Source organism: Neopsephotus bourkii, unplaced genomic scaffold (genome assembly GCF_033783945.1).
Source record: "Neopsephotus bourkii isolate Nb327-2 ecotype Australia unplaced genomic scaffold, CSIRO-AGI_Nbou_v1 NB_1493, whole genome shotgun sequence".
NCBI classification, from domain to species: Eukaryota; Metazoa; Chordata; class Aves; order Psittaciformes; family Psittacidae; genus Neopsephotus; species Neopsephotus bourkii.
The window spans coordinates 6,783,701-6,927,879 of record NW_026901969.1 but is presented as its reverse complement, the minus strand read 5'-3'; the positions used below and the strand labels follow the sequence as shown (position 1 = coordinate 6,927,879).

The 144,179-nt window shown below is 39.6% G+C and overlaps 1 protein-coding gene across 9 annotated transcripts; it reads right to left on the bottom strand.

Annotated features, from left to right (window-relative positions):
• Positions 1–29,102: 29,102 nt before the first annotated feature.
• KCNC2 (potassium voltage-gated channel subfamily C member 2) lies at positions 29,103–135,277 on the bottom strand. Of its 9 annotated transcripts, XM_061369423.1 has the most exons (7): positions 134,878–135,277; positions 133,456–134,185; positions 38,612–39,542; positions 38,153–38,284; positions 36,057–36,224; positions 31,279–32,196; positions 30,169–30,222 (listed from the first exon to the last, which is right to left on the bottom strand). In XM_061369423.1, exons 2-6 carry the CDS (start codon positions 134,095–134,097, stop codon positions 32,060–32,062), a joined length of 2,010 nt encoding a protein of 669 aa, XP_061225407.1. In that variant the 5' UTR covers positions 134,098–134,185; positions 134,878–135,277; the 3' UTR covers positions 30,169–30,222; positions 31,279–32,059. The 9 variants fall into 9 exon arrangements, with proteins under 9 accessions (XP_061225402.1, XP_061225406.1, XP_061225401.1 ...); XM_061369418.1 differs by lacking the exon at positions 38,153–38,284 and having other exon boundaries at positions 29,103–30,222; positions 31,279–31,373; positions 134,878–135,273; XM_061369416.1 differs by lacking the exon at positions 38,153–38,284 and having other exon boundaries at positions 36,057–36,215; positions 134,878–135,276.
• Between the last annotated feature and the right edge of the window lie 8,902 nt (positions 135,278–144,179).

Sequence of the window (144,179 nt, the reverse complement as noted above, 5' to 3'; positions counted from 1 at the left end):
TAATCACATGATCAATGTTCCAAGCTCGTATGCACCAATGCTCACTGTACTCACTGTGTCACTGCTCCTTTGTGGCTTTTCTAGAGGAGCTCCTGGTTGGGCTACAGCTTTGCCTTCTTTAGAGCCTATACAGAACTACTACTAGTTTGGTTATTGAGTTGAGTGCATTCATCACAGCTGATGCCTTCATTCCTAAATGCTCCATTAAAATCCTGTCCATCTTTAAGGAAAACTGACACTACAGACTGGATTTAATTCAGTCAGTGAAGACAGAAAAAAGTCATAAATCCTTCATAGCAGGTTTCTCTCCATACTTTTAACTTTATTCTTGCACTGCAAATAATTACTGCATGCCTCAACTGAGGGATTTTTTTTTTTTATTTAATCTTAGTGAGAAAGAATTCAAATAGATTCATGAGCATTTAGAAATGTACACAAATCACATACACAAATTTAACTACCTCTCCCCTGGTATTCCAGCTTGGGCTTGTAAACTGGTACTAACAACGTGCAACCTGTTTCAAACACTTCGGGAGTACTTGATTGCCTCCTTTCTTTCAGTAAAAGTACTAAACCTGAAGTTTTTAATAACATGAGCTTCATCTAGGCATCACTTTTTTTTTTTATTGCATTACATTTTATCTACTTAAAACACTTAAAATCAATGAACCAAAGACTTACTTTGGCAGCAGAATTTGAAAGATCAATACCAGTGCCTTCCATGTCAAGTATTATTAAACTTATTGGTTATTTTATTTGGTTTTAAAACCTTGGGTAGGTAGTAAGTTCATTTAACAACATTTTAAATCAAAGCATTTCAGTTATAATTAATTACATTCAAGGCAACATATTTAACACTCGGGGGGGGACCCAGATACAGCAATTATATTACATTTCTTCATTAAAGTAATTTAATTCAATTCTCCATTAAAAGTAAATATTTTCCCCATTTAGGATGTTTTCATATGATACAGTTAAAAGAAACAAAATTAGCTCATATCTTTCTGTTACAACCTGAAGCAAAGTAATGTTTGATGTAGTCTGCCTGTAAACAGGTTATAAAATTCTGTGCAAGGTTCTCTTTCTTTAGAAAGGAAAGGTATTTCTGATGATACAAAACATAAAAGATACATGCCCAGTCTAATTTAATGATCTATTCCATATTTAATGTATTATTCCATACTGCTGCTGGCCAGGTTGTTGAACAGGAATGCAAACCATGTCAATGTTCTGGTTGAATTGCCTATTTTGCCATGAGAAATGTTTTCATTTTTTAAGCATTTATCCTCAGCATAGTTAGAGCCTGGCAACACTGGTGGTTACAGCAACTATAACCTCCCACTGACTAAAGCACCTACAGTGTCTTAATCAACAGTATGGAATTTGGGAGGCTTTTCTTTGGTTAACACCTTTTGGCCAAGACAGCTGTGCAGACCATTCTGGAGGTACTCCAGCCAGTATCAGGGCCTCTCTCTCAGCACCAAATCAGACATGTATTTGTGGGCTGGATGAACATAGGTATCCCCCATTACATAGGCAGAGTGTTCTTGTTTTGAATGGGGCAAAACAGACACAAATAAGGAGAAAAAAAATAAATCTGGAAATCACCCATTCATTTTTACTGCTTATTCAAATGACCATGCACCCTGTGGGTCTAAAAATTAATTACCCATTCATTTTTAGTGCTTACTCAAGTGATCATGCTTTGTGTATGGTTTGGAGAGTTCCAAGAATTTCTGTAGCCACCTTAAAAATTCAAACCAGGGGTAAAAGGCTGTTGAATGATGCAGGTCCTCAAGCGGTAGCATGACATTTGAAGCAAGATTCCTGTCTTCTCCTACCACATCAGCTGTACTTAATAATCAGTCAATTCTCTGCTAATGGACTTTTTTTTCTGGAAAAATAAAACAGGACACAATTCTAAACATATTTGCAGGTAGCAGAAATCAGTAGCCTCCTGGAAGGAAGCCAGCTGCCCCTGGGAATTGGTGCGAAGGTTTTATAACAACCTGCTTTTACTATCCAATTAAGTGAATGAAGAATAATCACTGTAGATTATTGGACTCCATTGATTTGGGCACAGAGAATAGTCACGGAATAAATAAAATATATTTTTATATTTCATTTAAAATTCCTTCTGACTTGGGTATTGCCATTTTACCTGACATTAAATTCCAGGCTGCATAAGCTCTTCCAGTGAAGTCACATTTTAATTGCAGCAACACATTTGATACCCATAGAAGAAACCATATAATGGTGTTTTATTAGCTGATATGCAACATTTAGTTCCACAGAAGTACCAATTTTGTATAGGAACGAGGCAAAATGACAAAATATCAAAGGTCTGACACATCTCATCATGCATGCAGCAGTGAAGCCCTTATGCTGCACTACAGCAACTGATTTATTAATTAATGTACAGAAATGTTGCATCTGCTACAAATCATCTTTTTATCTTTCCATTTCTACAAATGACACTGTATAAAGACTGCAGAATCAACCACTTCCACATCTTACCACATCAATATTATTTTAAAAAAATATTATTGACATTATGCGATAATGATTTCCACACATTTTTCAGGTGCAGATTCAGCTCCTTGTACACAGGAGCAGAGCTGAGAATTGTGAAAAGCAATAAAATAATGGTATTTTCACAATGCATTCCCTTCAACTTTGCTGCTAAAATAAAAATTTGAAATTAAGAACTCTTGAGCCATGAGGTATAAGGATGCTACTTCCTTAGTACTATTCAGAAGCAGCTTTCTTTTTAGTTTTTGACAGTACAGGCTCTTACATATGGACATTAGATTTCAGTAGAAACATGGTATTTTTTTCCTGATGAAGTCTTGGGGTTTTGCCTGTGTAGCCTTTTTCTTTTTTTTTCTCTTAATTGTTTCGGTCTTTTTGACTTTATTTTGAAGCAATCGTCCTTTCATTTTCAAGACTGCTGTCTTCCATGTCTGTCTCTGGGTAAACCCATTTACTCTCTCATCAAACTCCACAGGAACTTTACCACAGTTCCATATAATTTTAAGCTTTCTGTTTTCTTCTCCCTTTTTTGTCTTACATTATTCCTCTTCTCTCTCCATAGCTGTTTACTGTGTAGGTATGTCTTCCCAACGTTGTAATTGTTTAGCAACTGCCATATTGGTACACTTTGGTTTTGACATTACTAACACCTGGAGGTTTTGTTTCACCTCTGCAGTTGTGGATAAAAGTGAATCCATAAGGAGAGCTCTTTCTGATCCGCTTTCTCAGATGAGGGCTATATCGCCCTTGTACAGCCTAGAGTTCGCTCTTCAGAAACAGACCAGGAAATACAGTTTGCTCAAGAGAAAAAGTGTGGGTGATATGAAGTTCCTTCCTTGTGTTCTTAATTAGACTCATCTTCTAGGGTACAAAATACACATTTGCATTTTGAGGGTATACAGCCTGGAGCTTCACTTTAATCAAATAATGGCTGGTTTTGCCATTTTTCCTTTTCAACACTAGAAAGTGGTTTACTCCTTCAAAAAATGCCAGAGAATTAATCTGTGCCATCCTGCAAGGGCGGCCTGCAGTCAATTTCCATTCATTGGTTAATGCAAGTTCTGTCACATACTGGCAAATGCACATTTCCAGCTTGTCATACAAATGAGCCAAGGGTGAAAAGGAAATAGTGGGGAAAATATAGTTCCATAACAGCAAATGATGATGCATGACCTGAAGAGATCAAAAAATATAGACCGAAATTGAAAAATCCTTTCAAAGAACTTGCAATTAACTGAATTTAATTGCTGCATTTGAACACCAGACATAACCCTCATGTTAATAATTTTTACTTTCAGTCACCATCAGAAAGGGCATTTTAGCTTGTCGTTTTCATCAAATGGATAAATGGCACTGATTAACCCTTTGCATTTTGTTTTATGATATTCATATCAAGATAAAAACTGCATTAGTCTACTATATGCTACCTATTCCTCTGCTTGAATACTGATAAACCCTAAACACTATACGAATTCAAGGCGCTTCAGAATGAGGGGAAAAAAAATATTTGTTCTCAGTTTCACCAGTCCATACGTCACTCAGAAAAAAAATCACATTTAAATAAACTGGGTTAGCCCTGTACTTGAAAACTGAAGTCTGGTTTTATACACCATTCCCAAGACCTACCTGTCAAGATGCCCTGCCCCAATGACAGTTTTTTCTCTAATGGTAGTACTGCGAGCACAGTGTTTTGAGTTAAAGGAGTAAGAAAGGATTTTGTATTTATAAGGAAGAGTCTTTGATTATGAGCATAGGAAAAGCTTTAAATTAAATACCATGGATCAACACTTAATGAATATGTATACTAAATTTAAAAACAGATTCAATGATGGCTTTTGGAGCCATTCCTCTAGAGACTACTGCTGTGGTTGTTACTCATCTTGTTTCTGACAGATGAGGCATATCAGAAACCTCTTGTGTTGTTAGAAATCATTTTGATGATGGCAATGAAGATAAATAACTTGGTGGAGGTCACTCTGGTTGAACGCTATGGTTCCAAATGGGAGAAAAAAAAAAGATGAAAGCTGAACTCTTGAGCAATGACACTTGCGATTTGAAAAAATACACAACATGAGACAAAGTGCTGAAATCACTGTTAGAGAAAGAAGAAATTATCTAGAAATGTTCTTCCACAATCTCAAGATTTTAGATCTCTTTGAAAAAAAGCGAAATTTTACCAAAACATTTCAGAAGCATCTTCAATAAAAGACCAGGCCTCTAGCAGTTAAATATTTGCAGATCACCTTGGAAATTAATGAACTTCAGGAAAAATACATACATCCTGCTGAGTTTTCCTGTTTGGCATATACAAGATGTGAGAAAATGATGCGTTTCAGGAATCTATACTTAAAATTCTATCTTGCAAAAAAATACATAGCTCACAATATAAAAAACTCTGACATGTCATGAATTACTATTTATTAACCAACGGATGGGATCTGATCAATGGATTATGAACATCTGGCTGAGTTAACCGGAGGGCTCAGACTTACCTTCACACAGCAATAGACAACAATGATTTAAGATGTTATCACTCCTCTCTGCCGCATGCTTTATTCCAGCAGAACAGTAGGCAGTAGAAAAGATATATGATAATTCCTTCAGCAAAGTCAAACACCTCAGAGGACAGCTTAGGCCACCAGACTTGGGACAGAAATGATTGACAAGTATTTGCATGGCCACAGACTGCACTGCAGGCACAATAAGTGCCATTAGATGGACAGGAACAAGCAGCTTCAGGGTGCAAGTGTCAGAAGGCACTTCTTTCCATTGCTGTGTTGATGCTGTCATAAGCCCAAAGAGAATCATGAAAGCACACACAGAAATAAAAGCAGGATACCTGAATTTGCATGAGGTTTGCTTATCCTCGTGTTGACCTGCTCATCGCTAGCTTTAGGGTACAGAAAACAATATTTAAAAGACAGTTCATTTCTGAGAATAGTGTGGTTATATATACTTTTCCAGCTAATGGGATTCCTATTCAGTGCTATATACTGTATCATCACATCTATACACTGGTAAACAAGTCTGTAGCTCTGAATACTGGTAAAGGAAGCAGTGGAAATTCTAGCATCTGAACCTATGCTGAGCATTTCACTGCTTCAAGCTGCACTTCAGTGTTGGACAACAAAACTGCTTCTGCCACCACAGAAGCATCTTTCTCTTTTTGTTTCAATCACTGACAGTATGATTTGGAAAAATTTATTAGAATACATTTGATACCTCCAACCTAACTATTCTATGATTCTGTGATTCTATATTTCATTTCCAGTCAGCTTGGTAAGACTGATGTCCTAGTGCAGTAGGACAAGAGATATTTTGCTCCAGTAAGATCTCTTCAGGAGCTGAAAATAAGACACCAAAAAGTGTGAAGAGCTCATCAATACAGATAGACTGACACCCATGACAGGATTAAACAGTCACATACAGTGGGCATGAGACACTCTTTGCCAATATCTGCACTTCTTTACTGCCATAAGCAGTCAGTGGCTGACTGTTTTGAACTGTTTCCCATTAATATAATTAACTGTAATGATGGTTGATAAGGTTGGACATGTAACTGTCACTACCTAAAAGTCAAGCATGTGGTCTACGGTATGCATTTCTGCTCTCTAAATTCAACAAAGCGACATCTGAAATGAGGTCATCCCATTTACCTTAGACTATCTTAGGGATGTCATAAATTGCTCACAGGAGCTGCATATCTCTCTCCACTCCTAAGGGAAGTCCTGATAAGTGTGCTAGACATTATATTTTCTCCTTTATTCTTCTAGTATTATTTAAGTGATGCTTATAGATGTTTTACTTGCTCATTTTTTAAAGTTCAAGATTGGCAATTTCCCTTGGGGTTTTCTGGTTTGGAAAGGAACATATTTATAAAGGCCTTTACTTTGGAAATTTACAGTTAAATTCTGGTGAAATTGAATATAATTATGTCCTTCAATAATGGGAAACAATTTCTCTAACAGATAACAATGAATTGTAACTTAAGAGGCTGCTGAAAATACAAGGACTGAAAATTGCTGTAATTAGTTGAACTTCATTGCTGTGTGGACACTATTATTACCTATGTACTACTATTATTTTGATTTTAGAATAAGGATAAATAATAAGATGAGGAAACAGGTGAAAGGAATGCTTGACTATAACAATCAGCTGAACAGTGAGATGAAAAGTAATACAAAAATTAGGGGGAGAAAGTTCAAAACAAGAATCTCAAACTCTCTCATATTCTGCCATACAGAACAGTTCTGCAACACTCATGTTTCAAGAACCATAACGCAGCCATGAGAAACCTGCCCAAATCGGACAGAGGTTTAAAATGAAGCAGCATCATTCACAGCATGATTTGAAATTTGGTAAACCACAGCAGCAGCCTCTCATATTCCTTCTTGTGACAGACATTTTTTGCTGGGACTTTATAAGCGTGATCAATGCTTGAAGAGTAACGAAGGGAAGATTTAGTTTGCAGCCACACCAATGTAGACTTAGTACATTCTCAAAACCGGTGTATTTTCCCTGGTTTTCAAGTATAAACTATACAAGATACACCCCCAACTCCTTTCTGTGGTCTGAGACCTCTCCAAAAGCACTTTCTATGTGTGCCCAGAAACCAGTAGTTTCTGTCAGGTACAAAATATAACTTGTTGAGTTTTTCAGAAGTTAAAAGTAATTAATTTTACAAAGTCTAGTTTTGTATTTTTTGGTTTATACTTATGATTCCATACTGAAAAATACACCTTTGAAAAGTTCAGCTAATTTGTTTTCAGCCAGATACCATAATTCTTCTTTTGAAACCTGCTGGCTTGTTGTGACTTGCCGATGAAATAAGTAATGTGTGATACTCCTTCTTTATAACATAAAATTTTACCATGGACTGTTTATCATTACAGTCTGTCTTCTGCCTAATGGCACCCAGATGAGTGAGGGCTTCCCATCTAGACACGAAAAAAATGAGCTTTTTCCGTGACTTTACTTTGTTAAGTGGTCCCAATAGTCTTGCTGTGAAATTAGGAACTATAGATCTAGTAAGAACCTCAATTTTATGCCCAAATTCTTCCACTTGTAAAAAAATTCTAATAACATCAGTTTATGGTTTCCTAAATCAAATGGCTACAGAAGTTATGCTGCTATCTAAGGTGTCCCTATGCTGACAACTGGAAGATAGTGAAGCTGAGGACTCCTTGCAGTGCTCTCACAAGGCAGCAGCTCACCAATGTTTTGCAGGTTTTTTGTAATTTTGCATTTGGCCCAGCAACAACTATATGGTATTAGCTCATTTCAACCCCTCCCACCCCTGAATTCTACATAAGTTTTTCTCATGACACCTTAAAGCAATTTACAGAGGAGACGAGAATCAATGCCTCTATTTTTATGTATATAGCAAATCAAGGCATAAGTTAGCTGGGCTGTGCAACTGAGCAGCCTAGGGCTGACCCAGCAGTGCAAAGCATTCAAATCTGATTAGCCAAACCCAAAAACCAGAGTTAGCAATGTTACAAATTACCTCCCCTTGGCTAGAAGGCTACACCTCTCACCTGAGACACTGTATTTGTTCATACTCTGCCTACAGTCAATTGTCATGCCTGATAAAACACCTTAAGTAGCTGGTACTAAGGATGGCTGGGGCTGGGAGAGTCATAACTTCCAGCTGAGGAGGCAGAAGCTTGATTAAAAGAAGTAACTCCATGACTTGAGGCTTCTCGGTCTTCCTATGCCCCAGATGTCTGTGGTTTCAGCATGCACCCAGAGTACTGTATGCCCCACATGCTCTGCCCTGGCATGAATAACACAGTGCACCTCCAGCTCCCTGTTTTTTTAGGGTTTTGTTGGGGTATTTTTTTGTATTACTACTGCAAGTCTGATGCATATTTTAGGTTATGGGCAGCCTCCTGGGTAAGGACAAATCCCTCCCCTTTCCTAGCCAGGCTTTTCTGGAAATATTCAGAAAAAATATAGGAATATACATGCAGGTGTCTACATGTAAATTGGGTGCCTTATCTCCCAATATAACCACTAAGAAAAGTCAGTGGAGCCCAGGCTGACAACTACCTTTTCACAAGGATTTATCTATTTCAACTTAGCCTCCTGGTGAAATCTGAGATGCCCTTGGCTATCTTCCTTGCCTCCAACAGACACGGCAGGTGATCTGAAGTCCTGTGACATATCTGACAGCCCCGTGGAAAATAACATCTAAATTATGCCCTCGGTTTTCTTTGGAGAGAACTGAATTGTTCTCTAGGCTCCACTAACTGCTGACTATCCCTCAATCAGCTAGGACAGGAGTCCTTGCAGCCCGGTTATATGCAAATGCCATGTGAAACCCAGCTTTTTCTGCCTTGTCTGACTCTCACTGCTGTTATCTTTACTGAGCTGCTTACTTGGATTTTGTTTCATTTATTCTACTGCTCTGCCACTTAATGGTCAACTATGGCTGCTTTATTTTGAAAGAAATTTCAAGCCCCTTAGAAATATTTCTTCCAAGTATTAGTAGGACTTTTAGAACCAATTAGAGTCTGTGCTAGTAGCTTGCTAAGACTTCACTTACAAAGTCCCTACAGTTTCTTCTCAGGTAAAGGCTCTCTCTCCTGGTCTCTTGGTTCAAGAGGTCGACATCTTCTGCTGAGCTAGAAACATCTCCTTTCCAAGCCTAATGCTTTTCACTCCCACTTTTTCTTTTTCAAATGAATAGATAAAAATCTTCATAGTGTTTGTAGGAAGTTGGCTTTTTTTCTGTTTCATATTCATTAAGTTAATGTGGCTCCCTTTCATCCCCTTGCTTCTGGGTCTGAATGCTGTTGTCTACACCATTGCGTAGGTCATTCTTAGAAACATTGAAGGAAATGCAGCACAGGACCCATATCACCACTTTTGCTCATCCTGACATGAAGGCTTGGCACCATGGCAGAGTACTGAACACAGGAGCTGGAACTGTTTCATTGCTGCTTAAGGGACTCTCTGGGTGATGGTGGAGCTATCATTCCCTTGAGTTTTGCTACTCTCTGCTCTAAATTTAGGAAAGTAGAAAGGCACTGAACTCTGGGCAAGCATCCCAGTCATTTCTGAGAGTCCAAATTCACCAACATGGCCCAGGCAGGAGGCATGAAGGAAATGTACTGCCAGCATGTAGGCAGGAGGGATATCCAAGGCTAAACACAATTCTTCAGCTGGGGGAATCCAGGTACTCTAATCAGAAAAGTCTGTATGTGGAGAGAAAAGGGACAGAGTTTGGTTTCATCACTAAAATGCCCCACAAAGGAGCTCTTGTCTCTCTGTAGAGAGAAAGAAACTCTACTACACCTTCCATAGGGAAAACATACACTTTTATCTCTGGAAGAGGCAGCACTGCTGCCCAGAGCCCCTAAGGCCACTTAACTTGCTCCTGAGCTGAAGTACAAGTTCTGGGAAGAAGCAGAGAGGTTTTGTACTCAGAAGATTTTAAAGTTAGCTAAGAAGCTAGCAGCCCTTGCCCTCCAGCATAAGCAACTCTCCCTTTCCCTCTTAAGTACCAGATGTCCCCTGCTACAAATCCTGTTATTTCCAGGGGACAGAGCATATCACATTAAAACTGCCTCTGTCATTCTGTAACAGGAAAGGAGTTGTATAGAGAGTTTTGGACAGAGGGAGATCTGAAGAGTCAGAAGGGATCAGGGCACATACTCTTGTGACTACACCCCTGGTTTACCTCTGCCTGCCTTCTCATGGAGGAGGAAGGGATTTTCATGGAATCATGGAACCATAGAATAGTTAGGGTTGAAAAGGACCTTAAGACCATTAAGTTCCAACCCCCCTAACATGGGCAGGGATGTTTCACACTAAACCACACTAAAGTCCCCGAAGGCTCTGTCCAACCTAAACTATAACACCTCCAAGGATGGAGCATTTACCACTTCTTTGGGCAACCTGTTCCAGTGCCTCACTACCCTCACAGTAAAGAACTCCCTCCTTATATCCAATCTACACTTCCCCTGTTTAAGTTTCAACCTGTCACCCTTGTCTTATCTCTATAGTCCCTGATGAAGAGTCTCTCCTCAGCATCCTTATAGGCCCCCTTCAGATACTGGAAGGCTGCTATGAGGTCTCCACGCAGCCTTTTCTTCTCCAGGCTGAATAGCCCCAACTTTCTCAGCCTATCTTCATATGGGAGGTGCTCCAGTCCCCTGTTCATCCTCATGCCCTCCTCTGGACTTGTTCCAACAGTTCCATGTCCTTTTTATGTTGAGGACACCAGAAGTGCACACAATACTCCAAGTGAGGTCTCACGAAGCAGAGTAGAGGGGCAGGATCACCTCCTTCGACCTGCTGGTCACGCTCCTTTTGATGCAGCCCAGGATACGGTTGGGTTTCTGAGCTGCGAGCGCACACTGAAGCCGGCTCATGTTCATTTTCTCATCGACCAACACCCCCAAGTCCTTCTCTGCTGGACTGCTCTGAATTTCTTCTCTGCCCAGCCTGTAGCTGTGCCTGGGATTGCCCTCAAACAGGTGCAGGACCTTGAGCTTCACATTGTTGAACTTCATGAGGCTGGCACTGGTCCACCTTTCAAGTGTGTCAGAAATCCCTCTGGCTACAACTTGCGTCCTATCATTCTTAAGCTCATAAATGAGTATTCAGAAAGCTTCCACTATTTCATGTATTTTTTATAGCATGAGTATGTTGGGTTTCTGGGAACAATGTCACTTCAGTTTAAGTCTTTCATTGCAGCATCAATAGATTTTCCTTTAAAGCTTTCAGACATAAGCCCTGTGATTTTTGGACCTGTAACCTGCAGCATATTTTTTATTCTTCCCTCACCAGACAGATGGATAAGATCTGACTCTGTGGCTGAAGGTGGGAATGCAGAGTTTAACAGGAGTTTGAGTTTCCTGTGATATACCTTGTGTTATCCCTGTCATTGTTCATATATTGCTCAACACAATTTATGAGAGAAATAACAGTAATCTACATTTCCTTTTAAACTATTATCATTCATCTGTGGCACTAAAATTCAGCTGCCCTCAAGAAATATTTCAATAGGACCCTCCATATATAATACATGTGTTCTATTTATTATTAAAGCACTTCAATCTGAATCGCAAATTCAACATGATGTCTGAATTCTTTCATATTCATTCTATTCCGTGTCAGCTCTTATAACATGTTCATCACCACAGAATCTGAGCAAAAGGACCATAGTGCATTAAGTAACAGACTTAAAAATCAGTCATACACTGTTTAGCTTCTCAGCTTTGCCCTAGGGGTGGAAGTCTGAACCATGTGGAACATTCAGTTTTGGTAGGGATTTTATTTAGTTTGGTCTGATGCAGGTTTTCTTTTAACATATTTGCATGTGATGGCCATGTTAGTGATCATCTTCAGTTCCTGCACAACTAGGTTCATGGCTCAGCTCAGTCATGAAGAAAGGCCCACAAGAGACAAGCCTTACCTCTGCGATAGAGAAAGCGTCAGTGGTCACTTGGCAGTTATCATAAGCTTTGGCCTTGATGCCAGCATGTCAAGGTGTTTTGTAGATATGCTAAGCCAGGGTTCAAAATAAAGATTAAAGCCTAGCAATAAGATATAAATCCTATGACCTAACCTCATCTGCATGCTGAGCTGCAGCCATGGTACCTTGTGCCTGGCTGTAGCGCAGAACTGGTGGAGCAGCAAGTCAACCATGTTAGCATTTAGCCCAAAGTTACCCAATGGCCATGAGATACTGGGGAAAATCCACAGGTGAGGGATCCTGAAGTGATGACACAGTGCCTCAAATCTGATCACTCTACAGACAACCCAACGAGAGATGCAGGGTGTCGTCAACATCTTGCCTGCATCCCTCATTCAGACAACAGAGCAGCATCTCATGGTGTCGTGGTTTAAGCCCAGCCAGCAACAAGAACTATGCAGCCACTCGCTCACTTCCCCCTTTTCCTCCCCCCACCTCCCAAAGGGATGGGGAGGAGAATCGAAAGAATGTAACTCCCACAGGTTGAGATAAGAACAGTCCCATAACTAAGGTATAACACAAATCACTGCTGCTGCCACAATTAATAGTAATGATAAGAGAAATAACTCGGCTCACCACCTACCGATCGAGCAGTGATCTCCCCCTTCCAGGCAACTGTCCCCCAGTTTATATAGTGGCCATAACATGCTGTGGTATGGAATACCTCTTTGGCTAGCTTGGATCAGGTGTCCTGTCTCTGCTTCCTCCCAGCATCCCCTCCTCCCTGGCAGAGCATGAGGTTCAGAAAGTCCTTGGTCAGAGTAAACATTACTGAGAAGCAACTAAAAACATCGGTGTTATCAGTGCTGTTCCCAGGCTGAGAGTCAAAAACACAGCACTGCATCAGCTACTAAGGAGAAAAATTACTGCTACTGCTGAACCCAGGACACATGAGAACACTACAACTGCTAGACTGCACCAGTTCTCAAATGTCTTTCATCTGAGGAACTAGCATCATGTGGTTTTGGCTAGGAAGTTAAGCTTTCTCACCATGAAAAACTGTTGCTAAAGCTCCTTTGGTCCCTTCCCAGTACTACCCATTTGCTTCCATGGAGAGGAGTTTTTGTAACACTATTACCACCTACTGAGGATAACAACTGCACCACTGGGCATGCAAAGCCAGCAGGACTGTTAAGCTCAGATCCACATGCTGATCAATGGGATTTCAACAAGCCTCTTTGGGAAGCTGAGAAACAGAGGGAAATGAAGCCAGAAGCAACTCAAGTGCCACACACTATCATTTCCCTTTGCAGAAATCTAAGGAGCTACAGGGAAGTGTAGATTTTAGACGTGGTTAGCTCTTTCCAGGAGCACAGGTTATTTTGCTGTCAATGTAAATATTCCATTTATGAATGTCATCCTGTTATCCAGCTCCTGTATGTTGTTCAAAAGGCACCCCTCAGTATACTTCCTCAGGCAGTCAGTGAAATACTAAAAATCCCACAAGTCATTATTTGCTACAAAAGCACAGACTGCTATACACCAGCTGGAAGAAGTCCATAAGTACATCAAAGCATTCCTTTTGAAGTTCTTTGAGAACATGAATGGCAAGCTAGTAACGCAATGATACTACTGAACAACTTCGCATCCAACCATGGCAAATGTGAGATTGCTTTACTCAAAAGGAACAATCTAGCCAAATTATCTTTCAAACCTCTGAAAAGAAAAAAATCTTTCATGTGAGTAAGCATTTCAGAAGAATGCGACTGAGCCAAATAATCATCATTCTGACATTCATAAAACTCACTTTAATAAATACCTCAGTGCATATTAGAATATTAATGCAGCTGTAAGAACTGGGGCACAGGCTGAGCCTAACATCTCCCAGAAAGTAAGAAGCAAACCTGGGAAGATAATTCAAGTACTCTGACATGCAGTCTCCCTGTGCATCAGGCCACATCTCCCCTTCTAAGGATCTTTGTTGCCATCTATTCAGTATACCCCCGGGCGTCACAGAGCATCCTGCAAGCCTCAGAAACCAAAGACAGGAGAGAACAACAGTTTGTACCCTAAGAGCCTGATCCTGCAAACAAGGTGCATGTATCACTTTCTGAATAGGTGAGCCAAAGACAGGAGAGAACAGCAGTTTGTACCCTAAGAGCCTGATCCTGCAAACAAGGTGCATGTATCACTTTCTGAATAGGTGAGCCCACCAAAGGGCAGGCAGGTTGTATCTGCCTGCAGGACAGAAACCTCCCATGGCCAAGTCCTGGTCTGTGTTATCTAAGCCAAGATCTCAGCTGAGGCAAGTCATCACAAACAGATAGGAAGTCAAACTGAGAAGAGAGAAAAGGAGAAAATAATATGAGGAAGATGATAATATATTTACCGCAGTGGACTGATGTACATTAAAGCAGGTCTTGGTCAACAGATACTTGACAAATGATGGAAAAAAAAATAAATCTTAAGAGGCTGTATTCCACGAACAGGGTTTAATTCAGAAGTGTGCTCTGTACAAGGTAGAGAAAGCACAGCAGCAGCTCTTAGCTGCCACAGAAATGAAGCTCATAAGAAAAGAGATGGATCAGTGATCACAGCAGCAAGCCTGAGAGCCTGTGAGTTCCCCTTATGCCTGTCTGCGCATTACACGCTTTCCATGCCTGTGAATCCCTTGTGCCAGCCAGCCAGTCAGTCCCCAAAATAGGCCAGCCTGCTGATCACTTCTTTTCTCCAAGCTGAATTTCTGCTCATGAAAGCCAGCTGTCACTCAGGTGTTCCTATTAAATCTGTAGTTCAGGGTGATCTGAGTGTTTTTAAAAATTTACCAATGCTCCATTTGTGTGAAATGGCTCTATGATATTCTAAGGAATTATATTGTAGTTTATAAATATTTGATTAATGTGGTTGCTAAAATATTACCTGTTCAGCTTTTCTCTATGCTACTATATCAAGGGCTTAATATTGAAGTATATGGAGGTTGCAAGGCCCTGCTTTAGTGAGTGCAATGTGGGGATGAGGAAGTTCTGGGAAAGCTGCAGGGAAAGGGGCTCAAGGACATGGGTGACCCACTTCCACCTGCACAGAGACATCTTCTTGTCCTCAAGATTTGACAACTGTGCCTCCATCCCCAAATCTGAGCACATGAAGCCATCATTGCATAACTGGGGAAGGGCTGCAACTTCCTGGCTGCTGATCCACCCAAGACAGGGAAAGCAACTGGCATGCCCAAGGCAACTGTGCAGGCAGCTGTGAGGATTTCTTGCTGGTGCTGGAGAATTAGACCCCTTTGGGGTTAGCACCACTTAGCAGTGTCTTGGAGGCTCCAGCTGTTGGATGTAAGCACTGATGGTGGAGAGAGGAAGTCAGGTGAGTACCTGAGTCCTTCCATACACTGAAGATGAGACCAGAAAGAGGTGTATAATATAACAACCCAGAGCAGTACATTATATAATCCATAGATAAAGGTATGAGATTTCTCAAGGAAAAATCTCAGACAAAACAGTACATACAATTACGTTAATGAATAACCCAAAGATGTGCAGTCTCCAGAGCCATTAAACATTTACAGTTATTTCCACGTTAATTTATGCCTGGCATTTTTTTTCCCTGCTGCCTAATTATTAGTAAGGAGAAGCGAGAGTCGCCCTTGAAAGAGAAATTCAGTTTGAAGCTGCCAGAATTTTCCTGAACTGATTAAAACTTTCCAGCAGTTTTTGTGAATGATCAGAAGGAGCTGAGTCACCTTATTGAAGTTCCACCTCCTGAACAGGCTAATCAGACCATGCTGACTGATTTTATTAGGTGGTGTGAGTGCCAGATAGACCCTTTAACTCCATGTAGTTTGCAGATGTACTCTAAGATCTCCATAGAGAACTGGTCAACTTTCACAACACTGTGGATAAAACTGGAGATCAGCATCCTCCGGGGTACTTAAACATACAGATAATAAAGGTCTTTGCTGATCAAATTAAAAATGCTGAGACACTTTCTGGAGACCAGTATTATCAGGAAATGACCAAAGCATTGCTGCTTCCATAGGGTAGGACGTACTCCTGCATCCCCAGATGGGTATGAGTGGAAAGCCTGAGAGGGGGTCAGTGGTCACAGACACCCATATTTCAAGTGCATCAAACAAGGACCAATACAAGACTGTCTGTACTGAGCCAGAGCTCAGACAAAAGGTGAGTGCAGCCAAGGATGAGTCCAGGAAGAAGGAAATAAAAGCAACTAGCATTCCCATTAAATGCTACCCTGGGGACGTTCTCAGCCCCTTGCATCAGTGAAAGGCAGAAATCACAGTAGTGGAGTTTGGTTTGGTTTTCTTTTTAAGAAAAAGAATGGTGCATCATTCCTACATGCTTACAGAAAAATGTATTTGTAAGGCCGTGTGTGGGTCATTCAGGGGTCAAAAAATTTCAGAAGGGAATCAGAGACATTTTAGGTTGACCTCAGATCAACTGTGGCATTATGGAAAGTCTAAAGGTTTGTCACATGTGCCAAAATACAAGACAAGTGAAATAGCCCATGTTGGTGGTACAGAAAAGGGAAAAACTTGCTGCCTGGAGCAAAGTAAGGATTGGTTTCTTTAATCTGGTGAGAAAAAAAAAACCAAAACTTTTTCAGAGATATTTCTGAAAGCTAGCAGAATCTCCTTTCTAGATCTGAGTGTATGCTGCCAAATAGTTTACATGAGTCACAGCTTAGTTTTTAATTAGATTCATACCCATAAGAGTTTTTTGGATTTGCTTTAAACAAGCATTTCTGCCACTGAATCTTACTGGCACCTCAGTTTAATTTAAGTGAAATCCATCCTTTGTGCAGACTGTGATATGAATTGAATGCACAATTTCAATCATCACAATGAGAGTGAGCAAGTTTTAAGATAGCGAATATTTACTGCCGTGGCCTTTGAAGCAAAATGCAAAGTTGTGGATGGACATGACTCTAGAAAAATTAACTTTTAATTCACACATAGTAATGTTTCTTCCAGAAATGCTAGTCCACTGAATGATGTGTTATGATCAATCACAGATAATCACAGACAGATGAGACATGGATCACTCACAGACCCCATGAACTCCACATTCACAATAAGCCACATTCAAGTCTGTTTTCTTGTGTTAGAGAGTATTCCCAAATGCCATCAATATGAACATTTTTATGAGCAGGAGCAACCTTATAAGAAGAAAAGAATAAGAATTTGGTCCCGGATGTATTCCTAAGATTTCATCCATAAACTTTAAATGCATTAAAAGATTTAATTATTATTTAATGAATTAATTAAATCTATCATAATTCCATTCCAGGAAATAATTTCTCACATCTGTTTATATCCTCAAAAGCAGTAAGAAAGACTACACTTTCAAGCTGAAATTTTAGTCCTGAATTATTAGCTTTTCATTTATTCCTTTCAGAGTTTTTCACTTTCAGAGGCGGAAAAGTAATCCAGATTCCTTTCATAGTTACATTTCTAGGACATTAATCTTTTCAGGGGCAGACTTCAGATGAGTGGCTTACAGTAAAACTTTGAGACTCAGCATGTTATTTTTCTCTTCCATCTTTCTTGGGGTTTTTTTCCTGCACTGCACAAAGATACGTTCATATTTCAAAGATGGCACACTGTATATTAGCCAATGGCTTGTAATGTCTGCACATGACAGCACTCACTAATGCTTTTCTTGCAATTCTATTTTTCTTTATCTTTAGCTCCAGTCTTCTATCATAAGTAATAGATATTTACTTCATCTTGCATTAGTGCTCTTCATATATTTGCAGTTTCAAAAGAAAATTTCACTGGAAATTTTCACCGATTGGAAAATGTAAAAGCAGCTGCCATTTTGATGCCATTTTGAGGAAAAGGACAAAAATGTGCTTGAGGCCAACTTGCAGACTCATAAAGTTCAACAAGGCCAAGTTCAACAAGGTCCTGCACCTCTGCTAGGGCAATCCCAAGCACAAATGCAGGCTGAATGCAGAATGGATTGAGAGCAGCTGAGAGAAGAAGGATTTGGGGTGCTGGTTGACAAGAAGCTCAACATGACTCAGTAATGTGCACTTGCAGACCAGAAAGCAAACTGCGTCCTGGGCTGCATCAAACGGAGTGTGACCAGCAGGTCGATGGAGAGGATTCTCTCCCTCTTCTCTGCTCTCACAAGACCCTACCTGCACTGCTACATTCAGCTCTGGGGTCCTCAACAGAAGAGGGACATACATCTGTTGGACCAAATTTAGATCAGATATTAGGAAAAAGTTCTTTACTGTCAGGGTGGTGAGGCACTGGCACAGGCTGCCCAGAGAAGCTGTGGCTGCCCCATCCCTGCCAGTGTTCAAGGCCAGGCTGGACAGGGCTTGGAGCAACCTGGTCTAGTGTGAAGTGTTCCTGACCATGGCAGGGGTGTTTGGAACCAGATGTCTTGAAGGTCCTTTCTAACCCAAAACATTGCATTATGATGATTCGTAATGTCCTGACTAGGGAGCAGCCCTGCATAAAGCTGATTTCGACTCTGTTCTGCTCTGCCAAGCACACCCCTCATCTTTTATCCCTCTTCCCACTGTGTGGTGGGCAAACAGCTTGTGTTTTTGTGGTGCACATTCCACTTTCATCAGTTAATTTCTTTAGTTTGAAACAGTGCTCCTAGTCCTACGTGGCAGGAAGAAATGTGCTCCCGAAAAAAAAGATTGGACATGATGTGAATAGAAGAACATATGAAACATTCAGTATTTATGTCAATTAGGAACAGTGTTTATACTAGTTAGGGTTGTTTGAATATTTTAATGACTACTGGGGCCTTTTTATGCAAAAAAATATTTGTGTGTGTCACACATTTACAGCAGATCTCATTTCTCTATAGCACCAGCCTGTGCAGAGAGTTAGATGACAAGCAGGAGCATGTTAACCTCTATATGGTTAAAATGGGACCAATGTATGGGGCACTATGCTGTTCCTCTTCAGGGCAGTGCGTATGTCCCAACACATGCGTCAAGACTACTATGTCAGAAAGAGCTTGCCCACAGGCTAAAGCAGATTCTGCAAATGTTTAGTGATACTAATGACAGCTGCATATGGTCTTAATGGAAAAGTCTAATACATATGGCATCTGAAAATAATTTGTCAAAATGGAAGTACAATTAAGACTTTTTATGCAATGTACTACTTTCAGCTTGTCATCATAGCTTGTTGAAAATAATTCATGTTAATACCAGCTTCTAATGGCTTTCACTAAGTGTTTGATGCATGAGGGAGGAAAGCAAAAAGGTTAAGAACCCTTAACTCTGGACACCACCCACACAACACGATTGCTGCCATAGCTTCCTTCATTATTGCCTGGTAATACGTTATGTTATCATTTCTTTACATGCTAGCAGTTAAAAATTAGTGTCAGGAAAAATCTGTATCTTTCCAGTGTATCAAAGTCTCTGTACTGCACAAGAGAAAGACATATATTTTGAGAGTATCAAATATTAAAAGAAAGCAAAACAGAATTCTTTTTCTATTTAGATGGGAAAAGATTGATTCAGTGTGATAATGCCAAAAATACATTATCAGTCATTTGGGATGATTATTGAAAAGAGTTACTTTTGTTATTATGGTAGCTTTATTGTTTATAAACAGTAGAGAGGAATGTTTGTAATGAAAGACTCAGGAGACAAAAGCCAAGGAAGTGCACTAATGGGCATCCATTAGATTACATTAATTTTGATTCCTTAAGGCTTTCTTTCTGGGATTTAGGACAGCCATTATATTAAACAGTGTTCCAAAGCTACACAGTACTGCTTTGCAACTGTGGTTTTCCTTCATCCTTGCTCCTATTTCTCAAAAAAAAAAAAAACAACAACAAAAAAAAGAAGCTGGTAAATTCTAAATTCATTTGCAATGCAGGTCCACAGAAGAGGTCTTCCAAAAGTGGAATGAGTTTGTCCTAATTAAATCTGCTTGCAGGTTGTGAAGTGCCCATACTCCCCAGTGTACTCTGTGGGGATGGTGCCCAAGAGCCAATGTGTTCAGAAAGCATGTCCTGAACTGCAAATGCCTTTCCCCAGAGGGAGGGAATGTCTCCTGGCATAGCTCTGTTGGCATGGGGCACCAAGCAGTCTAATTCAGCAGTACCAGCTGCCAGGCAGCGTTGTGGCTTCCCTGTGCTTTCTGGGCAGCTGTGTAGGATGTGATTGAACCCCCTGCCACAACATGCTCACCCAGAGAGCTCTAAGACTTCAGTCCTAATCTCTGAAATGTGCAGTCCATTTGCATACGTATTGCTCACTGCACTCACAATCACTAGCATTACTTGCTGCATTGTCTGATGAGAAGGATAAAAATCCCTTTTTGAGACACAGTTTCATTTTATTTCACTGCATGCTAGTGCAGTATGACAGAGGATCTCCTGAGCCCTGGCAGTGTGTCAGTGCTCACAGCCCTGTTGCAGCCTTTGCATCTGTAGCTTGGTGTCTGGCATCACCCAAGAGGTGATCAATCACCCTCCTGAGTGACCTGTGACCAAAGAGACTAGCAGCTTCTTCACAGCAGTTGTGCTTGATGTGCATACAAGGAAGGGCTTTTTCCAACTACAAGGCTGAGAGTACTCTTTACCTGAGTCCCAGCTTCCCCCTGCAGAGTACCTTATACGCAAAGTACCTTCTGAAAGTGGATAAGTAATATTATTCCCATTATTGTCTTTTAAAGAAGGAAACCAAGGCCAGTCACTCAGCACTTAAGCTAAGACAGTGCAACAATTTACTGATGAAGGCTGGACTAACAGATGGTTCCCATATCTAGAGCAGATCCATTCAATTTGCCAGATCCAGAAGCATTTAGGAACCTACACTCCATTGGTTTCAGTGAATCCCAGAGTACCAAATTTTAAGCTCTTGGTTTTTATCCATTGGTCTCTTCTGTTTCTTTTTCCCTGGCTAAGGAACAGAATAACCTGCTATTTCCATCCAAGTGAGCTTGTGCAGACCAGCAATGGGGCAGAAGTTTATGGGACCAGATCACCCATGCTCAAAACCCCAGCACATCCAGCAACCACCTTTCTCTGGAGAGCCAGGTTATCTGACAGAGAAGGAAAGTTAAATCAAAAACTGGTAGGAGGTAAAGCTCCTGAGATCTTTCCTTTCACCTTTGACAGTAAGTCTGTTGTCCATAAAACCCATTACCAGAGACCCATGGTGCTAATGAAAGGACAGAATTTCTCCCTTGTTTATTTTTTGTTTGAACTGTTGGAGGGAGGGAGGTGGTCAATTATGTTATTATAGCATTGTAACCCATTTGAAGTTATGTAAAATTAATTCAGAAACACTGGTGGCCTTGTAATCCTGATAGGGCCAAAGACCACATGCAGCTGTGAAACTGTGAGCCAGCACTTGCATTTCAGCATCGGCTACTGTGTTTTTGATGTCTCCTTGCAACTGCCTCAAGTTGGTCTTGAAAGAGAAAACAGTTGTAAAAAAAAAAAAAAACCACTAAAAAAAAAGGGAAAAAAAGGAATTTCCTATGCAGAAGCTAAATTGGATATTTAAGCCTGACTAATCAGAGGCAAAAACATCCAAGCAAACAAACAAGCCTTCTTATCACCTTAAACACAACAAACAGCAGGTTCCAGGAGAATATGTAAAAGTGGAAAAAAGCATGGTTTGAGATAAAGACAGTTTAACAAGTAAAATTAAAAAAGAAGAACAATAAGAAAGAAACCCCAAATCAAGAAAAACAAGTGGTGAAAAAAAAAAGAAAAAAGAATTCTCACCACCAGCCAACTGATGCCCAGCCAGTCCCCAAGCAACAGCAGCCCTGACGAGCTCCCCTGCCTCCTGCAAACTTTTGCTGCCAAATATGATGGCATATCTTGTCATATGGTGGTCTGGGACATCCCTTTTGCCCATTGGGGTCAGCTGTCCCAGCCGCATTCCCTGCCAGGTTCTAGTGCATCCCCAGCCTGCTCACTGGTAGGATTGTGTAAGAGGAAGAAAAGACAAGCACATTCAGCAATAGCAAAAACATGGGTGCATTATCAACACTGTTTTGTTCTCAGATCTAAAAAGTATCCCATCCAAGCTGCTATGAAGAAAACTAACTCTGTCACAGCCAAAACCAGTACAATCCCTTGTGCAAAATGTGTAATAACAACTGCATCTCTAGGGGTCTAAAATTCATGCTTAGCCCACAGAGACATTTAACAAACTTTGCCTTATGCCTCACTACCTCGTTTTGGGCTGGTTGCCATGACGAATATACTTTGATGTCACCTTCACAGTAACTGCACCACATAGAGCATCAGGGAAGGAAGAAAGAACCTCATTAGGACCAGAAATGCACAGTGATTTCTCATTTTCCAGCTACTGGGGACGCACGTGAGACAAGATAGGGCCAAAAAGAGAGGACCTTGTGGCTGCAGTTATGCCCAGGAGAGAAGGATCTGGCCACTGAGACTGATTTGGGATATCCTGTCTCTAGCCATTATAGCATGGTCCACATCCAACAGATCTCTTGGATATGGGTGCAGTGAGGCCAGTGCATGGACACAGGGGCCCACCTCACAGGAGAAAACATGTTCCTCATTAAATCCTGAGGACAAGAGGACACAGATACATGCTACAGCAGCATCAAGGCTCTCACACACCACTGCTTCATGGGCAGACAACACTCCAGTTGACTCACCAAAACCTCTGTCAGGAACTGTACGGTGTACTGTGCAATGGTGTTACACTTACCCCACATACAGCTGCTGGGTCCTAGACAAGACAGCTGGCTGCAGGGGTGAAATCAGATCCAGGACCCCAAAAGGTGTTGGCAATGTGGTTGGCAATGCAGGTGTAACACCAGAGCAGTGGTCATGGGGGCCCATCCCTGTCCACACTGTTCAGTAGGCTGGGATGGGCTTTCTTACAAAGGCAGGGAATTAAATCATAGTGCCGGCCATAGACAGATGCTGGCACCTCTCAGCTCTGCATGGTGAAACCTTCACAGGGAGTCAGACAGCTGCACACCCTTCCTTTAGCTTAGACATGGTAACAACAGCCCCCCTGAGGCAAAACCAGCTCTACAAATCACCCAAGGACCTGCTGTGAACTATAGGCCATTAATCTGGAACATCTCTCTTGCTAAGCGTATGTCTGCCTGCCCTCCCAGTTGTTACAGAACACCTCACCTGGAAGCAAATAACAGAGTCTGTCTAGTATTTTTAAAAAGACACACACACCAGTTACTGCCTGAAAATTCAAATACAGGTAAGGGAAACAGGCTTCCCAGTAATAAGGGTAGAAGTCTTGAAATTATGCCCTATTTGAAGGGTACTGAGGACTATGAACAAAATTTACTGATGAACAGCATTTACTAGGACTAGAATATATATTTTTTTTCTTGAAGTAAATTCTTATAGTTACCTTCAAGAGATGTTTATTTTCTGACATGAATTTAGCTAATGCACCTGTTTTCATTGTATTTATCTTCAGGTTTGAAGGAAATTTGGCATTACAGTAAGCCTTTGAAAAGCACAGAAAGAATAATGTCAGTATTTGTGATTCTTTTTGATAAATTATGATATATTCAGCACTCCAGTCATGCTGCTCAGTACTGTTATATTGATTGGTAAATCAATAGTTCAGTGAATATGTGGTTGGAAAATCTGATTTCTGAATTTAGTGTCTAAGCAATCATCTCTACCCACATTTTGGCACGACCCTCTGCACTGTTTGAGTGCTTCCAAAATTTAATTCTCCTGACTGTGATGGCCATACAAAAGGAACTGCACAGAACTGCAAATTCATTCCAAGCTGAGCTGGACTCAACTGCATAAGGCAACATCTCCAACAAGTTTTAGTCAGCTCCAGAAGGAGATTCAGCCCTGTGCTCTTCTACCATTGTGATTAAGGTACAATTTCACTTACCTTTTTTAACCCTTCACAGCAGCTCTCATGCAGGCTACAGCTGCACTGTCATGAGGAGGTGGATAAAGGAGGCACGTGGGCAAGTCCTGAATATAGGATGGGTAGAGTTGAGGCCAGGAAAGTTGCAGAAGGCAGAGAGCAGTGAAGACGCACACAAAGAAAACAAAGGAATAATCTACATAGTGGGTTCAGGAGATTTCAGAAGGTGAAAAAAAGCAAACAGGTAACATGAACTCTGCTTAAAGCTTCTCAGATAGCCAAACGCTCTTCCAAGAAGTGTGTCTGAGGTGCACCTGGAGCTCACATGATAGGATGGCTCAGTCAGAGGTGTACTTTTTGCAACTAAAAAAAGAGAGAAGCAAGCTTCTGACTCAGTGTGGGGACATGTCAGGCTCACACATATCTGAGTATGAGCCACCTCCTGGGCAGGATCTGATTGCACACTTCCTTCTTCTGAGAATGCAAGCTCTGAAAAAGAAACTCTTTCTGGAACAGCAGAGGGAAAATGTTCATGAAGAAGCCTTGGCCATCAAAGCACTAGGAAAGGCAGGCACTGGAGCAGGGATACGTTGCCTCTGTGCTGAGCCTCTGGCTCTGTGCCGCAATGGAGGCACATCAGGCTAGTTTTTAAGACAACAGGCACTTTCAGAGATCAGTTTGACCCACACTGAAAGAGTTATCTAAGAGATGGATAAAATCGTTCTCTGGACATGCTTGATCCATCTTCTTTAGCTCTGGAGAAACACAAGCAGCTTACTTGAGGTAGGCACCAGGAATGCAAGGGACAGAGGTGTTGGTGCACACCCTGCTGGTGAGTTGGGTGGGAAGTGACGCCTTATCCCTGCAACCAGGAGGCTGGACCTTCCAGCTGCAGCATGAAGACCTGGGGACTCACAAAGGCTGTTCTGCATCCTCCACAGCTGGTGAAGGATGGAGAAAAAGGGCACAGATAAAAGCTGCAGCTGCATAGCTTTATGGGTACTTGTACACAAACCAGAATTTGTGACCACTGCAATAAACTCCATTATTATTTTTACTACTATTATTTCAGCTGAAATACATTTGAAAACTAAGATGTTGGTGATAAATGTCCTGGAAATGTTCATGACATAAACCAAATTTCCATGACATAAACCAGTTGTTGCTTCCCAAGACTTGGGAACCTCAGAAAATCTTGTCCTTGCTTAAGTAAGCTAAGGACAGGCTTGCCATTCATTTCAGTGAGACCATTTTACACTAGGAACTTGTTCCGACAATGTCCTGTCCTGAGATATCTCTTCAATAATTACACCTGCACTTATTAAGTTTGTGCATAAATTCTTCTCTGAACTCAGTCCTAGAGATGCTAAACTCTATAATTACTCCATTATTTATATACTTAAAGCAAATTAATCAAATTAAACAGCAATAAGTAAATAAATTTTGTTGCTGTGATTTACAACCAAAACTAAGGAGTTTCACAGCTGGAAAGGTTACAGTCAAAGTCAAGATACTGATATAGGGAAATCTGTGTATTTTTATTTCTGGTCACAGTTATATACAACAGATTCCATAAGAGCTGGAGCAAACCATGTCCTTCAGTACCCTCCTTTCCAGTGTTTTAGTTCAGTAGAAACCGCATTTTTCATTCTGGCAAAATGCAGAAAGTACTTCTAGACAAGAGTATTGTTTTAAGACTTTCAGAGAGCCAAAAAGTGCATTGTACCAACACTCACGAAGAAAATAAGATTTTCATAAACCGTTGGTGCTTTATTTAGTCACAAAGCAAGGACATGCATGTAAGGAACTGCAAATCTATCCTATATTTAGCATCAGCCTAACAGGATAATGTGGCTATGGTTTCCTATTCTCAGATAGATGGAGTTTTGTATTCTTTCACTGCAAAGGCCAAGCTCCTTAAGTAAGTTGGATCTTGCTGCTTTTGCAAATAAGCTGTCTTAAGGTCAAGGGAAACACCTTCCACTTTTTTTCTTTAGGTAGTTCATTATTTTATGCAGGTCTAATACTACTCTGAGGAAGCCAACACAAATCAGGCTGCTTTCCCTGTTTCAAAGAATGGGTGCTTGTACCATTCTGCACGACAAAGATGGATTGCAGCCATCTATTACAGCCTCAGTATTTCCCAAGCAATATCCGTTTCATATTACAATTCATGTTTACAGGAGTCACAACCATTCTATAGAGAAAACATTTAACTTAAAATAGTTCTCTCTGACTTGCCCTAGCAACTAATCTCCAGATCCCACTTGAAGAGAAAACTGAGAGCTTCAAGTGATATTAAAATGCAGCAACACTCTAACCAGATGCAGAGTATAAAATGAACATATCCTGAAGATTTGGTATAGCCTAGTTGTGACCCTGATCTTAAACTGATCTCCCGGCTTCCACCTGTAAATAATATGGGAGATATTATACTGAATGCATTACATTTTGATGCCAAATTTTCAAAAACATTTCACCTCCAATTTCATCTTTTCAAATATGCTCGAATATTGCCATCTGTGAACGTGAAGCTGTGAAAGTATGAATCTGAAATCTGTCAGCTGCTCACCAACATACTCGTGAGAAAAAAATGCAAGGCTGAGATTTGGGGATGAGGTTGCAGAAGGTGGTGAAAGCCAGAAGGCAATGAGAAGCCACATGCAGACCAGGCTCAGGGTACTTCCACAGGGAGCACCACAGAGCACTGCTGCATCTGGCTGGAGCTCACCCCTGAATTCCTGCAGAGCCAGCATGTGACAGATCTCCATCTCTGGGGCTGGGAATCAGACACTTCTGCAATTTCAACATATCCCAGAGATATTTGGTTAAGCAGGAGAGAAGTGCTGATAATGGCACACCAGCTAGGTAACTTAACACCAAACACTAACATCTCATCATTTGCTCATGAGTCAATTCTACTTTAAAACCACCATTAAATAACCCATCTCTTTAAAAATTAAATAAATAACAAGTATTTCCAAGGGGAAAATAATGCATTGTAAAAATATTAATATTACTGATAACTTTATCCTCATAGAAACATTTGGGGGTTTCGTGATTTCTTCTTACTCAGTATTCAAAGGCTCTATTATGGAATGTTCAAGCCACTGCTTGTAATACAGCGTATTAATATATTAATTTTCTCTTTCTAGTAGCAGTTTCCCATTCCAATTTCCTTTATCTGACTTCTGCATGATTTATTCTGATGATAAAATGCCTTCCTCTTTCATATAGTTAATTCATTCATGACTTTTAAAATTCATACCATCACATTAAATATGCTGGCAAGTTTGCTCATGTCAGATCGGTCCCTTCACCCTCTAGTTGTCAGTAACCCATTTGAGCAGAGGCTTCCTTAAATTTCCTTCCCTTTCAACAGTGTTAATTTAATCCATACCTCTGGTAAGGGAACTTTTAGGAACAATAATCTTTTCACACATGAAAAAGCACCTTGACACACAGTATTATGCTAATTATCATTAGCTGCATGCTTCTTAGCAACTCTAATGCCAGTTTACAGTACATACCTATAACACTTGTAGTACAGTGCCTCAAAATTTTCTGGAACAGCAAAGTTTTCTCAGTGCTGAATGAGGCTCCAGAAGGACAATAACTGTTCAAAGCCCAAAGGTTCCATAATCTGCTCTCTCCACAATACATCACAGCTTTCGATCTCTGCACCAATCCAGCTGTTGCACTAGTTTATCCTTCAGAAAGATGTTCATCTTTGACACTTTGACTTTATAACTTCAGTGGGTGTACAAGCAACAGTCTTTTTGGTAAATTGTCTTAATGGATGCATTGCTCCAAACTCACTGCTTATTTATCTAGTTTTGACTTCTAACCTTCAAGTCTTATTCAAGGATTATATAAGGTTTTGGACTCTTAAAGCAGCCCAGAAATGTCTACAACCACACTTTGGTGAGTATTTGGTTCTGAAAATACCTACACTCACACAGCACCTTCTTGCTTGACCCAGAACTCTTCCTCCAGACATAGTTTTGCTTCTGGAGGGCCAAAGTCCTGTGGGGGCTCAGCTCAGACAGATCTCTGCATAAACACAGTGAATCGAGAGGATGTTCTTTACCTACTTATTTTTAAAGGATGGCCAAAAGTGGAAACGAATGTAAATGTGCTGCCCAACCTTCACATAGTGAAATCTAGGTTCAAAGCCTTCCTCAGTCTGAGAAAGTTAAATCTTGGTGGCCTACCCTCCATGAAAATGCCTTTTCACTCCAACTTGGGCTGAGAATGGGGAAGAACAGGAGAGGGCTAGTCTTTGACAGTTGGTAGTTAAACCACCTCTTAGAACAGTCAAATCTGGGTTGTAGCTCCAAGACACATGAATAGTTAACAGACTCACCATCAGCTTGTCCTCCAGATGTGTTTTAAAAGAAAGCAATTAAACATGGGCTTGGTTCTCTAGTGGAAAAATAAGTAGCTGCAATCAGGATATTCTGGACTCAAGGTTAACACTCTGAGTTAGTGGAGGCCTACCCAGGCTCTAGCTCCTTACCATTCTGAGACAGTAGAAAACATCAGATACTATCTGGTTGTCCATGTTTTCTACAGTCTTTCCCAACAAAAAGTACCACCTTGTCTGCCTCCCATCTGGGGCTCCTCAACATCCCCATGCAGCACTGAGAAAAGCCAGACAAATCTCACCTGTGTGACAGGAGTTGGCGGTGTGCCTTCTCACTATATGTCTTCTTCGTGTAGGTACTGCTCACAGGTCACAGTATAGACAACTTCTAACCTTTGCGCAAAATCAGCACATTGAGCATTTGTGGCATGTTACTATAATACATTTTCAAAACTTGAACACCTCTTGATCCAGTTTTCTGGAATCTTTCTTACATTCCAACACCTCTTCCAAAATACTGTGGTAACAGCCTCTCAGATCATGGGTACAGCTGTACTAGCTTGCCTTACCCCTCTCAGATACTCTGCTCAGTTATTAAGGGATTTCACTAATTGCCCCAAATACAGTATTGGATGAAGAGTTTTAGGCAGCCATTTATCACCTCCTCCTTAGGTTGACTTCACACTGGTATGCAATAAAACTTCAATGAGTATGATAACAGCTAGCCAAATTACAATTTCCACACACGGTGTGGGGTCATTAACAGGAAGGATGATTTTAAATTGTTTTAATAGCCAGCTCATGCCAGTTTTTTTTATTAGCTCCTTATGCACCCCAGGAAACTGGTTTGAGAATTGGGATGGCCAGTGGCACGCAGGGGACCAATACAGCTAAAGAAAGAGCATGAGCCACTTCAGAAGATATGTTCCAAGTTCCTCCCCAGGTCTTTTGCCTTTTATTCTCCAATTCAGGTTATTACATTTCCACTGGTTTCCACCAGGATTGTGCATGCACCTTGACATGTTCACAGAAGTTCCACAATACAGAGTTTCACAACTGGGACAGGTCCCTACAATCGGGACACCAGGGTGACAAAAACAGATTCTGGAGAATTTCCCACTGAATAGGGTGGAGAGAACATAATTACCACATCATAGCACTACAATGCCTCATAATAAACATAGAATAGACTAAATCCATTTATCACAAAAATCACAGAAAATAACTGATCAAAGAATATCTCTTGTATGTAAAATATACATTTGTAAGATATCATTTTAATACACCTTTTATACTTATTGATGTTGGGTTTGCAACACTGAATTTCAAAGGAAAAAAAAATAAAAAAACCCAAAATAGACTTGCTGCCAGACTTTTATTTCTCATAATACTTATAGTTTGAGGTAACAATGAAAGACTGTGTGCTGTGAACAAAGTCAGTGATGTTTGTCTGCAGTCACATTTCTGTTATCAAAGTGAAAAGTAAACTTAAGACTTGGCATGTACACTAGAAGTCATACAAATATAGGTCATGGCAAACTGAGGACTTATGCAAACCTATTCTGCTCATATTTGTGACCACTGCAAAATATACCATTATTATGACAGAAGTCAAGACAGATGTACTTTACATCACTAAGTGTGTGTCTTTGTACGATCCACAGCACAGCTTACTGCAGGAACCAGGAAGTGGGAACAGCGGTGTGGGACTTTGCATGGAGCCTTAGCAATGATGACTTGAATTCAGCTTTCCTTGATATAGATAAAAACTGATATTCCATGCACACACGTTTTATTTACAGCTGACTCATCAACAGTGACTAGTCCCCCCTTCCTCTGGCAGCAGTAATTACAAGCAGTCTTTAATCTTCTTTAACAAGCTCTACTTCTCATGTAAGTCTCAGTGATCTCCTCAAGGCGCGAGCTGTTTATCTGGGCCCATTCAGCAGCAGCAGTCTCTTTCCAGTACAGTTCTTGGTATGGCTAAATTCCATTGTCCCTTTTTCAGCAGTCAAAAATCCATGATAAATTCTGTACAACACTGTAGTTAATATAACAGCAGCACCAGATATTATATTAATTCTTTTGCTAAAAGCTGTTTGCAATTATCTCTCTATTGACAGTATTTTACCAAAACTATATCAATGTACATCTCTAAATATCAGAAATGTATACTTTGATAAATACATTATTGTACAATAATTCTGACATGCAGGTCATGCTATTGGGCTAGGCTATATACAGAACATGTTATATGTTCAGCAATAAGTTATATTTCTTTCCCTGACAAAAAATAAAACATGACAATCAGGTACTACTCAACAATCTCAAGGATCTCTCAAGATTGTGGTTGTTATGGTCTTTCCCATATAGTTCTAACACTATAGTTTAGGGTATTTTTATCTCATCAGCCCAGAACATCAAATCTGCCATTGCATTGGTCCTGTTGCATAAATAGAGGTTAATATTGAATGAAAAAGCCACTATAGGAGATACAGTTTCAAAACTGTAACGAATGCTGGTTGCTAGAAGGAAGATTGATGCAATAGGCAACCGGTCAGTACTGTAAAGCTGCTACTAAATCCCACTGGAAAAATCTTCAGAGTGCTCACATGAGTTAGTCTAGACAATACTAACTTGCACTTGAAAAATATATATATTTGTGTCTATACACATAAGTATAGTCCATGTGAAAAAAAAATTTAAAAAAAAGAAAAAAGAGAAAAGGAGAAAAATGTCCTTAGTTAACCTTAAAAGATGGGGGCATTTTAACAGTATCTCTGTGCTTTATGGAGACAGATGGAAAATACAGTAGACAGGTTGCAAAACAGACAGACAAACAACATATAGGACAAAGCACCTCAAAAAAGACTGACTGAAGAAATTTTTGAAGCTCATGAGCCAGAGGTCTAGTCTGGTCAAAAATCTGACTCGAGAACTACTCCCCTCTTACAGTAGTACAAAAGCCCCCAATAGTCTTCTCAATTTTACTTGGTACTCAGCCTCTGAAAAGGTTGAAGAACCCTGGAGCAGAGAAATTACTACAGTACCAAGCAGCACTTGCTAGCTTAAAATTGCAAGTCTGGATGGCGTTTACCTTTCTTGCATGTTTTGTGCCTTCCCCAAGCCATTAAGAAAGAGATCTGGCTTCTGCTTGCGTGTAACCAGTAATGACAACCTCTTTGCAGTTATCTGTGTGCAAACAACCGGAGACATTCAGAACTCTGATACAGCAATCCAGTACTGAAGTAAGTTAATCACAAAATAAAGCCATTTATAAACAGGTAGATTGTTAAAAAATAAAGGAAAAGGTTAAACAAAGAGAAACAATCCCACATGCAGACCAGTTTATCAGTGCTTTCATTTCAGCAGGATGGTACAATGTGAGAACACACATCCAGAGCCCTCTGTGGTCTCCACAGTCAGCAACACTGCTTGTCAGGTGATGGAGACAGGATGGTCCATGCAAATGAGCAGACCCTTCACAGCAGACATCTTCAGAATGGATTAGAGTCACAAGAAATGGAAGTTCGATGGAGTGACTGATAATTAGTTGGAAGCACATTATTTTAAGTAATTATCCCTGAAAATATGCTTATTTATCGAATATACTGGCCAACAGCATCCACTAACTGTCCTTTTATTGCCACAGTAAAGCAGGACCATATAGTAGATAAAAGAAGAATCACTACCTTGGGTAATCTTTAAAAGCCAAGATCAAAATCTTCAGCTACCCAAGTGGCATTTCTTATTACTGACAGTTATCATGCAGAAGTTATACCATATTTGTGGAGCCTATGGTTAACACTACATTTATTTTCACTATGTGGTAAACAGTATCTGAATTAATACTATGTAGTCGATTGATGCCATCTGCTTTACAAGATGGAAGGGATGGGAGACCGAGAGCGCCTTAGAGGACAAGGTGAGCTGTAGGGTGATGTTACTGGAGACAGTCGCAGAGCATTGCCTGTCAAGCCAGCTATGCTGTTTAAGCTTCGAGATTTTTCATAGCCTTGTATGAGAAAATGCACAGACATCAGTTGAATTCAGCCAAAAAAATAGACAAAGACAAACAATACAATGTAATGTAGTCCAAGGAACTATCTGTGACTCAGGGAATCTGCCTCCAAAAGAACTCAATGCTGAGATGCATTACTACCAAAAGATAGTAATAAATGAAATTGCTTACAAATTGATGCAGCTATTCTTTCCTAGAAAATTAAACAGACTGCTACACAAGAGGTCTGACCTGCTCTCCCACACCCCATCTTGCACTCAGTGCTGCTCTGTTGGCTTCAGCAGGGTTGCACAGAATGCAGGGTAAAGGATCCCAGCAGCATTATTGGATGAGCTATCTGGCTAAGCATAATCAAAGCCCCATTAAGACAGACTACAAAAATTGTTAGAATTATATAATCTCTCATAAACTCAATTCCTAATAAAGGATATTTTTTCTTTAAAAATAAAGAAAATAAACCCCAGACAAATTGTATACAGTATGTGTAAATCACTTCTGCAGAGGACTGAATGATAATATGCAAAAGAAGCTCCATCCTCTGAAATATTAACCCTAAGACTTTGCGTCTAATACTAATGTATAATAATATAGAATATTAAAGTATAATAAGATAGCAGAGTCTGACATATTTATAAATGACTCCTGATAGGCAAATTTAAACCACCATTTTTGTGCTCCTTCTCCAACTGACTCAAATGAAATAACGATTATTAGTCCACATAGGTAAGTAGTAAATAATTACGCATCAAATGAGACAACCACATAATGCTTCACAATTTGGAGAGAACATTGCACTTGCAGAGATTTATGTTCAAATACACTGTGAGTTCTAGCTAGCTACTTTTTGCTGCATATAGATTGTTTTTACCTCATAGAGGCTATTCTGTAAAATGACAGAAAAGCACTGCTATTCACTGCATCACTATCTTCATACTCAAGGGTCTTCAACAGCACCTGAATAAACCCACTTATGAAGAAAAGGCTCAGTCCATCAGTCTGGAGGATGATACCAGCAAGGAAATACAACGAAGATGGAGCTGGACAGAACCTCACTACTCAAGTACATGGATACTGCTTCACTGCAAGCATAAGTCCCATTGATTTCAATAGCACTACCTATTTGCTTGAAGACAAGTACGCATCTAAGCATTTGTCAGTTTAAGACATTCAGGAATAAAATGCTTTCAGTGAAATACTAAGTTTCCCACAGAAACTCTAAAATGCCAATAACGATACAGCTAAACATCATACTGGATGTTACCAGGCAGAGAGTTGTTAGTAGCTCCAAAACAAAAATCATATTTAATGTTCTCCCCTAATGGCAATTAACATATCTCTTATGTAGTGAGAATTACATACTGTAAAGCTATACTTTAAGCAAATGTATAACCTCATGTCTGGTAAAACGTTCTGCAGTGCTCTCTCCAAATTGCAAGGGCAGGCTAGACTGATGCTTCACAGGCTTCTGATACATTTCAAAAACAGCCTCCAGTTTCTGAGTTTCTATCAGCATTTACACACGTTAGAATCATGTTTGAAAGGAGAATTGAGGGGAAGCACAATGCTAGTGTATACAACAAAATAGTCAGGTAGACTTTCATTACACAGAAAGTAGGAAAGTATGTTTTAAAAATATTTTTCCTGCAACTTTTCTAACAGTAAAAGCAAAGAACTGGTACAGGAAGATGGTAAAGATGACCAGGAACTCCTAAAAAAAACAAAAACCAGATACACAAGATGAATAGAGGCATGATTCCAAATTGGTACTTTCCAGGTATTTTGGTGGGGTTTGAATCAGCTCCGAATCAGTGTCATCTTAGAGATGGATATAAGGTGCAAATGCAAAAAAGCTTAAAATAAATGATAATTGAACACAACCAAGCAGCAAAAAAGGAATCAAATGAAGGGTAGATTTGATGTGTGAATTAAAGTCAAGTATTCAAAATCATTTGAATGTTGCTTGAAGATGGTTTCTTCTCACGAGCTAACCTTTTTACTCTCTATAACCTTTTTACTCTCTATAAAATAAACCTGAAAGCCAGTGGCTAAAACATTTCAGCCTAGACTAAGGTTATCATCGAGCCACCAGTTAAAAAGCATATTTCTCACTGAGAAACTGTCAGTTCTGAACTCAAGCCCTATTTTTCCAGTAAAAGCTATGAAACATTTTTCTCTTGAATCTAGATTTTGAAATTAAAATGTTCAGATGATCCCAGTATAAATTATGTTTTATTGTTATATAACAAATTATTATTATATATCATTGTTACACGTTACATGGTTTTATTGTTACATATTATGCTCCATTTCTTTAGTAGCTGGTGGGTAACTTATTATTTCTAATCTGTTCTTGTAACTTATTATTTCTGATCTGTTATTTCTGATCGGAAACAGTAGATCTGTTTATGATCTACTGTCAAGTGAACAGCATTCAAAACATTTATACTAATATTCCTAAAAGAAGTCAAGAACCTTATCTTGCAAGATGCCATGGCAATATGCATACTTCAGGCATTCCTGACCTCCTCAAAGCCTGGACTCTTACATTAGAGATATTTTAAATAATCCTAGTTGTTTAGACTACAATGTAAAACCTACACACCGTGTAAAGCATCCTAAATCTGTGCAAAAACATGTTTACCATGAAGTCCCATTTAATCTAAGCATTAAATATGGGAATATGTAAACAACGGGAGCATAGAAGCAATCATACTCTTTAGAAATACCATACACATTAAACTCTGGCTGCATACCTGATTCACAGCTTTAACCTACTGAGCTCATGCTTTTGAAATGTGAAAAGAGCATTTGCAGAATAATACAAGAGAATTCCACTAGGGTCTATGGCTGGGTGGGACAGCTATGTTTGCTGAACATAAAGCATGGTTAAAAAAAGAGGGGGAACAGGATGGGGAGACAGCAGAAAAATCTCAGCCATAAATATTTGTCCAGGGCCACATGGCTACTCTAGATGAACCCTGAGGTGAATGACTGCACGTAAGCACTCAGGAATGTGAAACTTGTCAGAATGATACAATTTGCCAAGAAACCAAAGCAATTTTTACCTAAGGAAACTGCAACACTTTTACTGGCACTGCTATGCTCTGAGGTTATTAGGTTTGTAGCCACACCATCAGTCACATGGGTGGTACATATAAGGACAAAAGGTTTTGCAAACTCTGCCTGGGGAACCCAATCCTACTGAACAGTGAGTAATGAGAATTGAAGAGGCTGAATAACCAGAAAGGCATTTTTAGCACCTTGCAAGATCAAACACTGTTTACTGTAGTTGAATTCTGGCAGGGGTCGACAGTTACCTCTTAGCATCAGTGGTGTATTACAAAGAGGAAACATTCTGTGGCACTATAAACTCAAAACTTTTCTTTGAACAAATCTAAACAGCATCTTGTTATATGCTTTGTTGTGTTCAGACAAAAACATTGCCTACTTCTGACATTTCAACCTTTCAAGTGTGATTTATTCAGCTGTATTTTTAATGAGTTATTAAGTGCAGACCAAAATTAATAATTAATTTTTCTTTTATCATGACAAATGGCATTGAGTGATGAGTGGCTGAATGAGCAAGGTCTGAATTGCAGGCTTTTCCATTAAAGATAACAGACAAATGAAGACAAGTGAAATGGGGGTCCAACATCAAGCACATTTTGTGAAGACTAAAGGAGATGAGTATTTCTAAAAGGAAAGCAGGAAAAAATGACTAGGAATAAAGAAAAAAGATATGTTGTGAGCACAATCTTTCCTTTTAGAGCATTGTGCACATCATTTTACTCTGATTGCTTTTCACAAGCACATTGCTGAGTAACCTTTTATGATCTAATGAAAGAAGTTCATACCTTTCCTGATCCCTCCATCAGTAGCACACGTGTAATCACCTGTTGTCAGTAGGAAACATGTTCCCCCTCTTCTGTTTTTGTCTCTTGTACTAGAGCGTCTGATGGGAGGGAGCCTTTCACCAGGTGAGAGTGGTTGCTCACTTCCTGCACTGTCTTCACCTGATAACACTGGTTAAAGCACCATGCCCATTTACAGACAATAATGAATGAGGAAATGAGACATCACAAAGAGCTTATGCTGAATGCTGGATATTCCCATCACTCAAAAAATAGTTATAAGGTAAATCATTAGAAGAAAACAAGATTGCAATTCACCATTAATCAGTACAAAATGGCAAAAAGTATATTTTCTATTAAAGAACAATGATCTTTTGACTTCCCTGTTCTTTTAAAGCTCATATAAAGTTATATTAAACTAACATGAAATAAGAAATAACCAAATCAAGGCTCAGTTGGTTGCCTATTATGTACTGCAACTTTTCAGGGTGCAGTCAGACTTGGATATTTCAAACAAGTATTTACTATATTGGCTATCATTTTTTGCTAAACAAGAGGCATGTTAATAATTTTTGCTTAGAAGATGTTGCTTATTATAGTTTAAAAGACAACCCCTCCCCAGGAGGGTTAAATTTTCAACATTTGGCACTAAAATCTTTTTAATAACGCAGTTAGTTTTCATTTATTTACTTCTCACACTTGCACTGCTTGTCATTGTAAGCACCCAACATTAAATGCTGTCTTTGGTCTGTAGTTTATTTTGTCAAACAGTAAACTCTTACCTCTCCTGATTTGGCACTCCCAGAGGACTGTCTTTAAAAATGATCTACTATTTCAGATTCAGGCCACACTTCAATAAAAAATTCTCTGCTCAGAACAGCACATAACAGATAATGGCAAGCTATTGACTTCAGCTTTAGCTTTGCATTTAAACCTGAGCAAGTGTTTTTCTGAACTAGTAATGCAAAGGGCTATATTCAGCATTGAAGTTTTGCACAGAATTCCTAGTGATGCTAATAGCTTTACCAGAAATAAAGATATAGTGCATGATGTGAACGGTGGCACTACGGAAGAGAAAGTTGGCACTTTAAAATGGCTCCTTTTTGCATATCTGCTTCCTCTCTAATTTCAAGGATTATAACACCTTGTAAATAAAGCTGCAGACACACAAAAGTGTCTCTTTGCTCTAATCACACTGAGCCTTCTCCATGCCGGAATACCTTTAGTGGGACCTGAAGGCATGAAAAAGCTGTTATTATTAACACTTTGAAGATATCTGAAAGTGTGTATCACTCAAAGCCCTGTAAAACTAACTATATTCCACCCACAGTGTGAATCCTTTCAGGAGTTTCCGTCTTCTTAAATATATTTCGGATGCTCAAAAAGCTGTGTTAACTTTGTCTGCATACACTCACTTGGAGACTGAAACCCAGCTTCTTTGAACATAAATGCTATTCAGTAACAGCAACAGACCAAAGATGGATATTGTTCAAAGACTGATTTTCCAGTCTCCATACTTTGTAAAAACTAAATTTCAATTACTGAATGACACCAGACAGGGGTTTTGTTCTATTAACTTTTAGTAGCTTTCCAACATTAGTCTACTGACTGGTATGTGAGCTTTGTAATCAGATTGTGCTTGGTTTAAGAATAAATACATTCAAAACCAAACAAAAAAATCCTTGCTGCTAAAAAATTTGTTTCAAATACACTGACAGATAAAATTTACTCTAATTTGAAGAGATATGGAATATAGGGGAAGAAGCTATCATTTGATATGCATTTTTATAATTATGTGATTAGCACAAAATACTCCTTATCCATCATTTGGAACTCTAACAAATAAGATACTATAAATCATAAACATCAACACTAATAATGATGTTGTTGCTAGGGGATGTCATTTTCATTTTTCTTGACAAACTTTACAACAGCTGTACTATTATCATTCAATTAATAGTAAATATCATGCAATGTCTCATCTAATACAGACAAAGGAGTTTTGTCTAGCCAGGGAAGCAGAATGCCAAATGGAAAGAAAGCTAGAAATATAATTTCTTCTTATTTCCTTTGAGTGCTGGGCTTTTGATGTAAAGCACCTGCTCCTTTTAAATGACTGCTTCTTTGTAGGATCTTGCTTAACAGGCCACGATGTGGCACGGGCAAAGCTGACACAAGAGACAGACACTGAGGCAAAACACCATGGAGTCCAACAGGGTGGGACACGGTGGCTGCTCAAATAATCACAGTCATGCAGAAAAAACAAGAAACATCCATACGACGCAACAAACAACGGGCAAAAAAAAAGGTTGATATCATCAGCAGGAAAGCATTCTCAACAGAGCAAGCAAAACTGTATAGACCAGCTACATAGAGGTTTGGGAACATCACTATACCTATTTTATCCTCTATGAGACTGACACACGCAAACACTGGAGGGGAGAAGGGTGGGAGCTATGTCTTTTCCTGGCAGAAAGACTAGCTGCTTTCTGACCCCTACCAAACATACTGGTCTATAAAGTGTTTTCAGAGGACATGCATTTCCAGTGGGGTCCTACCTGATGATCTGTTGTGCTCCATCAGCTGGTTGTCCTTGCCCAGGCAGATGTCACCCTGTGTGCTATTGCAGGCCATGTTCAAGTCTGTCTTGCAGAAGGTGGGTGAGCTGGCTTGAGGAGCAGGAGGGATGTGCTTCTTCCGCTTCCTTGGCAGTTTCTGCTTTGCCATGGCCAGGGAGTAGTACATCCCAAAATTGTTAACTATCACAGGCACCGGCATGGCTATGGTGAGCACCCCTGCCAGAGCACACAGGGCTCCCACCAGCATGCCTGACCAAGTCCGTGGATACATATCCCCGTATCCCAGTGTGGTCATGGTGACCACAGCCCACCAGAAGCCGATAGGGATATTCTTGAACTGTGTGTGCTCACTCGCTGATGGGTCATTAGGCTGGGCTCCCACTCGCTCTGCGTAGTAGATCATGGTGGCAAATATCAAAACACCAAGCGCCAGGAATATTATCAGCAGCAAAAATTCATTGGTGCTGGCTCGCAGTGTGTGCCCCAGCACCCTGAGCCCCACAAAGTGCCGGGTGAGCTTGAAGATTCGAAGGATCCTCACGAACCTCACCACCCTGAGGAAACCAAGCACGTCCTTAGCAGCTTTCGAGGAGAGCCCACTCAGGCCTACTTCTAGGTAGAAGGGCAGGATGGCCACAAAGTCAATGATATTCAGGAGGTTTTTGATGAATTCAAGTTTGTTTGGGGAAAAAATAACACGTACTAAAAATTCAAATGTAAACCATACCACACAGACTCCTTCCACATACGTCAGGGCAGGATCTGTCTCGATTTCATACTGTAGCACAGTTTCTGTCCCATTGGTGACCAGCTCAGTTTTGTTTATAATAGTATTGAAAGCCTCATGTGTTTCCAGGCAAAAGGTTGTGATTGAAACTAAGATGAAGAATAAAGAGGCAAAGGCGATGAACTGAAACGAAAAGAGGGAAGAGACATGAGAACCACACAGCTCTTCTCATTAATACTAACAGCGTCAGTGATTATTATAAATCAGTGCATCTTTTACTGATTCATCCCCAAACGATTCAATTCATATGAATAAAACTTTGCATCTAGGCCAGTGCAGTGCAGCAGACAGTTCCCACATCTAATCTTGGAGAACGAAAAGTCTTGGTGATTCATAAAGTGGAAACAAATTCTTTAATCTGTACTAATTAACATTAAATTGTCAAGGTGCCTTAAAACCAGCCCACATCCCAAGTGCAGGAAGTTTACTGACAGAAAATGCCTTCTCTGCTACAGGCAGAGTTGGTTGCACAGGCTGTTATGTTCACAGTCATCCACTGCTCATACTCTTAGGCAGGACTGCCAGTAAACCTGGAAGAACCTCTCTTACTGCAGTGCCAGAGCTTTGCCAGTATGTTAGGATCCACAATCCTGCTATCAAAGTTACAAAGCCAGGACGATCTGAACAAACTGGGAAATACAAATTCAGTTCTATAGGGGCCCATGAATAGATAAAAAACAGTTAAATAACCTGGAGACAGTCCTCACACAGGATTGCTAAGGACTTAAAATCATTTACAGTCTGATCTTCAACTCAGTCATTACAGTCATGCATTGAAGAAAAGAGAATGCCCAGGACAGGATCTCATAAAAATTAACACTGAGACAAACAGCTGGGAATAATAAACATTCTTACACCCAGTAAAACTTACCAAATTAAAAGGTGCTTTGAGGGCAGTTGTTCCTTTGTTACAAAGGTCAACTTCTTTTAAGGGACAATACATTATCACTGTATTAGCGCTACCATAGCAATGGTGTGGTACATGAATAGATGATGTGTTTAAATCCCTCCCTGAGGAAGGATTTATAACATGTTATCAATGTGTTTATTATTCTGGATTTTCAGCTTAATAGACATCTTGTAGCCAGCATTGTCATAGAAAAAACTCTGAAGACTTGAAGATTTTAGAAGGTGTTAGGGGTCCAAAGAGAAAAAAAAATATGACTAAATAGGTTTTTGAAAATATCTACTGCCTATGTACTTCCTCATATTATCTAGCAGCTTGAAATTTTACCATTGCATAAAGGAAAACCCACATTTCTTTCAAAACAGCAGCAAACTACTAACTGTTTTGGCTTTGAATTTTTGCAGTTTTAAACTTTTACTTGCTAGTAAAACAAAAACATATGCTAGGCATAGCAGAGGTTGAGGCAGGCTCTTCATCCTTTTTAATATTGTTTATTACAGTCAATAAACAATGTGGTTTGTGCTTCCCTTAATAATACTTAAATATCACTCAGGCTATCACTCTCTTAAGCTATTAATTCCCAGCCTTAAACTAAGTACCTTAAAGAAGCCAAGCTAGTAGAAAAAGGTATCATATTCCCTACTACCACCCTACTGGAAAGAGAAGTTTATAGTATGGGTTCTGGTGTTACTGGCAAGAGAAAACATGGCAGCAGGATGCTGGCATTTTACCACACCAAAATCTTCAATCTCAATGAAATATTTTAGTTACAAGGCAGACAGAACAGCACCTATAAGCAAGAATGCCTCTATTAATGTTACTCTAATTCAGGCTGCAACACTGAGGCAAAACCGATTTGGTGTACATTGGGTATCAGTCACCGAATTCAGCACTCAGATTTAGTATTATCTGCCACAGCAGTTCATTTGGGCTGGTGCAATACTGAATAGTTGCATTTTTCTATCACAGACTATTAGTTCAACAACAAAATGTTGTCTCTACAACAGCAGAGAGAATTGCTTTTATTCCAAGAAACAAGTTTAAATTTGCAATGCAGGCCTGGCAAATTTATTACATTTGGACTCACAAGATAAATCTATCAAAACCCCCCATATATCTACCTATATCAGAGATTTACAGTTTGTTTATGGCTTCCTTTCCACAATCAATGAAACAAAGTATTACACCAGGCCCCTCCATTACAAATGCTCTAAATCTGTTATCTTTCAGAAAGGACTGACTCAGGAACTGAACTGAACACTTATCATCCAATCTGAACTTCTCCTCACAAGCCTAGCAAACAATCTGACATTGTCTGGCTGATTTTTACCGAACAGGTTTTTCTGCCTTTGCACTAACCACAAAACTGATGCACATTCACAGCTCATTTGCTCCTGGCACCTGACACCAACATACATGAAAAACCCTCAGTCTTGTGTGAAACAACTAGAGTCAGCAAATACAACCAGATTTATATAACCCAAGTGAATTAGCCTTAGCAGATCTCTGCAAAACCTCTCCACAACACAGAGAGAATTTACCAGACTCTAAGCAACTGGTGGGCTAGGAACGACCCTTGGGAGACTCCTTGAGCATCCTCCAGCATCTTTCTATGCAGTGAAGGAGGGAAGAAACAAATAAATCTGTGGAGGTTAAAAATCACTAAAGCTAAATAGTTTGCAGTCTGGGTGGGAACTTTTAAAAGATAAAATATTGGGAAACCTCTTTAACAGTAACACTTTGGCGATTTCAAACTGTGAATATTTTTAGCCTGAAAAGCACAGAGAATTACAGTAAACCTTGCCAAACTAAAATTTACCAACAACTCACATATAACAAGGGCTAACTGTGCATTCAAGCACGCACTGAATCTAATAGTATGTAAATAATTAGCACCTGCTTCCAGGCTGTATTTCAGAAAGAGAGTCCATTCTGGTTCAGATCCTTTCTAAAAAAAAAATGCCAAATACCAAGGGATTAACTACAGACAGAACTGCCTGACAAGCTGTTTATTACTGTTTTGCTCAACATTGATGCTGTGAAAGGCCTCAGTGCACTTGGCAAAGCAGATCAAAATTTTTACCTACATTCAACAGCACTTTATTATCCCTAAAGGAAAAAGACATTCAGTCATTTCCAAAATCTGCTGAGTATCCCACTTTTTACCCTAAAGGCAATCATCTTTCAGAGGTTAGAACAAAGGCAAGAAAAAACTGTTAATCTGGTGACAGATTTCTTGATAGTTCTGCAATTTCCATTCATAGCAATGTAAAACAATGAGATGAATACATTTGACCATGCACAGAATAGCACATACTTCACTGGTTTTCAGCAAAGACACCCACACAGAAAAAATTATCTTTTGCTGCATTTTGCTTTAAACTGTAAAATCTTTGGATCAGAACATTCTGGACAGAATTCGCACAGGACCTAACACGATAAAATCTCATACACAAGACCTGCAATGTTATCACAGTAGTCAGAGGGTTCAGAGAACATGAAGGAAGAAAATGCAGTGGTCAATGCAAGAAGGAATATTTTATCAAAGAAAATTGCTTAAAGACTTACTTTAACAAAGATACTTCCTTAGTATTATATTACATAATACCAGGAAATGTGTTGAAAGGACTTTACCATATTTTTCATTAAGACTTATAATGACAGAAATTAAATGAAGTCATGTGCTAGCCTCACTTTATGCTCTCCTTCTGCTTCATCCTAATTCCATCTTCTCTCATTTTGAGGGTAATGAGCCTTTAAAAACACATACGCTTTTGTTCATGTGGGCAAGCACCACATTTTACATTAAGTCAATTCAGATCCAAACTCACAGACTGTCAGTTGGATGTGACCAACCAACTTCTATTCCTCAGTCTTGTTAATGTCCACAATATGTGGGGTACCACACACAACTTTCTGGGGATTTTGGTTTGGTTTGGTTTTATGAAGCACCCTAATCTAAAGGGATTTAGCCTGATCATCATTTTGGAAAAGTCACAGAAAGGAGACCATTTGCTGTTTGAAGCAACATTTCACTGTGAGAAGTTCTTAAAACTTTTGACTACCTACAACACAAATTCAGCCTTGGTATACAGCCAAACAGATTCATCGACACCCTTTTTTAAACTAAAGATGTGGCCCAAGCACATGTTTTGAAACTACCTGGAAAAAAAGTTGAAGAAAAATTTCCAAATAAGATCCAAATAATCACAGTCCTTCTCTCATTTCTTAAAAGTTTGGTATTTTTTTTCAATACTTGTTTTACGTTTGCTTCAATGGATGAGAAAAATTATCTTAGAATCATAGAATCATAGAATAGTTAGGGTTGGATAGGACCTTAAGATCATCAAGTTCCAACACCCCTGCCATGAGCAGGGACACCTCACACTAAACTGTATCACCCAAGGCCTCGTCCAACCTGGCCTTGAACACTGACAGGGATGGAGCATTCACAACCTCCCTAGGCAACCTATTCCAGTGCCTTACTACCCTAACAGGAAAGAATTTCCTCCTTATATCCAGTCTAAACTTCCCCTGTTTGAGATTTAACCCATCACCCCTTGTCCTATCACTACAGTCCCTAATGAAGAGTCCATCCCCAGCATCCCTATAGGCCCCGTTCAGATAATGGAAGGCTGCTATGAGGTCTCCACACAGCCTTCCCTTTTCCAGGCTGAACAGCCCCAACTTTCTCAGCCTATCTTCATATGGGAGGTGTTCCAGTCACCTGATTACCCTTATGGCCCTGCTCTGGACTTGTTCCAATAGTTCCATGCCCCTTTTTATGTTGAGGACACCATAACCGTACACAATATTCCAACTGAGGTCTCACAAGAGCAGAGTAGAGGGGCAGGATCACCTCCTTCGACCTGCTGGTCATGCTTCTTTTGATGCAGCCCAGGATATGGTTGGCTTTCTGGGCTGCAAGCGCACACTGAAGCCGGCTCATGTTCATTTTCTCATCGACCAGCACCCCCAAGTCCTTCTCCGCAGGACTGCTCTGAATCTCTTCTCTGCCCAGCCTGTAGCTGTGCCTGGGATTGCTCCGACCCAGGTGTAGGACCTTGCACTTGGCATGGTTAAACTTCATGAGGTTGGCATCAGCCCACCTCACAAGCATGTCAAGGTCCCTCTGGATGGCATTCCTTCCCTCCAGCATATCAACCGAACCACACAGCTTGGTGTCATTGGCAGACTTGCTGAGGGCACACTCAATCCCACTGTCCATGTTAGCGACGAAGATGTTGAACAAGACCGGTCCCAACACTGATCCCTGAGGGACACCACTCATTACAGGTCTTGAGTACAGCTCTCTTCCTCATTTAGGCTCTTCTTTTTTTTCCCCTGAGGGACAACACTTTTCTAAGGGAGAGAATGGTTGTACAGACACTCCAGGGCCACCAAATCAGCCTTTTTCAAAATTGAAATTAATACAAATGACATTAATAAAAAGTTGTGTCTGGTTTTGCCAGAATTGAGCAGTTAGAAGTTTCAGAAATGTTCAGGATGTAATACACAGCACGCAGAACATTTCTCTTCAAGTAGTTAAAACTCTCAGTAGGTTACTGATTCTCTTTTTGCACATTTTGATGGCAGTGTACACCAAGTTTTGTTCATGTGTATCGGCATCACATTTCAGACAACGTTGGTACAGATTCCAGCTGACAGCTTCTCTAGTTGACGGGATCATCAGCCGAGCTCTGTTGCTGAGTCCTACTAATGTTCACAGTCAGTGGATTAATCGTCTACAACTTGATTTTTAATGAAGCACATAAAGTGAGCATCAAATGTCTCCATATAACTTGTTGGAAGTAAAAACCTTTAGGATTACTATTTGAATTCAGTGTCCCACTGGGAACAGAGCCGCTCAGAGTTGAAGGTAATTTCAAAACTGACAACCAATTATTGGACTGCAAATTGAGCAGTCTGTGGAATATCACAATTTCTGTGCATCCAGTGTCCTGCTTTAACTTACACATACCTCCTAATGTGCCTTGAAGAAATTAAGGTCACTTTAAGAATCGTGGCTGCAAATGACCTGACAACAGTCTTGTAGGCCATCTCTGTGCTTCACAGTAGGAAAAGGCACCTGGTCAGAGTATGCTGTGGCTCACATCTAATCCGCATCCAAGTTTCCTTTCCAATGCAAACCCAAATTAAACAGCAGCAGAGCTAGAAACTGATCCTCACACTCAGGGGTGTTATTCATAAAATCAGACTAATATTACTTCATATTCAAGCTGTGCTGTGTATGTCCATTCTGCACCCTTAAAAGAGGCTATAGCTACATATTATTTAGTATTCAAAGATGGACAGGTTATAGTCAGTGAAGCAGTTAATGCACAGGTAATTGTTGGTAGTCAGTCACCCTTATTTCTTGTTTCATAGTTAACTTTTGAATAAAGTCTCTCACAATATTTAAGTATTTTCCCAGAAACAGTCTGTATCCCATCTGAATACAATTGGTTCTAAGGCTGGATCTCAACACCTCCTCCTTAAACTCTCCACACTGTGTAAAGTATATTTTCTAATGTGAGTATTCAATAGCAGCTTTTATGGTTGTGTCTGGTCATTTGCGTTACATTCCAGGACTTAGAAGGCTTGCCCTTGACATGCTTGACTACAAAAAAAGAAAAGTACTGAATATTTAATAAGCCCTTAGAAATACAACATTTAATATTCTCTAATGCAGGTACAGAATTACCTTTGAAGAAAAAAGGTGACAATGCCGCTTTAAGTATCTTCACAGGCACATTACTAGATTTGATAAATGCATGTTGCTGGAATTTAAAACAATTTTAAAAAACCAATAATCCTCCCCATCATACTTAGTAGACTAAAAAGACTGTCATAGAAAAGAAACTTCATTTTATTTCTTAAAGAAACCAGCTTTGATGGGCTTCCTCACGACTGAAACCAAAATCCTGCTTTTGTTACTAAAGATAAGAGTTTACTGAACACCTTAGCTTTTCCTGACAAAAACAAGAATGGGGGAGTTTCCATAGTTGGGTTCTTTGCTTTCCCACCAGACCATTCATGCTAATGACAACACTCAAAATGGAGTAACTTTTCTGCTGGATAACAAAATACTCAAAAGGAAGGTAGCTTTTTTTAAAAACATCATACGAATTCTGTAAAATAAAAAAAAAAGATGTCTATACTGTGGAGATTTAAAAATTATTTCCAGTGACGCCAGTTCACATCTGTCAGTTTAAGCCTCTTCTTGTCATAGTTCACAGTACGATACAAACCATTTACAAAAAGTAACTGATTCAGTTTCTTCCTTGTACTTACGCTCTGACCACAAGAAGGAAGCTAATCTATGCATTAAACTCATCTAAACTCATTGACTACAAAAAAATTTAGTCAGATATATTCATTATAAAACTGTATTTTGCAAATTTTTCTCCATATGTACCCTAAGAATACACTGTTTCTTAGGATAGACAGCTATAAGTGACTATACTGAAACTAAATATTCTCATCATAAACTTTATGATCTCATATTGACATTTTAATTATTTTTCTCTCAAGGTTCAGGAAAGAAAAGGCTTTGTCCCTGTAAATTTTTCATGTATTTGCCCCTTAATATTCTCCACAAGCCTTTTTTGTTCTTCCAGGAATTCAAACCCCAGTTACTTTGTGAAATCCCCCTAGTTCTGTAAGACACAGTCAAACAGGGAACAAAGCCAACGTCACATACTGTTTCCAATCAGTCACAACTAACTTGTGATGCAGATTTTTTTAATCTAGTTTTATAGCTGCTTAGTCATATAAAAGCAAAGTCTTAAAAAGAGAAATCCCATAAAAATTCCAATAAATTTGAAGGATTTGGGTGTTCAATGAAAATACAACTCATCTATGGATGTTACTTAAGCAGAAAAAGAAACTGCATTTGTAAAGTAAATGGCATGCTTCACTCTAATGAGTAGCAACTAACATTGGAATGAAATCACAGAATTATATACCACTTCCAGCTTTAGAAAGAGTTGTCTCTGGGTTTAGATTTGACAGATTGTTCTCATTCCTGATTTTAACATGGTAGATTTTTTCCCTCTCTTTATCTTTCTTCTGGATAACAGGAAACTGCTAAAATCATAACGTGATTTTAGAATGAGCTCTTGTGATGACCTTAACTGTATAATTTAATTTTCTCTGTGGGACAAAATTTAAATATTAATGCTCATTTTACCCAAACCCAACATCTCACCGAAGAGATCATTAGTCTCTTCACAAGTCTATTTCTCTCAAAGTTGCTGTTCTTCCTTAGCTATAAGCTCTCCTTGGAAAATTAACATTTTACACAGACATACACACAAAAAAATGAAAAGCTGCGTATGTTTTTATAGTGTGAGGCATTTTCAGAGCATTGCATCTGGGTATACTGAGTAAGATACCAAATACCATGAGCATCTACTAACCAAACTACTGGCATTTAAAATATAAACTCAAGGCAAATATATTCTCAGTTTGCTTCATCAGTCACAAATCATAATCTCTCACATTATCGCTCTCCAAAGATTAAGGAATGGATACAGACACAGCATTTTAAATAAATCTTCAAGGGAAAACCAAAAACATGACATATGAAGTATCAGGCACTAAATCCAATTTAATGTCTCTCAGAATTTATAACTCATCCTCCTTCTGTGGGCTAAGGTGGAATGTCAGCATTAAACTGGCTTTTAAATGTCTGCATAAAGATTCAACAGCCCAACTTTAGCATCCCAATTGGGAAACTCCGGCTATTACGATATCTCAACCGACATCAAGCCACAGTTGGTAGAGTTCTTGCCAATATTTTCCTTTTCATCCTGTGAAGGGTAAGTCTACTTTTTTCAGATCCCCAGCACAGTTCTTCCTCATTTGTACTCTCTCCTGCTAACATCGTCTAGCTTTCAATTTAACACTTAACATTCTGCTACTATAATTCTACACAGTCATATTTGAATGAAAAAATCCATATATCAATATACTTTTATTTAAGAACAGCCTATAAGTAAAAACTATTCATAAATTTATAGTGCAGGAGTATTTACAGATCAGACTGGCTACCATCTGCATGCAGTAGTGGGAACACAAATGTACTCATGCTTGCTCATTCTTTTCTCATTTATTACAATACTACAAAGCAGTTGTCTTTCATTACAAGCTGGAGCACAAACAAAAAGGCTATGAATGCCTCTTTTCATACCCAGAAATTCAGGTCCACAATTAAGACATGTAACTCAGCTGTCAGGTAAATCAGCAGTCTGACACTAGTTTGACCCAGATACATACCTGCATCTGACTCAACAAACCTTAACATCTACATTTTAAAGCAGTTCATAAAGAAAACCAGTTACATGCTGTATTTTAATTGCATTTGTGATGTATATTTTCCCAAAGGATTCAAAACTGATTTACCAACTTCCCTTGATAGAGACATTTTCTGCTGCTCAGCATGGAAAATTTTTTCTCTGCTGAGCAACTGGAAAGAAGATGTGACAACGCACTTCAGTGGGTGGAGTGTGCACACTTCATGCAGTAGGAGTCCACAGGACAGGCCTGACCTGCTGTCCAGGACATTCTCTTGTATGCCACCCCTGGCTGCCTCACACCTAAGAAAATTACTAATTTCCTAAATGACCAGTACTGTTTCCCGTCAGGCAAATCAAAACTATCTCACTTTGTTGTCCCATTGAGCAGCCAAGTCAAACATGGGGGACACAGAGCATATATAACAGTCTGGTTTACTCTCCAGAACTCAGCCGAACTGCTTCAAAAGCAATAATGCTGCCTCCAGAAGCTTCCTTTTCCCATCCACTTGAATTTATCAAGCTTGTTTCACTTGCGATCTTTTCGAGCTGTAACAATTGCAGCAGTATTTTAGGTTTTACAGCCAGCTGTGCTGATTTTTTTTTTTAACTAGACTTGGCATTTATATTCTAACAATCTTTTTTTTTTTTAAGGCATCAGCAAAGCTCACTTTGACCTTGCCTTATTGAAAAGGTTTGTATGGTTACGTGACCTGATAAGCAAAGCACTGCCACTCATTCATTAAACATTGCTATCAACCAGACAGGCAAAACATTTCTAGCAGCTGCAAAAATGCAATGGATGTTCTTCCTGGAGTGAAGGCAAAGGTGAGAAAAAGAGAACTTCTCAGTCCATATTCTGGGTCTGGCATCAGACATTCAGGGGCTTCTTATTACTAAAACAGCATCTTCCGAACTAAGCTAAAATTCTCCAAAGGGCTGAAGATGGCAGATTTTGAAGATCCCAAATTTACATGCTGAGTTGAATTAGCCTCTCAGTATGCTTTGTTTCCCTTCCCTAGACTAGCTGCTCTTCACACGATTTCAGCAAAGATTAGGCTCTAGGACCTGGCAACTTAAAATACTGTATAGGCAGCATCTTTCTTTCTGTACTTGATTTATCATGAAAAAGGTTTCATTTGGCTCAATGGGTCAAAATTGGAAAGAAAATATTCAGTATAATACTATTTATTATTAATAGACTTTCACACCCATGCAGAAAAATGGAGAACAGAAATTCTCAAGAAGACAAATTCATGAAAATTCTATCATAATGTAGTTTGCCTAGTACATAAATCTCATGTCCATTAAAATTACAGAAACATTTTCAGCCCTATCATCTCTGTCTCACTTAAGCACTCAGGCTCATTTATGTCTACTTTTTCTCTGACTCAAAGCAAGCCTGACGGCCTAATTCAAAATTATGCTTGGGTGAATTTAGAAAACTTTAAGATTTTGAAGCTCGACAGCCATTAAGATTTGTAATAGGGCCCATCTTTGCTATCACCAGAGAAGCTTCATAACCAAACCATACAACATTTGTCATCCCATACCTAATCAAAACATACTAGAATTATTTACAAGTTTTCCAGACTTGTGTCTTTCCTGTACAACATAAGACTTCCATTGCAACTGCTGGAATAGAAATTGCTGAACTACTCCTAAAAAATTGAAGGGATGGAGTCATTTCCAAGACACTCAAAAGTGTATGTTGGACCTTTAAACAGCTTATTATCACGCCTCTTTTGACTTAAAGCTCTTTCTTCCTTATACTTACACTAATTAAGGAGTATTGGTTGAATTTTTCATACTTACATCACAGATGATGGTGGTGGTGTAGGTGTTTACTACCTGTAGCCTAATGAATAGGCTACCGAGACTATGACACTACCTAAATCTTAGGTGGTTGGTATGCTATGAACTTCCAAGGCAGCAGGTTTTGTGGAGTAATCTAAGCTGAATAAAAGCAAATTATGAATCCAGAAACTGTATCCTATGGCTTCTTATGAGAACTGTCACAGTTGCAATCCAGTAGATAAAACTCCTCTGTCATTTGCACTAGCAAAGTCTCAAACTCCCTGGTTCTGACATGAAAAAACTCTAGGGAGGACAGTTTTTTTCCCCATGTTTCCATAGTTTGGTCTTCTCTGCATTTTAGATACTACGGTGCCACTGCACTGCTATTGTCTCTTCCCTGTCCCTCACTCCCTCTTTGAACCAGCAGCTCTACTCAGGTTTACCACTGGATCACAGACTTTCCTTCTCTCTTCTTCTAAGCAACTTCTTACCTTATTTCTATATCCATGCCCTGTATTTCAAATCACTCCTTATTATCATATGCAGCTTGCTCTGAGAGCTGATGTACCTCCCCTCCATCTGAGTCTTCCTCCAGCCTCAGCCTTCACTTCACGTGCTACCCTGGCTCTCTGCCCCAGGCTGTTTGCCAACCCTCTTCTCCTCCTAGTCTCAATCTCTGTATCTTTCTACCTCTTTTCATGTTTCTGGAGGATCTTCAAGCCCTTCTTCTCTGACATAAATCACAACCACCTTCTTGTTTCCCATCTCCCAAAGCAACTTCATCTTCCTTCTGCTCCAGCACTGATACCACACCATGGTCTCCTGGCTCAGCCACTCTCATATACCTTTTCTGCTTCCATTCACCTCATCAGGATTTTTATGCCAGTGTACTCTCCCTGTGTCGTTTATGTGACTTTCATATTTGAATCTGAAGAGCACATGTTTCGGTAAACTCATCTGCTTTTTCCAAATGACCTAATGAAAGATATTATTTCTTCCTCCAAACCTGGCCTTACTTTCAGGCTGAAGACTTCCTCTCCCATGAGCTAGATTCCAGGAAAGTAGAAGAGAGCACAGAATAAATGCTGATCTTAATTAAACAAATCTACTATCTAATAAAATTAAAACAGTTCCTCTTCAGAACTTTCTATAGTTAAATCACTGAATGGTCTATAAAATAAAAGCAGTATCTCAGCTTTAAATTTCTCCTAGGCCAGACAAGAGTGTGTCCTTGGAATCCCTCCATGATCTCACAGGAGCCTCTTAAAAGTCTTCTAAGATTTAAAAAAATCATAATGTTTGAGATACCTAAACTGATGAACTGTGTACCCAAACGCTGGTACAGCTGAAAGAGTGATGCACCTGGAGAAGTGCTCGAGGCCAGAAGGGTGTTTTTATGAGAGGGGGAAGGGTAAGGCTGTTAAAGCTCCTGTGTGTGATGTATGTGAATATGTTTCAAGCTCACAACACAATCACATAGATCAAAGCTAAATTTAGAGACAGTGAATTATTCATTGAAATAGTAGTCAGCTAGGCTTAGCCGGACTCTCAGGAACTGAGCACATCACCCCAGACAACACTGTTTCAGATCTATCTTTTGGCTCCATGGTACAAAAGAATTGCATTGGTCAACCAGTTGCCTAGAATCTCATTGAAGGTTTTCCTAAAGATAGGTAAAAAAACTATACGTAGCTTACTTCCAGTTTTTAATTCCCTAAAAATCCATTTACCCCTGTCTCCAAGGATGAAGAAGTGATGGTTCAGCTGAACCAAGAAAGGCAATGTAAGAAAGAGAAAAGCCACGAGTACGAGTTATTAGGCTACTCAGACAACTGTGACATTCAGATTTCATTCCTGTCCTGTACAAAGCAGACACTTGAACTGAGATGAAAGATAGCTCAAGTCCCTCCTCTAGATTCTGGGAGAAGCATGTTTAAGCATATGAAAAAGATACACAAGTTTCTAAGAGGGATTATATGACACTGGGCCTGAGATAACAGAGAATTGGGCTCAGAGACCCAAAAGGCTCCTCCAGCCCTCTGTCCACATGAATATTTCCAAATCCAATTTACACAGTTATTTAATACATAGATTATGTTCTAAGCTATTGCCATTGCAAGCATTAGCACTGAAGACACATACAGCACCATTTCAAACTTATTTCTATTATTTTAATACCATCTGCATTGCCAACATTATTTAGCTTAAACATTCTCTTACAGATTTATCACCAGTTTGCCCTAGGGACTGACACTAATCCTTATACTCAGGGCTGGACTAATTAGCACAATGACAAATACCAGCGTTGTTGTGTACAGACCACCATCCTGCTGGAGATTTCTTTATCCAAGAGCTTTTTAGTGATGAGAGGGAACTTGCTAGCAGCAGAGGGGAAACATATGGGACTTGCCTTGTGAACACTGAGGAATGAATTTCTGTGTCAAACCTGGCAATCGACCACAGCATATATTTATTCAGAACCAGGTGATGAGACGGACGAAAGAATTCATCCCAATGTGTCAGGCTTCAGAAGCAGCCTTCCCAACCTGTCAGGGAAAGCTACTGTCTGTCTGCTGCACTTTTGCTTTTTATAATAACTGTTTTCTCTTTTAGAGTTATAACAGTTATTCAGAAAATAAATATTTTTTCTTGTAAGTCTTAACCCCGTTTTTTTTCTTCCTTACATCAATAGCTTACTTATGAAAAATCAGTAGTAGAATATACACAGTGGACCCATTCCAGGATCTTTTTGATTAAATTTCTCACACAAAGGTGCATGGGAAGAAATATAAACTTAGTATAAACATTTAGATGTCCTAGAAGGCTAAAATTCACCTGCAGTAAAGCATCAAGGAATATCAATATTATCATTTCTGCATTGGAGTCAATATGCCATTGAAGTGGCTGGGGCAGTTCTTCCTCCATGCAAGTAGGATCTGGGGCTATCTGAAGGAAAATAACTCTGTCCTGGTTATCATTTGGATGGTATCTTTACAACAATCCTCACAGCAATGAGAAGCAACTCATATAGCATGCAGTGAAAACTCTACGCTAAGGGAACGCTATTCTCTAGAGAGATTCTGTGGCAAAGACCAGCGTCAGGAAATCAGTAAAGCAGGTCTTTGACACAACTTGAGATCTTGATGCTAATTACACCCAGAGTGGCACTCTAGGAGAATGAATTGCCACCGCTGACACTACCAGGCTGTCTATGCTCACTGGAGACTGTTTCTGCAAAGAAGTGGCATGCAATGCTGCATGGAGGCACATTCTGCAGCTCCCATTTCCAGTTTAAAGTCTACATGGGGTATTTACTGCTGGCACACTCCTTTCAAATCCAGTTACAGCTGTTCATGTAATTCTCTTAAATAAGGAGCAGGTTACTTGTACATGCAATTACAAGTGTTGTCACTGTTGAAATATGCATATGATGTACCAACAGAGGTCAGTTGCTGGTGGTTTTTACGAAGTAAACCAAAATTTAGCAGGATGCTAGTGGCAACTGTGCTCTTTACAGCCTCCTAATTCCTAACAAAACCACTGTTACACACAAACGATTCTTAAGTGAAGACTCTCTGTCCCTTAAGATGTTCAGAATTACAATAACTACAATAAAACATCACCCTTTATTCAAATAGGGGTTGTGTGCTCTGTTTGGATTTTTTTTTGGGGGGGGCTGTTGACTGAAGCTGAGGAGAGATGGTGCTCACTAAAATAGTCTAATAGTCTACAGTTATCACTTATTATCACTTGCAGGGTTTACTTGCCAAGCAACAGCAGAGATGCATAAAGAGAACGTATGTAATAAATCTGGAAGAGTGGGGGAAACATACGTAAACTTAAGTGCAACAGAGGGCTCTTTGTGGTTTGCAGCACATGGCAGAGAGAAGTCTTCTTTCTGCTCTATTTTAGCAATAAAATACTGTTTCTTCCTTTAGTAACGGATATGCAACAATGCAAATGTTATGGCAGCCATTTAGGCATTTTCCCTACCCTCAAAAAAAAAATAATCATTCATGAGTACATGTATGTTATATTCATAATTAAGTTTGCAATATATTCCATACCCAGGTCAAATACAAATCACTTTTACAGCATGATGGTTGGCCTGCAGTTTTATAGCAGGCAGCTTTGGTGCATGTCTCTCAGTGCACTTAACAAGTTTGGCTCCTAGGAAGAGATACAACTGACAGGTGTCAGATGAGGGTGATGCAGGACTTGCACGTGACGAGGGTTTCAGATAAGACTTGCAGGAGGCACCAAGGTTGAGAGCAGCATGCCCACTCAACAAATGGAAGATTATTGCTACAAACGGGACTTTTAACGTTGCAAGACATTTGCCTTGTCATAAATAAAGTCATCTTATTTTACAATAACAGTAGTGACTACTGTCTGCAAATAGTCCCCCTCTTCTCTAGAGGAAAACAATGACAAGAAATGTTACTTGCTAAATTAAAATTAATAACAATCTTACCTGTATGGAATATTTTTCATCCACCCAGCTCAAGTACTCCAGAATGATCCGTCATAACATATGTATTGTGTGAGCTGAGATTTTTGATCCCAGGGGTTTCTAGTGCTTCCTGATCCTGAGTTCAATTCTATCTCACAACAGCAAGGGCAGGCAGATACCAGGCCACAGCACTGCTCCTTATGTTCCACTGCCAAATAGCAGGCATTATCAACTCCAGCAAATTTGCACATTACTGGGAGCATTTTGAAAAATAGCATAGTGCATGGCAGTCAGGGTCTTACACTGACAATTTCTTGTGTAGAGAAGCTCCTGTCTCAGGCCATATGACAGATGCCCTTCAAACCTACACACTTGCATATGAATATATCTGCCTTTATGCTGAATGTGGACGTGGATATGCTACCCTATTTATCCAAGATAGTCTTAATACATGAATATGGCATTTATGTATTTTAAAACTTTCCATGGCAATGGATTTCCAACAACACCAAAAACTGTCAAACATCTTCCTCCCATAAGCCTCAATACATTTTTGGGTGGGAGGACATAAAGAGGTGTTATGCAACCTCTGGAAATAATCCAGTTTGAAAAAAAACATAATGTCTGGTGAACTCTCTTAGCTCTAGCACATCATTTGTATGCTGTTACTTTAACTTCTAAAATTATGCAATCCAAAAGGTGAAACGCTGTGCTTATTCACAGAAAAACTGTTCATGAAAACTTCATTGGGAATTCCAGTCTCTCCAAGACCGACTTTAATTTCTGCTCTTTCCTGCCTCCCTCCCACAAAAGAGGTTTCCCAACAAAACAGCCAGCAGGTGGGATTAGGATGCTCACAGCAGAAGTGAAAGACCATGTTAAAGTCTCTGCTGAGTCAATGCATGCCTCAGACTACAGCCCTGGACTGTGGAGTCCACCTGTTCCTTGCCTTCCAAAGGACTATGCAACAGACTTCAACACCCCCCAAAAATTTCATGAAACAAAGCTTTTGTTTTCTATTTAGCTATAATCATGATTTTACCCTGTTTCTCAGTGGGTAAGATTTCCTGATTGTAACACCCCAACGTTCTATCTCTCTCCCTCTTTCTATTCCTCTCCATCTCTTCTTTCTATATCAAGCCCCGTCTGAAGTGACAGACAGGCAGATAATGCACCAGGCTTTTCAAACCCTGCTGGGAAACGCACTTGAAAGAAAAGTATCAAAACCATCCAGAACCACACACAAAATATAATGGCATGCAATTAATTAACCTGTCAAGAGAGAAGCAGACATTATTGTTCTGATGAGCTTTTTCGATTGTGGGTTGCTTCCTCTTGCCAGGTGCAGCTGCAGCGATAGCAGGGGGGAAGCTCACAAAAATACTATACTGCCAACCCAGAACAAAAACTGGCCTTCAGACAAACAGCCTGGCCATGCGCTCACTGAATACAGGATCTTCTCTCCACAATAAATCAAGCATAGAGAAATACAAAGCAAGGATGGGGTTTTATTTTTCATTTTGCACAGCTGGCACCAATCATATTTCTATTAATAAAAAAAAAAAAAGGAAAAAAAGAGTGGCTGGAGCTCAAGCAGAACCAAATGTATGGAGTTTTTCAGGCTCAATCCTGTGAAATACTGAGCACCTCCTGCAGTGGGAACACTGGGCAGAGGGAGAGATAAGCAGAACACAGGAGTGGTCAGGTGAGCGCTATTTGTCTGGGCTCCCTGTAAGAAACATACGACTACGGGGTCTGAAAAAGCTCCTTAGCACTATGGAAAATAAAAACTGTAGAGATCTCAGTTTTACACACTTCGCAGCTAACACTCTTGGGCTTTTATAGCTATTTCTGTATGGGATTTATAGCAAACTTTATGTTAGTGCTTCCAGAGCTCACGCCTTCCTGTCATAGCTTTCTGGAATTCTTTTCACTTGATTAATGTTTCATCTACTGTTTCTTTGATTATATAATGTCCTACACTGCCAGTTATTAAAGCAAAATGTTAACAAAAAGCTTTCTTCTTTTGGCCCTATCTTTAATTTTTTTCTGGCACTCAGAAAGTTCTCTGTATTGCATGGGGTTGTACCGCGACCAAGATTAAAGGGGCTTGTTAAATAGTTGCCATTACACGTGTCTTTATTTTGGGGCCTTTCTTGTTTGTAAGTTCGTTATAGATTATTCATGAGGTAAATGAGTTTGAAACGGCTAGGATAATCTGTCAGGTACAGACAATTGCAGTGCCAAGATGGTAGGTTTGTTGAGAGAAAAAAAAAAAATTATTTATTATTCCCTTTTTTTTGTTCAGATTTCAGCCATGAAATTTCAGCTGATTCTCAAGAAAGGAACAGAAAATAGCCTAGGAACTCAAAAATCTAGGTTCAGAAATTATGGATAGCAAGAAGGTGGGAAGGAAGAAGTACTGTTTCTCTTAGAAGGCTACCAATATGGAACAGGTTTCAAGGGTAATTTTGTGAAAAACAGGGTTGTGGACATTCATGCTCCCAACTGAAGTATGTTTCAGGCCAGCTGAAATGGAGTTTTGCTCACTGAGTATAGGTGCAAATTTAAAAGATAAAGTAAGTTTTATTCTCCACGTCACTTGGAGAGATTTCATTCAGCATTTCAACTACTAGCATACTTTCAAGTGATATAATGCTTCAGATATGAAGTAATGAGCAACAGTGTGAAAAATCCAAGTTTTCGGCTTCATATTTATTGACAGTTAATATCAAATGTATGAAAAATTATGCTGGATATAACCAGAAAAAATACTCAAATGTCAATTATTAAGTCCTTTTTTATCTACCATTGGGTAATGATCCAAATATCCTTATGCTAGAAACAGAGGAGGAAGAAAGCTGGGAGGGTTTTTGTGCACTCGTAGACACGTGCCTATTCCAGAAGGGCTGACTGCTGGCATATTACGTTAATCATTGTCACAAATCCATGAACACATCGAATAACCAGAGGAAAAAAATAGAAGGTCACTACCTGTACTGCTTGAGTTAAAGTATTTTTCTTATTTTATTTTACTCATCTGATAATAGACGTATGTGAAAACATGACTATATTTGTGTCCTGGGTTCAGCAGTAGCAGTCATTTTTATCCTTCTTAGTAACTGGTGCAGTGCTGAGTTTTGACTTTCGGCCTGGGAACAGTGCTGATAACACCGATGTTTTAGTCTAACCAAGGACTTTGTGAGCCAGGGAGGAGGGGAAGCCAGGAGGAGGGGAAGCCGGGAGGAAGCAAAGACAGGACACCTGACCCAAACTGACCAAAGAGGTATTCCATACCACAGCACGTCATGCCCAGGATGTAACAGAGAGTTACCCAGAAGGGCGAGGATGGCAGGGTTGGAGGAGGTATCGGTCCGTGCTTGGTTGGGGGGGTGGGGCGAGTTATCGGTCGACTGGTGGTGAGGTGTTGTATTCTCTTCCCTTGTTATTTCCTTTATCATTACTATTATTGGTGGTAGCAGTAGTGATCTGTGTTACACCTTAGTTACTAAACTGTTCTTATCTCAACCCGGGGGAATTGCATTCTTTTTGATTCTCCTCTCCATCCCTCTGGGAGTAGGGGGAGGGCAAGAAGGGGGTGGGGGGGATGAGTGAACAAGCTGCGTGGCTGAGTCTAAACCACTACAATTTGTTCTCTGAAGTTCTCTGTTATTGACATATGCAAACTGCAAGAGGCTAAAAAGGCCACCGTGTGACATTACCATAACTTGTTCGGCACAAGGTTCTTGCACTTGTCAAGGAAAGATAACCCAAACAATTCTGTGATTCTGTGATATAGGGTAGGTGGAAAACTCCCTTTATAAAAGCAAAATGAGACAAAATTCTGTGTAAATAGAGCCAGATATTAAAACATTTAGGGATTTTGGTTTTGGCTGCAGAAATGACAATGCATAAATTTGGCTCATGCAAGATATGGTCATATAAGATTTACACATATCAACAGATGCACACAGATTTCAGAAGCAGCCCATTTGAAAATTTAAGACCATGAAAGATATTACAGAAGCAATAAGGCAAGCCACATGCAAGAGCAGAAGAACATTTATCAGTCAAGTGTGCATTTACAAGCTACACTAAGGAGGCAGTAGGCCATTAGATAAAGACTTAGTGGTACACATGCACCCATTTGTGTGATAGAGAGGAAACAGCACGCACAAGCAAATACATCTTTCCCTCATTTCATTCAGATCCAGGCTGCCTGAAATACTAGCTGGTATCAGTGACACTCTTCCAAAAATATATGCTGATTCAGCCTTCTATTCCTTTAGTAGCCGATCACCACCATAGAAGACTTGATTATGAATGCAGCTGCGCTGCTGTAATAACAGTGTGACTTACTATGACGCAATGGAGTTTCATGCTGTTAGAATTTAGACCAGAAATAAATCTAATGTCATAGAACAGGGGAAATGAGAGAGTAGGCCAAAAAAAGTAACCCAGCCTGGCAATCTAAGATGGTGACTGTGCAATTCTTTTGAAGTCAGAGTGATGACACAGTGGTTTTGATGGGGCATGGGCTTGAGAATCTTGCTGACCCACAAATAAACATATCAACACATCAGTTTTCGTAATGTGATGCTGACTCTGTCCCCAGTCTGTGTGTGTAAGCTTATTCAATGTGCAGAGACTGCTGCTGTATTGTTCTGCAGCTACTAGGTATAGTAAATTTACAGAAAAGCAGTAAAACCAACTCTGAAATCCATTGTTACATGATCCAAGATACAGCGTATGACAGGGAGCTTAAGATCTTCCTTTTATCTGGAAAGGCTCATGTAATTCAGAGACACCTAACAAGTGTATTCAGTGCAGGCTTATAAGCTATGCAGGCATGCAGTGAGATTCTATGAATCATTAATTAATATTCTCTTACACCCTTACCTCAGAAGTAAGATTAAAATGAAGTTGAAAATGGTGACATGGCATGTGATAAAGCTCCATTTCTCCCAGCTCTCTGCTAAATTTCTCCACAAAGCTATTAGCATTACAAAACTGTTTACTAAACTAAATCTGGATGACATATATGTATCAGGTAATTGAAAGCTAGTCACATACCAAACCAGCCAAAATGAAAGTACTCAGTTGTCACTCTAAACCAGGTACAAGCGGACAGGCTGGTGTAACAGGGACGGTCAGTAAAATAAAACTTAACCAGCTCTCCCCAAGGCACTTCCCTTTTTAGGTTTACCATCAGATGGATGACTTATAGGAGACAATAACAACAGTTGTTGCTATTTCTGATCTTTCATAAAAGGGACTCTTAATTTCTAAAAACAGTACTAATAATTAGTATAGTACAAATAATGCAGCTGAGTACAAGAAAAAAAATAAACATGGCCTCATTCAACCTCTGGTCATATTCTTATCCTAGATGCAACCCAAGTCGATGAAATGCCAGCAGAAATGTTTTGAATTACTGGCATACATCTGATTAGAAGCTTCATTTTGATCTTCAGCATGAATTTACACTAAACCTCAGGCAAGATTTGAAAGCTGCTTATCGTATGTGTGCTAACTAGCTCACAGAGGAGACGGAAGAAATTCCCAGGGTAAGAGGGACAGGACGGCTCACATATTTAATACAGAAAAATAAAACAGGTGTTTTAAATTTGGTGTCTTATTAAAATTTTTCTGTTTTACTAGGTCATAAGCTTGCTTCCACCATGCAGTACTGAAGGAGCACTTCTTCAGAACTTCCTGTTTCTCCAGTACATACAAATTGGGCAATTGGTCTAAGGCACCGTGAAGCACAGGAATAAAATTTCTGAAGCTCTTTCAGGCCTGGTGTGTAAGTGTTCTTGTGTGTGTTTGTACATCCTATGCAGTTCTTTCATTGTTTACATTTTCAGCCCACATTGTTAAGGAGAAAACAGATATAACAGAAGATGTAATACCCCATTCCATGTTTTGACCACCGTAACAGATTTACCCCCAATCACTGAAAGAGGAAATAAATCCTGGGCTTAAAAGTTTATGTATTTTCTCAACTTGGTATACTGAGAAAGAAGTAAAGAAGGAGGAAGCACCCATAACAACTTTCAAAAGCAACATTAGATATTGGAATGAAACATTAAAATGGGATTCAAGTCTACCTGAGAAAACATATCTACAAGTGGGAGCTGCAGTTCAGCTTTAAATGAGCTATTCTTAGCACAGCAGTGTAGAAACGCACCACAAGTAAGCATAATTAATTTTCTTACAGCTGACCTTCAATCAGGTGGTTATTTACATTGTTTCCTCTGTGTGAAGCATCCTGATTTCTCAAGCAGACAGCCTATTTGGGATAAAATGGGGCATGGGCAGAACATTTACTCTGATCATCAGTACCTACCTGACTTAGTAGCCATTCACACACGTTTTGGCAGTCATCCATGCCACAGTCAAAAATAAGTTTTCTGCAAACATCTACCACTTCCCACAGAAAGACTAGTATGGGAAGTGTAGTTTAAACTCAGACCACTAATGGTACATACATCAGATCAGAGGCTTGTATCACTGTAGACATGTCCACATGTGGTGAGTTAATCCTGAAAATTTGTGAGGAAGGAGCTTATCACAATTACCATAGTAGAAAATATTAAATGAAACAAGAGTTTCCTTCTGCCAGTGCAATAGCTTTGGGAATTGTTCTCGTACACTTAGCAACAAAGGACAGAAAGAAAGAGCTGCTGTTTAGAAGACAAAACCCCTTCCTGGCAAATATACAGAGCTGAAAAAAGTGCCATTGCTACTGTCTCCTCTGCAACTTCCAGAGCATGCTAGTTCCTCTATTTAGGATATTTTAAGAGTACATCTAAAGAGAGACCATATTTTCACACTAGGAACAATTAAAAAATACATCATCTTATCTTAACATGACCATGCCATAGGCAATTTGTTTGCTTTCCTAATGAAAAGGTAAACAAACATGACAAATATTTAATCTTGCCAATATGTGGTTGGTTTCTCATAGCAACAACAGCCATGCCACTGTCAACAACAGGCCACTTATTTGAGTTACTGTGAGCCTGGAGTAATTCCACTGAATGTAACAGTCCTACATCTGTGCTCCACTGTAGCTGTTTCCCTGGTGACAGCTGGAAAGGCTTGCTTATGGTGGGTCTGTAAGCCAATGGTCAACAAAGATCAACCCCTCCCACTTCCCCTGGCTCATCTCCCTTGGACGCTTCTTCTACGGGGATGCAGGAACAAGTGGTGATAAACACAGATATGTGACCTCCAGAAACAGCTCTGCAACAGGGGGGAACAGAAACCCAAGCTGGCTCAGCAAATTCAGAAGTTACTCCAGACTCAAAGTGATGTGTGAGGCGCAGCACCCCACCCCGCATTATCTCACTTGTGATATTAAATCTTTTATCTTGTAGACTATACTGCATTATCCCTTCTGGCAATCAGTCATGCAAAGTCCCTGATTTCATTCTGCAGATGCTCATGTCATTTATCAGTGAACCAATTTTCTGCACATGACCTTCTCCTTAATATCTAGTTGGCTTTGGTCAAACTCCCAATTAAAGATTCTTCCTTCATCAGTAAACTGTTTATATACCACTTTTTCAGCATAATACCATATCAGTCAAGACGCCAGCAGTCACTAAAAGCAGGTTTCATGCTCCATACTAGCTATTTGTTTCTCAAGCTGCCTATAAATTTCACAGCTCAACTAATAATGCATGAAAGCAGCTAAATGTGAGGAAAATTATAACAAACTGAACTACAATGGCTTTTTATTGCAGCTTATGTTGCCAGTATCTGGAATTCTGGAAATATTACCGATCAAATCATTATTATGGCAAATAACTGCACATAACACAGTGAATTATTTCCTCTTAATATTTGACTGCAAAAGAAATTGTCTACATAAATTATCTGGAGCATTCCAGAAGACAAGGGTTTAATCACAAATCAATCAGCATATATACATTTTGGATTTAATAATAAGGAACTGTCAGAGCAGGTAGGAAATTTCCTAAATTAGATTTTATAATAGTTACTAGCCTGTTAGAAGAAAATGAAATATGATCCTAAAAATCCCTGCAACCAATTGACTACATGTGTCAACTTGCCTTGAAAGATTAACTTAATTATGTAGAAAGGGAAAAACAGAGCTGGTAGGATTGGCAGGATTTAAAACTCTTTGATGTACGTTTCTTAAATGCTGAGATAGGGCAATTGAAACTATATATAATAGTATGAAAATGTGCTTTGAAATGCTCTGAAAAATATACAGTGCTACATAGCTGCTATTACAATTACTGTGCCTAAAATATGCATGCACACATCATCTTTGAATGAGAAGTGTTATGAAATCCTTGACTAGGTTGGAAGTTATCTCAAAGGGGTCTTATTAAAGGATGTTTTCTTACATCTTGTAAGTTACTGTTATTGTAGGACTAATAAAACTAAAAGTTGGTGGGAAATAAGCTTGTGCTGAAAATCAAGCATTCATTTTTCTGAATTTGCACTTATGCATTTTATACTTCTTCTTGGCCAATAACATTCACTTTTGGGTTCCCAGGTTCATAAGGCCAAATTCAGAGGTCTTAGCACATATGACTTACAGTTCCCAAACCCACCAAAACTATGAGCCTCCTCATGTGCCACCAGAGCTCGGAGGTGCCCAAAATTACCAGCTGACTCCTTATTGTATCTTTACAGTTTTCCGGGCACCAAGAGATGCATACATCATCTCTACCAGAACAACCCCATTTGGGAAATTTTAAGGGCTCTGTTCTGTTTAAGCTGACTGAGAACCAAGAAAATAGACATTCTACCATATTTATAGTGTGTCCTCATAGAATTCCTACCTTCTAGCCCATTTTTGTAGTCAACAGAAAGAGTCAACCAATTTGAAGCTACCACTCATCTGATCCATAAATATGTCTCCTTTAGAACTGAGTCACAGGACAAGAAAGTGGGCATTTGCTTCTGATGATGATGAAAGGAGACCCACATTACTGAAAATCTGGGTGGGCACCAACATTTCGGCACATGCCTCACATTATCATCTAATGCACTCAGGATACTAGTATCATTGAAACAACTTGCAAACACTTAATACACAGAGTAGCTTTCTTAAGACAGCATATTTGATAGTGATAGCTGTCCTGGTTAGATCTGTTAGGTTTCAGTTACCCTGATTTTGAGGAGAGGGGAAGCACAGATGTAAAATTCACATCACGTGAGGAAAATCTGAAACATTGAATATGATGTTTTACCTTGGAGAGAAAAGTCAAAAGTTTTGAATGTTTACAGCATTCTAAACTTTTACTCAAAAAAAGAAAAAGACTTAAATTGAAGAGATTATTTTCACCCCTCAAATATTTCATTATGACTAGACTGCACCACATTCTTTAGATGCCCTTGAACGTCCATCAAAACTTTTTTACTTTCAAATCAGAATGTTTGTCTCAGACCCTGAAGCACAACAGAATACTTTTTGCTTGTTGCCATCTCAGGCCATTTGTAGATGTAAAATTATGTCAAAAGAAAGAATTCTGCTAAATCAGGCATTAAAGGGAATTGTCTTAAAAGGGCAGGTTTTAATTTTTTCTTCCCAATGTATTGTCAAAGCCAGATCAGAAGGTTTTTTTATCAAAAGACTAACATTGCAGTTTTATTAGGTCATGAAACAAATGTGTCATCTTAATTTGACCTTCATATACATTCTGTTTGGTTGAATGACTGGCTGCTCACTCCTTTCTGTTTAAACCACACATATACAACCTGGGGTAGAAAAAACATCAGTGAATATAAAGAATAAAAATGAACTTCTATGCTGAAGTAACAAAGAATTGTAATGAACAAAACCTCTTATTTTAAATACAAATTAAGAAATCTTTTCCTCCAGAGAAATAGTACAAAGAAAAGCTTAAGACAAAAATATCTCTGATATAATTTGATTTAAAGAGTTTTTATAACCCCAGGGACCAGTGACATTTCCTGTTACACCAGCACAATTTTATTTAATGGAGATAATCTTGAATTTCTTGCTACTGTTCAAGCCAGACATCGTGATTCCAAGAATATGAGTTTTGAAGTCTCCCTAGAGACTTACCAACAAGACTGGCTTTTCAGGGAACAACCCTTTCACTGGAAACTCAGAAGGTATCTTAATGTGCACACTCACATATGAAGCCTTTCAGAAAACCTCAGGGCTGAGTGAGATCTTCAGAGGAACAACACACTACTAAGAGCAAGAGTGACTGCAACATAACCTTTCTTGTTGGGCCACAGGGTGTTTTTACAAGCATTAGCAAATCATCGCAGCACACCTCTTCATATTTGCGTGTTTTAAAAGATTAAGAAGATGACACTCAATGTGGGCAAATGAGTTTACCTACAGGAGGTAAGAGTGATGGTTTCCCCCTTTCCCACACTGTGGCTCCACAGCCAGATGTAGTATCCTCGCATATTTCACAAGCACATCTATTACTAACACTGACATCACGATTTCTCATTTACCCAAACCCAGTTTAATTTGCTTACTTCCCACATCAAGTACTGACTACTAAACTACTAACAAAGGGTAATCCTCCCCTGTGTTCCCCAGGTATGGTGCTACTGAATTTAAAGATACAGAACTACACACCATAAAATTACTTTTATGAGGGGAAAAAAAAAGCTAAACCCACTCTCTTTTCAACAAGCTTCTTCATGTTTTCCTCTATCATAGCGATCCTTTGAAAATATACAGCGCTACCTAGCTGCTATTACAATTGCTGTATATAAAATCAAGCTATTTGGGTTGCCACAGAAAAACTCATTTAGTGAAAAACATAAATCACAATATTTTAGTCCTATGAAAACCACATTATTAAATGTTTTAATGAACTAATTTCACAAAATGCATACACATACTGTGGTTCTCAGAAGCCAAATAAGGCAGCACATTAATATTCTCCTTCATAATATTTTATAAATAAATCAATAATAATATTCATAATCAACCTCTTATCTCCTAAATGAGCTACCACTGCTACATTTTCCTAATCTAGATATACTGTACTGTGACGTATTTTGCATCACTTATTTCAGTTAAGTAGGACTCCATATGGGTCTAACAATGGCAAAAATAAACAGATGAATGGAAAAATGTTATCTCTTTAATATGCCCACAACAGATGGACAATTATTGTGTCACTTGGTGAATTCTTTGTATGTAAGAAATAGCAGAATGGTATAAACTAACATTGAGTGGATTTACAACCATGGGGTGTAGGCATTATGTGAAATATTGTTCCTATGGAATGAAGAAAAACTTTTTCAAATTGCTGACCTTCAGAATTGCTGGTAACCACATCTATTTATACCTCTAGCTTTACAGCATATGAAAGAGAACTTTGACTTGTTGACTGACATATGCATCTTTAGAGTCCAAATTCTCTTTTTTGTTCTGGAACAAATGAAAGAAAATAACAATAATGTAAGTTCAAAAGAAGCAAACATTGATTGTAGATCACTCTTTAAATCTTCAAAGCTAAGAAATTATCAGGAATTACAAACTAGAAGCATTTAAAAAATTAAATTCAAATTAAAATTGCTTATTTGTGCCAGCTTTAAAGGCATCAGTTAACTTCATTCTCTAACATTTAAATATGTTTTTCACATAATTAAAAAGGATCTGTGTTACTTTCTCTTTTTACATCCTCAATCTACACATATACAGACTGCATCTTTCTATGGAGCTACCAATGCAAGACAAAGCAAAGCAAAGCAAAGCCAAACAGAAATACAATAAATACCAATTGCCTTGAAAGAGGAAAATCAAAGCAAAATTCAGTACCTGATTAACTCCTTTCCCTGTTGCTTCAGAAGTTAAGAGTACACCATGGAAGAAGGCACTCTGCTTTCTTTAATTCAGTCAGTAAGCCTCCCAAGGGGAAATTCAGTTGCTTTACTCCCCTTGTCCTTCATTCCTAACATTATGTATTAAGGTTAAAAAACAGCCTTGACAGCAAGTGTACGTGTGGGTTAAACTGCTCTGGCTTTTATTTCTTGCTTTTCACAGGGAAAATGGAGATTAATTATCCATATCTTTAATGGTGCCAAAATGCGCTTAGAAATACTACCTGAAAAATCAGGCAGAAGATAGTAGCAAGAATGCTTCTGTTCAGTTTTTTTTGTTTGTTTTGCAATGTAAAAATACTTCCTGTAGAGAACTAGAAGTGACTTCATTTTGGGGGCATATTTTTGTAGTGCAGTGGTGCAACACTGCTTGGTTTGACTTCTAAATTTGCTTTCAGATATTAAAAAGTTCTTAAGCTCAGTGGCAGGAATTTTCATTTTGATTTAAAGTAAAAATTCCTATACATTTATTATAATTTCATGAAATTTATTTCTCTTTCTAGGGAGACTATGTACATGAAACAATTGTTTAGGAAACAATTTTCTTTGCTTCCCTTGTACATATTGTCCCCACCTGCTTACACGTATTTAATAGCAACCAATAGACATTAGAAGGCCAAGTACCTTCCTTTCTGCAGAACAGAAAATATGCAAAACATGTTCTTGCCCTTTGAGACGCTGCACACCAAAAAGGCTTTTTGAGCATGCTAAATGAACTAGGAAGATCAGAAACGTTCAGCTCAAATTTGCCATGAAGAGCTACATTTGCTACACCCTTTGTTATCCTAGCTTCACTTTCCTCAGGGTTTGTGGGATTGAAGGTGGAATTTCTGACTGACTACCAACCAGCAAGGAGCCAATGGAAAGAAAGGAATCCATTAAGCCTCTTATCATGTAATTGTAAAACCCTTGCATCATCTGCCATCATTCAATAAGAGGGCTGAGGAGTCTCTGTACTTCACAGCTAAGAAATGAACAAGAAAAAGCCCTCTCTGAACCTTCTCAGTTCTTTTCACCTCTACAAGTCAAAATGGCAGACCTACTTGTTGTCAGATAGGCTAATTCTCCTTACCTTCAGACATCTCCTTAAAATACAGGGCCAGGAGGGGAAAAGCTTTTCCTCACATTCAGCAAATCTGGTTTTTTTACACAGTCCTCTCGTAAAACATGTTCTCCTTGCAAGCCTTCTCAGTGAAACAGGGATGGTCGGTAGATTGGGGAACCACAAAGAATAAGTTTAAATAAGCCAGGAGCAAGGAAAAACGCAGCAAAAGGGGCACTGTCATGGAGCAGGAGCATCTAACTAGCAGCACAAGGTGTCCATGAATAACTGTCATTTGGGTGCTTCATGCAATGAGTAGTCTGCAGGCACAGGCACTGAAAAGCATGTCCCATGAAATGAGTATACACTTCAGCCATAAAAACATCTACATGAATGCCCATGATGTGCTGGCCCTCAGAGTACAGTACGACAGTTGAGTAAGATGATTCATCAGTAAGGTTTATACTCCACAGTGAGTGCTTCAGAGCATAGACGTGACATGGGGATGGTACCATGGCACTAACTGAAAGCCCTTACATAAGAGACCACAGGGGTACGGAGGATACCATCCTGTGAACATTCACGTCAGTAAAGGAACTGAAGATGTTAGATGGCTAACATAAATGAAAGAAAAAAAGGAGGCAGGGAAACATTTCTGCCATTGACAATAAAGGTTACATACAAGATAGCATTTAGAAAGCTTCAAATGACAACAGATGGTGTTTACACAATTTCAATCCTACTTGACTCTTTTATGGATACATCACATACATATTGCTCCATTTGCCATATAAACAAAGAATAAAAGAAGAAGTTTAAATACTTGCTTTGTATTTTTTTGTTCTTGAAATGGTTGCTTTTTATAATTTCATACTTCAGTTGACTCACTATGATACTCATGAAATAATAAAAACATGAAGTAATGAGTTATACAAAACATGCATTTCTGCAATGGTCCCTTAAGACACATGCCTGGAGCTAGACACGAACTAAAACCACCTTTTTGTTTAGAAGGTTTTAATTAATTATTTTTTAAATTTTAATTAATTTTTAATTAATTAATTAATTAATTATAATTCTTTGGCAGAATTATATTTAAAGCTGAGTAATTGTTTGTTAGTGCATTGACACATACAAAACCACAAGGGTTAAAATGGTATGTCTCTGTTCTTTCCCCGTACCCTGTCTGCAGAAGATTCTGTAACATGTATTTGAAGTCACAAGTATATATGCCACCCTATACTAAATAATTTCAGATTACCATGTGTATACAGACATGTGTACATGCATATTTCACATTTCCAAGAAAACTTGTTATATATGTTCTAGTGTAATAACATTGGCAATCCTAAAAACATTTCCTTTTGTATATGAAACAATTTTCTTTCTCTGCCTCCACTGTATTAGGACAGATCCCACAGGTAAAAGAAGAGAAAGCGAAAACAGAAGAAAATATGCTGCTGGCTGATTTGAAGTTACCAAAGAATATCGAGCAGGATGGATCCCTAATTTCACCTACTAGGGAGTTCCTATATACCCTCTGCAACACATACAGTCAAACACAGTCTTCCTTCCTAGCAACCGGCATCATAGAATCATAGAATCATATAATCATAGAATAGTTAGGGTTGGAAAGGACCTTAAGATCATCAAGTTCCAACCCCCCTGCCATAGGCAGGGACATCTCGCTCTAAACCATATTACCCAAGGCCTCGTCCAACCTAGCCTTGAACACTGCCAGGGATGAAGCATTCACAACCTCCCTGGACAACCTATTCCAGTGCCTCACTACCCTAACAGGAGCATCATAACATATCGAAAGGTCTGATAATTGAAACTGATTATGTGGAAGAAAAGAGAAAGGAAACTGCAGTTTTCTTCACCTCCTTCTGACACGTGGGAAGAGCTGAGCCTGTGGGCTCTATGCTGTGCTTCCAGCAGGGAAGGGCATATTCACCATACCCTCACCTTGGACAGCAGCTCAAAGCCACAGTCTATTTTTAAACACTTTAATAATAGAAGGCTGAAATAACCTTCTGAGGACTGAATGGGTCGGATTCAGCATGCACATCTGACAGCATGATAACTAACACTGCCTGCACAGCTAGTAACAGTCAGAAATACTTTGAAGTAAACTTTATTGAAGTACCCCAGCCAAGCGCGAGGTGCCTTTTGAATGCAACCCCTCAGGCTGCGGCTTCTCACTCCTGCTCTGCCCAAAGCACTGGCTCAGTGAGTAGGCTCTGAAGCAGCTGAAGCCGAAGCACCGTGACTATTAATTGTGGATAGAAAAAGCCATTACAAGTGTCAGGGGAAGAGGAAAATCTCTGAAGTCTCAGGCTAAAGGAGAAACACAGAACAGCTTTAACTCACATTATTTCCTCTCATAAAGCACAGAGAACAGGGACCACTGAATGAAAAACAAGTAACTGCAAGAAACAAAATCCAGTTCACACTCATGCCATTGATAAAAACTTGGTTTGCCCAAAATACACGTACCAACATATTCTGTGAGCATAGGAAGGCTTACTAAAACAAAATCCATATTTAAATCTGCAAAGAAGGGCAATTCAGACTTAGGGCTCTGCTGAACATGTCATTATATAAGCCACTTTAACACCAGTCAACTTCCAGTCAGTTCCCCCTGTAGAGAAAGGAGCACTACTAAGGAATCACTCTCTCCACTTACTACATATGGTTCCTCAGAAGACTATCCTCTGTATTTGGCTGCAGTTTCATGAGAAGCACTGTCATTCTGACTTAAATTTTCCCAGCTCCCATGATCTTAAGTCATCCATTTCCAAGTCCAACACACAACACAGCTACACAAAGCTTTGTGGCAAAACAGCAAAGGGAACAATGTGGGAGGGGAGATGATGGGTTGGTGACAAAGCACAACTTAATACAGGCCAGTATCACACATATGACTTTGTCTGATAAAACCCTGCTCTGTCTGGCTAATTAAATGATTTATTTAGGTAATGAAATCTCTCTTCTCCCACCCCACACTTTAGTGATTTGCAGTTGCAAATAACACAGCAACCTGAGGGCAAACAGAAGTTGCTGCACTGGAAACCTGCCCCTCTCACTGCAATTAACCCCCCCAATGGCTTTCCACAGCAATGCACATTCTGAAACACACAGTGGACAACAGAAAACTGAACAGCTATATTCCAGTAATATTCACTAGAACAATATCTGCCACAGAATAGTTAGTACTCCTTTTGCAAAGTATCAAGCATGTTATATTTCCTATAGTGACAGGGATGCTAAACACTGTCTTTGCCCTTATAACAAGCACCTACAGTCAGTGAGAAATAATAATTGTCAAAGGGAATATGATAGAAGAGGGTTCATGACCAAACAAACATAACCAGACTCTTCTCTTCTCCAGGACAAACCAGATATGATTGTGATCAGGAGTCACAGAGGTCTTAGCACTGATTTAATACAGTGAAAGCATCATCTTGCCAGTCTCTAAGCAGAAGAGATCAAAGCCACAAACAAAATCTCTCTGAAAACTGCACAGGACATCACATGGCTATTTACAAAAGACAATTATTTTTCTCGGTGCTTCATGCAACACATCCTTCCTTAGGTCTAGATGGGGGGAGATAATGAGTACTCACACGGCTCCTTTGGGATTCAGTGCTAGCTGCCAACACTCATCACATTCAAACTGAAGGCCTTCAAATTGGAAAGGGACAGCTAAAGCTGCAGCTTTATCATTTTACTTCACACCACTTCCAGCATCTAAGGATCACCTTTAGAAGTTGTTGACTCCCCTTAGCTGTATAACTGGAGATGGGACAGAAGAAAGAAACATTCTGTTTTTCCTTGCTAATTAAACACAGTAAGGGCTTAATTTGCATCAAAACAACTTTTCATTGATTAATAAAGAGGGAATACTTAAACACAAAACCAATCCAACTCGAACAGCTTATTCCAGCAATGGAAAGTGACAGCATATGCACACATATAATCACATGGGAAATAATAATAGTACATCCCAGTGCACTGCATAGCATAAGAAAGCCAACTGCCCAAGGGATATGTCAAGAATGATTTATTTGTGCACAGGGCTCTCTTTCCATGTGTCACTGCCTGATTTCTGCAATGGACTCACCGAAACCTTACCTTATCTTGTCATTTGAAAAGAACTTGAATAGTCCTTTAAAAGAAATACAGGATCTTTCTCAGAGGTTGAAAAATTAGAGGAAGCTGTTTAAAAATACTTTTTCTTCTAACTTAGATTCACAGACACATAAGCAGATAAAATGTTTCCATTCTACTAAAAATATCACAATTTTCATTTGAAAAACACATCAGTAATTCAGAAACTGTTCAATGGCTTTTCTTGTGTCTTCCTGTAGATGTTGTCTCATATAACCTGCCTCAACATTGTCCAACTATTGCAATGTGATTGTTTTGTTTCTGTATATCCATTATTTCAAACCAGTCAGATGTATAGGTAATGTATGCATAGACGGTAGTCACAAAGTTACTATCTTCTCCTCACAAGGCTACTTCTTCTTATCTTCTCTTACCACTTTGTTTCCCATATACTCCACTACAACTTCCCCGAACAGTTTGAAGGAATCAGTATCTATTGGATAAGGAACTGAAAAGCAGACAATACAAATGACTAGGGGTATCACCTGTCTTTCCCTGTAAAATTTGCCTCTGGAAGAGGGTGACTAGTCAGTCCCTTGCCATAGATTTAGCACTATCTGCAGTATGAGCTTTATCCAATGCACAGGAGCAAGCTGAGTATGAAACAGAGCTGCCTTATCCAATGGTCTGATAGGTGACTGGATATTGTGCTTCCAAATCTCCAGTAGTATTAACACTTACAAAACCAGAATTCCTCCAAAGGTAAAGAGAGTGCTCCTGAAAAGGACCCTAACTGTTCCCATTACTGCTGGACTTCAACAGTTAGTCCACCCTCCCTTTTCTCTTCCTGTGTTTTATCCGCCACCAAAGCCCTTAATGATACAGTCAGCTTTCATGCTATTTTGAGACAAACTGAAATTTTTACAACATACAAGTTCTTACAAGATTTCCAGGTGAATTTTGGAGATCAGTGAGCTTTAACTTTGGCATGGTAAGGCTTTGGGAAAATTAACAGAAATGCTTTGAGGCAAGAGTACCTATTGTATTAAAATGATGAGATGGTACACCACTATAAGACCAAGCAATGACAAGACAAAGGGAAATAGCTTTAAACAGAAAGAGAGTAGATTTAGATTAGACATTAGGAAGAAGTTCTTTGCTGGGAGAGTGGTTAGACACCGGAACAGGCTGCCCAGAGGAGCTGTGGCCGCCCCATTCCTCACAGTGTTTAAGGCCAGGTTGGATGGGGCTTTGAGCAATCTGGTCTAGTGGAAGGTGCCTGTGCCCATGGCAGGGAGGTTGGAACTACATGATCTTTAAGGTCCCCTCTAACCCAACTCATTCTGTAATTCTATGACTATAGTGAAACAGAACATTTTGCAAGAAGATGAGGTCAATCTTAACATATTCAAAGTGGATTGTTATGAAACACATCTAACAGTAGCAGTGAATGGCATAGATAAGAAATGCATTATACAGCTTTGTTTTCACTGGTTTTCTTGTTACTGTCAAGGGAAATGAGGACAGAAATTACACACAAAATGCATAAAATGACATAACATTGACTACATTTTGACCCAGTCAAATAATCTAGATGAATAGAAACCTTCAATACTCGATACAATACAGCTTTTTGAAACAGGATGCGTTTGGTATTCCTGTTGATGATCTGCTTTCATTGTGCCAGAAATAAAAGAAAGTATTGGTATTTTTTCACTGACAGCATAGAAATTGTCATCAAAGGAGTCCTTTGTCAACAGACAACAGCAAATTTGGTGAGAGAAGCTGTATTTTTAAGCATGTATCTGAGTCAAAGGGAAGGAGCAATAGCGCTCCTCTATGAAATGGGACAGGTAGACACTTGAGAAGCTGCAGTCTAAGAACCATACAATCCGTGCCACAGCACATAGCATAGATTAGCCACATGGACCTCGAGACTTTCCTGATCCCCAGCACAGAATTTAAAGGCTTGTCCAGTAAGGGAGAAGTGAGATGTACCAGAAAGCCTAAAGGCAGAAGAAACCCAGCAAAGCCAGGGGGAGACACTGTCATGGCATTATTCAGGGAGGTAGTGCAGAGACAGAGCTCCTTGGATGTGAAAAATACGGAAAGGTAGAGATGGGAATTCCTACATAAGCACCCACATCCAAAGTACTTCTAACATTACTTTAACAGTATATTTGACACAATATGATTAAGTAGTGACAGATTTATTTCAGCAGTAACAAAATCTGCCTCTCTACAACCTACAGAAAAGAAACCACTGAGAAATACTCAGGTTTACTGAGGAACTGTAGTTATGCAGAGGAGAAGATTTCATGTCTTATATGTTTTCAGCTTGCCTACAGAAAAAAATATTGCATTCATTTATCATGAGCCAATTTGCATAAAGGAGAACAAAAGCATAAACGAGCATCAAGCATTTTTATTTTCAAAATGTTGAGGCCACAAGCCTCTCTTGCAAATTTCATAACCTGAGTTATTTTCCACCCATATTAGATGAGCAAGACTGGGATGATTATGCATTATACAAATTACATTAGACAAACCTCTAGAACAAACTATATGTTCTGAGCTAATGCCTTTTAATCAGAGGCCTGCATCAGCAACCAGGAAAAGTCACCCAGCTGGAGATAATGACTGAGGTGTATGTCAGGAGACTCAGCCTCTCAAGAGTCACCTTGTGTGGTGGACCACAGAGGCTGAGCTAAAGAGGGTGGAAAAAACCTCTCCTGATCCCCTTAAAAACTGGTAAGGCCAGCAGCAGTTCATTTCTGCATGGTTCCTGGTGCTCTGCAACCCCAGAGCAAACAGTCTGGTGATCAGTTTTGTCTCCCCTTTCCATATCCTCAACCTGAAAAGGTTATCTGGAAGCCTGAAAATAACAGAGATGTACGCACCTCTGTGAAATGTGCATATGCCACAGAGATTTTGCCGCTATAAATGTGCCACAGTCAGGATGCAATTAGGCACAGGTTTGCTTTATTCATAATATGAACCACATCACCTCACCATGCAAATGTGAATCTATGCTGAAAAGAGAGGCAGTTTGTGCAACATTAGGTATGCTTAAGTCATTTCTCCTTCTTCTTGAACTCTTTTTGCAGGCTTGGGAGAGATATCTGCTCATTTTTTTTGACTGCAGCTAAGAAGACAATAAAGACTTCTAAACACTCTAAACACTCTAAATACTGCAGTTATCAGTTCCTATAAATCCTGTTATGAAATGCCACCAACTCAGTATGGAAGACTTCAGAACCTGTAATTCAACTATTTAAACATCAAGTTCTTTTTCTCCATAACTACCAGGACTCATTCAAATGCAAAGAAATGTAAACCTAGATCATTACCTAAGTGATTTCTAGGTTTAAATTCATTGGTGTTAGGTTTTTAATATACACTGTCCTTGCATTTAAAAGAGCTTTTTATTTTCCTGATAAATATGAAATATATCACATAAAGAAGAAAAATAAGCCTGTGTGAAAGTGACATTTCTTCAGAAACAAGCACATGTATAAAGCTCACAGCTTTATAACCCCTTCTATTATACAGTAAGATGGAAATTAACATGTCATGTTAGTAATGTACATGTGGAAGTAAAAGAGGAAATGGCCAATTTCTAAGAAAGCACTGCTAACATTTTTTATATTCAGAAGAAACGAAGTAGAACTCTCCATAAAGTATTTAATGCACATCCTAAATATATAAAATTAAGAGATTCATCTTCTGCTATTAACTCAATTATGTTAGTACCAAAACCTTCAATTGCAATGACAGCAGACTTTCACAAACACTGAAGCAATAAGTCCCTGCCCTGGAGAGTTTCTAACATAATTTGAATCCATGAAATCAGTAATGGCTTAATTGCTTCAAAATTTTGGGTGAAGAATATCACTCTCTATTTGATGAAAGCACGGAAGAAATTTCTGAATAAGCTTAGTGAAAATGCTTTTTAATTAATTCATTCTAACAACATAGCTTTGTGTATAGCTATTTCTACTTGCATCAACTTGGATAGCCAACAAGCCTTAATTAGCTGCAATTTTGACAGAGCATGATCTTCAGGGACAGTGGAGTCATTTTACATTACAGCAATTAATCTGCTAAGGCCTGTAGCTGTATACTTAAAAGGTACATATTTATTATTCATGCAGAAGAAAGTAGACTGCATGGATTATGTGAAAACAGTTACACAGTAGTTAATTCTTTTTCTCTCCCTATATAGACACATACATTAAAATTATACATGTAAGTATACATTATATTGCATGTTCTAGATATAAATTATACATACATACATACAACCATTCAGTTACTGATATGGACAACGTTCCTTGCACTTTCAATCAGCAAACACACACAAAACTGAGAATCTGGGTTCTCTGTGCTTGTTCGGAAAGAAATTCCTAGAACTTGTCATTGTTTAACACCAGCTGGTAACAGCACCACACAGCCATTTGCTAACACCCTCCTTTCACACACCCCCAGGCAGGATGGGGAGGAGAATCAAAAGAATGTAAACCCTATGGGTTGAGATAAGAACAGTTTAATAACTAAAGTACAATTTAATACTCATGCTAATAATTGACTGATTGATGGCTTGGCTTGGCGAACAAAGATTTGGGAAGGGCTTTACCCACGCTTACTACAAGCATGATGACAGCTAAAAGGGCAATGTGGGATAGGCAAATCTGGTTGGAAAAAAGGCTGCATGGTCATTCAGGATGTTTCTGAACAAGACTGTCATCTCCTGGGTCAATCTTGAGCGACCAATGTCCTGAACCGCCTGCATGCAGGGTTGGGTCTGCGGCTTCCAGCTAACCTTATCACCTGCCATTTCATCCCTCGCCTGTTGCTACAGGGCTTTGCAAGTGTGGGTAAACCCTTCAGGCCTGTGCAGTGGATTTTTTTTAGGTGAGGCACAGCATGAATGGAACTGGCCTCACCCTTTACACCTGAGGTTTATCTGCCAGGACCTAGCCAGCTAGGATGGTGACAGCAAAGTTCTCAAGGTCGTAGGCTTGGTTAGAGTGTCCTTCTCTTAGATGGAAGGCCTTACAAGGCTAGACGAGCTCCATCTGTTAGATGGAAGGCCTTACAAGTCTAGACGAGCTCCACCTGCCGGGTTTGAAGTTAGAGTTTTTCTTCTCCTAAGATGGTTGCTCGAAGGCTAGTGGCTTGCTGATTCAGGATATTTCCGAACAAGACTGTCATCTCCTGGGTCAATCTCAAGCAACCAATGTCCTGAACCACCTGCATGCAGGGTTGGGTCTGCAGCTTCTGACTTAATGGCACTCAGTCATAAGCCCACAGATAGTAGCATCGCACCAGTAGCTCCTCAGCCAAGCTCACGCACCAGGGGTCTGAACCTGCGGTTCCTCTCGTACTGAGCAGGATTACTAATAATAATGATAAGGGAAATAAGAATGGGACAGAATATAAAAGAGCAAAGAAAAAAAACACACAAAACAATAAAGACAAGTGATGCACAATGCAATTGCTCACCACCCAGCTGATGTGCTGATGCCAGACAGATACCCAGTCCTACCCAAGCAGTGATCTGGGCTTTTTGAGTAACTCCCCGCAGTTTATATACTAGACATGACATACTGTCATGCCTAGTATATAAACTTTGGCTAGTTTGGGTCAGGTATCCTGTCTCTGCTTCCTCTTGGCTTCCTCTGTGCCTCCTCACTGGGAGAGCATGAGACTCAGAAAGTCTGTATCAGAGTAAATATTACTTAGCAACTACTAAAAACATCAGTGTGTTATCAGCACTGTTCCCAGACTAAAATCAAAACACAGCACTGCACCAGCTACTAGGAAGAAGAAAAATAATTGTTACAGCTGAAACCAGGACACTTGTTTACACAAACACTGATACCATGGATACTCACCTTCCTTCCAGCTACATAAAAATCAGTTTTCTCTACAGTCAGGTCAAGCCAAAAAGATTTGCCTTAAAAAGGAACATGACCAGCAGGTCGAAGGAGGTGATCCTGCCCCTCTACTCTGCTCTTGTGAAAACTCACTTGGAGTACTGTGTCCAATTCTAGTGTCCTCAGCATAAAAAGGACATGAAACTGTTGGAACAAGTCCAGAGGAGGCCACGAGGGTGACCAGGGGACTGGAGCACCTCCTGTATGCAGATAGGCTGAGAAAGTTGGGGCTGTTCAGCCTGCAGAAGAGAAGGCTGAATGGAGACCTCATAGCAGCCTTCCAGTATCTGAAGGGGGCCTATAGGGTTGCTGGGGAGGGACTCTTCATTAGGGACTGTAGTGACAGGACAAGGGGTAACGGGTTCAAACTTAAACAGGGGAAGTGTAGATTGGATATAAGGAGGAAATTCTTGACTGTAAGGGTGGTGAGGCACTGGAATGGGTTGCCCAGGGAGGATGTGAATGCTCCATCCCTGGCGGTGTTCAAGGTCAGGCTGGACGAAGCCTTGGGTGAGATGGTTTAGTGTGAGGTGTCCCTGCCCATGGCAGGGGGGTTGGAACTAGATGATCTTAAGGCCCTTTCCAACCCTAACTATTCTATGATTCTAAGTCAAGACTTCATGTAGTTCTCTAGCACAGGATTTAACTAACAGGTCTTGCTAACCAGTTCCTTCCTTAGACCTTACCAATGGTCCTGGAACATGTAAACTGTTTGACACACTAAGTTGTACAGGGAAAAGCCAGGAGAAATGGGAAGCTTTGCTGGAGATGTCCCTTACGTGTATGAAAGGTTCATAAAGACAAATGTAAAAAGAAGCAAACATGAAGGAACAAACTGAAGTGGCTCCAGGGGAAAAAATCATAGATAAACTCATACCCACAGAAAATCTGGAAAGGACAAACCACAATCTAGGTCCAGGGTGGTTTAATTTCATCATCTGCAGAGGTTCTCTGTCTCCTCAAAGGAAAACACGATGAAGAAACCATCAACCACCAGGTAATGTACCTACCATAAGGAACTGAGGATTATATGTATGATAAGGAACCAGACGCATTAGCATTTCCCTTCTTTTTCTAGTAGATGGACCTTCTGGGGCTTGCTGTGTTCCAGAGAGGACCAGACGAACACAACAAGAAGGGTAATTCCACAACTCTACTCTCACCAAGTAATAAAGACAGGAACTATTTTGCCTTTTAATTTGCCCTCAGGACTTACTCTATACCATCATGACATCTGAGTGATAGGCACTTTGGGTACTGGTACTGACATTAGCTTCCTTACTTTTATGGACTGTGTTGCTAAGAGACACTTTTACTCAGAAGGTTACAACTTCTTTTCTTTCACTTTTTCAGGAATTTTCGGGGAATTCTCACTTGCCATTGGAACCATGCCACAAACTTCAGTGCTGACCCTGAACTTCTCCAAAGCCCATAAGGTAACCAGCCTTCTTCTGGAAGCTTCTCTGCTTCATGTGACTTTAAAGAAAAGAAAAAATTAATCGGTAGACATTTTAATAAAGCACTAGTTTTAAGAATTAATTTACTGAAACTTTTCACTTTATTCATTTAGCGTGACCAATGCAGACAGGAACATACGTGGGCACTGCAAATTACGATTCAGAGTGAAATCCTCAAAATCAATAGGTAAGCATGGAGTGGCTTCCACTTCCATTTATTAGCCTGCAAATAAATGACTGAAGATCAATTAATCTTTTCTTATGCAATACTGTAGAGGGGAAGTACACATAGGAACTCAGAGACTCAATTTAGTGTTGGATACACTGCATGGCTCTTTCAAAAAGAAACGGAAAATTCTTGTTGGTAGCAAATGGAAGTGCTCATGGTCCTATCTTTTTCCTCAGGACATGTTTTACACTGGGATGAGGGGAGGAAATTATCTGCTAATTCCTGACAGATTTTGCCCAGGGAATAGAAACGTTGTCACTAAACTCAACTAATACTACTCAGTGTGCATTTTCTTAGTGATTTTTCTCCCTGCCCAACACATAGTTGGACCCATGAAACCTCATGTTGCTAATGCCTCCTACCAGGAACATCATCAACACAGGCAAAGCAGACATTTTCATGAGCTGTGAGTAAAATCATCATTGAATTATTTTCCCAAATTGATTTTATACATTTCTGTTGCATCAGTTCCTACATCTTTTCAGGCTTTCTCACTGGTACTTGGTTTTGCATTAGCACTCCACTCTGAAATGCTGATTGTTTTTCAAAAGGCCTGAGACTAGAGAAGCCTGCAGACAGAAGGACATAGATGCTAATGAATCCTCAATTAAATATTTCCTAAAAATTTGTTTTTAAGTGTTTTCTTAGGAAAAAAAATAATCTGAAATGCAAATTCTAAAGCCTGCATTCATACATTTTTAACAGGTCTTCTCAATTCAGTATCAATGTTTAGATATTTAGGTGCAATAAATCTGTGTTGTGGAAATATACAAAGTCTATGGGCTTATCTGAGGGTGAACTAAACATTTGGCATGGCAGTCAGCCTCAGAAAGATTAAAACGGCTATTCACACATAACATTTACAGCTCAGTAAAATAAAATCTACAGGACAGAGTGAAAGTCACAGCTTTCATGTATAGCCTAAGCCCAAGCCCAAGCCTTGAAGCAGAATCCCTGCTAAAAGTAGCAGGATCCTGCCAACCCTTGTTTTCTTACTGGAAAGATTTTATATCTAGCAGAAATCCCCAACCATTGTGCGTTTGTGCTTTAAGCTAGGATTTTCATAGGCAACATCTCACTTTGAGTCTAACTTTAGCCAAAGGTTACCTTCCTTGTCTTCTAGTCAATCTTAGGTTTGTTACCACAAGGGTTGCAGGCAGCACTGTCCCCTCCAGCACTTAATGTCCTTACCAAGTGCAGGCAATTAGTATTTACTTAAGGAACTTCACAAGAGCATTCAGTTGTCTCCCTTCTCAGCAGTTCAGCTAAATATCAGACCTAAGACAAGTTTCATGAAAGCAAATCCTAATTAATACTTTTTTTCAGAAGAAAAAAAAACATATCAAAGATGTTTTATAGGCTTAATAGTGTACTAAAGACAATTCTTCACCCGATTAAAAGGCTGCTGCACATTAAAGCTTTTGCTGAACTTGGACGCAGGATTTTTTTCTGAGCTCATGGGTCCAGAAATTTGTGTTGACTTGTCCTGAAACTGTGCTGTGGTCAAGACCCAGACATGCAAGAGTTCTTCCTCCTCCCTCCTCCAGAAGGTTTCCCTTAGAAGAAAAGCCAGGCACACAAAGCCGTGAGTCCAAGGAGGATGTGGCTGATGCAGGATGTCTTCAGGCAGAAATTGTTCAGCCTCAACATAGCCTGAGGCACCCACCCAACTCACCAGGAAGAATTATTTAAATCTTGCCCACAGCTGTAATTTTCATAGTCCTAGCCTGCAAAATTCCCTTTTTCCTCTGCAGCAGTAATTTCAGATTCTCCACAATCCTACTGTTTACATATTTCAAGGTAACTTCTTGTTCTCATCAAGGAAAAGAAAAAATAAACCTGCTGAAAGACTCCTGATACAAGAAAAGGCACTAAAAAGGATTTTGGTAGGTTTGCGCAGTACCTAGAACTGCAGTAACACTGCAGTTACCTTAGGAGCACTCATGATCTATAAATTGTTTGTAATGTTGTACAATGCTCACATTTTTATGTGAACAATGCAGTTACAAGAGGAGAAGACACAGCAAATAACTTGTGTTAAAGATGAAGGGAAGTGCCTGAAGAGAGGGTTAGCAGAAAGAGGGGGTTAGCAGAGGAGGAAATGACTAGCAGTTAACTAAGGATCTAGCAGATAAGTAGTGTGGAGAAAATCCAGCTGAGAAGCATCTGGAAAAAGCCCATTTGTGCAGGTAGGGTTCATTTTTAAAGATCAAGGTCTACACCTCAGGTGGAAAACAAGTCAAGTTATTTCAGCAGAGTAGTCATGCACATACCTTCTAGCCTGGATAGGTCTGCAGGTATGCTGGGGGACAGGATGGATTTGGGTCAAATACCCTCAAATACCACCACTGAGCTCAAATCAGGGTAAAAGTAAGAAAGCAGATACACTAGGTTTATATTTTTCACAGTATAAATCCAGGTAGGCTAAATATATCCCCTTTGCTCTTTGAATATATATCTGGTTGAGCATTAATACAGGAAAAAAATCAAGAAGTTGGAACAAACAATACAGGAAAAAAATCAAGAACTTGGGACAAACACTAATACTTTTGCCAAACATCATTCTTAACCAGTGATGCCTTCAGGAAAGCAATATGCTGGATGAGGAACCAAGAGTAGAATTACTCTTCTATAGTCTATGGAGAGAGATGGGTATCTCAGGAGAGTGATCTATCTTATTCTACGGTAAATGTTTTCACTGATTATAGTGAGAGTGCAGACACTAGCCAAATGCAGACAAATAGTCTTTAGATGAATTAAGCTATGCAAAAAAAATGGTATACCCATTGACCATTTCCACCACCTATTATTCTAAATCTGTACTACCCTGTCACTCACATATTGCTGGCCGGGATCAGCATTTCAACAGGCTAAGGACAGAGTAACGTATCTCAGTGACTTGCATGCAGAATGTTAGACAATTTATACCACTCCAGGAAGCAATTCTGCATGGTCCCAAGCCAAAAGCCACATAAAATGAGAAATTAGGAATTAAAAAATCTGCATGAGAAATTTCAGCTTTTCATAATTACATTTCTAACCCTTGCAAATGTGCACCATCATCATCATCAGAACACATGACCACTATCATGAAGAGATTTAAAAGAGGTTGATGCATGTGATATTCCAATGAACATACCTGCCTCTGCACAATAAGCAAGTGTAGAGCTTCAACAGTACCTCCTGGAAGTTGCAATGTGATTAGAACATGAACTATCAGAAGGTCTTAAGGACAAAGCTTATTTTCTGCGAACATATTATCATGTTCTGGGAATCTATTAAAATGAGTAAGGTTATTTCATCTACCTGATTATATGTTATTTTCCACTCAAGTACAGACTCTTAATTTCATGTTCAGCCTATGGGTTAAGCACAACTAAACCAGGTTCTGTATGAGACTCCACTGGCACCCTACTCAATGTGAGCAGAGGACATTCTCAGGCAAGTTCGTTCTGAAAGGTCTCATGGCTTTCAGAGGTACCATAAAAAATGCAGAATGCATTTCAATTTATTTCCTAAGATGAATCTTCTCCTTGGAGAATCCAGGAGAGCTGGTAACTCCCACTAGAAGCCAGGCTGATGGAACTTTCAAAAGCTGGACAAATCCTGTTTCACCATGAAGTTAACAGAAACACAGTAAAATCACTGGTTCTCCAGCACAGGCAATTAGCGCATTTATTGAGCTAAGGTTATAGTGTTATTCAATCCATTAAGAACAAAAAGGGGGAAAGATAATTGAAAGTCCAGTTGTATTTCAAGCTCAGTGCGAATCTGTTGTTATAGCTCTGGATGAGTAGGCAAAAGTTGTTTTACAATGCTAACATAAATTGCTAAGAATAATCCCACTCCTATTCATAAACAATTTTGCATTCTATTTCCAAGAGCTGCCTCTTAATTTTTGTATTTAAACAGTTAGGGAAAAAGAAAGAAAAAAAACCAAAACAAAAACAAAAACAAAAAAAAAAAAAGAAAAAGAAAAAACTTTATAAGGAGGCTGAAAATCTTCCCCTGATGGATTCCTTCCAAATTTCTCCAGATAACCAAAGTGTGGCTGTAGTCAACCAGCCCATGAGTTTAGATTATCATTCAGCTAATTTTCCGTGTATATTCACACTACGTGGTGCACACGGTGTTTTAAATCTTTCTGTCTGGATAGTCTTCTACAGTTTTATGCAGCACAATATAAAATCTATGTGATTTTACCTACCATCATTTTTAAGAACAGGGTCTCTACAAAGCATTTTAATTTACATGATTTTTCCCTTAAATCTTTGTTTTCAAAAGCAATTTGGTATAACTATATATTACTAGCTAATAGAAACCATTCCAGTCAGACAAAACCCTTTATGTACAAATAATACTTGTTTTTCTTTTAAAAAAGACAGCTTTTCAAATTCCCAGTTAGAAAAGCCAACTTGGAGCTCACTTATTTTGATTTTTTCTCTAAATCAAATATCCATAATTTTCACGTCACTACAAAACAGGACAGAAATAAACATTTTAAAGCTAGGGTTTAGTTAAATAAAATTATTCTAGTACAAATTTGTAAGACATTTCCCTCTTTTTCACTGTTAGCTTTAAAGACCTAAGAAGAAAGCAAATCATCTACTCCAACTTTTCTTTACACAAATGAAACAAACATCCACAGTTCTAAGATGAATGAACAGAGACAATGAAATATTGCTCATTTATTAAGCCCAAATACTACACAAACCACCATCTTTAGCCTGTTACTTACACTGTGAATTTTTGTTCAATTCTGCCTTAGTTGCATTGAGCAACTTCGCTCTGATAAAACAGCTTTTTGCATCCATTAAACAATTGCTTTATCTGACCATTACACTGAATTAGCTTCCCTTCCTGTTATCTTTGACATCTCTAGCCAAGTTTAATTATAACTGGGCCTTGGCTTTCCTAACCTGGTCCCTAGCTTCCCGGACAACATCCCTGTACTCTTTCCAGGCCACCTGTCCTTGCTTCCACATTTTATAAGGCTCTTTTTTCCTCTGAATTTTCCTCAACAGCTCCTTATCCATCCAAGGAGGTCTCCTGGCCCTCCTGCTGCACTTCCTTCTAGTTGGGACGCAACGCTCCTGAGCTCGTAGTAGGTGATCCTTGAATATCAATGAAGAGTCTTGGGCCCCCCTGCCCTCTAGGGCTATATCCCACGGAACCTTACTAAGCAGGTTCCTCAAGAGGCCAAAGTCTTGAAGTCCAGGGCAGTGAGCTTGCTGCATGCTCTTCTCACTGTCCTGAGGATCTCGAACTCGACCATCTCATGGTCGCTGCAACCAAGGCTGCCCTGGAGTGCCACATTTCCAACAAGCCCTTCCCTGTTGGTGAGCACAAGGTCAAGCATGGCATCTCTCCTTGTCAGCTCCTCTATTACTTGCCAAAGGAAGTTGTCTTCCACACAATCGAGGAAACTCCTGGATTGCTTGTGCCCAGCTGCGCTGTCCCTCCAACAGGTATCAGAGTGGCTGAAGTCCTCCATGAGGACAAGGGCCTGCGAGCATGAGGTTGTTCCTGTCTGTCTATAGAGTGCTTCAGTCACAGAGAAATCTTGATCAGGAGGTCTCTGATTCTACAATTCTGCGATTAAGTTAGAAGTTGGGGATAAGATTTTCACATATACAGTATTTGTCTAACTCAATAAAACCTTATTTAATTAGAAGGTTAATCATGATACTCTCAGTATTTTTTCTTAGATGAAGGAACTGATTTGGCTTCAGATATTTCTCACTGTGTTTGTTCCCTTGGAGATTATTCATGGCAAAGAGAGTCTCTTCCTACTGGCTGATTTTCGACCAGGAAAATATACACAGCATTTTGTTTTCTTTTCACTAAGGCAATAAAACTTCAGAGACACTTTAGTAAGTAACATGCATCTCATTAATTCATTATTCCATTACTTTTAGCTGTTTGTTTCATTTGCACAGTCTGTCTCTTAAATATTTCACCATGGGACAATAAATGTTCTAATACAGAGTAAATAAAACCTAGCAGAGTGCTCAGTCTTAATGGCATGGGTATTTTAAAACATGAAGTTGTTTTTCAATAGAAAAATTGTTTATTGAAGACAGTTCTGTTGAAGAATAGTTACTTTCAACCTTGCAGAATAACGTGAAATCAAATCAATTAATCCAAATGTGAAATTTCAAACCCAAACACTTTGTTACATCTATCTCAACCAAACTACCTCCAAAGAACTTCAGTTCTCTCTTCCCCCAAACAAGAGGACCTCTGGAGAACTCCTAAATCAGATAGGCAGAATGGCCAGGAATGGACATATGCATCAAAAACCTGTGCAAGTTAGTTGAAATCAAGGGCTTCCCAGTAAGCTTTTTGAGGCCAATTAATCAGGAGTTCCATAATTTGCTTTATTTGGAAACCTATGCTCATTTCTTTTCTTTAGATAATGTCTGAGAATTATTGTTGCTGCATATTCCTTGTAAAAATGCAAAATTATTTCAGAGCTGGAATAAACTATCAATGGCCTCTGTTGTATGACTTGAAAATTAGATTAATTTCTAGCTCTTCCACCATTTTTTTACAAGTTATCACTCTGATACACAAGACACTCAAGAGTATGCTTTATGGTTTAGGTAAAAAATTAATTAGCATGGTAATCAAGTTAATTTAAATAAGTTAAATTATCATATTGAAATACATTGCGGTTGTTTCCACCTGACATATCCATAGCACGCTAAATGTTTTGCAGCCTTGAATTAGTTTAGCTTTCCTGTACGTCATTATCATGCTGTTTTACAGACATGGAAACAAAGACATGCAAAATGGTTAAATGATTTCCTATAGCTTCTACCAGAGCTGGAAATAAAGACCATGCCTGACCCTTAATTCTCTGCTTTAATTATGAGCCATTTCCTTTTTCCTCTAAAATAGTTTTTTCATAAATGCCAGCATTTTCAAAATGTTCTGCTTTATCTGTTATTCACTGCTACATTCCAGTTCACCATTAGCTTCAGCATTTCTCTGTTTTGGGAGACAGGAAAAAAACAACACAGTTACTTGATGAAAAAAAAAAAAAATAAAGGACCTGAAAGTGCTGTAGTCTCATCAAAATGTGACAATTCAATGATAAGGGCATTGGAAGTAAATTGTCTCAGTCTGCAGGGGAAAAGAATAGGTCATGAACATAAATTCAAGTATTTTAATATAGCTTGTATTCAAAGAGTTGATGTTACTGAGCATCTTTACTAGCTGGTTAGCCAGCAATAGCTAGTGCTGGAGGCAATTACTACACGGCAAATCTATCAAATTTCACCTGCCACTTAAGCCTAAAATCTATTCTGTCACTGTGCAATTTTTTAGACTATTTCACCTTATCATAAAACCCTTTACAATACTGATAATTAATTTATTGCTCTTCAGTATACATCAAGCACTGTGCAAGACATGTAAATGCCCAAAAGCACCTATTTGAAGCCATCACATTGAAACTACCGGACTCTATATGGATAAAGGCAGTGCAGCACATTCCCTTTTTCTGAGGTCACATTTAATAATGGATTAATTTTTAAATTCTATTTTCCTAGAGAAAAGAGACCTCAGTCTTCAAATCCAGCACACTTCTGCCTGTGGTTTGACAGCACTGAAACAAAAGTGAAATGAAGGTTGGTCTGTGCATTAAATGAGGCTGGGTGTTTTCACTAAACCCACAGAAAACTGATTGTTACTATTATTTAATAACAACAACAATAATAATAGAAAGGCTTAATTGAAGCTTTGCTAAAGCCTTACATAAGATAAAGGGCATATTACATCAGCCATTGCAGGACATTGCTGCTCTAACCACAATGTGTATCTCAGTCTCCATAACACAAAGAAAAAGCTGATTCTCATGAATCTAAACCTGTAATAATCCTGATATTGTGTCTTCACCTCACCTCATACACTCCAGAGAGGTCTTAAACTATGCCAGCTTTAAACCCACGTGACTCCATCCCTATTTAACTGTGTTTGTAAAAAAAAATGTGTTTCTTCTGTCTGGAAATAAAACCTTTTTAATAGATTACATTTAAATATTGGCAGACGGTACTGTTTACATGTAATTTTTCTTTCAGCTATGGCAACATGTAAAAATTCTACCCATAGATCAATACACTGGTAAATTATGTACATTTCAGAACAGAGGCTTGCTTTGATAGACTACAGAAATCTTTAATAGACAAGAAAATGGTCAAAAAAAAAACATGGATTGTAAAGGCAAAGCAGCAGCAATAAACCAAAAAGCTTCCATTTCTATTTGGCTATAAAGCTCAATACCAATAAATGTTATTTAAGAACTTCAGTAATACTTACATCATCACATCTCTTAACTACCAAAGGAAACGCCCTAAAGAAACTAAACTGATTGAGTAATTATATGCAGTGTAATGAACAAGCAGAAGAGAGGAGGTGAATTTGGGTGGGCTGCTTGAACTTTTGAATGCCCTGACTTTTGAAGTGTGTAAGCCTCATGACTTTCTTCCACAATCACACTCAGCAGTAAGTCTGAGCATCCCACAAGGCTTTGTGCATCCCTTTGAAGCATTACAGACCTTCTTTATGCATGGTGCTATTAATAGTTATCTCCAAATGATCTTAGAAATATCAGTGCATCCCCAACACTTAAAAGTGAAAAGAAGTTATCTGCTGCTATGCATAGGCTTTTTTACAAAAAACCTGTTGAGCTACTCCTAAGTCTGTTTTACAGATCAAGATAATGACAAGAGCTCACCCTTTATCTGAGCTTGTTAAGAACTGCCGGTCAGGTACGTGGTCAGCCTTCCACCTCTGCACCCATACTGGGGAAGGCCTCCTTGAAAAGCATCTTCGAAAACATTTTTGAAAGAAGGGATTAAAGCTGAAGCAGAGAGTAGATTTCTTAGGAAAGTGTTCCTTTATACTTTATACATTTAGCTATGAACTATTTTGTGGTAGTTTTGCCATTTTAGCTTTACTAGCAGCAAAAAAAAAATATTAAAAGTTTGCCACAGGAAATAAAAAAGTTGTTTCCCTATTTTACCTGTACTACTTTACAATCTACCAGGAATTTTCACAGTCAGAATCTCATAGTCAAACTCTTCATGGATACAGGAGACAGCAGAAAGCCACACTTCTCACCTGAAAGGGTTTTAGCTCAGCCTACATGGCTTGTATCAAAGGTTTTGAAACTCAGTAAAAGATAGCACTTACTGGCTTAGACAGCTTTTGCAAGCAACTTTGAAGAGGGTTTCATACCTTTAGTTATAAGCTTTCCATAGCTTGGAACCCTGACCCTACACCAACAAAGGACACTGAAAATAGCATTAGTTACTCTTCCTGTCTAAAAATAACCACCTCTTAATTGCTACTACAAAATTCACACCTCCTAAAGAAAAGCTAGATTCTTCAAAGAGTTATATTTGCATCTTTTCAACTGTTGTCTTTTCTGTGTGTATGCATGAAATTCGTTGTATTTCATGCACATAACTTGCTGAGTCTCATTTAAGAATAAACTTTTAAAATACAATTCCTCTTTGCTAGGCAAAGAGAGCTGCTTGATAAACATCCCCTTCTGTGCACTGTAAATTAGTTTAGCGCACACACTGGTATGGAGTGATTTTGGCAAAACTGTAACTGAAAAAAGGGATTTGTAATGAAAAATAACAAGTGATATAACTGCAGGTTACTCATTCTCACTGTGTTCAGGGAAACTGAACTGATTCTCTGTGTCCAGCTAAACTATCGTCTTTGCTGGTAAATGAAAAGACGGCATTAAAAAAGGCTGCAGTAAGAACAGACTGATAAAATTGAGTCATTGTTGACCATAGCAAAGGGAAGAGCTAATTATGGAACATGTCTGCATCAATTTTCAGATCTTCTATTCTGTATTTCAGCTTTTTTTTTCTTTTTTCTAATTAAAAAATATATATTGCTGGGTTTAAGAGAAGCTGTGAGAATGAGAACTGACATGAAATTGACTTACTGGAATGGAATCGCAAAGGAAAGTAAGATGACAGCAACTCTCCTTTTCAAGTATTCCCATGCTGGCAAACTGAACAAAAATGCCTGATCTCATGACTTTTCCAGCTCAGTAGTGCATATCATGGCTGAGATGTGAGGATTTGAGAGCGCAAATGCTCATGTTAAGTATTTTGGGGTGGGTTTTTTCTTTTCTTTTTTTTCTCTCTCCAAATTTCCAACCTGGAAGACCTCCAGATTATAGAACCACAGATGTGAAGCAAGAAATTGAAAACTAGTCAGTTGTATCTTTTTTTTTTTTCTTTCTGTTTGTTCTCTTTCCGCCTTTACTCCTGCAAAAATAAATCATTAATCATTATAGAACATCATATATTAATGTCAAAATCCAAACTTCAATTTTCTGGCTCTTGAGAGGAAAAGACAGAATGCCACCATATACGAACATCCATTCAAATAGTATACATGGAGTTTGATGCAAAATAGCAGTTTAAAGTCAGTTTCCAAGTAACTTTGTGCAATAGTTCACAGAAGTCGGAATACATGGAGCAGAAACAGTCTATTTTCTGTCTCAGATTTAAGTACAAATTCTCTTCACAAACTGTCCATTAAAGATTTTAAATATGATGAATTATCTCAACGCTATTTTCAATATGCCATGCACAGCTGAAGAGAAGGGATTTGAATAAAATGTCTGTCTCAGCTTTAATTGCAGTGTCATTTCCTCAAAGCTGTAATAAGGTTCATTTCCGCAAAGCAGTTTTCCATTTTCCCCTTGCTTATTTTATCTCAGCAGTAAATGCACGATTAAAAATTTCTTAGAATCAGACCAAATGTGCCATGTTACAGAAAGATCTGACAAAACCTATGCATCAGTTCACAGGTGAAAATTAAGAGGGAAAAGAAGAAAACAACACGAAGAAGCTGCTCTATTGTAAGTATTGGAACAGAATAAACAATATTGGTTCATTTAAAGTACTGGAAAAGTACTGGAAATATAATTTTTACTAACTGTAAATGTGACAATCACTCAGAATGAAGGTACTTGCATATTTGGCATATGTGGACAGCTGACTGCATTAGCAGACCACAAATTGTTTGCACATCTACTTCCACTGTTTCTTCCATCTTTTCATCCTAAATCCCTTGTGAACAGAAAGTGAAAAAGGCTTTGAACAGGCTAGAAATACTCCGGACACTTTATGAAGATCTTAAAAAGTCTGAATCATCATGCACATGTTTTGGCTGAAGGTTCTCCACGAAGCAGGAGTGTTTTATAATGTGTGCCAAGCAGGGAGAACCACTAGGAGTTTGGCTCTTTTGTCATGTCAAGGTAAGAGGATTACACCCCTTGAAACAAACTGAATTTGAGACTGAGCGTTAACTCCCAAGCTAGCACAAGTAATGAGACTGAAAAGCACAGGCATTACAGTACAGCCGTAACAGCCACAGACTACTCAAAAATGCATCACCCCCAATATGATGGTGTAAATCAGCTAGTGTCAATCAAGGCAGCAACAGACAAAAACACAGGTGGCTTTTATGCCTGAAACTGATTTCTTGAGTTTGGAAATGAGTAAAAGGCGTTTGCAGAAAGCATAGTGAAAGAAAATACAGCTATAGCCGACTTCTAGCCTTCTGCCTGCTCCTGAAGGCAAAAGTTGGAAAAAAAGAGATTTTCCAGGTGGATTAAGAAGAACCAGAAAAAAGGCTTGGCAGCAAAACAGTGCAGGAGTGAACAGGAAAGATGTCTTGTTAAAAACAGAGAGAAGGTTAAGGAGAAGTCCAGACTTTGGGAACTATCTGTAGCTGTTTGCTGCTGTGTTGAACAGAACTGACTAGAGCATGGCTGGAAGTGCTGTGTGCTGATACTGAAAACTACCTGATTACATCAGTTCTGCTCCAGAGGGCCAATTCTACAGACCCTGCACTACTGAACTTGTACTTCAAAACTCCTTAATGCAAAATCTGCAATCCTAGGAATGAACTGCAATGAAAACCATTTTTAATTCTCATATGTTGAGTATTTGATGAATTTAGGCTAAAAACACACTATAAGAAAAAAAAAAAAAAAAGGTTTCCTGCACCCCATCATCATGAGCTGTTGAAGTGAATGTTACTCTACTTCATAAAACTGAAAAGAGTTAATTTTTTTCTAAAGTACAGTGCAGTACAATAAGTAATAAACATCAGAAAGCTGCATGAAACCTTACTGCTTAATTTATTACTCTGGGGAAAAAACTCTCACCCAACAAATACTTTTAAATGGCTGGTTATTTTCTATTTATATTCGAGTTTTGACAAAATGCGCTAATCACGTTTTAAATGGTCTGTGATCAAGGGAATGATGTGTTATATTGCATCACTGTCAATGAGGAGAGGTAAACCTCTAGAGTACACAAAAATTAGCCCTTGCTTGTCTCCTGCACTGTTCATACACTGCGCTGCAGCACCACTGAGGCAGTATCATTGTTCTGTGATGACTCTGGTTTACAGGATGTGTGGAAATCTATTGTTTTTTAAACAGAAGTTTCACAAATTCTTTTGTTATTAAGACTCACAATCTATCCATAATTCTAACTGAAAATTTTGAACATTACAGCAACATAAAGCCTGTGAAAAAACAAATCCCTTTTGCTGTAGGAGCTGTCTCAGTTGGAAATAACTACAGTAGTAGCATATACTGACCAATGTGTAATATTACCCTGCTGGGTTTAGACTAGCACTAACTTGGCTGTAACATAAAAATAAGGAAATAAACTTGCAAAAAAATGCACCTGAACAGCAAAGAGGTTAGTATCAGAAGATCATTTAGGTTGGAAAATACCTTTAATCTCAAGTCCAAACATTAACCCAGCACTGCCAAGTCTCCACTAAAACATGTCCCTCAGTGCCACATCTACATATCTTTTAAATACTTCCAGGGATGGTGACTCAGCCACTTCCCTGGGCAGCCTGTTCCAGTGCTTGGCAACACTTTTGGTGAAGAAAGCTTTCCCAGTATCCAAACCCACCCTCCCCTCAACTATGGCACAACTCTGAGAGCATTTCCTCTTGTCCTATTGCTTGTTACTTGGGAAGAGACTGACAGCCACATCACTACAACCTCCCTTCAGGCAGCTGTAGAGAATGATAAGGTCCCCCCTGAGCATCCTTTTCTCCAGACTAAACACCCCCAGTTCTGTCAGCTGTTCCTCATCACACTTGTGCTCCAGACCCTTCACCAGTTTTGTTGCCCTTTTGTAGACCCACTCCAGCACCTCAATGTCTTTCTTGATGTCAGAGGCCCAGAACTGAACACAGGATTTGCGGCGCAGCCTCACCAATGCTGAGTACAGGAGAAGAATCACTTCCCTAGTCCTGCTGGACATGCTATTTCTAACACAGGCCAGGATACTGTTGGCCTTCTTGGCCAACTGGGCACAATGTTTAGCTGACTGTTGACCAACACTCTCAGGTCCTTTTCCAATGAGCAGCTTTCCAGCCACTCCTCCCCAAGCCTGTGGCATTGCATGGGGTTTTTGTGGCCCAAGTGCAGTACCCAGCACTGAGCCCTGTAGAACCTCATACAACTGGACTCAGCCCATTGATCAAGCCTGTCCAGATCCCTCTGCAGGTGGGGGGATTTGGTGTCACCTAATTGGTGTCACCTGCAAAACTTACTGAGGGTACACTCAATCCCCTCATCCAGATCATTGATAAAGATGTTAAACTGATCAGAACCGGCCTTGATGCTGAGCCCTGAGGAACACCATTTGTGAATGGCTGTCACCAGTATTTAAGTCAATCACTACCACTCTTTGGGTCAAGCCATGAAGCCAGTTTTTACTAGAATTTTCTCAAACATAATCTCTTAGTAACTGAACAAAAATATAGTATATTCAGAGAAATGTTTCTAAACTATGTTATACTGCAAAGCAGAGAACAGTTCTCTTGCCCTGATTCAGATTAATCATTACTTTTTTCCTTCTATTTTGGCCACAGAAGTCTTTCATTACCCATTTCCAACCCTGTTGGTTGCAGAATTTTAGAGCTGCATTGCTGGAAAAGAACAACCAGGTAGTTCAACTTTCCTTCCAAATATAGCACTGCTGTTCACAGTGAACATCCTCTAAAAGCCACCATGGTCAGTGGCAATGTTTGAAGCAATTTACATCATTAGCTTAGTCCCTCGCTGCTGAATATTTATTTGGGAGCACGGTTCCAGAAACAAGGCACACACATCACCCAGGAACACAGATTGTTTTTGAAAGCCAGTCACTGCAACAAATATAGATGAAAGAAGTTGAGTCTATAACCAGGCAATCTTTCCAGCCCCACTGCAGCTCAGTCCAGCCTAACGTTTGAAATTCAGCAGAGGTCTTCTGCTTTTTATTCGGATGGTGCCCATTTCTGACAGATGGCAGTTTACATAATGGTGACAAATGAGTGAGCAGCTGTCATCAGTACTCATCATTTATGCATCATGCAGGATCAGCAGTCAAATACTCCCCTTTTGAAGGGAAAAAAATTAAATTATTCAAACCACCAAAATCAACCCCTAAAATCACTGTCCCTGGCAAGAAAGAAAAAACAGCACGAGGAAACAGTAATCACCACAAAGCAGTGAGTGGAGAGTTAAGGAAGAGATAGTCTTGACCATTCTGGAAGCCACCAGAGTGGCTCAGTATTATCACTCTGCCCAAGGTACTTGCTACTTGCCCTCGCCTACAGCTTATCAGCTCCATAGGAACAAGAAAAAAAATAATGCATAAGTGTTCGTATTTCATTACAAGAGCAAAGGTTTTCATCTTAACTCTAAATACCTTCCTAAAGCATACTGAAATATCTGAATGACAAATGGATAAGTAATTCTTTCTTGTGGCTAGTACCCTTTAGTCATAATAACCTCCATTCTGGTGATAACACACAGGTGGCTGCAACACTACCTTTGAAGTCTGCAGGAAAAGGAAAAGGGACCTGCCTTTGACCTTAGCAGAGGAGGAAACTGTCACTCAGGTTTCTATTTAACAGCCATATTTCAACATTTGTTACAGCTCTGCAATTCCACTGAGGCCAGTGCACTGACACTCGTGTATATAAAGGGATATTTTAGGCTCATCTTTTTAGTATTTTGACCCTCCCACACCAAGAAGAGGAGCTATAAAATTATTTAACTGATAAGCATAAATCTGCTAATAGGTACTATTCCTATTTCTCTTTACATATTGGGTTTTTTTAGTAAGTCACCTACATGGCTGCAAACTCTTCATGCTTACAATAAAACTCAAAGTAATTTAAAAGATTAATTCTCCCACCTTAATTACTGCCTTTTTCTACACTACTACTAGATATCCTTTAATACAGTTTCTTGCACTTTTGGGCTAGCATTATGATAGAGGGTTACTGCAATACCTTTTAAAAGCAAAATGGAAGTTGATTTTTTAAAGAATCTTCTATCAAAGATTGTCTGGCTATAAAAGAAGTAAGATGATGAGCCCATCTCTGGTCTTTGAATAATGTGAATAAAGTTAGGCAATGGCTAAATAATACACTTGTGACCTGCTGATTCCTATCTTTTACAGTTCATTCCCTTTAAAACAAAAGAGAGTCACTGAAGCTTTAGATTCTGTCTCTCATAAAGTAAAAAATGGAATTTCAACAAACAGCCATTTCAAACCAAATCAGGTTCTGATTAAATGCTATCTGCAAAATTTAAAGTGGTTCCAATACACTTCATGTATTTCCCTCATTTTCAGCTTTCATCATCCATTAGCATGCAATATGAAACTCTAATTATCCTTGTATTTCTCTACAAATAGTTGTTTGTATCATCAAATTCCATGAAAAAAGTGCACTCTTTTAGCTAAAAAAGTGTTTTGACCTAAATTGATAGCCATTCTTTTTTTGTTGTTCAAAACCTGATCTGATTCCAGATGGCAGATTTTCCAGCTGAAAACCACAATGGAGAACAGGTGTACTTGAAAGCACAGTTAGTGAATTGAAGCAATTGTAGTCCATCTACACAGCTACACACTGTGTAGTATCCAGCCCACCCACGTAGCCATTAGCTCATTTGCCCATTAAAATGCAGGAACTTAATAAACTATAATTTTGCATAATTCATAAGCAAATAAATTCCATCTGTTTTACCTTCAGAGTCAGTGTTGATTAGGGGGCATGAACATAATGAAGTAATACTCAGTGGTACTCTACTGATACTAACATATGCTGAGAGAAAAGCCTACAGGCTTCAAAGATTTGTGATAGCTTCAAGCTTACAAGCAAAAAGAAAAGTGATAGAGATTTGAAAAACTGAAGAAGGGCTCGGGGAGTTCCAGCACATCTGCAATGCTGCGCCACAACTTTTCATCCTCACAACCACCCTTGCAAGGAGGGTATGCACACAAGATTAAAAAATCAAAAAAGGAAGAGTGCAAACGGGAATATGCGGTAACTTCATATCTTTGTAAGTGCAATGCTCATCTTTATTGATAGATCTGCAAAGCAGAAGTTCCTCCAAGAGATGTAAACCCAGACCCATTTGTACAGCTGCTTTTTAGGCCATGTGCATTGGAAGAAGGGCAGCAGGTTCAATGTGCTTCCTTCTCACAATACATTTCAACAGTGTATTACCTCAACAAGCTGTGACAAAATATTCTCTTCTTTCCTCCAGCTGCTGTATGTGTAAACATACACATTTTATTACACACAATTCACAAACTATCCTGAAATTTTCTTAAGGATACAGTAAATAGTGTTTCTAATCCTCAGTTCCAAATGAGGAACAATTGATGGATATTGTACATTTTCTGTGTTTTGGCTTATCCCTTTTTCTGATTTACAAGGATAACACACTTGGAATACTATTGTACATTTCAGGATTTACAGAAATAAAACACAGACTTATGACAAATCTTCATCTGGTGTGAAATATCTCTTCCACTGGTTTTTGCCCCCTTCTACCAGAATTGCTCAGGTGTTCTTGGCTGTCCTACTGCATCGTATACTGCTCCAAGAGACCGCTTTGGAATCTGATTACCAGTTACTAGCGTTTCAGTTTTTTAAGAATGACAGTTATTCAGTTTCTGGCCCTTTACAGACAATCTCCTTGCCACCTCAGAACTACAGCTGCAGAATAGTCGCCTGGTTTCAGCATCTATACTAAATAAATGTTGGCAGCTGCTGAAGGCTTTCCTTTCTGCTGCCTCCAACTACAATGCATACATACTATTTCTTCTGTTCTAGACATCATGCATGTAATATGACATCTGAGGAGCTTGTACTGGTATGTTCAGTTAACTTTCCTGATACTTTGCCACAGAAGAGAACTCTCTGATTAACAAAGAAAAATTAGAACTAGATGTAAGTTAAACAGATTTCTGATGGAAGGGGAAGGAACGGAAAGAGAGAGGAAAAGGGGAAAGGGAAGAGGAAGAGGGAAGGAGGAAGGGGAAGAAAGGAAAAAACACTTTTTTAAAACTGTATTGTAATAATTTGAACAGCTGCCTGTCAAAAAGCAGCAAAAGAAATTCCAGCATGGTAAGAAAATAATTGCCCAGACAAAAATGTTCATGCATTCCCCTAACACAGCTATAGACTCGAATGAAAATCTGCACGTCAGCAATTTTTACCAGCCTAAGGCTTGCCTCCTCCAGATCAAACAATGTGATCCGTCACAACAGTGCGCTCTGTACCACAGGTAGAAAGAATCTGCATAATTAAATTCACAGTGACTGTCTTCAACCTGTACCATCTCTTTCTGTTTCTCATACGAACAAGGGCTTACATAGCCCAAGTCTTGCATATTTCTTCCATCTATGCCGTCTGATTTAAGAAAAGGTATTATTTCTACCTGTAAATCACACTTCTCTTCAACCCCTACTCTAGCAGAACTACAACACCCTGACTACCAGAACTAGGACAAACACCTCATATAGGATGGCTGGTTTGTCTTCATCTAGTTGCTCTTTCAATACCCCAGGTTTCTGCTTCTATCCTCAGTTCAGAAGGTTATAGGACATTACAGCTTCCAGCAGCAGAAAGGGTCCAAACTGTATTTTCATTCTGACATTCAGCATCACAATTTCAGAGCCCACTTTCTTTCCCCCCCTATATAAACTGCTCCAAGACTAAAGAAACAGTCATAATCTGTTGCTTAGCTTCAGCTCTTCACAAAGGGAAACTCCAGCTGATGAGGTCTGCCCTCAGCAATGAGTACTACTAAGTTGATGGGAATAATTTTAGAAGGTTTGTGGGAGATGAAAGGCTGATTCACCCATATGAAAACAAAATCCAAAAAAAGGAAAAGGCAAAATAAAAAATGTAGGTCTTGTATGTTTGCTACATGGTTACTTTTCATCTCACAGAATAAAATATTCATGAACTTTCCAACAGTAGCTGCCTGATGCTCATGAAAAACTGTTAAATATGTAGTAGGATGATATGCTGTGTGAGCTTTATACATTTAGACATTCAATTTTTTATATGATGCTTTTAGGATTTTCATGTATTTCACAGTTTCCTGCACCTCAGCTCCTTGCCAGTGCCTCTCACAAAAGGCACTACATCACATGGAAAACAGGCAAAGAAGGTTGGAGAATTCTCTCTTTTTCCAATTCAGGCAGAAACACTGCTAAATAAAAAAAAAAAAAAATAATAAAAAAAAGACAGAATTCATGTTAGGCAGCAGAGCAAAATGCAACTAAAGAAAGCATATCTTCAAAAGAGAATAGACACTGAAAAGCAAAAAATAAAGACCATGGGAGGAATTTCGAGGTGAGAGGAGAAGTCTGGCAACACTCTGGCTTGCAAAACTTACAGAATAAAATACCTTCATCTTACTGCTGATGAGAATTTCAACTGTACATGGAACACAGCAGAAAACAGTCCTCCTCACTTTAGCATCTATAGCTATCCACACAAAAAAGCCCACAGTAAATTCTTTCAGTAAAAGGGTTATCCTATCAAGGTCCAGACTCATCTCTGCCCCAAGGAAGGACCAGTCTTAAGACCATTCCCAGGACATTTGCATGTACAAGCCATGCAAAATCAGGTCAGATCACAGTGCACTTCTTTTTCAGTCCAAGAGCTACTCTGATGCTGCCTCCTATACCTCTGATAATGTGAAAGATGTCAGGTTCCAGGAGTTTTACACTTGGAAGTTAGACTGTATGATAAGTAATAGACAATATTCCAAACATTCTGAAGGTGGTATCTTTATTTCCAAACACAGCCTGGACCAGTGCTCCACGCAGAAGAGTTTGAAGCAGTTTTTCATGTCTTATGAAAGAGAAAACCTGTTTCTATGATAGACACTCCCAGAGCTCACAGACAATTGATAAATACCATTTAGGTAAACAATTCCTTTGCTGATGTACATGTAAGAGCAATCATTAATCAACTCTTTGTAAGAGCTGCAGCCTATGTAGTAGCAACAGAACTTCAACATTTCCTATTAAACATAGAAATATGTTAAAATGTTTGAAAAGACCTTTTGAGTAAGAATGTGCAATATTTGTGCACTACCTCAGCACAAAGTAAATCTGCAAATGTTTAAAAAGAGATAAATATTAAATCAATTTCATTTATAGAGATTTACCTTTATTGAGAGATCTCAGGACTAAAAACATTTTATAGAGGGATACATTTAATGTGTGACCAGAATGTAACTAATGGAACAACTTTTGAAGCAGATGCATATTGGGCTTATATTTTGTTTTCTTTAAATGTAAGACTTAAGGTAAAGGCTTCATCTTTCAAAGTTGTTACTGCCTGATAAATATACTGATATAGAAAGGTAAAATACAAAAGAAAGATGCAAGTATTCCACACTGATCGAAAAAGTACCATTTGTATAACCTTTGTAGACATTGCCTACATGTGAAACTTGCTTTCTTAGTAACTGAAAAGAATGAGATCTTTTTCTATTCAGTAATTTTCCAAAAACAATTTGCATAAAGCAATATTCTGTATTACATACTCCACTCACAAGGAAGTACATTAAAAATCTTAATTAGGTCATACAAATCCAACACTCAGAAGCATAAAATGCCAGGCTCACTTTCTCAGCCCCTATTCACAAGAACAGAACATGTTACCAGCATCATCAAGCCTAATCCCTCATAGGCCAAGTAGGCAAGTATGACTACTGCAGGCATTCTCCCCTCAGCACATATACACATGCATATACAGTCCTGATCAGGCACAAGGCAGCATATCTTGAAACGTAAGGGAAGCTTTCTATTTGCTTCTGGTACCCTTAGGAGCTATTTGCCATAATCCCAAATCCTGGCATAGAGGCATAATCAATCAGCAGGCAGTTTAAAGGACACGGTTTTCAGTATCATCAGTCAGAGTGGTTATAATCCAATGCAATGCTCCATGATACCTAACCACACATTCTGCAGCTGCTGAAGAGAGGGGATTTTTACTTCCCAAAAGAACTGTAATTATCCTTCACAGGCAAAGCCTGCAGATTCCTCGCAGGACAACAACTGCAGACCGATGTCCTATTGCCTTAACTCTTAATCCAAGTGCATGTGCTCTCCTCAAGGAATAATCACCTCAAGGCACGTTATGTCCCACTAGGGCAGCAAAAAATTCTTTCTACAAAGGCTTATCCCCCTACGCAAATCTGCAGGCTTAAACTGAGCAGATAAATTCCATAATACTGGAAACTAATCTTCTACCTAATTCTCCTTTTTCCTCTTTAAGTAATAATCAAGCCATGAGTTCTACTTACCTGAAACAGAACTACATTAATTTTATTCAAACGCAGTTGCAGCCATTTCATGAATAATTTTTTTTCTTTTAGCAGAGCACATGGACTGGCCAAATTAGCAAACCTGGTGTTTAAAAGTCTTCATGACAGAATTGTTTATTTTCCACAGAACTGGACTCAAATTTGACATTTAGTACAGCTGAAACTAAGGCTGCTGCTCTTAACCTAAGTACTCAGAGGAGAAAAGCCCTCACAGCAGCCTTTTATCCTTTCACCTACTGCAAAGCCTTCCAGAAGAGAGATGATGCTGGGAAGGCCAGGGCCATTGGCTGGGGTGAGGTAACGCAGCAATCTGTAAAAAGCATGCAGCCTTTGAAGACAAGCCAAAGCCAATCTTCCTCACCTTCAAGAGCTTTCTGTTAATTAATAGCAAATCTTGTTGTTAACATACCTTGTCAATCATATTTCAGAGCAGAAAGAATGCATTCACAATGTAGTTACATCTTGAAAACCATGACTTACAATGGCAGCGCCGACACATCCTGAAGTTTTTGAGGCCACAAGTGGCACTGTGATAGCTAGATGAACTTTCAAGCACTGTTTCAGTAGTTTGGGAACAACAGTGGAGAGTAATGGTAGAGTTAAAAATGCCACACAAAAGAAGCTGTCTAGATAATATATGGTTTTCTGAAGGTCATAGAGGACACCAAACACAAGACATGAAGAAACATGAGCTTTGGCAACAGCCACTTACAGTCTCCAAGTCTAGCCTGCTTCAAATGATTACAGTTTTCTGCACAAAGGAGAAACGTCTTAGCACTGAAAAAACTATAAACACAAACACTTATTAACCCAAGCGGGACTTCTATCGCTACTATGCTGTGCTACTGTTCACAGAGATTTATTGAAATATTTTCCACTGCAAAACTGGAGATGTCACATGCATTGCCCGCAGAGTAGGAAATTATGAACCCATGAAGGCTACATAAGTTTTAAGAGAGAAAAATAGTCTCACCCTTTGGCATGGCAGGCAAGGTTAACAAGATTCTTCCCCATGGGTGTATGAAGTAAATATCCAGACTTTTTCTATTCTGTGTTGTATTTCTTCCTTGCTGAAAAGTAAAATACCCCACTCTCCAACTGGCTGAACACTAAAACCAGCTGCTTGTCTTGTACATTTTTAACAGTAAATTCACCTGTAAACAACAATCCGATCATTTAGACCCTCAGTAACAAGGTCACATCCTGTGCTATCCATTTTGTCTGCAAACAGATGTGACACTGCCGAAGTAAAGAGTTTTATAAATGCATATTAATTTTATTCACTAAGGTTAAGACTTTTTCTCACAGACAGCAAAGACAATATGTGCAGCAAGGAAGTGCTGTTTCCTCTGAAACTTAAATTTACCTTTCTTCCAGTATAGCCAGTTTGTTTCTTTTATTAATCAAATAAGCGATAATTTATTTTAAATACCAAAAACTCATCAAAATGCAACACTGATAAACCACACCAAATGGAATACTAAGAATACTGTTTCCCCATATGGTCTTCGAAAAATCTAGGGGATCCATATCTTAAGCTTTAAGCCTCTCCATACAAATAATTGGACGCACGTATGTCATGATAATTCAAGCGTCAACCATTCTGTGATTCTACTGGAATTTCTTGGGTCCACCGATGACCTAGTATTCTTTTGTCTTTGTATGTGTCAGCACCACAGCAATTCTTCTAACCTAAATAATGAATCCAATAAATTAACCTTTTGAGTTTACTCTTACTTAGAAGCAACTTCATGCTCTTGACTAGGCCAGAACTATAAATAGGGCTGTGTTACATGAGGGAAATGAAATGTGGCTCAGACTCCTAAATATAAGTTAGGAGGACAAAAATAATGGTATGGGAAAAGACTTACTGTATCATCAAATTATATAAGAAACTCTCAAGATAAGAAAAAGCATGAAATGAAAATCCCAATCAGGTCTAGGAAATACTTCCGTCAGTTGTGACAGTGACATTTTGACATTTAACAGAAACTTGATACTAAACCTAGAATTGTTCACAGTCCTATAAACAAGACTACATTTTGGTTTCCATCCCACATCAAAGTAATTTATAAAGCTTCCCAGATATGCCCAGCAGAATCTCATGCCAAATTCTTTAAGCAACTGCCTCATGCACTTTATTTTGGTGTAATGTAAAATAATAATTTTGCTTTCCCTCACAAAATTAAAATATTCTCCCAAGCCAGTTTTCCACTGAATAGTCAAAAGAAGCAAATACTTTTCAATGCCTGATCCTCAAGCAGAAATCTAAGGATGTGAATATTTATTAAAAGTAAAGCAATGGAATTCCGGCACACAAAACTGAGTTGTGATATTGAAAAAAAAAAAATTCTTGAAATAAAACAAGAAGTAATAATAGCTTTCTGATGCATCCAGTAAAGGGAAAAAGTGAGCTTCTATTGTGGTATAAATGAGAGTTGGTCTACTGAACTACACCAGTACTCATTAAACCCGGTTTACAGCACATTACAAGATGAGTGATATATTTGACTACTGACATCTGTCAAGTAGGAAGCACAAAGCAGTTTAATTAGTTTAAACATTATTGGCATGCAATACAATTTGGCACGCAATACAATTTGGCACATAGTTTTTCTCCTTTGAAAACCGCAGCTCTGAACCATGGAGAACTTCATCAACCAGAAGCCAGAGTACCATTTAATTCTTCTTTTTTAATAAAGGAAGTCTCATGTGACAGCAATTTTATTAATTGCATGTAGGATAAAGACAATGAGTAGATAGTTTTCTTAACTCCCAAACAGGATGCAACTGGATCCACATTCTCACTCAAATGTTTCCTTTTCAAACCTTTCAGTGTTTCAAAAAGCAAACTTATTTGCAGTATGCACATCTGATCCAGGGTTAAAAAAATACAACTACCACAAGTCATAAAGTCATGCTGCATTCAGAACACAAGCAAATAAAACACGTGAATCATAATGTGACCCCTCCTGCAATTTCACTGGAGATGGTGTTCTTTCGGCATGATTCACAGGCCTAAGTAAGTCAAATTTTAAAAGGCGTATCAAGAAGAACAAACCATTCACCTCTCCATCAACAGGAGGCATTCAGTGCTCCTCTGTTTGCACCTAATCACACTATGTGCCTGTTAATGGAAACTTAACAAGCTCTAGGCTTGAAGACAGCAATTACCATCACAAATCCACAAAAAGGGTTTCTTCTATTTTCACCCATTCCAATACTCCCTTGGCTTCAACCCATCAGATGTTCTTAGTTTACCTCTGTGTCATTCCATCTGACCAGTGACACATTTAAAATGTCACAGTTTTAATTTTCAGCTGAGATACTTGGCACTCCATGCTTAACATTTCCACATGGAAAAAGGCTCTGTGCCATTGATCAAATACATAATTTCACAGCAACTTGTGTTTCTACCTCTGTTCCAGTGGCACTTCATCTGCTATTTAAAAAAACTAGAAAAAATATCATTTGGAAAACCTTAAATGCCTGATTTGTTATGGTGCAGATTTAATTAGACCTAAAACTAAATTGGAAGTGCCAGCAATATCTTTTCTGAAGAGCATTTAGGTATACTCTATTTAATAATAACATGACATGAACTAAGTAATGAAATTATGACCGTAGGAGTAAAAAATGTTTTACAAGAAAGACTATTATTCATACTGAATACCACATGTTTAAGTGATTGGCACCGCATTAATAATTATAGTAGTTATCACTCTCCATTGAAGAGAAAATATATTCACGTTACTAGCTCTATTATAGCAAAAAAAAAAAAAAAAAAGACAGATCTAACAAACGTTATTGCTGAGCTGGTGCAGACATTTGCCAAATTTTATTCCTATTACTAGTAGAAAATTTGTTTTGAAGTCACTGAAAATCTGGGTAGGAAAACTGCTATTCATACAAACAAATTTTATTGATAGAAAGCCAAACAGATATAAACACAGAGTAAATTAAAATAATATGCATTTCTGCAATTCTCTTTTGAGTTTTTTTCACCTTATTCTATCTGCCCCAAATATAACAGATGTTAGAAAACAATTAAAAGCTTATTCTAGTTTTCTAGTTTCCATTGGTTTATGACAAGTTGAGTTTCTAAGAAGGAATTTGGATGTCAAAAAAAAAAAAAAAAAAGAGATGTTTCAAGTTCTGTTTTCTATCACAAATAGTTAGATAAGCTAGAAGTGCCTTTACCCTGGCAGACTTCTTCAGATAACCATTTCCCATGATGATCACCCTGGTTTCCCTCTGATTGGCTGATCTCTCTGGTCATTCTCTCACTTGCCCATTACACTGGTATTCTTTAAATAGCTGCAGTGCCAGTAGGTCACAATCAAAACAATGGCTATGTTGGATACATGCTGAAATTACATATAGAGCAAAACACCACCTCTACTATCAAAACCAAATACATATATTTATATAAATACATATATATTGTCTAAAAGCTATTGGTTGCACACATAGCAATTATTCATAAGCTTAACATATCAGTTATTCAGTAATCAAAACCAGATTCTTCCAAAAAGAGAGTTAGTTCATCATCATCATACTAGAAATGCAATGAAGCAGATTCAGTCTATCACACCTAACAAATCTGTCTGGAACTACTTGATATTCCTGGGATGGACAGGAGGGAGAGCACAGGTGCTCCATTTTGCCCCTTCAACCACACATGTGCATTTTCTAACTAACCTTTGTGTCTCTTTCCTCACCACAGGTGCTTCCTCCACCGAAGAAATGTGCCTTAACATAGAACAGAAGTATGAGGCTCATTTTGCCCTAAGAATATCCATTATGGATATTCTGGAGAGCCAGTTCAAAGGTCCTTGTGTGGGTCACTCCTTATATACCTCACTACTGTACACTCAGACCAATCCAGTGGCCAGATTTCTCTAGCCAATTAGTAATTTGTAAGGCAGATGAATGAGCAAAGAAAGGAGGACAAAGACCATGTTTCAAAGCCCTAGGCAGAAGACCACAAGCTGAAGGATCATATTTAAGCCGAGGTATGCATTTCTGCATAGCTGCCAGAATAATCCTATCACTGCTAAAACTCTGGGCTGATTTGAGAAACCAGCATTTCCAGTCATATTTGGTATTTTCAAATCCAGGTTTGGTATTTTCAGGAGGGGTTTGCCCCCTTTTTGATTCATATGCTGTTTTGATCATTCAAAGAACTTTTTAACCTCATATATTTAAGATACATGCTTTCATTACTTCAGCGTTTCTTTCTCTTTTTAGTAGCATCACTGAAAGGAAATTGTTCTGTGACATTGTGAGTGCCAAAGAAACACTGCTGTATCTCTCAGATGAAAAACTTCCAGCAGCATCAGGAACTTAGCACCCATGGTAAAACATCTGCTGTAGACAGTTAACCTTGACAGTCCTGTGCTCAAAAATATTAATAACAAAACTAGTCTACGCTGTGGGCATATGTGCCTGCTTACATTCCTGTACAAAAGGCCTTCACCTCAAACTCTGTTCATCTTCATTATCACATCAAAAAGATTGCTGAACTGAGTTAACTCGTATTTCAATTCATAGTACAATGATGGGGAAACAGCACTTAGCATAGTGTGCAGGACTACGAAAAAAAAAAAAAAAAATCAATGCCAGAACAAAATTTTGTTCATAGAATCATGGAATGGTTTAGGTTGGACCTTGACAATCATCCAGTTCCAGCCCCGTGCCATGGGCAGGGACACCTTCCACTAGACCACGTTGCTCAAAGCCTCATCCAGCCCGGCCTTGAACACTGCAAGGGATGGGGCAGCCCCAGCTTCTCTGGGCAACCTGAGCCAGTGCTTCACCACCCACACTGTAAAGATCTTTTTCCTAGTATCTAATCTAAATCTGCTTAAAGCCATTCCCCAAGAGTCTTCTCTTTTCCAGGATGAAGCAGCCCAACTTTCTCAACCTCTCTTCATACGGGAGGTGCTCCAGCCTCTGATTATCTTCTTGGCCCTCCTCTGAACTCACTCCAACAGTTTCACATCCCTCTTGTTTTGGGGGACCAAACCCGAATGCAGTACTCCACATGGGGTCTCAAAGAGGGAAAAAACCCCTCCCTTGACCTGCTGGTCACACTTTGATGCAGCCCAGTATACAGTTGGATTTCTGGGCTGCAAGCGCACAGTGCTGGATCACGTTGAGCTTCTCATCAACCAACACCCCCAAGTCAGGGGTGCAGATAATTAAGGAGGGTTTTTTTGGTGGCTATTTCTTCACACAACTCACCTGTTTTTTTCATAATTATGCAAAAGAGCTCCTCAATACACCTACAGGGAATGTGCACAGCAGCAGTATGCTCTTGTACAAGGCTGACAGCAGGTTGTACAAAGTCTTTCTCCTCAAAAACTTATTTTTCTGCACCAGGAAGTACTCTTGCAAAGAACAGTTCTGGTCTAAATTTCTGACTAGGTTATAACCTTTTCATCTTGGTGAGCAATTGTCATTCAATTGAAATAGGATTTCTCCTGCTTTGAGTTTTCAAAATGAAAGTCATCTAAACCTTGTAAATGAGATTGGGACCATTTAGCCTCATCAACAGCCAAGTCAAAACTGAGCACTGTGCCAAAGACTTCATATTACATGCAGAGAGAGAGCATATAGGACATAGCTCCCAATTCACCTATGAATGTGAAAGTCCCTCTCTACACATAAGTAAGTCTACAATATTCTCTAGAAGAAAAGACTCATGCAGGTCTCCTCACCTGCCAAGTGAGACTCAACAGCAGTACCTCACATTACTGACACGAGGTAACTCATCCCCACGGGACAGCTGACACTCACAGGGCCAGGGACAAGCCTACGCACTTGTACAACAGCTCAGTAATACCCAGACAACATTTACACAAGCAACTTACTCGCAGTGTAAAGAAGATGTTTCACAGCAGAAATTACAATATACAAGGAGAAATTCTGAGTAGGCATTCCAAATAACAGAGCAAAAGCAACTGATTTCCTTTGCAGAGACACCTTTTGAAGGGCTTTTGGTTTTCTTCCAAAGGTGCGTCTAAGGATGACACTTCTTTCTCCCTTTTAACAGAAAAGTCCTTCCCTTGTTGGCATGCAGTCGTACTCCATTAATTCAGAACAGCTGGTCTTATGGAAAGTCAACCTTTGTATTTCTCATGTTGAAACTTCAATCATTCTTCTCTACTTGCTTTTTTGTTTCAATAAAATTTGAAAGTAATCTAAATTGATAATATTTATTCATACCTTGTCTACAAAGAAATTCTGTTCCATTTCATCTGCTAATTGGGCTATTTCTGTTGTAATTCACTTATTAATTCAGCAGAACAAAGCCCACCTTACTAAGTTATGCACATTAATAACAGCATTATCCATGTCGCCTTCTTATGAATCAATTAAGTTTAATGTCCAAACTTTAAAATGAGCAGAAGAGACATATTTCTGCATAATGAACTCTGTTAAAAAGCCAACAAATGCTCATAAAGACTCACTACCTCTATCTACACAGGCTTTTAATAGAAGATATTCATGTTTAAATAAGAAATCTCATCTTCCACATTTTTTCTGAAATTTGTCTCTGTTTGAACCTAAGATTTAATGAACTCATCAAGACCACAGAGCATACCAGGGTTTGGTTTCTTCTTTTGCCTCCTTGCACATCTCTTGCCGAAATGCTGAGCCATGACTTCCATTCCTTTTTTCACAGGACAACTGCTACTCTGAAATTAATGAACCTCCTTCACACAACTGCTATCAGAGCTCACATGGCTTGGATGTACCAGCACACATTTCAAGCAGCCTGAGCACACAACACCATCTTCTCTGACCTGAGCAGTCTGCCAGTTTTGCTTTGGGTGTTTCATCCTTTAATGCTGCTATTGTAGGACTCCTCTGGAGAGCTCTAAATTCCACCTGTTTTCTTCTTGCTTCCCCAGAAAGCCTTAAATGTCTAACAACCACAGACAGGCACTTCAGCAACAAAAATAATGGACTTCTCTGTTTGAGGAAAACACTGAAATACTGAATGCTAATATAGATAAGCCTATAATGGACATCTGCCTATTTTTTTCAGGCAACACCTTTTCTCAACAGTGAAATATTTAAAACTATTTTATCCTTTTTTCTATTTTTTAATGAGTTTCCTACTGAAAATAAAATTTTTAACAGCTGATAAAAAAAAATATCAGCAACTTAAAAATGTTGCCCCTTCCCATTATTTTTCCTTCCCTACTAGCTAAGTTATACAACAACAACAACAAAATTTATTAATAGTTTCTTTCTCCTCTAAGCTGCAATTTGCACAGATTTATTACTGGCCAAGTAATAAGTACTACCCAGCATTTCGGCAGCTCTTCATGCATTTGAATGGACTTCTACGTGTGAAACACACTACAGGAAAATATTACAGCCCTGGCTCAGAAAAGTATGCAAGTGGATTAAACAGGTACTCACCTACATAAGCACAAATATAAAAAGGCACAACATCAGAAGGGGTGACAAATTCAGAAGAAGAAACAGTTAAATGAGTATAAAATATGTGGAAGATAAAATCTGGTTGAGTTCAAGGTTTTGACGGGTATTCCAGAACTTCTTTATTATTTTCAAGTTTTTCAAAGCCTATTTTTAAATTTTGTTTCAAGTAAAACTCTTGCTACTATTTTCAATGAGATGATGATAAGTCACTCAATAAAGATGAAATATTTTTGGCACAAGCATACACTAGAAATGTTTCTATTTTCCCTGTGCTTATTTAGGTACCTCAACGGCTTATTTGTAAATTAGCATGTCTTTTACACGGAGTGTAGTTACAAAGGTACAAATTTCTTCTGTAGAAGATGCTTATAAATCTTGATTTGTGTGACAGAAATCAAGATTTGTTGTAGCCAAAAGAATAGGATCTGGCACCTCCTTAATCACTTTCAAGAGTTTACTTGTAAAAATAACCCTAAAGCTTGCTTCACGACTAGAAACTGTGGAGCGAAGTCATGACTGCAAATAAGAGGCTGTAGAGAAAAGAAAAAACGTTCCAGGTTCCCAGCCAATTCTTCCTGGTGGATTACTGCTCTCTATCATCACTATTGTTATACAGAGCTTTAAATACAAACACAAAATTGCTTCAGTCTACATTGCCTGACTACACAATTATCTTAGCTCCCAAGACTTCTCTCATAGGGAACTACTTTTGTCAGTTGGTGTTTTGAGCAGCTACACACAGTAACAACACTAGATTAAGAATGCTTGCAAAAAAAAAAAAAAATCTATCAGGACAATACAGAACCTTAAACTATAATCTGAGGTAAGTATACATTCATGATCCACTGCCAAATATGTATTTCCCAGATTTCTGTGACCAGAAATATATTCTGTCCTACATACATTTCTAGCATTTCTAAAAGCTCTTACAAAGTAGTATTACATTTAAAAACAAAACAGAAAACAAGCACGGGTGGGAATAAAGCATGGATCATCTCTCCAAGGTAATTGCTTGTTAACCTATAACTCTCTGACCATGGAAGTGCAATTCAACCTTTAAATCCTAAAGACTATCTACAACTCAACAACATTTGGAAGGATGCAAGGAGATGGGAGCAAAATAAAGCTTGATGTTTCAATCTTACTGCTTCAGCTGTCTCACCATAATCTGTTCTGGCCAACCTAAAGCACTGAATTGAACTCAGATTTATACAAAATCTTTCCAGCTCTCATATAACCCCATTATATTTTGGTATCTTTGGTGAGAACACTGGAAAAGATTACTCTTTTGTTTGTAGTAGATTATTTTAAATCCTGTATGTCTTTCTTAATTACCCTGTTCCTTAGCACAATCAACATTAGGTCCTTTATTCTTTGCCATGCACCATCATTTCTAAACTTCGACTACTTTGGTGATCTGGACTGTCTCTAGTAGTCAACATCTTTCTAACTCTGTTCCATCATAAAAACAAATTCACGCTTACAAGAACAAAGATTATTAGGAAAAAGCTACACCCACATACCTCGAAGACTTGATCAAAGTAAATCATAACCTTTCATTCAGGAACTGTAGTGATAGGACAAGGGGTAATGGGTTCAAACTTAGGGGAAATTTAGATTGGATGTAAGGAAGAAGTTCTTTACTGTAAGAGTGGTGAGGCACTAGAATGGGCTGCCCAAGGAAGCTGTGAATGCTCCATCCCTGGAGGTGTTCAAGGCCAGGTTGGACAGAGCCTTGGGTGACATGGTTTAGTGTGAGGTGTCCCTGCCCATGGCAGGGGGTTGGAATTTGATGATCTTAAGGTCTTTTCCAGCCCTAACTATTCTATTCTATGATTCTATGATGCCATCTTTCCCCAAACATGTTGTTATCAGTCATCCATTCAGAGTAGCTTAGGGATGCTTGAAAGTTTGACCATGACAGCCAATGAAAAGATAATACTCAACAGGAATAAATGCAGCAAATAAAAGAGATGTCCCTTTCAGGTATCACTAAAAGGGAGTCATTTGGAAATATTCATACAGCTGCTCAAGTGCAGTTGAACCCTAACTATTCTATGATTCTATGATTCTATGAACATACAACTTTTGTGCCTAAGACCATATTTTACAGAATAACAGCAAAACCTTAGGAACCACAACTCAGAAGTCATACAAGGTCTGCAGATTGTGTTCATAATGTTAGAATCCACCATTTCAATTAATTAAAAATTATCTTTTATATCAGTCTGACTATTTAGTTTTAATTTTTACAAGTTAATTAACTTAAAGAATCAGAATAGTTAGGGTTGGAAACGACCTTAAGATCATCAAGTTCCAACACCCCCCCCCACCATGGGCAGGGACACCTCACACTAAACCATATCACCCAAAGCTCTGTCCAACCTGGCCTTGAACACCGCCAGGGATAGAGCATTCACAACTTCCTTGGGCAACCCATTCCAGTGCCTCACCACCCTAACAGGAAAGAAATTCTTCCTTATATCGAGCCTAAACTTCTCCTGTTTAAGTTTTAACCCGTTACTCCCTGTCCTATCACTACAGTCCCTAATGAATAGTCCATCTCCAGCAACCTTATAGTCCCCCTTCAAATACTGGAAAGCTGATATGAGGTCTCCACGCAGCCTTGTCTTCTCCAGCCTGAACAGCCCCAACTTGCTCAGCCCATCTTCATATGGGAGGTGCTCCAGTCCCCTGATCATCCTTGTGGCCCTCCTCTGGACTTGTTCCAACAGTTCCATGTCCTTTTTATGTTGACGACACCAGAACTGCACACAGTACTCCAAGTGAGGTCTCACGAGAGCAGAGTAGAGGGGCAGGATCACCTCCTTTGACCTGCTGGTCATGCTCCTTTTGATGCAGCCCAGGATATGGTTGGCTTTCTGGGCTGCAAATGCACACTGAAGCCAGCTCATGTTCATTTTCTCATCAACCAACACCCCCAAGTCCTTCTCCGCAAGGCTGCTCCGAATCTCTTCTCTGCCCAACCTGTAGCTGTGCCTGGGATTGCTCTGACCCAGGTGTCGGACCTTGCACTTGGCATGGTTAAGCTTCATGAGGTTGGCATCAGCCCACCTCATTTCGTTGTTTTTTTTTAAACAATTACAGAAGTTAAAGTGTTAATGATGTTGGCACTCACGTGGTCAGAACAAAATACTTTGGATCCAGATCAAACCTGACCACTGCAGTATCCAAATCTTGGAAGTCAGTATGTCCTCAGAAGTCGAAATCACAAAACATTAGTTTCTCTGCTAAGTCATATCCTACAGTGGTTGCAGAAACTTGAAAATGTAGAAAATCTTACTGCATTTAGGAACAAACTTAAAGAAATCCATCAGTACAAGGTAACGCACCACATCACCATCCACCAGCCAATAAGGTGGCAAAATTTCTAGTTCTTACAACTTTTCTTATTTCGTGGAAACTACAATACAAATATGAAACAAAATACATTGAAGTGAGACCATGCAGCCACACACTGCATGACCAGGCTAGAGTTCCATTGGCAAGATCTGTTGCTTTGAAATTTAAGGCAAGGTTTTTTTAATATTATGACATTTCCAATGACATTTAGTCAAACAATCAATCTCTTTCTAGTGCACTGTAAAACAGCTTCATCTGAAATGGGTGAAGCTATTAACTACAGTTGAGCAAATGGAATTGACTTCCAGCTCCTGGAAAAAACAAAATAGCAATGGGCAGCTATCCTTCAGAAGCAGTTTCTCCACACTGCTTTGTGTATTCTGGCAACATTTGGAGGGCAGTTCCTGGCCTTCAACAGAAAGTCTGTATTTGCTCTCTAGCCTCTTTGCCACTGCTGAACACTACATTGCAATAAACTGTCCGTTCAGGCCAGTGCATACATTAGTCATCCTGATCAAAAAGTCAGCTTGGAAGAATGCAAATCAGTGATGCCCACAGCAGTGTTGAGAAAGTAGTTTTGTGTGCAATCAAGAAGCCAAGGTGGTCCTTACAGCATCACCACATTACCCTTCATTTAATCTCTGAACGTTTTTCTCAAACACACCCTATTAAAATAACATCCTTCTCAATGACATTCAAAGTTACAAAAATATTTTCACTTCCCACAGAGAGAGAATAGACATAATGTAAAGAAAGAGGAGCCCTCTTAGCACAAAAGAAAAACACAGCAGTCCCAAATGAAAGCAAGTCAGAGCCCACACTGGCATCCTTGCTTTTGATTACACCAGATTGCCTGATCTGTAGATACTGAATTCATCACAAAGTTTTCAAGGAAGTAAGGACATGACAAATAGCTACCTACCAGCATGTCTATAACATGCAATGGTGTTTTGTCAACGAACTGGAGGTAACAACAGCCCTCACTGACTAGGTGAACAATATCACCCAGCACTGCAATCTTGCACCTTAAATATACACATAAGAATGATGCTACTGCTAAATGCTGAATTTTAGTATTGCCTAATTCAGGTTGCTAACTACACAGTTTTAATAGATGTCTTTTAGTGTAATTTCTGCATTTGAAGACTTCATCATGTATTAAAGTATTCCTCATAGAAGAAAGCATGGGTCTACTATCTACAATGGCAAAAAGATCTTGAGAAGGTTTGAGGTTCTGTTCCCCAGGCAGACAGAATGAGTAAATTACATAAAAGCTGCAACTGTACCTACCCCACCCAAGAGGGCTGCATTCGTTTCCTCTAAATGAATAGGGGTGTATAGCAGCAGAAAGGAGATGTTTAATGAAGAGGACAGCAAGCAAAATCCAGTCCCAATACTTCCTTCTCTTATCAAAAATTAAAAGAGCAAAACTAGAATTTACAATTATGGATATTTTCCAGCTTCAAAAATAAAAAAGAAACTAAGCAGAGCTACTATGATATTGGACAGGCACGTAATGCTTTCTATTTGAACATCACCAGGTGTGTGCATAATGCAGTCAGAGGCTTCCTGCTGAGATCCTGTTTTACCTTCCCTTTGCAAAGAGACTATTTACATACCTTTTAAAACGAAAATGCACTGGCCCTCATTTTTATTGTAATTGCTGTCTATTGTTTCACGTAGAAAAACAGCTTTTAAGGTTGCTGACGCTCTGGAGTGTCTTATTCTATCACCAAAAAAGGCCTGAAAAATAAAAATAAGGCTGCACCTGCACAAATCTCCACAGATCCATCCAGGCAGCTGTTCATGCCACCAACTTCAGTAGTGCTCTCACTGTCTCACATGGCTAAGGACAAACAGACTTCACCCGCTGATCCTTCTGAATGCAACCCACTGCAAAGAACACAAGCCCACCCTACTACAAGAGTTTCTCTGCTGACATATTTTTACATGCGACCAGATTTGATCATAATCATAATAATCAGGAAAAGGAAATTCCTCACTGCAAGGGTGGTGAGGCACTGGCACAGGTTGCCCAGAGAAGCTGTGGCTCCCCCATCCCTGAAGTGTTCAAGGCCAGGTTGGATTACGGCTTTGAGCAACCTGGTCTAGTGGAAAATGTCCCTGACCATGGCAGGGGTGGTTGAACTAGATGATCTTTGAGGTCCCTTCCAACCCAAACCATTCTGTGATTCTTAACATATCCCCACCTCACGTCAATCCTCCTGTGTGTCACGGCCACCCCAGTCTCTGCTCCCCTTCTTGGAAGAGTACAAGCTGGGGTGGGCTGGGGAAATAGAAGCCACTAATGCTGAAGTAACAGATTTAGAGGTCTGCCTCACCAGGGTTCATGCAGTCACAGCATGTCCCAAGAACATACAATAGCTCTGTTCTGTGTTTGAGGGGCATGGGCAAAAGAAGAGAAAATTCAGCACACATGTAAAGAATGAAGAAAACATCACTTGGTGGTTACATGATATTATAAATTGCAGTAAGCTATGCTGGCAGCTGTCACAGTTCTCCTCCATTAATATTAATAAGGCATGCTAGAATGGAATTAAGATGATTTTACTGACTTCCTAAAAAATACATTCAAGCTCTCTAAAACTACGCTTGACTTTGATGAGGTCACAAACCTGACAGAAAATTGCACTGGAACTCATTACTCTCTCTACTGCAGTAACAGCTAGGGAAGCCCCTAACCGATCCCAGGGCTCCTGCCACGCAATCCAAAATGTGCAAAAGTCAAATATGCGTACACATATGGAAATGACAGTCTGTGCTTATATGGAATTTACATCTGAAAGAGAATAAGGCAAGGAGTAGGAGAATAAAACTACTAAACACAGGCAGTGAGTGGCTCAGAAGCAAGTAGCTGAGTAGGTGAGTCTTGGTTCAATCTGATTTCACTCAAAATATTTTAATTCAGAGAAAAGCCTTGCATTCTGAAAGCAAGCATACATCAGATATATCAAGAATTCAGAAGCAAAACTGATAGCTCTAGGCATACAACAGTGGTTTCCTAGAGTATCTCAGGAGAGTCTGAACACCTAAATACCACAAGTGGCCTGTACAGAAGTCACACAGAAATTGCACCTATTTAGCTTAACTGGTTTTGCAAATTGACCTATTTACATCAGAGCTTGCCTCTGGTGCATTCCATGGAAATATGGGGAAAATTGGTTTGGAAGCCAAACCAATGGCTAAATGAGTACTGGGCACTCTTAACTTGACACAACCTGCCTATGCTGATTTAGGTAATCTTTAGCAAACAATTTAGTTAAATTGGTGTTAACTCTGCCTTTAGCCCACAAATATGATTCACGCTGCTTATTTCTCAGTAGTCCAGCTTATGTGAAAACAAATGAAGCACAATGAATTAGAGAGCACAAACGCCTCTTTCAGTCACACATACAGAAAATTTGTATTTAAAACACACAAAAGGGCACTTGCTCTGTCCAAACGTACGTCTGTCCAAACGTATGCATCTCAGCTATTTTAAGTCAACTAGTCCTATAAGTATTAAGGAGATGGGGAACTTAGATTCCTAATTTCAGGTGCTCCGAACTGCACCTCCTGGCTAGCTATCTGAAAAAATTTATCACAACACTGGAGAACTTTTTGAGCACAAACTGCATAGAGAATTCTGCAACAGGAATATAATGGCTCTGCAGATAGGATAAAAAAGCAGAGGCAGTTCTCCTTGCAGTTTTAAGTTTGTAAGTCTGTGTTCAAAAAAACAGTAATATTGTTCATTGTATTTAACACTGCTGAACTAGCCACTAAAAGAGACAAAAGGGGGCACGGGCTCTGGCCACATAGTCTGTGTTGCAGGATCAACTAAGCTCATGAAATGTACCGCCAGCTCTACAGTTGTAAAGAACCAAACTTATGGAATGGAGCCTTGCTGATGAAGCTTCCTACAGAGGAGCAGTGAGTTACTTAAATTCAGAAAGTCGTCAAGTGATAAGAAAAAATACAGAATTAAAACAGGCAATTAGGAAAACAAAAAATAAACAGCCAAAATGAAATTAATCGTTCAAAAAAATTTAAAATTATGAAATAAAAATGATCATCATTCACATACTTGATTTAAAAAGTTAAGAAAAATCTTAGTGCAGAACTAGAACTGTCTCTGACTGTGCATATATAGGCATAGTTTTCCTTTCTATACTATTATCTATAAGGCATTCCAAAGTGAACCTCTAATGAAAGGTGTCATAAAACCATCATTCACACATGCCAATTTTCATATATTTGGTTGTTCCATTTCTTCCTGTTTGTTCCAAAATGATTTAAATTTTCATAAAGTGGTCTGATTATGAACACAGACAAAGCACTTGATCAAGACTGTCTGACACTTTAATTTCCATCATTTATAATTCAGGAAAAGGGGAACCACAAATCTCTAAGCTTCATTTTCAATTTTTACTGTTCTTCCTCTCCCTTTCTGAGTCTTCACCTTAACTGAATGGATCCATAAGTCGTGTCATAAACACAGTAATAAAAATGTGTCCTAGAGATAGCATTCTATGTTATATCAAGTCACTTGTTCTTCTGCTCATTTTTGTCTCTTACTCTTCATATCAAACATCAGCTAATAGCACTAACAAGCGCTATCTTTGAAGACAGAAAACTGATGGCACAGGCAACAGTGAGAAAGTATCCTAAGAATTCAAGGAACCTCAAATACCAGGTGACTCTTCTACTCTTTTAAACAAAAAGAATATTTTAAAGTTCTTGGAGGCTAGGAAAAATAGGTGAGCTCAAGCCCATTGTGGGGTATTGCCCTGTAAAAGTTACATTTAGGTGATAGCAGCTACCATTGGGTTTTATTCTTTAGTGGAGAACCACGAATACAGCATCAAGTACGACTGATGTCTTGCTCTGCAGAAAAATAACTATAAATGACACGCCAGAACTTTTAAAAGGCAATGTCAATTTTTTCTTGCATTTCCCAGCACAGATTCTCCTATTTTAATAAATGAATAAATTAGAAATTTAATATATATGCTTCCTAAGCCCAGGTAATGTCAAGAAGAAACTGTTCCACTCCTCACCCTCCCTGCACCTTTTTTTTTTTTTGGTCTAAATTTTCTCCTTGCTGTTGTCTGGAATACAGGAATACAAAGGCCTCTGGAGTCCCAAGCTTGAGCTAATACGAATTCCTGTCTTTAGTGTCTTAAAAGCTATCTGAAGCTTTGCACTAGAGTCCGTTTTTATAGATTTTTTTTCTTTTGGTAAATTTATGTTATGGCAATAAAAACATTTTTGTTATATGCAGTGTTTATGATTTATAATGTATTTTTATGCTGAGAGCAATGAAGAAGAGGTGGTTCGTTCACTCGTTCACTTAATATACCTCCCTAATTCTGATTAAAGAACCTGTGCTTGTAAGTAATCTAGAACTGGAAATCCTGTGTTTGGCTATAGAAGCCTTACATTATTTTCAAGGGGAATTTCAGAGTGAACTGTTTATGCTATGGTTTAATACTATAAAAAGAAGTTGAATAATTGTCCTTTAATACCAGTGTTCTTCCAACAACAGCCCGAAACAAAACGTATTGAGATGTAGAAAAAGCCTTGATTTGAGTATGTCAGTTCAGAATGCATAGGATAAACCTCTTAGGATAATTTGAGGTTGTTTTGTAAAAACTAATGAGCTAGAAATAAAAGAAAAAAATACAGCTTGGCTGTATGTTACAGTGTTATTCTGAATTTTAAATATTAAGCATTTATCCTATTAGCCTTCTCTCTTTAACATGACCTATTTTTTGCTTTCCTATGAAATGAAAGGAAAAAAACAAACCCAGTGCTCAGTTTTCTTGAAAATCACTGTATTATAATATTCATAATATTGGTACATGTAGGTACATACTTAAAGTGCTTTGTCTAACACAGTTACACCTCAATGTCATATATGTTACCTATTTCCAGGCATTTAATTTAACATTTTCCTATCTAAAAAGCTAAAAATACTGCAGAACAAGTACCACAGCTGATAGAGAGGTCATGCATGAGCAGAGTGTCAAGATTGTGAGCTACTGACTCTAGAAAAAATGAAAAGCAAATGCATATAGAGGACCACATTCTGAAGCTCACAGAGGTACACTGAATACTTGCCATTCAGATACAGTTGCAAACTGAGTGATTTTATACATTGCTTTTCAAAACTAAAGAAGCAAATGTATAATTATGCCTAAGATGACTATGTAGCTCTGTACATATTGAGGCTTCACCCTGCCCTCCTCCTTTTCTTTGTCCTCACCAACACTTTAGTCTAATCATCTGAAGAATTCCCAAGCACTGTGCTAAATGCAAATATTTCACCTTATAAAACTGTTAACATGTATTTTTTCTTCCCTAGGCGAAAGAATAAAATAAATCCAGAAGCAACTATAACCAACACAATTTACATTTCAGAACAAGGCCAGTGCTTAATATCCTGAGTCTCATACTGCTGGTTCAGAACCAGCTTTGCCAAATTCATAACCATGCACAACATCAGCATGGTGCTTGCACAGAAGAGAAAGCATATGGGGCAGACTTACAAATCTATAATTCAATACATTTTCTCTTGCTAAATATGGCTTATTGCTTGGAAATATGATTTAATGCTTAAATAAAATTGTGTATATTGTTTCAAGATAAGATATTACTCTGTAAGGAATCACACTGAAATCCAGCCCTGTCTTGCGTAACTATTACCAGCAAACAAGAAAAGAATTTTTCAAACCTCAAAAGCCTCAGAAGACATCCCCAAAATGCAGCCTTCTCTGATCAAGACTATTGGCAATGATCATTCCAGGTAGAAAAAGAAACTGAGCTCACTTGTTTATCCTGCATCTTATGCCAAAGCAATTAACTGAATGAAGAAATTGCTCGCCTGTCCGTAATCACAGCAGACTTAATACTTTTCAACTGCTGTCTTCCAGAGTTAATTCAGCCAATATCATCATATGCTTCGTGCACACCCTCAAATCCTGGCCAGATATCGCTAGATATCCCCAGCAGAGAAACACAGCAGTTAAGCTATCAATGAATTTCCTGTAATAATTCGGTATAGCTTTCCCGATATGTAAAAGTAATATAATGCTGAACAGGGAAGGGAGGTTTGAGGAGGGAGAGAAGGAAAGAAAACAGTCAAATTAAGATCGTTGTTGCCTCCAGGGATCTGCAAAAGCAGATCTTCAAAACACTTCAGTGATTTTGATGGCAATACTCTTGCTCTCCATGGCTTCCACCGTACAGAACAATTCAGATTTCTGATTAAGTTAGCAAAATGTTTGACGTTGTTTTGCAACAAACTGTAAAACACCTTATTCATGAAAATGCACTCACCTATATAGAGGAAGAATTCATCCATTTCTGCAGGGAAGTAACTCTCTTCCAGTACATGAGAAGCAGGACACAAAGATGGGTGTTTTTTCAGAATTACGGAACAGGTATTATCTATTCCTTTGGAAAAATCTCACCAAAATTTACAGTAACTCAATTACACCACTGCTGTGTGCTCGGCCAATACTAATCACCAATGTAGCTGAGCACAACTAATTAGCACATTAAAAAGTAGCAAAGAATAGCAGCTAGCTTTCACTAACCAAATACAATGGTCCTGAAATACACATCTAAGTGCTACTTTAAGTATTGTTCACACTGGGCATTTCTTTGGGATCTTGCCCTTTTTCTCCTTTAATTAAAATGTATCCCCTAGAAGTACAGCCAGCAAGCTCAACCATTCCCCCCACATCTGGTGGCTAAGGCTCACCATCAATCAACACTTCAATAGCAGCTACAGAACTCAACCAAGAATCCATGTGAGATCACTGAAAATACTTAAGTCTTTCTAACATACTGAAGATCAAATTGGTACGAGAGCCGGTTGTAAAGACGGACCAATATTTCTCATTTTAAGACTCTGCTCTGTTGTGCAGAATTTAACTTCACAGACGCAAAGCCAAATGTCTTTGCAAACATTCAGCAACCTATGAGAAAGATGGAGAATTACACTGTTTCCAGGCATATTAAATTCTGGAAACCTTTTATTTCAGAAATGCTAACAGCAGGTTTTGGAGGAAAAACTTTGGCAAACTACATCTGTGCCTAAGCCCACCTTAATTACACCTCCTTGCAAAGCAATTTCCACTAACATAACTGTCTTCTCCTGTGTAGACCCTGCCTCAGTCACTTCAAAAAATGGACAATGTTTTCTTACTAAATTCAAAGTTTTCTTCTTTCCATAATGTTCAGGTGTGGGATTTATGCTTCCCTCTCTGAATGCACTCTTCCAACTCTGCTCTGCAAACAAAATTATCAATACATTGTGAGGATCTCCTCTCATACTCGTTACTGTATATACGCAAATTACTACAGAGTCCCAGCTTACTCCCACAATAGAGCCACTGAATTAGAAGTAAAAAAGGGAAAGAAAAAAAATACAAAAGGAAACAAATAAAGGAGGAAAATAAATAAATAAAAAGGACCATGAAATTATTACGTATACTTAGATCTTCAGGCACAGAAACCAGCAAACAGTAGCCAATCTCCTTTAAGAAGTACCAGAGCTCCCATTTGCACCATGTCTGACAGTCACCAACTAAAACATATTTCCCCTTTTTTTTATTTTGGTGCATTACTTAAGCACTGTGTATTTTTTTAAGTTACATTTTAATTTTCTAAGGTAAACGAATATCCATACCTTCCCAGATTGCAGACAGGGTGAACCACAGTGGTGTGGTGAACTACAGATGACGCTACAGCCTAACAACAACATAAACCTGGATCTCCAGAATTCCCTGATAGCACTTTAGTCACTGAGCCCTCCTCACCTTCTATGTCCCTCTTAGCCTGACCAAATGAGTTCATCATAATCCCTACACCATTCACAGCTTTCACTGTACCACGATCTTTTTCCCATCTTCTATTTAAATATGGATTTCATGGGTTTGTGCTTCCCTTTATTCTGTATTGCTCCCAAAACCAGACTTGACTTGAACTGATCCTCTCTTCCTTTTACAAAAATGACTAAAAATACATATATAAACAAATAATAAATCAGGTTGCAACACTTCAAAGATCGACACAACCAGAGGAAAACGATATCCCCTTACAGACAGCTGAAGAAGGGAAAGCTGCATCCGTGGGAGACATGATTTTCTTAAAATGTCTTATAAGATAATACAAAGAATGTATAGGTTTTTACAATATACAATCAGTAGGGTTCTAGAACAATTTTAGGTAATTTACCAGCAGAATCTGACCATTTTATAGGTTTTTCAGTAATTCTGTGTAACACTATAAAAGCAAAATAGTTATAAATTTATATTTTTAAATGCAATATAAAACCAATATAATTAGTTGCATCAGGATGCTTGAAATAAAGTCATAGAAAGAACAGTACCCTTGTTCACACTTTATATGTGCTTTCAATAAAATGGACACCATAGAATATTGGTTTGCTTTGGAGTAATTAAGTATTTTTTAAATGCCAATGCATGCCATAATACAGAGCTCTCAAGTCTGAAAGGATTTCCTTAACAGCAGCCAAACCCCCTCCCAGTCGTAACAGTCCTTCAACTTCTGCTTGTTCTTTTATGCTGTTCCTGAGCTCAAATTACTTCAGCAGTTACGCTTTCTGATATAAGAAGTGCAAATGCAAGTGCCTTCTTGGGAAAAGATGTCCTGAGCTGTCAGGACTTCCAAGTGAAAAGCAACTTTACCTTGTTTAGTTTCAGTAAGCTGGGCTTGCTTCCCTGTTTGTTTTTTAAAGGAAAGACTTCCTGATCCCTCACCTAAGAGCTCTGAACCAGCTGGCCATTTATAACAAGGTTAGACTAAAGGATAGAGATTTTTGAAAACAATTAAATCTCTACAGGTCTAGGAAAATAAGCGGCCTATTTAGACAGGGAGAAATCTAAAACCTTCATTGAGGAAAAACAAATGTAGTGAGTTCAGAACCTTCTGACAGCAACAAACCTGCACTCGAATGAGACTTTATAATATGCCAGGTGCAGGAAAAAGTGTAATTGCCCATGATAGTCACCCATAAGATATACATTCACAGAAAACAAGATTTATTTAGTTACATAACAGCTTCGGGTTTTTCCCATCTCTAGTGAAATAAAAGATATAAAGAAGGGAGTACTACTTCTGTCATCAAACATAATTAACAAAATCACAGAATGGTTTGGGTTGGAAGGGACCTTAAAGATAATCCAGTTCCAATCCCCCGGCCATGGCAGGGACACCTTCCACTAGACCAAGTTGCTCAAAGCCCCATTCAACCTGGCCTTGAACACTGCCAGGGATGGGGCAGCCACAGCTTCTCTGGGCAACCTGTGCCAGTGCCTCACCACCCTCACAGGGAAGAACTTCTTCCTAAAATCTGATCTAAACCTACCCTCTTTCAGTTTAAAGCCATTGCCCCTTGTCCAGTCACTACATGCTCTCGTGAAAAGTCCCTCTCCAGATTACAAAATATTGTAAACCAATATAGTAACATATATGTATATCCAGTAAAATAGATTACAGCCTAATAAAGCAAGATATCCAGACAGTCCACAAAACTCGAATTTACAGCTGGAAGCTGACTTAGACAAGAAAATGTAAGCACACTGAATTAAGACATTACATCTGGGATGCACTCAGCTTCATTAAAACCCTGCAGGACAAATGGGAAATGAAAAACCAACGAAAATCTTCTTGACTATCATAATCACACGATAATAATTTGTTCAGAAATGTGTGTGTGTGCACATACATACATATATACACACACAAAAAAAAATGTTTTTTCATCCATAATTATACATATGGACAAAATCTCCACCTGAAGTTTGGGAACACTAGGACCACAAATGTTCTCCTCCCTTGTTTCAGACTCCCATTTCTTCCCTGTTTCTGCAGTGCACACAGCTGTTACACTGTACTTGTCTGAGCAGTAGAACTGCAATGAAAAATTTAGGTCATGAATTTTCCTTTAGCCTTCACTACTATCAAGACTCTCCCTGACAAGGCTGAGGTTTCTGGAGGCAGCATTTTCCTGACAATATGATTAGGAAACTGTAACAATTACCTTGTTATTTTAAAATTGCATTGCCAGTAAACAAACAAAATAAGATTTGAAAAGTTTGTTCACTGTAATTACTAATACACACCTCTTGATCTATATTTTCAAGGAGTACACAAACAGCAGCAGCACAAGACAGGAGTTTGATAATTTCCCTCACACTATTTTAGAAAATTAGCTATTTGCATTTGAACAAAAGCAGGCATTATTTCAAACAGGATTGCCTTCATCTCATGAATATGTCAGGACTGCAGTGCAAGGTAGGTTGCTCTAACAAAATACAAGCTCAATGTGAACAAATCTGCACTTCCCCAGAGACTAATGGATACATTTCTGCTACCAAATACTGAATTTAAAAGTCTTTAAATTGTTGAGAATACAAAATCACTGAAATTTTAATAGGCTTTCATGTCAGTAAGTGATGCATGCCATCATGCTTTCAAAGAGCTGCTAACACCAGTACTTATGGTAGTATTAACAGTAGGGAAGTATCTATAGCTGTCATTGTACTTCAAAGAATCACAGAATGGTTTATTTTATTCACTGCAAGTCACTGATTCAGAAGCTCTGGAATAGCCAGCCACTGGCTCAGTAAGAGTGCAAGATTCTGACTGCAATGTGGTGGGACTAATTAGATAAAATTGATATCTAATGAGGAAACGGACAACTACCAACTCTGATAGCCTCCAGGGATAGTTTTGGGACACACTCATGCTTGTCACCGCTCCTGGACTGAGGTGGAGACTGACTGCAAGATGGTATCTACCTACAGTAGCTGTTTACAAAATGCGTGTGATAAGCCTAGTTATTAGGGGAGTCACTTTGAAAAGATAAAAATGCATTTCTCACTTTAAGGAAATGGCAATTGCAGCAAGAAGTAGATAAACCTGCAGTTCAAAGAAAACAAACGTCTTCTATCCTTAAAACAATGAATGTCACTCAAAAAAAACCCAAACAAACCATACATGCAACACAAAATGCCTCTGCCAGTTTTAAGGTTTGGCTGGGTCCACTGTGATAAAGCAAAATAATAAAAACACATTCTTTGCTTCAGTCCATAATGGCTCATTTTCACCAAGATGTAATTTACCTTTTTATCAAATAATTTTTCCTTTTTCATTCCCCCAGCTCATTTGTTCTGCTATTGAGGCACCAACTTACAACATGCGATGTCTAAATAAGGAGGCCCTGTAGCTGCAATGCATCAAATTCTGTTGAGCATTCACAGGTCACTGCAACATCAGCTTTGCGTGCCTGTTGCAGAGACAGATGACAAAGAGTCATTTCTTCCTCCAAGCCGCATACGTCTATCACCTAAGCAAACAGGAAAACAATTCTGGCCTGCTGTCAGAGGCCTCAACCCTCAAATGCAAAACTATATTCAGATATCTTCGAATATAGCCAGTAATAAAATTTACTGGTCGAGGAATAAAGATGCCTTGTGTGTTTAAATCAATTTGTTTAGTGTAAATTATTACAAGATAACAAACAGATAGTGAGTTATACAGTAGAGCTGATGTTCAATACTGCACCAAAATCCAACCCCATTTGATTTCTACAAAAAAAAAAAAAAACACAACCTGTTGATGTCATTTATTATATGCCATTTACTATATACACTGTATTTTTTAAACCATGAAAATATGAAACAACATAATTATTAAGTGAAGGACTTCATTTTCCATTGTCAGGAAAAAAAAGGCTGGAACAACAGAACACATTTATTTAGAATAGAATAGATTACTGCAGTTGGAAGGGACTTACAACAACCATCTAGTCCAACTGCCTGACCACCTAGACTGCACAACACTTAAAGCATGCTATTAAGGACATTGTCCAAATGCCTCTTGAACACTGACAGGCTTGGGGCATCGACCACCTCTCTTGGAAGCCTGTTCCAGTGTTTCCTTACCTGTTCTGGTAAAGAAACAAAGGCTTGGGATGATATAAAAAAAATTATAAAATAAAAATCTAAGTTAACTTTAACGCCTAACAATCATTATAATGTGAAAATTAAGATACTCCTGAAACCACTCATTATAAATAATTGCCATTCATATAGGTAAAGGACTACCAGGTGCCAGTGTAGAATATAAAACAACTTGCTCAAAAAGTACAAAGAATTTTTGAATACCTATATAAAATCAAGGATTAACAAGGACTTCTCCTTTGGTATTGTCTAAGAACAAAGCTAGTTTATGCCCATTCATATACTTTAAAAACATCCTTTACCTTGCTCTACAATAATTTTTACTACTACTTCAAAGAAAAAAAAAAAACCTTTAAAATTCCATTACTGCACAGGCTTTAATATAAAATACTAATTAATATATATTTGACTACCCTTAATCTTACAGTAGACAGTATATAAAAGCCTAATATATTTTGTGAACATTTCTGATCTGAGAAATTAAGTAGGCTGAATGAAATATGATTAGAAGACATTATTCTTCCCTCTACTGAAGAGCACCCACCAGCAGGATGCCACTGGGCATGGTTAAACACGTTCACTCCATGCTGCTGCAGGCACCAACACGGACCCCTTGCAGAATAGCCAGGAACTCACCCTGTGCTCATCATTGCACACATTCTCAACCTGCACACATCATTTCGCAGCACTGTTCTGCAGTCCTCTTTTTCACTCTGCTGAACTTTATCTTCTCTGATGCAATTGAGTGTAAAAGAATTTTCTCAGCTGTTAACTAAGTTTCAGAATTTGGTTTCTGAAATCCCACCTACTACCTATCAGATCCCTAATATTAGAATACCCTTGTGCTTTCATGCAAGCAAGCATTTCAGTGTGGTGGAAGCCATTCCTAAGGAAGAATTGTTTCTCTCAGGATAAGGATTAAACAGTTAAAAAGAAGATTACTGCTATACAGCCATTACCCCACAAATTATCAAAACCAAACCCACAAACTTCAAAGGATACTTACCCTTTTTCAAAGACTAGGCACATTAAAAAATATATTTTTTTTTATCTAGCATACAAAATGACAACACTTAAGGAACTATACTTACTTCAGAAATAAGACTAGATGATACTGTGTTGTGTATTTAATGCATATTAATGAACTCTACCACATTATTCAGCACTGAAGTAAGAGGCCATTCTCTGTTTACAGCATTTTGCATGAGCATATCAAAAACCTAGTATGTAAGGTTCACCTAGAAACACTAAGAAATGACAGAAGGCTGTCTGTAATAAGAAAGGACTGATTAGATCACCGTAGTAGTTAACTTACTGGTAAAAAAAACCAAAACCACAGCAACATCTCAGCATTTTCCACTTTAAGGCAGGGGGTTGAAAAAACACTTGGTTAAAATACGTAATTGGATAATTTGGTTTTTAAGCTTCAAGTCACCACTTCAGTCAAAAAATCTGTAAAGCAAATCACAAGAAATTGTATTTCATGTGATTAGATGGCATCCTATTTTTAACACTACTGATTAACAGATGGAAGTGAAGTTTTTCCTTCAAAAGTGCTTTAGTCATCATAAAGTACCAACAAAGATGTTAATTAAACACATCTGTAGAACTAAAAAGAATAATAAAACGTGACTTCATGTTCATTCTCTACAGCTATTTCTAGAGCATTCCTAACAATACTACCATTTAGTTAAACCATATACACACTTCATGTCAGGATAGGGAAGAAAATGTACGAGGTCACCACAACAACTTGGATTCTTTTTATCATGTTGATAAATATCACCAGTGCTAAGATTATATGAGGATATCCACATACATTTCCACAGCTGTATATTGTGTTCACCACTTTATTTCAGTGTGAAATATCCTCAAGTTTCAGCCCTTGCACCAAGAGAAAGGCTCTTTGGAAATAACAAAACAGGTATGTAGGAGTGAACATAGTTCCCCTGTTCGCTCTCCACCTAAAATTCTTGCACAGCCTTGTTTAGCATTGCTTTAAAACCAAGTTTTTATTCCTACGCAATCAGTAATTCATACTGTGAAGGATGCGTGCTTGTTAAAGATGAGTATGTGTGAAGGAACTGTATCACTGTAAGAAACATAGTAATCAGAATGATAACTGATAGTTTGATATTCCAAATATTATCATATCTAGATTTTATTCTCCTAACTACTTTAGTCACAGTAAATAAATAAATGAAAATCCAGAACCCCTTACAAGTTTCTGCACTGAATCAACAAGCTTATATAAATCACATTGCCAGAAGTGAGGTCTTAAGAGTTTAGTGAAGAAAATTAAAAAGGAACACACTATCCCATTGGTGCTAAATATAACAGCATAAACCACTTCTTTACAGTTGCAGCTGAAGGAAACTGTTTCCCCAAGATGAGCCAAGAGTCTGAAGTACAGGATGAGCAGGAAGAGTCTCTGAAGAAATGAAGAGCACTGGAATGGCCCTTGGAAATGAGAAGGCCTTGCCTTTTCTATCTTAAAACGACTGGACAGAACTTCAGAAGATATTATTAAAATGTTAAAAACTTTCATAGGGGTGCCTTTTCTCTGATTCTGCTACCCCAATTGCAAGGTAACTTCATACAGAAAGAACAGTTACTTTCTGCCACCGATCACTGAGGAAGAACAAGTGAGTTTCACACCAACTTCCCTTACATTACCTTAAAGCTACAACAAAAGACACTAGTAAAGGATTTGGGATTAGTCTGTGTTCTGAACTTCTTTGATTATGATTCAACACAAATTCATCAAAACAAGCAACAATGCTGGCTCCTTCACAGGGTATTGATTGATACATTTACCTTGAGCTAAGCCCCAAGAACTTTAACTATATAGAGACCTCAAATATACCATTTTCTTACATCACTTATTTCATATCCTGACTGCATCATGTGACAATGGCATGATAATGTGATGTCTCATCTGACAGTAGCATGGAAACCTGTACAATATTCACCAGAAGTTGAGAGCCATTCCTCCCACTACCACCGTAATCAGTTTGACGACAAGTTCCCATCCCAAAAGTAAATCGTTTAAGAATTCTACCACCGTAAACAAACATGACAGATAGCACATTGTGCATTAAATACATACAGAAAAGGCATGTGGTCTGCCAGATTCCTCAACAGAAAAATACTTCTCACGCTATTATTATCCTAGGCTGTGTATGTTAAGCTGATTTCCATTCCCAGTTCTACCAAAGCAAATTCAACCAAAGTCCATGTAACCAAATCATTTTAGAGTTGGTGGAAGACAAGCCCGGCCATATGCACGTGCACATATGTAACAGCATCTCTTTCTGAAATGATAGTACAGATCATCTCTGTGGCATTTATGTCAGAACCATGACAAAATGCTTTTCCCAGATGACTAAGTGACAGCGAGAAGGCTGTTTTCCATGGGAAGAGGAAGCCAAGAGCTGGCTAGTTTCCATGGAAACACTAGCAGCATCAGGCAGAACAGCTGTAGAGGAAAAGGCAGAAGTTCGGGAGGCAGAAATCTTGCTGATTTTACCTTACCCATAATGTCAGTACCATCCGAGAGCATCTACATTTAAGGTAGATCAAGCTAGTTTATGCTCAGTATGTCATGTCAAGATACAATTTCCAATTAAGACTCCTAAAAGCCAGCAAGCCGAAGTACATTAATAAAAATTACAGTGCAAATTAGTCAGCCCATGTACACATGAAGCTACAGATTTTATGAATATCTGTAATAGTGATGCATTACAATATTTGTCATTAGGAATAAATCTTGCTATTTAGTCAAAAATGACAGCTCCCGTAAGCTAAATGTTCAAAGCAAAATGACTGGTTTTCACCAGTTAAATCTAATGGACTCTTTTCCCTCTTAAACATAAAGTCAGCATTTTGATTCCCAACATGGCAAACAGAATATCCTTTTGGCAGCTTATCAACCTTTACTATTTTCTTCATATGATTTTCAGACAGAAGATGTCTGCATAACTCAATTATTACACGGTAAAATCTGAAGTATACTTCCTTTCCTTGTTGAATAAAAGACAAAGTAAAGATTTCCACTTTAGGGCCTTTCTATTGCTAATAGCAAACAAACTCTGCTATTCACTACTAATCTACAAACATGTATTCTGAGATGAACATATCCTCACCACTCCATCCACATTATTTCAGACCATCCCAGCAGCACTGCTTCCACCAAAAATAAAAACTGTTGCACCACAAAAAGCCAAAGCCCTAAAAATACAACCCACTGTGGTCGCTCACCATTGTATGTGACAGGTAACTAGGTACCTAGAGAGAACATAAGCTAACCATGAAATAAAGGCGTATCTTTGGTAAAAATGCTCCCCAATATAATTTCTGTAACTTTAGCCTTCCAAGGGGATCTATAAAATCATTATTTTCTCCCTCTCTCTCACTACACCTGTTTCAGGTGATTCTTCTTACAACCAACCCCACCAAATGTTCAAAGCTGATGCAGATGTTACAGGAAACTGGAAGGAGTCTCTGACAATATAACTTCACATAAAACAGTGGATGGGAACTTCGTATCTCCATCCAGCTAAATACAACACACCGCTCAGGTCCAGCTCCTCATGAAGTAGCGTAAGATCAGAGTTTTAATGAACACTTGCAAGGTGTATCTTGATGCCTGGACTGCAAGACTTTTGTGGGTTTATTTGCATTTCAGCGGATATATTCTTACAGCAAACTTTACAAATAGTTGCCTAATAGTTTTTATCCTTCCCTTATAATCCAAGTAATTAGATCTTCCCTATAGAAAAAGACTGTGCTGCAGAAGGGTTGTGTAACTTGGCCTCTAGCTGCTGAAAGCAGCAAGGGTGTCGCAGGCAGCACCACTCCAGTGCCCTGGGCCACATTGACTCCTACGCTGCTGAGCTACCTGACCTCACAGGTGCTGTCCCCTTACCCATGAGCAGATTTCAAGCCTTCTCAGGAAGTGAAGGATATATAGCTACAAACTTTGTGAATCACAGTAAGTACATGAGTAATCCATAATCCTTAGGAGAAAATCAATGACAAATACTAATTACTTCTTTGAACAGCATCATGTTTCAACTATTATTCAAAACTAAAAGCCTTAAAAGCTGAATTAATTTGAGATACGATATCTGAGACTAGCACTGACATTCTAGGTCCTGCTGGGCATCTGCACACACTCTTTTAAACTCAGTGCTAAATTATGTCTCTGTACTTTCGTACAAACTATTTAGATATATTTTTGCAATTACTAAAGCATAAGTACTTTGCACTTAGGAGCCATCATGTATCATTTACAGGTATTAACTAGCAAAATTCACAACACCTGTTTGATTCCAATAAGAACCAGGTAAGTGTCTGTTTTGGAGATGTTTAAGCCAACACATAGAAAGATTTGTTTGCCCAGTGCTTCTCTGCCTATGACAGTATCTCATGCCAGTAGCTTTCCATAGCTACCTAATAGCATTCTGTCACATAGCAGTTTGTGAATGATTGCTCTATTAAGCCTGGAGTGAGAGGAGTACCGCTGTACTCCTTAATTTCATTTCACAGGCTATGAAATCCAAAAACGATAAAATGAAAACAGAAATAATATTTAGATAGAACTCCTGAACTTGAGGAACAAAGGAAAGTGTTGCAGGTTTCAAAGCAATTGTATGCATGTGAATTACATTTTATATTTACAAACCCCATGTTTAGCAGATGTCACCATCTAAATATCAAACTGCATACACTTAAAACTGAATCGTTATTTTTCTTAGAATTTTAAATAAAGTAAACAAACTACTTCCACTATTTATATAACATCACTGGATGGTCTTGCTAGAATAATCTTGTGCATGCACTATCCCCGAATAGGTTACCATGGCAACTTATATTTGAATTTCTATAAATTTCTATTTTTAGAGATCACAGTTTAGGATAAAGAAAAATCACAAATATTAAGTACCATTTCATTAACAGGAAATATCCCAATTTTATCATCACCATACTTCCCAGAAAAGACATTGCTGAAGTTAAATCGGGCAGTAATGCTAAAAAAATTAATTACCACAGTTATTAAGAAAGTTTACCAATACGCAGCTTCACGGCAACCTAAGTGGTGTATGAGTCAGTAGCTAACATTACGAGGCAAAGACTGATGCTCACAGAGTTCTGTCTGGGTTTCAGTACAGCCAGGATTTCACTCAGATGTTTTTAGAGTTAGTCATCATTTCAGCTGACACAAAACAAAGGTGTATTTGCCAGAATACTCAGAAAATAACATCTCTGTTTCAGGTGTGGGAAACATTGAACTGGCAGTAATGTCTCAGTTCCAAGTAATGCTACTATCACCTTACAGTGTTCAAGAGTGCTTACTAAGTGCGTGCTAGTCCTTAAATACAAATTTACTTTAATGTTTTAAGACTTGCCAGCAATTCTCAAAGCTGTCTCCCTACCTGAAACATCAAGTACAAGGTAGCAGCCTAGAAGAAAATGAGAACACCGATTTAGGCACTGCTGTTACTGCTCTGACACTGCCTTACTCTGGCTCCCTGGGGTTGAAATCGGAATATAATGTTTAAAACCAGGTTTTAAGTTCTAAAAAGGTGAATACCTTATCTTCTAAGGGATGAATATTACTGTTGTGTTGCAATTTTCTATTATAGTGTTAATTATGGCATTCATTTTGCAAATTCAAACTAACTTTATCTGAGCCACTGACAGGCCAGGATGGTCTAACAGAAATGGAAAATTTGGAAAGCAAGCACCTACAGGTTCTGTCAAAGAGTGGACTGAAGTGGACTGAAAACCCAAGTGACAGCTACAACTCCAGGGTGCAACTGCAGTCAGCATGCCTGTCTTCCTTTTTCTCCTAGTAACTCCCTCTTAATGTTTACACCATAAGCCTGAGTTCTCCGTCAAAGTTAAGTGGAAAGAGTTCCCATTATAAAAGCTGCGGATCTGACACTGTCACAAAACAGGAGGTTAAAGACAACCTGCAGGACAATCACCACACACAAGTACTGTTTTGTCAGGTAACTGACAGCCACACCTTCCTTAGGATTCAGGCAGTGAAGATGCAAGCAATGTGGGTATGTCATTGATGAGCAAAGCCAGAGACTCATGGTAGGTTTTTTCCTTTATCAAAAACGTATTTCAAGTCTCAGCTGGAGCCATCTGTCAAGGGAAAACACACTGGGGGCAACTTTCAAAAACATAACACTGGCATTCAGCAAGTGACAGCAGGAGCTACAAGGACTTTTACTTTCTCTTTAACCCCACTAAGCCCATAGGAGGTACTAACTTTCACATAAACTGCAGCAGGGTATATGGCGCAACTCAGGAAGTCACTTAAAACCACACGTGTATAGCTACATCTACGAGATTGCCAGTGAAATCAGCAACACTGACCAGGAGACAACACCCACCACAACTGCACTTTCACCTCTGAATGCTTCATGGGAATTCTGACAAACACGCTACAAAACACTTCTTACCACTTTAGAATCAACATTCCCAGTAACAAGCTCTTTTTCTTGTATTGCAGGGAGGACTTGCTGGTGATTGCTTTTCTAGTTGTTAAATCTGAGGCACCACTGTTTCTCTCAAAGGAATTACAACTGTTTGCTCCAAAGCCCTGGGTTAGAAAACAAACTCCCATCGCCACTGACAACAGCAACTAAGAAACAGAATTAAAATCCAAATCATCAAATAAGAAAGTAGTCACCACCAAGATCTAAAATCCCTATCTATATAATGGAAACTTAGTACACTCATTCGCCGCTGTGTACCCCTGCCCTCAGTCACAGAGCCAGGCAGGGTCACCCTGAGAAATCAATGGAGGAAGAGCCAGGGTGACCTCCTGTCACACTTACTTTGTTGAACTCCGATCACCTCCCAACGCAGACAGAGCGAAGCTGGGCAAGGGCTGAGGTTGCTCTCCCGCATCACTGTCACCACTTCACCCCAAACCCGAGACCTCTGACAGCTGGGAGAGGGATGACGGCCTCCCCTGTCCCCAGACGCGCCTCCATGCAGACGCTCAGCAAGGACAAGGGCACCTTGTGTGCTCATACCCACACACAAACAGGTCCCCCAGCGCACATACCTCCAGACCCCCACTCAAGCCAAGGGGGCAAGTGCAGCTCCACCACAAGCTCCTTGGGGCATAGCTCCCACCTCACTCCATAAGGGGACACTCACCCAGCAGGATCACCCTGTCTGACATTGCTTGCAGATGCAGAGGGGACAAGCACCACTCCCCCCTGGGGGCTGACACTATCCCCGCGTAGCAACCCACCAAAGCATCACCTCTGCCCCATGTGGGGCATTGCCTCCCCTTGACGCCCTACATGGCTGCCTCCTATATGGGGCCCCCGGCACCCCTCGGCCTCCCCAGCCATCCCGACAGGAGCGCCGTCCAGCAGCGCTTACCCTGGCAGCCCGCGAGGAGTAGGGGTCCTCGAAGAGTGCCCAGACGCGGGGCTGCAGCCGCCGCCAGCGCCCTCCCTTCCCCTCTCCGGCGGCCCCCACGTCCTCGATGCCCAGCCTCTTGGCGGCCAGGTCGTCGTCGTCACCGTCACCGGGCGGCTCTCCCGTTAGCAGGTCAGGCGCCTCGAAGATGTCAAGAGCCTCCTCGGCGTCTCGGTGCTGGCGGTAGGTCATCCAGCAGCAGGGCTCCACGTCGGTCTCGTCGATGCCCCAGAAGGCCAGCTCCTCCTCGAAAAGCGGCCCGCAGACGTCGGCGGGGCAGTGCAGCTTGCCGGTGCGGTAGTAGTTAAGCACATAGGCGAAGACCCCCGGGTGCCGGTCGAAGAAGAATTCGCTGGCGCCGCCGCTGCCCCGGGGGCTGCAGCCGGTGCCGGGCTCCGGGCAGCCGCCGGCCGGCGCCGGCGGGTTGGGGTTGGAGGGCGGCGGTGGCGGCGGGTCTTCGCCGCCCGGGGACTCGCTCTGGGACTCGCAGGCGAGCAGGGCCAGGCGGGTCCCCGGCAGGGTCTTCAGGGTGCTGCGGTAGGTCTCGTGCCGCGTGCCCCCCACGTTGAGGATCACCCTCTCGTTGTCCTCGAGCTTCCCCATCGCTCCGGGTCGGACATGACTGGGGAAGGCGCGGGAGGCGGCGGCGGGGATGGGGTCGCCGGCAGGTCCGCGGCGGACGAGTTGCTGCCTTAAATGCAAACAGAAGAAATCGAGGAGAACACCCCCCCCCCGCCCCCAAGCATCACCGGGAGGAAGGTGGGGGGGAGGTTGGGGAAAGCTATTCCCCGCCGTCACCGCCTACCCCAGCCCGCTCCATCCCCCCGATCCCCACCGGCTCCGCACCTCCGGGAGAGCCTGTCCCGCCGCCGGGCAGCTCCGCACGCTCCTCCCGCGGAGGGCTCTCTGCCGCCTGCCCGCCCGGAGCAAGGCTCCGGGGCTCTGCCCTCGCCTCCCCCGAAAGCGGCTGCCGGAATGGCAGCGCCGCTTCTCCCCACCCCCTCCTCCCTCGCGGGGCTGCGAGAACCGAGCTGATGGAACAGAAAGTGTGCGGTTAATTATTTAAGGGGCATCTATCTTTCATTATCCTAACAGCCTAACCAGGGAAAAAAAAAAAAAAAGATGGATTAGAGGTTCGCCTTCCCTCCCACCCCCCATTTCTGAAGAGAGGGATTGCTTTTCGGGAGGTAAAATACCGAAACACACACCTCCCTCCCCAGTGAGCCTGGCACCCGGCACACCCTTGGAAAAGCTTCCTGCACGGAGCTCGGCTCCCACTTTCTCAGACAAATCACGAAGACGAGAATAGCCGTCGGAGCAAGCGCCGCGCCGCCAGGGGCTTCTCCAAGCTTCCCCACTTCCCCCCGCCAGCCCCGCAGTTACCTTGGCCGGAGGAGAAAACGCGGATCCCCTCCTCGGTCGGGCTCCGGTGATGGCTGGCTGTGGACGGCGCTTCCCGGCCGCTCTCCCTGCCTCCCCGCCAGGCGAGAACTACTTGTTGTTGGGCTTTGTTCGGTTTGTTTGGGTTTTTTCCGCGTTCAGGTGGCTGCTTCACCTCCCTCCATGCTCAACTCCAGAAGGCGTAACAGCGGCTCCCGCCGCCCGCTCGGAGATGCCGCTCGTTTCATTTTAGGAGAGGGACGCAGCCTTTCCCCATCGGGGCTAAGAGCGAGCATCGCCGGCCGAAAGAACAGCCATGGGCGGCTGGCAGCGGTACCTCGGGGAGCGGGGCTCTCCTAACCCCAGTGCCCCTTTGAGAAGGGAAGGCGGGATCTGCAAAGGCACCTTATTTGGGGCTGAAGCTCCTCCCCGGGGCGGGGGCAGGGGAGCCCTCCCTCCCTACCCCTCCAGCCCCCTGCTTCCAGCCCCGAGGGGGAGAGGAAGGCGACAGCAAAAACAAATACCACATCTCTCTGACGAGGGCAGCGCTACCTCCGCTCTGGTAGGTGGAGGTTCGGTTCACTTCAGGAAAAGCCTCGCGAAGGGTTCGGGGCTTAGAGTATCAGGTAAAAAAGCAGCGCCCAGCTACAGGTGACTGCGGAGAGGAGCTGCTCAGCCCCTCGGAGAGGGTTCGGTGCGTGCAGTAGCTGCGGCGGCCAGGAGCATCCCGGCTTCCAGGGGAACCCCCGGAGCAAACCGGGGATCGGGAGAGCTCAAGGAGGAGGGATCCAACCTTTGTGCCGGGTGGGAAAAACAATATAGCACAGTGGGTGCGCTTCGTGCTCGGTGCACTTCGTAGCTTGGTGGTGGAGGGCAGCGGGGGAGATGGAAGTTGAGAGTCCCCAATAATACAGAAGGGAGCCCAGTGCCTGTGCCAAAGCCTCTGCCTCCAAGCCAACTGCCTTTACTTTCTACAGCCTATCTTACTGATGCCTGGTTTCAGCTGGGTTGGTCCAAGGGAAAGAAGCTTCCAACTCCAGCAAGAAGATAACACAAAAATGAGGTCTCTCTTGCCTCTTCTTAAAAAGCAAACTCTTCCTCCACATCAAGGGTATTCCCTGGCATGAAGTAATGTGTGGAGTAACAATACCTGAAATGTCCCCCTTCTATGTCAGAGCCTTCAACTGAGTACCTGCTCAGGCACTGGGAGGGCAAAACTCTGCTGGAAGCAACGCGCAGGACACTGCTCAGACCAGCCTGCTTTAACCCAGATCTGTCTGTATATGGCATCCATGACGTAAACAAAAACTCCCAAAGCAGCAGCAACGGTAAGAAATGGGTTTCCGAAGCTTTCTCCAGATGTACGTTTTGAAGTTCCAGGGGAAAAAAAAAAATAAATAAATAAAAAATGCAAAATACATCCTGCCAAAGCAGATATAATCAGTGAAAACTCCCGGGAGCCAAAATTAATATTCAATTACACAGTTGTAAATCCAGTGGAAGGGACTCATCTGTGCTAAACCAAAGCAATGCTGCTCATGCCATACTTGCTTTTAGTTGCAGGGGGGCTTTTACTGAAAAGGGGACATAGGGAAGAAGGGAGTAAGACAAAAACAAGTGTTTGTTGTATTCTCTCTGACCTGTGAGAGGTTTCTGGAGAAATGCAACATCTAAAAGCTCTGCAGCATTCATCCCTTGTGGGAAACCATGGGGTGGCAGTAGCTGCCAAAACTCTAGACAAACTGCATCACCACAGAATAGCAGGACTTCTTGCTGAACTGTCACTGCTCAAGTCCCACATCTGCGCTCAAGTTAGAACACAAGCACCCCCTTCACAAAAAAGAACCACCACGAACAGACATACAAAACCACCAAACCAAAACAATAAAACCAACCACAAAACACTAGAGAACCCACCATCCCCAGAAATTAACCCCACAAGCCACCCAACAACCTAAGAAACCCAAGCCTAACAAGGATGACATCTCATAAACAAAAACCTTACAGTCACCCCCCACATAATGCTGATGCCATGAAAAAAGCATGTCTAATGAGTAATATTTACACTTTAGGCTTATTAAACACAACGGGGTTTTTTAACTGCATGGGAAATAAATAATGCTCCCAATTGGTAAGAAAAGCAGTGGTCTCTTCCAGAATATAATAGTCCTTCAGTCACGTCAAACTGTCCATATTCTACAGCATGTCTGTTACTAAATATAATGCTATTAATTTCTGTGTGTCACTCTTCCTTGTATTTTCAGCATGTGGCAGACTTCTCAATAAAGGTTGAAATTACGTTAGACATTGACTTTCCAGACTGACATTTTCTTGAATGACAATATACTACATAGGCAACTGTAGTAACATTTATGAATTAATCCCCCACCCCCCCAAGAGGCTGACCTGAATTTTTGCACTGCTCAGTGCTTCTAATAAAAGTGGAAGTGTGAAACATATGTAAGAAGGAGAAATGTTCCTTCTGAGTGAGTCTTACCATGAAATGCATCTGCAAATGGAAAACAAACAAATCTATTTCCACATACTCTCAAACATACTAATGTAAAAGGTAAGTGAAAACATTTCTGTTGCTCAGGATTTGGAACTTTCTTAGAGGAACTGGGTGACTCTGAGCAATGCACAATCAGTTTTCCCTGCTGAAAAGTCCTATGTTACTGTTTTAGCTGACAAAGCAATAAAATTAGATGTGAAGACTGCTATCAGAAACCCAAGCCAAATGAACGTTTTTCTAGCAGCCATCATTCTTCTTGCAGGCTTGAGGACTGCAATGCAAAGCCATTGGGTTACCAGCTGCCTAACAATGAAAGAGCAAACGGAAGAAAGGACTTGTGGAAAAGAAAAACAAGTCTGAGCACAAATGCAGCATGCCCGTTACAGTCATGCTCTGAATGACCCCTGTTGACTAGGGGTTTCCTTGCCCAGCTACCAACTGTCTTCGTGGAGAGGATGTGAGAGGCAGAAGCCACCTTCTGCCTCTCACTTCTGTAGTGCAGCTTTTCTAGTGCAGCTGTAGTGAAGCTTTTTTAGCGCACCTCACCATGTCATAGTTTTCATACAATATTTCAATTGGAAAACAGGCAAAAAACCCCAAACAATTCTATAATTTAAAATAGAAGACAATGCAACAGCTAAAGCCATCAATTTATATCAGTTTAGTTGATGATTAAGTAAATGAGCTAAATATTTTAAATACCCACTGGCATTAACATTTTATTAATCTTCTACTTATTTCTTTGATATATTTTTCTGTTCTCCCTTATTATTTATAACCATCTCCACTATTTACAATTACATGTAGCAATTCATTACAGATCTTGCAGAACATGACAGCCACATTACACTGAAGTGTACTGATGATAAGTCAGAATCCTACTCTGAAACTGAAAAAAAAAAAGAATTAATAGGTTAAGTAAATGCCTGTGAAATGCAATTGTAAGGAGCTATGGTGTAGTTAAATTGGATGAGGCTGAAAACAAAGCCAGCAGAAAGTTGTCATTATTTCTAAATTCCAAAGCTTGATTGCATCTTTACTTAGTGCAGTTGAAATACAAGCTTGATCAACAACATGAAATTGGTGGAAAAAGGTCTTCCTGTAGGAAAATACCAATAAAACTAAGTCTGGGCAAGACAGAGGGATAAAATGTGAAAGCTGGCATGAAATCAGTCTGCTGTTAGTCCCCCAGGGGTAGGCTGGAGTACCTTATATGAGGTGCTGCATACACACAGGGGTGCTTCACCTGCCTTCCCCCACCCCAGATCTTCAATTCTTTGTGAAATATCAGGGAACGTGGTATTTGTCATTGAAAAATGAAAACTGGCAAAGTTCCTTGTATCTTATATTTATCAAAGGAAAAAAACAGACTAGGGAAGCCAGGACTGGGGGCTCCTGAGACATGACACAGTAGAAAAAAAAACAAGTGAGCGCTAATTGCATAGTCTAATTAGTAATCCACAGCATAACCCATGCTACATGGTTAAGTCATCGCCTTCCCCGGTGGTGGGGAGGGGATGTTAAAGTGAACAGTGTATACATATGTCAGTGATAATAGGCTTCAGGTTTTTCTTTTCAAAAGAAAGGGGTGTTGGGGAGTGTGAAGAGACACTGCCGCAGGGCTGGGGCTGGCATGTTTTAACTTGTGCTACCTCCAGCCACAGCCCCATGTTGCACACAGATCCTGTTTCAGCTCTGAACCAAACAGTTGCACTTCCCCTCAAAATCCTAAGTTGAGACCCTGGAGCACACCCATCTCTGTGTTCTCATCATCTTCTTGGTTCTCCAGTCCTCCCACAGGTGCTCAAAAGACTTCAAAGCAACGTCCCTCTGCACAAACTTCTGATACCACAAGCTGCTCCACTTCTTTGACCTTTCTGGGTCCAGGCAGTTCCAGCAAAGAAGCTGCCAATACACTTTTAGGGCTGAGGTTCATCTGGGACTCCTTCCCCAGGGTGTCCCTCAGATCCTCCATCCCCCAGAGAAACTCAAGCCTGTTCTCTTCCATATCCTAGCTCACTCCACAGACGTCTTCCCCATCTCTTTTCTGCTCCTCTTCCAAACTCCTTCTGCCTTTCCATGTTTTCCAAAGCTCTCCATTGCCCTGGCACATGGATGTTCAGCAACCTGCTTAGCATTGCCTCTGTGGCAAAACACATTCCTTCAAATGCAATCATGCTGACTAAGCACATTGGATGCAAATGGCAATGTTTGGGCATTGGGCCTGCCAGAAGGTGCTGTGAGCTGCTCAGCACCGGTCCCATCCATTTCCAGCCAACTGTCCTTCAGAGCCCCAGTCAGGCTGGTTTGCCTGCAGTACTACAAGGACACACATATAATGCAAGTGGAGCCATTCTGACCAATCATCTCCTTCAACCAGCTTCGAACTCACAGACCCAAAGTACCCACTTTCACAGGAGGCAATCCCTTAGGAATTGTCACCTTCTGCTTTTGATCCACTGTTCCTCTAAATCAGGAGTGGATCCCATAGGCCTTTTACCGTTCCAGAACCTTCTCCTAGACACTGCCTTTTTTATTTATGACCCAGGGGTGCTCTTTGGCTCCCTGCAATTACTAACACCAGAGGTATTAACAATGCAAGATGGTGGAAAGGATTACTCACCTATTTCTGCTGTAATTCAAGTAGCTTTGTCAGTGCTGATTCATATTTGTGGGATTTGCCTTTTCTCAAGAGGTACAGGATATTACATGCTGTTGATAAAAGAAGGTATTGCCTCAGGCTCTGTCCATACTTACATTTTTACTGCCCAGTGCTGAAATAGTTGGAATGAATCTTTGATCTATCCTGAATATTTTGCTTCAATTCCAGTTTAATTCAGTAATGGGTCTTTCCCATTCATAACTTGCAGCCAGCACATGATGCCACTTCTGAGGGACTGTCATGCACCAGCAAGGTAGTGGCTTCATAAAGAAGACTAAACAGTGAGAACAGTGCTCAGCTCCCCAACAGGTGTTCAAACTTTCGTTCAAGAACAATGCAAATACTGAGCTGCTTTCAGGTGCTCTATATACTGACAGAGACTGTGAAATAAAGGTCTTGGAATGACCTAATCAATCATACTGAGTCCCAAGGGAAAGGAAAATGAATGCAGCACCTCTATACTAGTTACAGTTCATGGGTACAAGCTCCCATCATTCAAAAAGGGTAAATCTTTCCATTTTAATCAGAAAGTGCCTAGAGATGGAAAAATAGGGAAATGCCCAAGTCTTCTTCTTCTCTTATAGCATGGCTATCTAAGTCAGCAGAGGTGACCTAGTCTCCACTAATCTTGCTTCTCCTTCCTGGCACAGGAACACAAGCCTCATGAAAATTTGGGGAAATGCTATCCCAAACATTTCCTTCTATTCTTTATCTATAACATTCATTTGGGCTGAAATGTTCAGGTAACACATCAGTAACAAAACTTCGTGTCAGCATAAAGAGGGCTTCATCTTGCTGGAAGTCTTAAGCACTCCCATAATATAAATAATCAACAATCACCTTGAAGATGCAGGACAAATAGCTATCGTCAGTATAGAAAAGCATGCCCTGAACAAACTAAATCTGTCTAAACAGAAGCGCCTGATTATCTCTTTTAGCAGTTTCTTCAGAAAAGAAAGAAAAAAACCCAAACAGACAAAAAAACCCAAACCCAAAACACAACAAAACCAAAACCTTCCAGATCTATGATACAGTTTTCTCTGAAACATCTGTCATTTTAATCTAATTGGCAAAGACTGCATTAAGAAACAGCCAGTTTGCAGGGGCACTGCACAAGTACCATTAAACAACTTCACAAAGAAACTTGAAGCTATCTTTCACTTCCAAGTCTCTGAAGCAATCAAACCGAGTTGGACACAATTTGATTCTAGGGGCAGGAGAGACCTTCACATTTTTATTTTGGTAAATTGCATTATCTATCATCCAGCACACCCCCTATACTACCTCAATAGGTATTCAAACTGTTAATTGAACAGGTAGCCTGCGTTTCAAGAAGAATAGGTCCACCTACTAAAATGTTCTGGAAGCAGTTTTATGTTTCTCTTAATGCTAGCTTTTACTGATCTTCCCCTAAAATCAGTTCAAATATGATACATAGCCCACATATGGTAGTGATTTATTTAAGAAAGTCAGCAAACCCTCTCTCACATGCCATCAAAAATCAATCAAAACACTCTAAAAGGACTACAAGGGTTTCCAGATGACTGGCATTGTTCCACCTAGTTTCTGCATTTCACCAGAGTTTAACTGGAAACCTACCTCATCTATCATTTTCTTCCTTTCTGTGACTAAAACTCCATTGTTTAAATCTTTTTTTGTAAGAGACCGTAATACACATACCCCAAGAAGACAAGGGATTGCTTTAACAGGTTATCTTCTGCAGATACTTGCACTGATGTTCTTCAAGGCATCCCTGAAGCAACAGCCATATAATTGATTACTCTCTCAGTGTATAGAAGAGATTTTTGTAACAACAGCTCATTCTCTAGTATCGATTCAAAGTTTAATAATTCTGCTTTGCAATGGTTTTGTCTTCCCATTGTGAGTAGTTATAGTTTACCTATCTGAAGGAAAACTCCTCAAATGCAAGTGGCAAAAGTCCCCCACAGAGTCTTACTGACAGAGGCAGACAGACCTTAAATCAGCTCTTGGCTACGCAAGCAGAGGTTTCTTCACAGTGTCTGCAATCTCATATAGTAGACCCAAAGTATGCAAGCTTGTTTAATCTTGACTGCCTCCATTCAGCTGCAGTCAAGCTTTTTCTCTCCTAATTTTTTTCATGCTACTTTGCAGACAAGATTGCCCAAATCTGGACTGAGCTGTCTACTGCCATGGAAACAGAACAGTACCCTCAAGAGATAAACACTGCATCTCCTCTGCTTGTGCGCCAGTCTCGCTTGCAAAAGTTAGAGGTGCTGGCACGGATTTCTGCTATAACCTGTAAACTGGACCATTACCCTACCTGACAGGATATAGACAGACGGGAAATGCCAGATCCATCATGGATCGCATCATCAGCACTTCCTCCTCAGAGGTGAGGTGCCAGTGAGCCTTGAAGAGCTGTGCAAGGTCATGCTGAGATACAGAAGTCTTGACAAAAGCAGCCCTAAGTAACTCTCAGTTAGTAGCCCATCTCAGTATAAGGAAAATAATGTGAGGTTGTAAAACTGAAGGTTGGGGTCTCTGTATATTTTTTAACAAGTCACCTTATATATCTTAAGCACAGAGTAAAACCACAGTGGACTGTTACACTTTGTAGTCAAAGAACATACTGTGTCCACACTAATCTTGTAAACATTTCTGCAGCATTTGGTACCCTTGAGAGCTTTTCCCCATTTGTTTCCGACTGCAGTGCTCTAGTTGGTGCATGCCTGCCTTAAACGGGAAAAGGGCTGGTTTGGAGCAATGGTGGGAAGGTAGTGGCTGTTGCTGCAGGTGCTGCGAAGGGGCACTCTCGCAGAGCACACCATCCAGGTTGGGGAATGCAGGTACAACACAGCCAATAAGACACCCACCCTGGCCACATTCCTGTCCTGCGCAAGTAGGGTGTAATGGACCTGGAGAAGAGAGGTGCCTAGACTGGACGAAACAGGGATGTTGTGACACCAGCAGTCTGATCTAAATCTTTGTCTACCTCTTGCAGTAGGAACTTGGAACAGAAAATTGTTAGATCCTGATCTGATCTACCAAACTACTGAAACTACAGTAGGGATTGATTTCTAACGTCTGTGTCCCACAGGAAGAGTGAATACCCTTCTAACTTTTGCTAGTCCTTCAGTTATGGTGATACCCCTAAGCCTTTACATATTCAGGAGAAAGATACGTGCCTTTAAAGGTCTGGAAGACCCTGCTTTTTCTGCACAGCAAGCAGACAGCCTAAAGCCTGTAGCAGTACAACAGAAGTGCCTAAAAGCAGCTACCTAAGCTAAGCAGCCCACTCCTGCCCATGACTAATAGAGACCTTGCCACAACTCCTCATGGCTGTTTCTTGAAACTGAGTTGCTGCAACACCTTCTTTGTCCCCCTACACCTTGAAAGCATGCAGGCTAAATGACCTGAGTTTTATACCCCTCTGCAGGAGGTATTTTCACTTCACGATCACAGTGCACAAGCTGCAGCATGGGTACAAGCTTACTGCCAGCATCCGGTGGCAGCTTAGGGGTGTCAGTTTTGTAACCTTCACCATTCCACTTAGCAATTTGGCAGCTAGCAGGCCTGGCAGAGAGACAGAAGCCAATCTGCCATTGACATAGTGAGGAGTGCCATTTACGTATGCAGAACAGCTACTGGCAAGGCATTCACACAAGGAACTCCCATACTGCCACTTTGTTCCACTTGGGTTCTCAGATGCTCTTTCTCAAGATGGAGGTCAACAATAAGAAGACATGCTCAAAAACAATGACAACAAAGTCTTGCCCATTACATCTTTAGTAAATGTTGACTGTCAAAATGGAAGAAGCATTCCCATATCATGTACTAATTATTTTTTCATAAAGCCAAGAAGTGCCACATGGGAGGTTCAAATGACAACCTTTTTAAAAGAGAATGGAGTCTAAGGATCTTCTATTTGGGAGTTGCCTAAACAAAGAAAATCCTCATGATATTTTAAACCGCTCCCTATTTCAAGCTCTACCTCTGCTAACCTACGCAGAGATGAAGATTTGCTCTGACTTTTCAATGATCTTTTAATTCAACAAATCATTATCATTGATATTTAATAAGCAAGAGGCAACCTGAGATGGTTGTGGTTGCATTAAATGTTAGCTGCTTGCATCATTAACATAATATTCC

What these genes read in the sequence shown, in the direction of transcription:
- KCNC2 (XM_061369423.1), bottom strand. Translation starts at nt 134,097, where the DNA reads ATGGGGAAGCTCGAGGACAACGAGAGGGTGATCCTCAACGTGGGGGGC. An exon ending in GGAGCACAACAGATCATCAG is followed by an intron (nt 38,285 to 38,611) that starts GTAGGACCCCAC and finishes TTATTTGAGCAG; the next exon opens with CCACCGTGTCCCACCCTGTT. An exon ending in CAGTCATTTAAAAGGAGCAG is followed by an intron (nt 36,225 to 38,152) that starts GTGCTTTACATC and finishes TGCTTTAACCAG; the next exon opens with TGTTATCAGGTGAAGACAGT.